The 144,179-nt window shown below is 34.1% G+C and overlaps 3 protein-coding genes, 1 long non-coding RNA gene and 2 pseudogenes across 13 annotated transcripts in view; 3 read left to right on the forward strand and 3 right to left on the reverse strand.

Moving 5' to 3' along the window:
* Positions 1-6,458: 6,458 nt before the first annotated feature.
* MON2 (MON2 regulator of endosome-to-Golgi trafficking) lies at positions 6,459-105,538 on the forward strand. Of its 5 annotated transcripts, XM_039865878.1 has the most exons (36): positions 6,459-6,999; positions 20,037-20,100; positions 28,162-28,289; positions 29,287-29,418; positions 32,149-32,278; positions 34,856-34,953; positions 35,770-35,895; positions 40,459-40,653; positions 45,741-45,865; positions 46,256-46,392; positions 47,164-47,317; positions 50,796-51,028; positions 52,781-52,862; positions 53,346-53,530; positions 54,376-54,488; positions 54,830-54,934; positions 55,307-55,387; positions 55,461-55,534; positions 55,622-55,712; positions 58,976-59,077; positions 60,288-60,398; positions 61,843-62,018; positions 63,959-64,121; positions 65,676-65,969; positions 67,731-67,929; positions 72,024-72,652; positions 76,651-76,794; positions 77,414-77,431; positions 77,717-77,845; positions 81,437-81,627; positions 91,851-91,911; positions 93,052-93,175; positions 96,130-96,337; positions 98,528-98,610; positions 101,069-101,098; positions 101,850-101,905. In XM_039865878.1, exons 1-36 carry the CDS (start codon positions 6,889-6,891, stop codon positions 101,888-101,890), a joined length of 5,067 nt encoding a protein of 1,688 aa, XP_039721812.1. In that variant the 5' UTR covers positions 6,459-6,888; the 3' UTR covers positions 101,891-101,905. The 5 variants fall into 5 exon arrangements, with proteins under 5 accessions (XP_039721812.1, XP_039721810.1, XP_039721813.1 ...); XM_039865876.1 differs by lacking the exons at positions 101,069-101,098; positions 101,850-101,905 and adding an exon at positions 104,270-105,538; XM_039865879.1 differs by lacking the exons at positions 20,037-20,100; positions 101,069-101,098; positions 101,850-101,905 and adding an exon at positions 104,270-105,538.
* On the reverse strand, positions 16,451-24,490 carry LOC120604998 (uncharacterized). Its single transcript, XR_005653479.1, has 2 exons — positions 23,269-24,490; positions 16,451-16,595 (listed from the first exon to the last, which is right to left on the reverse strand). It is a non-coding gene; the product is annotated as an uncharacterized LOC120604998 (long non-coding RNA).
* LOC120605103 (uncharacterized) lies at positions 102,907-103,025 on the forward strand (annotated as a pseudogene).
* Positions 105,539-108,119: 2,581 nt separating the features above from the next.
* On the reverse strand, positions 108,120-108,238 carry LOC120605121 (uncharacterized; annotated as a pseudogene).
* Positions 108,239-113,643: 5,405 nt separating this feature from the next.
* On the forward strand, positions 113,644-115,751 carry LOC120604859 (myosin IC heavy chain-like). Its single transcript, XM_039865585.1, has 2 exons — positions 113,644-113,656; positions 114,143-115,751. Exons 1-2 carry the CDS (start codon positions 113,644-113,646, stop codon positions 114,907-114,909), a joined length of 780 nt encoding a protein of 259 aa, XP_039721519.1. The 3' UTR covers positions 114,910-115,751.
* Positions 115,752-117,959: 2,208 nt separating this feature from the next.
* PPM1H (protein phosphatase, Mg2+/Mn2+ dependent 1H) overlaps positions 117,960-144,179 on the reverse strand; it is a 261,613-nt gene continuing 235,393 nt past the window's right edge. For 3 of the 6 annotated variants that reach the window (XM_039865881.1, XM_039865887.1, XM_039865888.1), the window contains exon 10: positions 138,048-138,246. In XM_039865881.1, the coding sequence (XP_039721815.1) occupies positions 138,078-138,246 (169 nt within the window). In that variant the 3' untranslated portion in view covers positions 138,048-138,077. Of the gene's footprint in view, positions 117,984-131,758; positions 131,792-135,178; positions 135,212-138,047; positions 138,247-144,179 lie in introns of those variants that run through there. The other 3 variants (XM_039865886.1, XM_039865885.1, XM_039865883.1) reach the window with 3 other exon arrangements.

Consider the following 144,179-nt stretch of genomic DNA (forward strand, 5'->3'; position numbering starts at 1 on the left):
AGTCTCTTTGAGCCTAAATTTCCTCCTCTGTAAAACAGAAACAGTAATTCTTAATTCACAGGATTTTTTGAAAAGGTTAAATTAAATGAGATAGTAAATATGTTTAAGATAGGGCTTCCACACAGTTGCTCCACAAATAGTAACCGTTATTTCTCTTCAGACTAAGAGAACTTCTAAGACAAACCTAGTCTGAATGCTGCTTTGTATGGACCACTTTTCTCCTGATTTTTCCAGTTAGGAAATATTGAGCTAAAACGACATGATTTCCTACCTCTATAACTGGCTTTATGGGACATGTTTTTTTAACTCTAAAGCACATTTCGATGTGTCTAGTCAAGCAGCTGGACATAGATTTGTTAACTGCATTGAGATAGGGCTAACTACATGTGCCCATTTGGTGAAAGAGCAGTAGGTTGAGAAGTGGGAAGAACCGGTCAGAAGAGAAAGATTAAACGGCGGCCATAGCAAGAAGTCTAGACAGGGAGGTGGCATTTGATATCCAAGAACAGATTAACAAACGACAGATGATATTAGTATTCAGGATGGATAACTGACTTTAAGATCCAGTCAGAGGAACGTACTCAGCCGTGTTGGCAGGCAAAGCTCCTAGATATAGGGACTCAGGAGCAGACAATATTCTGAGATCCAGGCGGATGGGCATGACATGAGACTGGGGTTCAGGAACTAATACAGTCTGAGGATAGGTCTTGGATTCATAAGGATAATCTTAGAGAATTGAGGTACCGTACAGGTTCCAAACCAGGGTTTCAGACATAGGAGAATGAAGCAGTGAACCTGAAGCCAGATGCAGGGTTTCTTGATCTCTGCACTATTGACATTTTGGATTGACTACGTCTTTTTTTTCAGGGCCCGGGGTGAGGGGTACCCTGTGTATTGTAAAATGTTTAGCACAAACCCTGTGGTCAGAACATGGACATCTATGCTGAAGAAAACATATCAGAGATCAATTAGAATGTAGATGCCCATGTTCTGTGCTATGTGAACCCCTTACCCTACCCATTAGATGCCATTAGTATCCCCTCCCCAAGTTGTGACAGTTTAAAATGTCTCTGGACATTGCCAAATGTCCCAGTGCAAGAGGGGTGGGGATTGCCCCAGTTGAGAACTGCTGAGCTAGAGTATGCCTGGTGAGAGGGCACTGCTCCAATAGTACAGGCTGGAATAAAAGGGTCTCAGGGATGAGTCAATCTAGCAGAGGTAATGAATGACATTGGCAGTATCTCAGTCTCTACTTCTGTAATGTAGAAAGAAACTGACAAATCTGTACTCTGCCCCCTCCTCCCTTTGCTGGTTAAAACATTCTGCAAGCTGTTAGGAGTGGAGGACATCTATCAGGGGTGAGTGTTGCTTCTGCTTCTTCACAGCAGAATTGTTTCTGTACCATTTGCACTCCAGTAGCTGACTAGTACCATAAGTTAGAGAGGGACCAGCTAAAAGAAGTTTTGTTGTAAAAATGGCTATCTTGCTATAAACCTGTTCCTTCACTGTTATTTCATTGTTAGTGCCATTCCATACAACATGAACCAGACTTTGATGTATCACATATAAGAATCATTTTTATGTTCTGAAAGCAGTTAAGACAGAAAAGAAAATGTTAAAAAAAATAATAATTTTGGGGAGTAACCACAAGAAACATACAAGATACAAGCAACTTATTCTTACATCTATAGTACATCTTACATCACATAGTATTTGAAACAGTAAATTATAAGTTCTTGACTCCTAATTTGTCTTTTGTAATCATTTCATTATTCTGTAAAGAAATCATCATATTGTTCCATCAGTATGTAATTTAGACTAGTCACTAAGTTATAATTTTTAATTCTGAATATTAAAGCTTAAAGGATTCTTTGAGAATATGTTTTAAGAAATACATAGAAAGCATGTACCAAGAGACGTTAAAGACTAATCATTTCTGGACTAAGTAAATTCTTTGAAAAAGAAAACTATAGAAATGAATTAATTTCAGGAAAAGTAATTCAGAGATAGAGAATTAATGATAAAAATGAAAAAATAATAGAGACTAAAACAAATATTTTAATCTCCAAACATAAAAATCTTTAACTTATAAATAATACTTAAAATATAGTTACTGATAAAAAGTGGGTAAGAAAGCATTTCCAAACACATTTGCAAATAAAATTTCTTATTAGTTCATTCAACTAACTGATCTCTGATATTTTTCCTTCAGCATAGATGCCCATGTTCTGTACTATGTGAACCCCTTACCCTGACCACATAAACCAACTGCCTTTGACCATGGCTGTTTGAATCAGGGGTGTCTCATGCTCTAAGGACAGTTGATCTGTATTCTTTCAAGTTACTTAGGAGGTAAAAAGCATAGCAAAATCAGAATATGCTATCTATATTCAATTTCCTGAACTACTTAGATTCTCTTTCTTTAGAAATTAGGATGTGATACATAAAGAGAAAGTATGTAGTTGGTAAAGAAGTGAGATGGAAGCCAAACAGACATAGAGAAAGAAGAAAAGCAGCAGAGGCCACGACACAGTCAAAGACATGAGGAAGCAGAAGCTCTGTACACAGAGAATTAGGATTGAGGCAATTTGTTGGTAGAGGCAGGAGAAATCTTAGCAGAGACAGAGTAGAGAGATGTGCCTTGGTAATACTTAAGCACTAGAGGAGGAAGGAAGCAAGCCGAATACATTCACGGCTCAGATTAATTGAGCAATTACGGATGCCAAAGGGGCTTTCTAGTCCCCAAATTACATTCTAGGCTCTGTGAAGCCGAGCTTTTCCTATATTCCCATAGGGACGGACTTTGTGAAATTCCTATCCCTCTTATTTTCTCATGCATTATTCCTTTGAACCTCTACTGCTTGAAGTATCTAAAAGAATCTAACTAGTACACCATGTAGTTTGGACTTCAATATGAAAATCATAAAAGGGGTTCATATTTTCATTTTAGAAAGAGGACTCTGGAAGCAGTGTGGAAAATAAATTAAAAATGGACTAGAGGTAAGGATTATACTTTGGAAACTTGTTTTAAACCAGTGATGGCCTGAACCAAGCTACTGAGGACTGAGAAAAAGAGATGAATGAATAGAATTTGATTTCCCTTAAATGTAGTGGATGAGGAAGCAAGAAGAGTCAAGTTCGATTCTTAGGTTCCTAGTCTGGGAAATTGGATAGTGGTGCCTTTCATTGAGAAAGGTAATGTATAAAAAGGACCAACTCCTTTTGGGGGAGGAGTGTTAGGTGCCAATGAGACTTCCAGGTAAATATGTCCAGAAGGTAGTGGAATATTCATGTCTGGATGTCACATAAGAGCTCTGGAGTTACAAGTTTGTGTATAAGGGCTTGATATCATGATTTTCAGAGATATCTGGCAACAGTTTCTTATTTTATTCCCAAAGGCCTAATTTCAGGAACTTACTTGGACCGGGCTTTGTTAGCCTAAGGAATTTGAGAATAAAGGATTTGTTCAGTCTGAATATCCTCTGTATTGCACCTTAGCTATCATGTTGTGCATTGTGTAACATGAGATTGATGAGCTGCCTTGCCTAAGTGAGGTGGTCTCCAGAGAAGGCTATGTACAGCACCAGACTAGCTTTGTGTACATAAGGCTAGGATTGGAAGGGGAAATGAAGTTTCCACAAGGTCTGATTTAAGTATTCCAGAAGGTCTGAGTATTTGGAAGGTTTAGAAGCTTGCACTTTCATCTCTTAGCTGATACTGCATCTACATTTTTTTCTGTATCCCTTAGATAAGTAAACTCAAGTGATGTCTATTATGATATTTCCATTAATCTGAACATTCTATTGGTATTTATCAATATGGAGGTTATACAGGGTGGTATGAATAGACTGGTAGTGTTCAAGTCACTGGTGTGCGTAAGATCACTCAAGGAGAATAATAAGAAAAAAAAGCAGAGAATAGAATTCTAGGAAAAACAAATGTCTAAGGAGTAGTAGGTGGAAGAGAGAAAAGTCCAAGAGGAGAATAAATGAATGATAGTGAAAAATGAAGGATTGAAAAACTAGAAAGGTATATTGAGTGATATTTATATTTCATCATTAAACTGAGACATATTTCAGAATATTAAACAAGTTTTGTTACACATGAATACATGCTCATTATTAAATAGATAAATTTTCTAAAAGATTCATAATAAAGGCTCAGAAAAAGACATGGGTTTGCTAGTTTTCAAATAGAAGGTTAAAATTTGCTGATAATTAAGTCTCCTTAGAAGTTAATAGCTTGAGTGATGATTGCAAAGAGTTACCTTTTTCTTCTACCTATTTAAAACATTTTTACTCAATACTTAGTGTGTGCCAGGCATTGTGCTTTATCTGCAATATCTCATGTAGATATTAGAACTACTTCATGAGGAAAGCACTTGTATTTTCTTCTTTTAAAGATGTGGAAACTGAAGATTAGAGAGATTATGCAATTTGCTAGAGTCACCTACATATGAACTAACAGGGTTAATATTCAAACTGAGGTCTTTTTGACATCAGAGCCAGAGGCATAACTACTACTGGATGATGCTGCAAAAGCATTATTTATGGTACTAAAAGATTAAATTTATCAGGTGTTTATTAATGTAATTTTCAATGAAGACAGATTTTTGTAGCCACAGAAGACCATTTTACACTCATACCAACACACATTGGTGTGCTATAATTTTGATAGTACTTCTTGAGGTACTTGAGAACAATAATACATATTTGAATATTTTTTTTTGCTACAAAAAGAGAAATGATTCTGTTTTACAGAATGCTAACTTTTGAGTTTGGCTCATTTCTTAACCTATAGAACGAAAAATTATTTTTACCTCTGCTAACTTGCTTGGTTTTGGCATAAAGGCACTCACTGCTTCTGGGGCAGTATAGTCTTTCTGTGCAATGCAGAAAACTATTTGTGTTTGCTTTTTAAAAGAAATTTACAGAATACTACATATAGGTAATACTTAAGCCTTAAGAAAATTTTCGTTTTTCAAATCATTATAAGTATTCTTTTTAATTAATGAATTCCAATTGCATTCCCTCAACTATGTGTAATAATGTAAAAGACTCCAAGAAAGATGATTTTGAGTCACTCATTCCAAATTTACTAATAATAAAAAAATTGAATTTCAAAGGAAAAATTAGCTTCATAGAGAAAGGCACTAGGCAGGATCTTGATCCTAGATTACTGCACCAATTATTAGAAGTCATTTTTAAAAGCTCCTTGGGAACTCAAGAATAATGTCTGCCACAAATTCCAACTAAGCTTTTTTTTTTTTTTTTTTAAATTTACAGCTTTTAATACATGAAGCTTATTCCACAGGGACTGTCAAGTTTCCCAGTTGTGTAGCAGGCACAAATGATCTAAATTATTGTTCTAGGAGTGCCCTATTCTGCCACCGCATCTGCCACCTTCATCCATTCTTGCTTTCGTTCTTCTCAGAAGGAAAAAAAGTTATTTAGTTTACAAAGTACTTGTGGTGCAAGTCGTTCTTATTTCACAGCCAAACAATGCCACCCACTGAAAATCTCATAGTTCAGTCTCCATCCTGTAAAGGTGTCATCAGCTCAGTTGTCTGCAGGTGTTCATTTTTCAATCTCCTACCTCTACCCTGGTTCAAGCTTCCTTTCTATGTTCTTTTGCTTCCTACTCAGCAGCTGCGAAATGTCTCGTGCAAAGGCATACCATAACCTAGATCTTCGGAGCACATATGAATTTTGTTTACTTTTGCCTCACATATATTTGGCACTTCAGACCTAATGAAGGCTTTTATATAGGAGACTAATTTGAGCGTGAAAACACTGCTTTTAGTAGGGTATTTATTTATTCATTCAACAAATATTTAATGATCTAGTACGTGCCAAGCACTGTTCTAGGCGCTTGAGATAAAGCAGAGAAGAAAACAAGCGGTAGGTAAATCAAAGAATTTTGGCTTTTCCTTTGGCTGAAATAGAAAGTCAGTGGAGGGTCTGAAACAGAGGGCAGCTTTATCTCTCGTTGTATAGGTTAGAAAAATAAATGATTACTCCGCAGTAAGTGCACCAATAGTACGCTTTGTACAACTTTCTGGAGAAATTCCAACGTAGGCGCCCAGTGGGGATAAATAATTAACAGGAGGTAGGCGTGGATTTGTGGCCACTCACCCAGAGATTCCAGGGGGCAAAAATGAAGAGGAAACAAACTGTTTACACCGAAATAAAATTTAATACAAACATACGCCAAGAGATATGCCAAGGAGTACCCGGGGCCCCGTTCAGACCCTTGTCACCAAAAAGGAAGCAAATTTTGAGGAGGCGAACGGTCAGCTAAGGCCGCTCGGGTTGGTAGTGGGGCTGGGGAAGGCGCCCCGCCCGGACCGAACCTGCTCGGAGCGGGATCACGCCCCCTGGCCACGCCCTGCCCGCGGCTCGTCGGCCCGGGTTGGCCTCGGCGGGGGCGGTGGCCACGGTGCCCGGAAGTGCGGCTGACGTGTCCCCGCCGCGCTCGGAATTGTGGGCGACTCAGCTAATGGCGTCCGCGAGTCTTGGGGTCTTGGGGAGCCGGCGCTGAAGCTCTGGCCAGGTTGGCTGGTGACGACCGGTGTGGCTGGGCCCCGCGGAGCGGGAGGGACCTGCCCGCATTGTGAGCTCCTCGGTTGGAGCCGGCGGGGCCCAGCGGGGCCGGGCGACTGCGGGGAGCGCCTCGGAGAGGAGCCGGGGGAGTTGCGAGGAGGCTGCGGGGGGCGCTCGGGCACGCTCGGAGTAGGCAGCCGAGGCCCGGCAGAGTCCCCGCAGAGCCCAAGAGCTGGGCAGCGGAAGGACAGGAGGCTCCAGGAAGGTGCTACCTGTCGCCGCAAGGATCTGACAGTGCCGGAGTTCGTTTGCGCCGCTTAGAAATTGGCTCGGAGCTTGGTGGATCATGTCCGGCACCAACAGCCCCGAGGCGGTGAAGAAGCTGCTGGAGAATATGCAGAGCGACTTACGGGCCTTGTCCCTGGAATGCAAGAAGAAATTTCCGCCTGTCAAGGAGGTAAGCTTCGGGCGACGTTGGGACAAGGCACGGTGAGCGTGCCGGGCTGGTCCTGTTAGACCCAGTCCTTCACAGCCGTCTTCCAACCCTGTCTGATTTTCATTTGGCTTTCACCTTTCCAAATTTGCGAGTCGCTGGGTTCCCAAAGCGTCTTTTATAGTTCCCTTTGGAGAGGTCTGAGGGCTTCGATTTTCTCTACTCCTCTGTTTTCTGGAGTTAGGAATAAAGTTTGTGGTGTGCGCTTATTTAGCCTTTTTTTCCTGGCCTCGCCTTTTCTGGCCTTTTTTCAAACTCGAAACTAGCCAAGCCAGAATTGGAAAGCTTGCTTCTTGTTTCTAAAAACTAATATGTATCGTTGTGATAAAATCTGTGCTCTTCACGTTTATAGTATATATCACTCAGTGGAAGTAGCTTTCCTTCTTGTCATGTTGTCATGCAACTTTCTGTATCATTCCCATAAAGTATTAATAAATTATTCAGAGACACCTAACTTACGACACATATTGAAGACCCACAGTAACCATGTTAATCCTTGTTATGGTATGAGTGGGAAGTTTGTGCTGGCAATACATCTTATCCTTTTTGAGCTTTAGTTTTCTTTCAGCATGTTAAATGAGGTTAAAGGGTAGATTTATTAGATTATGATGGGAAAGTCCTCAGAACAGAAAGGGTATTATTAAAGAGGCTCAAGTTAATAATATATACAAATTAAATTCTCCAAATATTTCCCGAATTGAAATTTTATCATTTAGTCACTATTGGCTCTTTCTCTTAAGGTGCCATTTTATTTCTCTTAAACTTTTAAAGAACGCTGCTGTTTAATTTCTTATTTCTGAAATAAGATATTTCAGTGATATTTTCGTGCAAGCTATTATTTTTATTTCTATTTAACATAGTTTGGTATACCTGCAATTTCATTTACTAATTGCCATAAAAGTTCACCAAGGAATTTTGAAATATTTTCATGCTTATTTAAATGTTTTACCTTTATTATTATAAAGGTTCTGTAATTAGAACTTACCCAATGAAGTTTGGATTTTAGGTTTCCAAGGAACCTTAGCTTTTCTGTAAGTACTTTGGTTTCATCGGTCTTCATCAGATACTGTCTAGTATTTAATTAAGTAAGCAAAAATTACCCAACGAATCAAACCAGATGTGCCACTTTTGGAAAGATGACTATTGTGATATGTTTTATTTCAGATATTCAGTAGTTTGTTTTGATATCGTTTTTCATTATTCTCTCTAATCATCTTCTGTTAAAAGTTATAACAAATAATTTTTTAAAAATAGACTGTTCTGATTGTCAGATAAATGCTCTTATTTAGAAAATTTCAAATCCTATTTTGTAATTTTAACAATAATTTATAGAGCTGACTTATTATAAGTAATTAAAAATTATGATTTCTGTTTATTATAGGCTTTTGTGGGCTATCTTGGGAATTTAGTTGTTATTTATTACATTATTTCTATTGGAAAATGCATTCAGAGTTCCAAATAGATAACTCACAAAGTTCTAGAACTCAATTTTTTTCTAGAAACTTTTAATAAAGCTCATCAGCTTTTTTACTTGAACATTGACTGAACAGATTTTTAGTGACTACACCTAGTCTTTGAGATAATGACAAATACCAAAGTAATTGGTGTGATTATCTGTGATACATAATTTCATGTCTAGTACACACGCTGTAAGAATTTGTTGAATGTAAGAACTTTGACTCTTTAACCAATGGCATTTCTAATATGTTTAAGACCTTACTTTAGGAATTTATAAATGACTTTGAGTATGTTACAAGTTTAAAACAAGAATGAAGTAATTAGCCTAATAGTGATGATGTTTTAGGATATTTCTTGACTTAAAAGAAATATTTTTGTTGAATTAAATTTTTCCTAGTAATGTAATTGCAATGCTGAATTTTGGCTTTTGTTCATTAAGAAACCGAAATGTTTTTAGTTTTATTTATTTGGGGGGAGGGATGCTTGGTAGACCCTAAGGCAAAGTCTTTCTAAAAGCTTTTCCATCTGTATACTGTTTTGCTAGTTAACACTCTCCCAGTATTTTCAAACATATTACCTGAAAATACTCATTCTGAACTACTTATAATTTAATAAAGTATAGTGCTAATTGCATATGTGTTTTAGATGTCTCCTTCCCCAATACTTTTTAAGCAAGGTACAATGAATTGAGACATTCTGTATTTAGTTTTTGTTTTAAGGTTTTAGTAATTTCTACTTTGTTGACCACAGTGCTTGGCTATATGTAATTTAAATTAATGATATGCTTAATTTTTTTTAAAGATCTCAAATCTGTTAGGAAAACAGAAGGAAAGAATATTGATAAAGGATAGTGGGTTACATACTGATATTTTCTTATCTTTGGATTTCTTCATTTTTCTCCATATTGTTTTTATTTATAAATCTATTTGAATATTAAATAGTTCTTAAAGTGGCTATAATTTATTGTCATTTTATAAGAGGAGTAATTAAATAATAACAGCAATAGTCCTTCCTCTTTTACCCTTGCTTATTTTTTTTAGTCCTTAAATGTAAATTTTCATGCTTCAGTACTGTAATTTTTCTTCCTTTTTTTTTTTAGCACAAGTGTACTAGCTAATTTCTGGAATATTTGTGTGAAAAAATATTTTTGTCTTAAAAATTAAAGCTGTGTAAAATCACTTCTATGTAATTGATATTCAGTGGCCTTCAGGGGCAGTAACCTTTGAAATTTATGTTTGTGTGCTTAATGAATAAAAACTTTTTGGTCATTTCCTATTTGCAGGCACTACTCTGGGGAAACAGGTACCGGGAATCTAACTGAACACCAAAGTGTGGTCAGAGTTTGTAATTCTTGAGCTGAATCTTTATAGGATGAGTAGAAGGTAGCCAACAGAAGAAGGTGGTAGTGGTGGTGGGGTCATTCTAGGCAGGTGAAAAAGCATATGTTTGTATTCCACGCAAGATAAATACCATGCTGAAGGTGACTGGAAGCCGTTAAAACTTTAAGAGAGGGAATATATGATTAAATTCATATTTAGTAACATTACCATAACAGTATTGGTGGGAACAATTAGGATTAAGACTGAGGCAAAGGTTTTAAAAAGTGATGATTGCCTGCACTGAGGTAGCAGTAGAGGTATACAGGAAGTTACTTGCATTGTGGTAGACATGGGTGAAAGAGAGTATGGATTAAAAAGAGACCAGGTCAAATTACCAGGGCACAGTGACCTTTTGCATATGTAGACAGAGAAATATATGATGCCTCTCTGGGGTCTGGCTTGGGAGACTGAGTGGATCACTAGGAGAAAGAATATGTGAGGAAAATGAGTAATTATGAATATATTAAGTTTAAGATTTATATGTGACATCCAGGTGTTACCAGTAGGTATTTGAAAATGATGGTTTAGTATTTAAGAGGGAGGTTTAGAATTTCAGATTTAGGAGTATCAGTTTATACATGATAGTAGGAACTATAGGAGAAGATAAGATAGGCCAGGAAGAGTGTGTAGAGTGAGTATCGGGGCTAAAGAAGGAACTTTAGTAAACAACAGCATTAAAGAGAAAGAAGCAGCTGGGCAGACTAAGGATATGAGAGAGAATGGGAATACTTGCTAGAGTAAGGTCCCTGAGAAAACTGGAGTTTCATGGGCATAGTGTATGAACTGGCTTTCAATCTGAGAAGGGTCACATTCTTTTCTGCTAGAAGAAGGGTGAAGGAGAAAAATAGATTTGAATGTGATGAATTCAAATGAGGACGTAGTGGAGAGAGGAAGTTTTGGACACTTTGACCTCTGACTTCTGTTTTTTTGGTAAAATAGGAAACAAGCTTGTGGCTTTGAGTAATTAGTGATGGAAGAAGTGATGGGTAGGATGTTTGAGAGGAGCAGTGGATCACTTTGGAAAACTGGAGGAGAAATTAACTTGAAACACTTGAGTCATGGCAGGAAAAGTGGTTGAGATGATGGATCACGATCTCTAGGTTGGATTCCCAAAGAAGGAAATCCAACAGAATTTTGATTGATTGGAAGAAGATGGAAGGGTTAAGGGACCAGCAGCACCAATTTATTTAATCAGAGAGCAATGGAGTTGGGGAAGTCAGACCTAGAAGGCTAGGGATTGAGATTATAGTGGAAATATTGGATTTCAGATTGCCAAATAGTGCTGCACTAGAGGATGATGGTAGAAGAGCAAAGGGAATGAAGGTCATTCGAGTTGAGATGGTCACAATTAGGGTTTTGGATGGATTTTTTTTTTAAATGAAGTACAATCCGTAATGGTGTAAATAATAAAAAAAAAATGCAAGTAGTCATCCCAGCCATGTACTTTAAGTTTCCTCTTGCCCATTCAGACCTCACTCATAGAAGTTGGTTGGCAGGGATTTTTGCCTAGTTAAGCAGAGGTCCTGTGGTACAGTTCCTCACTGTCCAGTGATAGCTGGCTGGGGATGCGGGAGAGGGGGATCCATGGTGAAAGAGAGGCCTTTTACTTAACCATGACAGGATTCTCCCTTCAACCAGCTGAGTAGGGACTGAGGCCCAAGTCATTTGGCTCTTCTTGTAGAGAAATCTCATTTTCAGGACCTTATGACAGTGAAGAATGAGAGCTGGGTAATGTTTACATGCTACTTAGGAGTTATTTTGGTTTAGTACTTTATAATGTTCTATAGTTTTTTGGTCAGAGAAGTTTGCTCATGCTACAGTCATGTTCTTTCCCTCAAGCATAGTAGAATAAATTTATGTTTTATATAAATAAATTAGCTGTCATACTTTATTTAAAACTTGTAAACGTGAGTCAGAACAACATGACAAGTATGGTAAGGAGTTATAAGTGTCTGGTTAAGATTTGCCTTCCTCTGTAATGCAGTTTTACATAATTGTGTAGATAGGCGAGTGGCCTTTGTTTATGACTCTTTCTTTTTATGCTGCTGTTGACTTTATTCCAGGAAAACTGCATTAGATTTCTAAGGTCTCATTAAATTCATTTTCTTCTGATAACTATTTTAGTTGTTAACTTCAAGAGTAATATAAGCAGTAACTTTTTCACTAGGACTTCTAGGAAAAATTTTCTAGCTTATTGCAGTATTCTAAGAGCATTTTACAATGAGACTTCTTTAAAAGCCTTTCTATTAGTCTACAGGGGTCCCAGCCCCTGGGCTGCACTTGGGTAGCTGTCTGTGGCCTGTTAGGAACCAGGCCGCACAGCAGGAGGTGAGCTGCAGACCAAGAACCGTAGCTTCCTCTGAATTTGCAGCCACTCCCCAGTACTAGCATCACCGCCTCAGCTCCACCTCAGATCACCAGGCATTAGATTCTCATAGAAGCACTGGTCCCTGGTGCCAAAAAGGTTGGAGACTGCTGGACATGGTTTATATATTTGTGGAAGTTAGTACCATAGCCACTGAAATTTATTGTTAAAGTATAAAACATAATAGTTCATTTTTTACTAAATTTTTGACCATTGTATTTTTACTTTCATGTAGAAAATGAATAGAGAGCAAAGATTAATGAAAACATATTTTAGTCAAAAAGAATGTATTGATCATCTAACTAACGCTGCTTTGGTGATAGAGAAGAAATAAAAGACATTGTTCCGGGCTTAAACCAAAAATGAAGACATTTCAAAAATGAAATATTCCTTTTTGTCTTTTATATAAATAGAGCTTATTTTCAACGATATACATAATATTTGATTTTGCTATTACTAATATAATTTAATAAAAATTTATTAGTTTCCTAATTGTAAAGCGTGGCAGGAAATACAGAAATGAATGAGAAACTGCCTTTAACGTTATGATGTTAACTCAAGGTTGAGTAAAACATTGTCTTTCCACTAGGCTAGGAACTTTGCATCTATTGACTATTGCAACAAGCCATTTCAGTTTTACATATGAGGAAACTATGGTTCAGAGAGGTTCAATAACTTGCATAAGGTAGTAAGTAAAGCTAGAAAGTGGAAGAACTGGGACGTGAATCCATGTGCATCCATCTCTAACTCCTCTCCTTTCCATTATATCATGCTGCCTATGCCTTTAAAACATACTTGGTTTTGTTTTTGTTTTGTTTTGTTTTTTTAAATCATTATTCCCATTCATATGCCTTACTTCATTATCTTTACTATTTGTTATTCTTTCCATCTTGGAATTCTCTCATTTTGACTTTTGTAGCACTGTTTTCTTATTTCTTCCATCTCAGTATTCCTTCTCCTTTTCTTTACATATAAGTGTATTCCAGGTTCTTTCTTCAGACTTCTTTTTCCTTCTTCATTCTCTAGCACGTCATCTACTCCCATTACTTCTGGCCTACCACAATGCTGATGACTCTTAAATCTACTTTGCTAACTCCGCTGTCTTTACTGAGCTTAGACCTGAGATTCCAGCTGTCTTTTGAACATATCTACCAGAATGTTTTTCACATACTTCAGGTAGAACTTTTTGTAATTATTTTCCTTAAAACTTGTCCTTTCCCCCTGCTCACGTGCTGTTAATGGTATTTATCACGTATTTGTCTCTCTACTCTCCCTCAGCTCTCCTTTATTGTTAGCTGTTCCTTCCAGCTCTGTAATTTCTAACATACCTCTCCTTTTTTCTGTTTTGTCAGCTATTATTATAGTTCCACGTTTCAATCTTATGCCTGGCCTTTGATATGCATTAATAGCCCAAAAAACAAACCATTCTATCTATTACCACTAGATTAATGTACTTTTAAACAGCTAGGAAACTCTCAGTGGTTACTCTGTACTTACATAACTCCTCAACATAGCATTTAAGACCCTCTTGATCTTCCCAGCCATCCTTTCTAGCTTCATCACCATCAGCTTTTCCTCATATGGTTTTATATTTCAGCCAAACCTTATTGCCTACTGTTTATTCTCCAGGTATGCCATACTGCTTCTCTCTTTCATGCACTGGCTTTGAAGGTTCTTTTGGCTGGCCTGGAATCACCTGTTCACATCTTTTTAAAATTAAAATCTTACCTTTTGTTTAATCCCACTTTAAATAGTTGCTCATCCATTTTGTTGCATGAATGAACCAGTTTTACAGATAATTTTCTAATTTCTTTCCTCATTGTATTTGTTCATGAAGTAATTTTTGAATCCCTACTGTGTGCCATGAACTACTAGCTAGTTGCTAGAGCAAAAACAGTTGTAGTTCCTGCCCAGGATTTTCAAGCTAGTATGCTTTCTTAACTTTCATTTAACCTTATTTTATAAGGCATTTCCTTATAACTTTTATATTTTACCTCCTTTATAACTATGTTAGCATTTTTTTCTTTTCTAAATAGCTTCTTAAGGGTCAGTTTTGCATCTTGTTTATCCTCCTATCCACCATAGTGCAAAGCATTTGATAAGTTTAGGAGGTGTTAAGTAGATACTTTTTGGAGATAAAATTTTTAAAAAAAGGAAAGAAGAAATATTGTGTGTATATATAGGCATGCCATATATATAGCTTTCCACATGTAATATGGATTTCAGTCTTTTATTTGATATAAGAAAAGTTTTTTGTTTCATATAAGCCATAGGTTTGTTTTTGTTTTTTAGTCCAGAATAGGTATATATTTTTCAAAATTTTGGGATTATAGTCTAATTACAACTTTATAGTAGAAATTCTTATTGGTTTAAATACAGTAATTGTTTTATGAGCATATTGTCTTCTAGGGAGTGTTCTAGATCTATTACGTATTCCCAAGTGTGGACTTGACTTTAGGTCTTTTGACTTTACCTGCCATTTAAAATCATAAGTCTTCAGGAAGCTTCATACCTCCCTGGTGTCACATTTTTCTAAGTTGCCATGAACTTGAATTTTACATTTCTTCTTTAGCTCTTGTTTCATGCTATGTCCTATGAATAATTAATTTGATCCTTTGGTAAATTTGTTCTAATTTCGAGGCTTTGCACTCAGAGATGTTGTGAAGAATATGTTTTTGAAAAAACAACATAGGCACTTTGGTGAAGAGAAGCAGCGTTCAGTTTTTTAAAATATAAATTTGTACGTAGTTCTAGTAGTGGACATTTGTTAATTCCCTTCCTGGTATCCATTCCCTCTTGGTCCCTTCAGTTGTAGGCTGTACTTTTCCTTTATTTTCAGCCCTTTAGATCTAGGTCCTTTAGTATCGTTACTTGCTCCAGGATATCTCAATTAGTTTAATCTAGTTTAAACCCTCACTACTTTTAGCTTCATTTCTGCTCTAGTCACATAATGCTAGTGAGTGCTCCTGGAAAAGGAAAGTTTCTTTCTTCCTCAAGAGCTACTGAAAGAGGCCCTTCCTCTCTTTCTAGATAGTGTCATATAAAATTGTGAGGTATAGAATGGCTGCAGCTATTTTTATTGCCAAGACTGAAAGCAGCCTGAGAATGAACCTACTTATGGAACAGGAGAGAACCAAGAGAATGGCAGCCCCTATGGCATTGTGAATCTCGATCAAATTTCCTCTAGGTTTTTCAGTTAGTAAAGTCTCTCCTTCTGTGTTTGCTTAGAAACATTTATTATGTGGCTACTGTATGCTGGGCACTGTGATAGGCATTAGTAATATGGAGAGATGAATGAAATATATTTCTTATGCTAACGGGGCTTACAGCTAGAATAGAGAAACAGATATGTAATAAGATGAATGAGATAAAGTACAAACCATAGAGTGCCCGCAATATGGAAAGGCTTTTCAGTAGTTGCCATGGAAAAAAATGGTGGAAGAAATGGTTTCTGCTTATGGTCTCTATAAGAGTGCCAAAATTAGAAGAACCTGCACAATAAGTCTACAGCAATCTTTTGTTGTTAGCAGTGGTTTAATTTAAGTAGAGCATTATTTTTCACATGAAATTAGTGCTAATTTGGGTTTGTATTTGATTTGTGAATTTTTTGGCTTTATAATTTAAGAGCTGTAAAATGACTATTTTTAATTTTATTCATAGTTAAATTTGTCAGTGATTGGATAGGTCCATGAGATTTTTTTTTTTTTAAAGATAGCCTTATACTACTCAATTTTGAGAAACACTATAGAGGTTGGTGCCGGGGAACCACTGACAAGTTGAGATAGTGGATGGATGGAGGATAAGATTGTAAATAGAGAAATCTCGTGGTTTAGGTTGATAATGAGAAGTTTGAAGGTGTAGAAGTGGGATTCGAGAAGAAAGAGTACAAGGTATGTTCACTACATAGCCTTTGTGGCTGATTTATATTTGTGGGATGTGGGAGAATCCTCAGATGTCTAGTCAGTGACTGGATGGATGAGGTTGCTGCTCAGAAAAATAGAGATTATTGGATGAAGAAACAATTTTTTTATGGGACTGAGGTAGGAGTCAGGGTGCTCGTATGTGGAGATGACGGCATCTGATTTGAATATCTTGAACTTAAGGTGTTTTTTAAACATCTGGGTTAAAAAGTCCTGTAGTTCATTAGACAGGTTAGGAAAAGAAATATAATTTAGGAGTCTTCAGCATTTAGAAAGTAATCGAAACCATAGAATTATAAGATTGCCCAGGAAGATTTTATTGAGTGAGAAGTGATGCCAGAGTTATTCTAGATGGTCTGAAAGAGGAATCAGCATTCTTCCCGTCTCTTGCTTTTCTGTGCCACTAGCGTCCATATTCAAAATCCCTGGTGGATGTGTCTATTTGGGTAAGAAAAAAATATGGAGAAAGAAAAAATAATTCTCAAGAGATTAATTTTAACGGTAAGTATTAAATGCTTCAGTGTGTTTAAGACTTTTGGCTTTCTTTCCCAACTCACAGATTGCCCTCAGGAATAGAGATTTTAGGCTAGCCCCCTTAACCTACATCATTTCTATCCAGGTCCACAGATCTGGCACTTTTTTTTTAATCTATGAGGGCCAATTCAGAAAAAATAACTGTTTACTATGCATAGTTCCCCTATGTATATACAAAGTATCTGATCAGAGTAGGGGATACTTATAAAGCAAGTTAAAGACTCTTTTTCATATAGACAATCCTTGACAAATAGAAGGAAATATGAGTCTGAACACTTCATTTATACAGGATACTCTTGAAGATGTAGACTAAGCCTAGGTATGAAGTAAGACTGCAGTCATTAGGGGATCCTGATAATCCAGGTGTTGTCAACGTTGATAGTGAAACTTCAGCAACCCAGAATGCCTATGAGAACAAGATGTTACAATTTCAGAGTTGACAGTCAAAACTTGAATGTAAAAAATGAGGAGCTATGAGATAGGTCTAATTATACCTAAGGCAAAAGATAGTCTTTTGGTGATTTCCTGAGTTTAGGAATGAAAATATCAGTTACATATCTTTTAAAACACCACTTTGGAACTACTTAAAAAAACAACACTCATTTATCCTTTTCCTTATTTGTGTGTATAAAAATATTTGTTAAACATATTTTAAACTTATGTACAACTTGATTTATTTATACTTACTTAGACATACATGAGTCCACTCTTATTTATCTTAGGAAATCAAAATAGTGTCTTGGCAAATTTGACATCCTTTACTGATATGTAGCATGCTACAGGACTGATTTTGGAAACTGTTAGGATTTGCAAATGTCAGACTGACTAGAATTCAGAAAGTCAGGACAGATTACATTGGTATTTATGGTGGTTCAGTTTGATCAACTTCTCTTGACTGAAGCAGAATTAAGTATTTGAGCAAATGCAGGATACACAGAGCAATAGTGAGGAGGGGGAGAATTTAAATGTTTGAAAATGATGGTGGCAGAAATCTCAGTGGCCACAGATTAATTTCAGCTGGCTCAGTAAGAAGTTTACCGAAGAGGTTTGAGATGGGATATGTGAGTATAACAAAGTATGCATAATAATTTCAGTGTTTTTTAATTTTTACAGTAATAAATATGTGGTGGTCTATACATCTTTAAGGTATATCCAGAATATGACCACTTCTTACTATCTCAGTTAGTGTCGCCTTGGGGCTATCTACCATCATCTTTTGCTTATATTATTGTAATAATATCCTAAATATTGCTGCGTTTTGGAATCACCTGAAGATTTTTAAAAAATATCGATGTCTGGCTTCTTCTGGCAGTCATTCTGATTTAATTGGAATGGGTTACCACCTGGGCACAAGGATTTTTTTTTTAAGCTTCTAGTCTTTCTAATATGCATTGCCCCCAGTAATCAGAAAATCAATACTCTTTCCGAAGTAGTCCCTTTGTTTTTATTTTTTTTTAATAGTCCTTTTATCTTGACAATGTTTAAATGCTAGTAGCCATGCTCATTTAATTTGGGACTTTTTCATTTCTTAAAGTTACTAAGTTCTAAATGTATCCATTAAGCTTCTTAGATGTGAGTAGTGAAAGCTGACTCTGGCTGTTTTAAGCAGAAATAAAGTTTTACTGGTAGAATATTAAGTGGCTCACACAATTTGTAGAAAGCTGAATGGAGCCAACCTTAGAAAAAGTACAGGAACAAAAGGAGACTAAAGAGGTAGAACCACAGCACAGCTCATGCCAGTGAGACCATTACTGCTGTCTGCTGAACAGTGACTGGATGCATCAGATCTCACTACTGGCTGTGCTGGCCACTTCATGCCACCACTGGTTCTGTTGCTGTTACTGCCCTTGAAAATTATATGTTGCCCCTTCTATGGCCGTCCATGGTCAAAAAGAATTCTCTCTTGTCTCTGCTTTTCTGTCACTAGCCTTCATATTCAAAATCCCTAGTAGGTATGTCTATTTGGATAAGTGTAGGCTGCCAGGATATGTGGAAAACCAAGTACATATCTGGCATTTTCAGTTTTTAGTAGTGGAAGCATAGGCTGTATCTTGCAACAGAACTCATGAAGTTGGGAATTCTCCAAACACAAGCAAGGGTTTCACATGGTTGGAAGCCAACCAGATGATAAAGGTGCACTACACCTAGTATAGCCAACAATGTGTTATTTATTTTATTCGTTAATTCCTAGTCCGCAAACTAAGAACCCATAAGACACTGAGTTCTTCCACAATGATTTTTAAACATTTAGAGCCTACTACCACTTGTCCCTTAGCAAACAGTAAGAGATAACAAAATAAATGAACAAATAGCAAGCAAATTAATAGGGAAACTTGGTTATATAACTTTTAAGTACTTATGTGTTATTTTTGGAGGTGTGGATGCCAGTATAAATATAAAATAGGCTTGTTTCTTGGTAGTTACGATGGAAGTTATCAATGTTATATAGTAACATTGTCCAATAGAAATATAATGTGAGCCACAAATGTCATTCATATATGTAATTTTAAATTGCATTAAAAAAGTAAATAGAAACATTTAATTTTAATAATGTATGTTATTTAACCCAGTGTGTTCAAAATATTATCGCTTCAACATTTCTTCAATATAAATATTTAAGGGTAGTTTACATTTTTTTCATACTGTCTTCAGAATCTAGTATATATTTTAAACTTAGAGCAATGCTCAGTTCAGATTAGTCACATACAAAGTGCTTAATAGCCACATGTAGTCAGTAGCTACTGTATTGGACAGCAGTTCTGTGCCATTGTATAAAATGCTCTATGACTTCTAAGTACTGCCAGCTAAACAAACATACTTATGATGAAGTGTTTTAGACACCTTATGAAACTGTATGTGTGTTTAAAAAAATGTAACCTAAAAATAAAAACAAATGCTTGATTACCCATTCTCTTCTAATCTAAGTTACACTTGATTTTGCAGTTTTGCAACTTTTTTTTTTTTTTTTTTTTTTTTTTGTGGCAGGGAGGGAAGTGTGAAATGGGAAAGAAACCTAAATTTTTTCATTAGGCTTTGTTTTTGTTTATTAATATTTCTTTTCTGAATATTTAAATTTGTGAGGGATTAGGATATTCCAGAAGCACCTTAAAGCAGAGAAAGGCAACATACTAAAGTTTAGAGTTTATATATGAATAATTAAATATGTCATATTTTATTACATTTATTGTCTATGTCCCTACTAGGCTTTAGTAGCTGAAGTTTTGAAAATAAAAAAGATAATAGTGACTATGTGCTTGAGATTTTATTTATCATATATGATTTCTTTTCCCTAGATAATTCATGTTGATAGTAAGTTTTGTGTTCTAATTATTTTTATTCTTGCAGGCTGCTGAATCAGGAATAATAAAAGTTAAAACAATAGCTGCACGAAACACCGAAATTTTGGCAGGTAATTTTTTGCATTAAAAATTCAACAATTAATGAAAATTTGACTAATAGTAGAAGTAGGATCTTAAAAAAACAAAACAAAAAAAGTCATTTTTTGGTAGCATAAAGTCCCTAACTGATAAACTGGGTTCCCCAGAGATGAATGCTATAACATTTTCTGAAATCAAAAAGTGTAAAACTACTAACTTCTAAAAGGCAAGAATTTTTCTTACTCATTTCTGCAGTCTTCACCTTTTGTCAATCATGTAAGACACACCTAACCCATAAAAGGCATTTAGTTAATATTTGTTGTATTGAATTGAATGGAAGAACAGTTCTCAGTCCACCTTCCAAGATTTATTTTATCTTTAATATGAGCAAGTTATAATGTAGTGTTATAAATTTAGTGTTACTACATGAGTTTTTGAGTCCTGGAACTAAGACAATATGGTCATGAACAAAGAATGAGAGTGGGGTGGAGAAAACAAATGTTTCCTTACATTCTCTTTATTGAACCTGATTTTCAAGGAGGAATTTTCAAGAGTTTCTCTTTGGCATCGTTTTGATGATCAGTCTACTTTTCTTTAGTGCCTTTGTGTTCTTGCCTCAATAATGAACATGGAAAAGAAGGAAACTGGCATTTTTTGAGAAATTGTTACACATGTCAGGCATTTGTGCAACTCTGTCTTTCACAAGACAACCTGTGGGAAAAGATTCTTATAGTAGAGCAATTTGAGATGCAAAGAGATGAAGTTGCTTGCCTGATGTCACATGATAAGTGGTAAAACTACATTCAAATCTAGAGCTGTTATAGAGCTCATGTTCTTCCTGCTCTGGTGTATTTTGAGGTTTCTACACCAGCCTCTCCCTCCCAAGCGTTTATACTTCACCATGCTTACTTTACTGATCCTTAAATACGCATTTTCATTTCTAACAGTGCTATTAGTCTCAGCTAGTTATAGGACCAAAGCATCTCTATTTTATATAAATTCACATAAAGTAATTTACATAAAGTCCAAATACTAGCAAAGAATTTAACTCTCATAAATCTCTTTGCATTTTTTCAAAAAAGATACCAATAAATCCCTAATTGGTGGAATTTCAAGAGTATTACAAAATGAAATTAAGACTTGGGGGAGAAGATTAATGGGGGAGGGGAGAATGGATTTCACTTAGGCTTGTCAGCTTTGCTGGAAATTTGCCCTTAGGGTTAGCTCTCCTAAGTTACATCTGTTTTTCGCAGCTTCTTCTGTGATTTTGAACATTCTGTCAAAACACCAAATAGTTTTATAATATTTTTCACATCATTGAATAATGCTCTGTGTGCATGTTGAGAAGGGGTATAGTGAAAGTGATGTTACTGGTAAAGGCAAAGGTATGTATGGTTGAATTGGGAGGGTGGGCAAGTGGGTTTTGGGAGATGCATGTGGGGTGGATTAGTTACTGTGAGGAAATTAATGTTTAAAGATAAATTATGACCTGGATATTTTTAAGTTGGAGACATCATTGGCCAATCATTTTAGAATATCATTACAAATATTTACTTTTGTTACTATAATTGCTGATATCATGGTAAGTTTTTAATTATTCTCCGGTAATAGGAGTTTACATTGAGTCTGTAGTTGGTGGAAGATATTTTAAAAAGACCGATTTCTTCAGAGGATCACTGTCTTTTATAGAGTTGTATACCAAGTAAAATGTCTCAGTATGAGTTTAATATAGATGAGCTATTAATTTCATTTTAATCAGATTTATTAAGATCAAGGTAGAACAAATCTTTATGCACATAGAATTAATTGTTCATGCTTTAATATCCATAATATCCAGAGCTATGTACTTGAGAGCTATATTAGCATTTAAAATATTTTCTGGTATTTTTTTTTTTTTACCAAGTATTTATAGCAATTGGTATCTCAAAACGTATAGATTTTAGACCACTGTTATTTTGAAAATCAAAGGCTCTTAAGAACAGGGAGACTTTAAATTCATCAATACATATAGTTTCTAAACTAATTCAAAGTACAATTCATAGTTCAGTTAATACTGAGAAAAAGTTTTAGTTGAATTTTTGGGTTTTTGAGAAATGTTTACTTCTCTATAGTGCTAGAAACTGTAGGTTACTATTTTTGTGCTATAATGGAAGTTAAATATATACAATTGAGTCTCAAGTAAGATATTGAATCCTCAGTACCCTGAATATTCAGAAAATATAAAGGGTTGCTATAAAAATCAGAACCCTTAATTAGTATCAATTTGAACAATGATACTCAGCATAAATTTCTAGCCAACTTTAGTTTTCTTAGATTTATTTCCAAGTGAAAGGTGACTACATTGCAGAATAAGTCTTTGCTTTACATCTCCCCTTCTTTTAAGCATCCTCCTTTAATGTTTATTTTTCTTTGTTTTCACTGCCGTCATGAATGCTGACATAAGTGGGAATGCTATGCCAGGTAATGTCAGCATTGATTCAAATATACAGATCATTATCTCAGATTTCTTTTTTCTTTAAAGATAAAACTCTGTGAATGAGAGAGAACATCATCAAGTTTTTCATTTATAAGGCCAGATGCCTTAATCTTACATTCGACTACCATATATTACAAATTGCTTTTATTATCTCAGCTTATAACATATTTGAAATTAAGAAGGTTCGTGTTACACAAAAATTACATAAACAGATAATCTGTTTTTAGAATAAATATTTTAAACAAGGAAGTCAATGAAGTTGTCATATCTTTAACCCCTGTTCAGAACTCTAAAGATTACATCTACCTATGGCTGCTTTTAGCTACTGTCAATATACATATAGAATTTTTGCAGAGATAATCATTATGTGTGATTTGCATTCTTTTCTCACACAGTTTCCCTCACCTTTTTCATTTCTACATGGTCTTATTATTAAAAGGTCTCTAAGTAATTTGAATATACTTTGGATTTTTTTGCCCGGCATTAAAAGGTAAATTATCTGCTGATTTTCATCAGTATATTCTATCTTATCAATACATGTACTTGTGATATTTTATAAACATCTTTAGAATATCTCATACAACATATTCTTAATAAAGAAATAATTATGTAAGAATCACTGGGGATATACAAAGATGGTTAATATAATTCACCTACAATCTACACGGAAATGTAAGAAATATACTTGACAGTATATTTGTGCCATTCATGCTGTTTAGCTTACCTGCATTTTGAAATCCTTTGCCAGAAATTTTCCTTTCCAGATGACATACTCTCTGAGGTCAGGATCAATATCTTTTTCTTCCTTATGGTGCTAAGAGTTAGTACATTACATGTGAAGTAGTAAGTCCTGGTTAAATGTAGGCTGCTATGAAGTGAGTCACTTCAAAAATGCAAATAAGTCTCTCAGTACTGCCTCTAGTATGTTTGTCTACCTCTCTTTAATTTTACATGTCGTGATTTTTTGAGTACATGAATTTTGTTTTACTTAGTTCACATCAGCCAGATAACAGAGGAGATAGACCCTAAACAGAGAATTTTAATATTATGTAGTAAATGCCAAAATGGAAGTATAGACAGGCTTGTTATTGGAACCTAACCCATCCTGGGAAATTGAAGGTGAGTCTTGAAGTTTTAAGAGGAGTTAGCCAGGCACATAAGGTGAAGAGGAAAGTAAAGGAGATTACTTAAATACATGAAGTATAAAACAGCTTGATCTATTTGGATATACTATTCAAGTATTGCCATTGTGTGACATCCTCAGCAGCTTGATGGAAAGAGTTTGAATCAGGGAAATGACACATATTAATATTTTTATGTGAATTACTCTGACAGCAATTCAGAAGATACATTTCATTGTGCCATCAGTAAGGCAGAGATCTGTTGATAGGCTTTTCCTATAATCCTGGCTAGAAGACACAGGGGGCTGTAACTAAGGCCATGAGCACAAGTTGACCCACCCAGCAAGCCAGAGAAATTATGTAGTTTCTCTACTGTATAATGTTTATTTATTTATTTATTTTCCTTGAGTTTCTTTTTTACTTTTTTAAGTTTTAATTTGTATCCTACCTTCTATTATATCATAAATACTTTTCTTTGATGCCATCTTTTTTTAATTCTTTAAATTGCTCCATAATATTTTAGCAAGTGATTGTAGTTTATTTAACCATTCTTTTATGTTAGGCATGTTTCAGTGTTTAGAGGTTTTTTTTTAAGATAAATTTCTAGCAACAAAATTATTAAAGGGTATAATCATGTTCTTAGAATTTGTCATCACGCTGCTTTCTGAAAAGATAAAACTTTATGCCTTTACCAACAATATGTGAGTATATTTTTATGACATCCTGACCAGATTATTATTTTAAAAAATCTTTTTGGTAATTGAATAGGCAAATGACTTCTCATTTAATTGACATATCTTTTTAATGTTGAACATTTTTCTCTGAATAAATTAACTTCTTTTTTTATTTTACATTTCTTTTTATGTATCTTATCAAATTGTTTGAGCTTTATATAGCAAAAATATTAATTTCCCAATATATGTTTATCATATTTTCTGCAAGTCATTTACTTTTTAATTTTTTATCTAGATGCTTTTATTTTTACTAATTTAAATTTTCTGATTTTTATGTACTCCACTTAGGAAACTCTTCTTCTTCTATGTAGTTCATAGTCATTTACTTTCTTCTAGTTTTTACCAGCTTAATTTGTTGAATAATCCTTTTCTAATAATCTGCTTTTTATATGATACTGCCTGTACTTTTGTTATTCAATTCTTGAATCATTTAAAACATTGTCAGACTTTTTGAGCCATTGAAATTTTTAAAAATTTTAGGAATATCAGTCTTTCCCATAAGATTTTAAGGGTTTTGAGGATAGCAGTTGTGTCTATATCACATTTTATTACTTTCACAAGAATTATAATTTGTTATTTAGTGACCATTAAAATTTATTATAATAAAACTTTTATTAACCCCTATTAATGTGATTCATAGTGGGGTATCCTAGTTTAATTCTTTTTTTCCAGGGTAAAAACTGCAATTATGCAGTGAAACTGCTCAGAGCAAGGAAACCCCTAGGATATGGGGACCTGCTGGACCTCTTTCAGGTGTGTGAAAGCGCTTCATCTGATCTCACAGTTATAAAATTTGGAAATAAAATATATTTAACAACACACAGTGTTTTCTATTAAAGGAGTTATGCTTATTAAGGGATTTAGGTAGAAAATAAAATTTTACTTTTTTTTTTCCCCCAAAACTATCTTTATATTTTAATGGAAATTGAAGTAACAGATTTCGATTAAGGAGAATTGACCTTTTCTTCTTCTTTTCCTGGAATGATAAAAAAAAAAGTGGTTAAATCAAGATATTTTTATACAGCCTTTTCTTCAGTGTGATTTCTAGAATCTAAACCCAGAGTTTTTTATATAAACTTATGCTTAAATAGCATGTCATTAAAATTACTGTACATAAAAGGAGAGAAGCTGTCCAAACTAGAAGAGCATGATAAAGTTCTCCCTAGGACAACTATCACTTTTAAAAGAAGAAAACAGATTTTTATCTTACTATATTGTGATCTGGATAAGGTGGATATGTTTTTGTTTTTCACATTATGCTTCAAAAGACAGAATAGATCAATAGGTTATATTTATTTTTTTGATGACCATCTATTCTGGATAACAGAAACTTCATTTTTGATCACTATATTGTCATATAAACTGGGAGGAAAAAAGTGAGAAGAAAAGAGATAGATGTTTGATTCCTTTGAGTTACATTAAAATGAGATTTTTAAAAGTTATTTTCATTACTACTTTATTTCAGTTTGATAGACCTGGATAACTGTGACTGACATGTATATAACACTTCACTATAACTCACCTTATTCTTTATAAGATGCACAGTTTTTTCACATTTTAATATTCTCCAAATTGGTATACATCTTATAATTGATGGCATCTTAGAATCACTGTGGGCTAGGTAGTGTTGTGGTGTCTTTTTCAGTGCATATGAACAAGTTCATATTTGTTCGGTTGAGTTATGAGTGTTGTTGATATCACATGTTTAATTGCTCTTTAAAATGTCACTTTAGTTGTGCAAAAACTTTCCATTAATGTCTAATGATAAGATTAGAAAAGCACCAGGATCAAAACATGCAGTGTGGGTATAATTGATTTAAAAGATCTCAGAACCAGTGGTGAAGTACTCTTTCAATAAAATGAAGTATCCCCAAAGCTCTTGATGGCCTTGATGAAATTGTGAAGAAAAATTCTGAATGATTAGTGAGTATTTTATCATAGTTTAATTGGCATTGATTTTCTTTCTGTGTGATATTACAGCTGTGTCTTAAAATCACTGTCATCAGAGACTATGAAAGTACATTGTTTTTCCTTCTATGAGGATAGGATCCTTTTTCTTCATATATCTGAAGACTTCAGGCAGACTTTAAAGTGCAGATCATTGGTTCATCTTAAATACTTTTAACTCTTTTTACTTCTATTTGAATTTAGTGCTGTTTATTTTAAAAAGTGGCAACATAACATGAGAAGAATAGTGAACCAGAAGTTAGAAGACATATTTTCAAATTCCGATTGTACCACCTATTTACTTGTCACTTGGGCTAAATCATGCCCTATAAACTCTGTATGATTATTGTGATACTCAAAATGAGAAATGCATATTAACATAAAAATTACAAATGCAACTTGTTACTATTGAAAACTTTTATTTGCCTAAACAACATTTAATAATTAGAAATGTTCAGCAGAGTTGAGAGTAGCCTCATTCTAGCATGATCAAATATGGCAGGATATTTACTGCTTCAGAATAGTATTTTTTGAGCTTTCTTATTATCTTTTAATGATTCATGTAATTGTTTCGAAACATTGTTATGGAAAATTTATATCTCTGGGTTTAAGTCAAAACCTTTATACATAAGAAAGAAGGAAATAAGGCAAGGGACCCCTTTTGGAAACTCTTCTTTCCAGTCATATTTATCTCTTGTCTCATATATGTCTCTTAGCTGTGCTAATTCACTCATTTATGCTGGCATACTGAGGGACTTTGCAAAGCATGCTGTAGGAAATTGTAGTCTTTATTTACCATACCATAAAGAGAGCTTTGGGAACAGAGAGCTGGAGGTTTAAATGATAAAATTAATGTTATTATTGGTTTTATACTTACTTTCAATGGTGACTCTGGATGACTTTCTTAGTTTCTTTTGAAAAATATGTTGAAACTCAGATTTGTATGTCTTTATTACAAGTCTTAACCTCAAAAAGCAGTTGATGGATGTAGTACCTTGGAAGTGTATACCAAACACATACATTTATATGTTCTTGACTCGGAATTCCATGATACTTATTCAGATTTCCCAAGGATGACAAACCTGTCTTATTTATCTTTGTTTAGGCGTTGAGTGTGTATTGATTTAATTTTGTTTGGTAATTATATATGATTCAGTTTGTGCATTTCTAACCTTTTCCATTTTTATTGCCACTCTAAAACTTCTGAAAGAATTGACTTGGTAGGAAGAGTTAGGATTTGGAATTTTAGTATGCGCATCCAATTAATTAAAGTAATGCTTCAGTAATAAGAGGAATGATGTTATTGTTTTTAATGAGTTTATTTCTTGAAGAAGAAATTAAGGCTATGTAAATTCAAGGCATATAATAAAATTATGGAGAGTTTCTGAATATTCAGAAATGTGGTGGCGATGATGGGTATACTATTTTAAATTACATTTTCTTCTCTAGAATACGAATTCTTATTTGTGTTTTCCCTTCTGCACTATTGAAGAAATAGTATGATTCTCTGAGGCAGAATAGAACTTCTGAGAAGTTAACTGTAAAGAGTTTATAATAAGAAGGGAAAAACCAAAGGGTGGAGTGTCAGGAGAAATATGTAACAAAGCTGTAGTTAGGGATGTAGTTTAGATACAGAGTCTGTTCTGTAGTATTTATTTGAAGTATTTTAACTCTAATACTTGATTTTTACTTTGGTGTTTATTTTACCAAAAGTAATTTTTATTAAGTTGTCATTACTAGTTGTAATTATATAAAAATGTATTGCTATTTATGAATTAGATTTAATCATTTATTTTATATATGTTCTAAATAAAGCACTGAAAGAGAACAGCTCAGAAGTTGTTCAGCCTTTTCTAATGGGTTGTGGAACCAAGGAACCGAAGATCACTCAGTTATGTTTGGCTGCCATTCAGAGACTCATGTCACATGAAGTAGTGTCTGAGGTAATGTGAAGATTTTATATGAACTGTGCACCTAAGAATCAGATCAGGAGGTTTCTTAAGGGAAGAATGAAACATACTTGATATTTAATGTCAAACAGTTTTAGGAATAGCAGTGTTCTTGAAGGACATGTCTTAATTTTAAAAGATTAACAAAATATTTTATTAAACACATTAATAATGAATAAAGATGAAGTGTATTGTCAAGTAATTTATAACTTTCATAGTCATAGTTCAGTAATATAGATGATTATTTTGAGAAGCAAATTTTCAATATCATTGAAGAGAATATAAGTCAAAAAATTTATAAAGGTAGGAGGGAAAATCATGACTTTCCTGGATTATCTGAAGTGATAATTTGTCGTTCATTAACTTAAGTGTATTTTTTACATCTAATTTTATGATGGTAAAACAAGAAGAAACATTTCATCACTATGAATCTGCATCCTGCTTTCAAACGTAGTGGTGTTAACCTTAACTTTATACTCTATAAGGTTATAGAGTGGTAAATTCATATAGAAGTGGTAAATTCAAATAGAAGTGGTAAATTCATTTGCCTTTAGTACAGCATTCTAAACAGTGTCAGATCTGAGTTTATAAATGTGTTGTTAGGTTTCATTTTATTTTTTCTATAACATTGTAGATGGAATAATATGTAAGAAACAGTAACAGACTCATAATTTGCATATATCCATATTCATCAGTGTCCAAGTGAAATATACCCATATTATTGTAGGCATGAGCTTTGATTTTGACTAGGTATTTTATCACTGTATGCAGATATTTGCTATTTGCAGATATTTAAATGGTATATTATATTTTAAATAAATTAATTTTTTGAGAAGAAAATTGGTTGTCTCAAATTGGTTGAGAGACATGTGCTTGGATTGTATATCTAGAAACACAGGCCTTGCTATTGTAATCAAGAAATTCTCTCCGGCGAAGTAACAGTTGTATGCTATTTTATTTTTTTTGACTAATTAAAATAATTATTTTACAGACTGCAGCTGGAAATATAATTAACATGCTTTGGCAGCTAATGGAAAATAGTCTTGAAGAACTTAAACTACTTCAAACAGTTCTTGTTCTTTTAACAACCAACACAGTAGTTCATGACGAGGCACTCTCTAAGGTAGGAAACCTGTTTGACGAAGTTCATAAGTGCTTTGAGACAGTATTTGAATACTGAAACAGAAAAGCCCTGGTACTGTTTGAATCAAAAGCTACTTTCCTGTACCTACTGTGATAATGGACACTGCACATTAAAAACCATCAGCACCTTATTTTCCTCAGTTTAGAGTTGAAATCAGGTTAGGGTGAAAGCAAAGCCCTTTGGGTATAATTAACAGGCTTAGTTATGAATGGGAAATAGAAAAAGAAAAGTAGCAGAGAAATAAGAGTAGAGGAAGAGGAAAGAGAAAAATATTTTTTGAGGTATCAGTGTTCTCTACAATTGCCTTGAGTATTCCCTCTGATAGCTCTCCCTTATCCCCCTTTAAAAATAATTTCACATGTATATGATATATAAGCTAGATTGTTTAAACCTGTCCCTTAAGTAGCTGGAAAAGTGTCTTTTTGACATTTGTACTAGATAAGGGCTGCATATGTGGTAGCTATTTCTCATTTCTTACTACTCCCACCCTCTTTGGAAAATATAACACCTGTTCTTTTATTTATTTCACTATTTAAAAAGTATTGTAAAATTATGAACTATTTCTAAAGAACAGAAGGTACAGACGGTGATATAAAGACCAGTCTTTAATTAATGGTTTATTGTTTAAGGAATTTGTTAGACTTTTACTAAGAGTTCTTATATAATTTGCATACTTTTAAAGATGGATGACTTATAAAGTAGAAAAGTACACTGTCAGATTAAGCTGTGTATACTATCTCTGGAGAGTATACTATATTTTTTAGTTATTCCTTCAATGTTCTTAGGTCATAATAAAATTTTACTTAATTGCAAGTGGCTTATTTTAAGCTCATACATGTTTTAGAAAATTTTTCATCTACTTTTATATATACTTTCGTTGTATATAATTCTTTTTGGTTTCTAGCTATCAAATTATGTTCTTATATATCTCTTTAAAATGTTATAAAAGATTACTGTTTGACCTACCAAAACAATAACTGATAATAGTTTTATAACTAAATACAGGATTTATTTTAGTATGTTGGTTAATTTGGAACTATAATATTTTGGGATTAAAATGAAGTATAAAGAAATAATACAAAATTGAATAGTGCAAAACCTTCTATGTAACATGTACCTTTCCTTTATGTTGAAATTAAAGAGTAATAGTGGTATCAAACACTTATTTCCTTAAAAACTTTTAATATAATTAATATGATAAGGCAAAGAATTTAAACTACCATTATGTTTTTCTTCAAGAATTTTTTTTTTTTTTAAACTGTGAAACTTCTAGAACACTTCTAAATCTACCTTGGGGTAGATTTTCTTAGGTGGGGCACAAAATCTATGAATCATAAAAGACCCTATAGAATGGGGGGAAATATTCACAAATATTTGACGAGATATTATCTATAATTTATAAAAAAATTCTTACAATTCATTCATAAGATAACCCAATAAAAAATGGGCAAATGATTTCAACAAACACTTTACAAAATAAGGTATTCAGATAGGTAATGAATACATGGAAATTGGCTCAACATGAATAGGTATCAGGGAAAAGCAAATTAAAACAGCAATTAGATATCATAATACATCCATTAGAATAGCTAAAATTTAAAAAGACTGATCATATCAAGTGTTCTTGAGGACATGGAATAGTTCTGAACTTTCCCATACTACTGGCAGGAATGTAAAATTGTAAAGCTACTTTGGAAAACTATCAGTTTCTTTAAAAGTTTAACTTATACTTACCGTATGATCCAGCCTTTTCACTTCTAGGTGTTTATTTACCCAAGGTAAATAAAAACATATGTCCTCACAGAGACTTGTATATGAATATTCATAGCAGCTTTATATAGCCAAAAACTGGAAACAACTCAAATGTCTATTAGCAGGTGAATGGATAAGCAAAATGTGGTATACCCATACCTTGGAATACTACTCAGGAATAAAGTACAAACTACTGATAAAAAGAACATGGATGAATATCACAAGTATTACAAGTGAAGGAAACCAGACACAAAAGAGTGCATACTGAATGATTCTGTTTGTAGAATGCCAGCTGATTCTATAGTGAAAAAAAGCAGATAGGTGGTTGCCTGGGGCCAAGGGTGGAAGAAAAAAATGGACTGGAAAAGATGGAAAATGGACTGGAAAAGCGCACAAGGATACTTTCAGAGTGATGGAAATTTCTTGTATCTCAACTCTGGCAGTAGTTTCATAGGTGTATGTAACTGTCAGAACTCATCAAATATAAAATTTAGAAAGGGTACAGTTTATTGTATATAAATTATACTTTATAAAATTGATTTTAAAAAGAATGACTCCTTTAAAAAATTATACTTTTATTTATGTGCTTAGCAAGTATATATAGTATTTCTCTCAATGATTTAGCGATATAACAAACTTTGGGTACTTGTTATTTGCTAAGCAAGTTATTCTAGGGCAATAAAAGCATAGCACATTGTTATATACTTGTTAGAAGTACCAGATTGTATCACACATCACCTTAGCTAATCTTATGTGACTATACATTTACTGAGAGTTTGAATTATTTTAAAATACAAGCATCTTTGTAATTTTATTGTATAAAAGGGTAGGACTTTTAGTAGATGTGATTTGGGCAGTTAAACATATATTACTTAATTTTGGTTTGCATCAGATAAAATAAAGATAATAGCCATGTTCTTCAATCTTATTTCATACTAAATTAAAATTGTTTTTTAGGCAATTGTTCTTTGTTTTCGACTGCACTTCACGAAAGATAATATTACAAATAATACAGCTGCTGCTACAGTGCGACAAGTTGTTACTGTTGTTTTTGAGAGGATGGTTGCTGAAGATGAACGACACAGAGGTAAAGTAATAAAAGTTGTTTGCTTTTGACATTGGGTGGTTCTTATATCCATGATTTTTATTTACTTTTAGCCTTTTTCTTCTGAACTTAGGCTATCTAAAAAAAAATACTTTGAAAAATATATTTAGCAACATTATTATGTTGATAATGGCAATTAAAAAAATAAACCCTCCACAATTCTATCACACTGAGAAGTCACTCTGTCTTCCATGTTTATTTCTAAGATATGCATAATTTAATAGTAAGTTGATAATTTCACATTTATACCACATACTACATTACATGTATTTTTAACCAAACATTACATTATATGATTTTTTCATATTATTCTTTCATTTATGTAATTTTAATTTTAGTGGTTGCTTTATGTTTGGTTTCTGTTCTATAATGATCTAGTCTCCTATTGTCCACTTACATTGCATTTGATATTTTATTGTTGTTTTGAGTGTCTTTCTACATGTATTTTTTCCATTCAAATTACTGCTTTCGTGTAAATTCCCAAGAGTGGGATTCCCTCATGTGAATTTTTGTCTCTGCCTATTAACATGTGTTAATAAAGAATATTTATGTAATGTAAGGATTAATCTTTTCCTTTATTGTAATTTTTAACAATTACATCTTTTTTTATGATTTAAAAAAATTTCCTAAAAACTTAGAAACATGTCCCTTCAGAGAACTGGCAGATACTCTTGTTTGTTTCAATTCTTATAATTTCATAACTTTTAACTATAGAAAAATTTTTTTCCATTTATTATCCTTACTGGATGAAAGGTAAATTTTTTTTCCTGATTAGTTGAACGGATCATAATAAGGTGCTACATCATGAGCAACCTTTCTGCTTTATATAGTCAAGAAACAAGATTAAGTTATCGTTCCCTTTACATAATTTTTTTTCCTTAACTCCTGATTTTATGTAGTCTTTCACTTTATTTGATGTTATTTTGGTAATACTGGTAAAAATAGCAATGCTAGTAATGGTAATGCCGCCTACTCTAATAATTACCTCACTTTTCCTGAAATTAACCATTGGTCAGATTTTTCACATTCAGTTTCAAGCATTCCGAATCTGTTGGTTTATTAGAATATTCCCACTGATTTTGGTATATTTATTTTTATGCACTTTTCCTATGGGAAATGCATTTGGAATTATAGTAGTTTGAGAATTAACTCTTCTTATAAGTGGCCTGAAGTGACCCCTGAAAATGGTTTGCTATTCACTTGATCTAGAAAACCACACAGAGTCATGCACATCTTCATGTTCACTTTAACACTTGTGAAACTGCTTGGGCCATCAAAGGTATGCATATCTGAAAAGCCACTAAATTATCAGAAGGATGTCACTTTATAGAAGCAACGTGTTCCATTCTGTCATTCGATGGTGGAGTTGGTAGTTGTGCCCAAGCTAAACAGTGAGGCTGGATGCAGGGTCAGTGGCCGAAAAAGAGTGCTGAATTTTTGCTGCACAAGCTTAAAAATGCAGAGCGTAATGCTGAACTTAAGAGTTTAGATGTAGATTCTCTGGTAGGTCACTGAGCACATCCAGGTGAACAAAGTTTCCAAGATATGACACAGAACTGACAGAGCTTGTGGTGGATTAACCCCTACATAAGCTCTCCCTGCCATATTGAGATGATCTTTACTGCAAAAAAGCAGGTTGTTCCTAAACCAGAAGAGGAGGTTGCACAGAAGAAAAAGATCCCAGAAGAAACTGAAGAAACAAAATATTACGGCCCAGGAATAAATTCAGCATCAATTAATGCTAACAAAATATTATGGCCCAGGAATAAATTCAGCATCAATAAATGCTAATAAAAGTTAAAAAAAGAAAAGAAATACTAAGAAGTTAAGCTAATAGGATAAAACAGAGCAGTTCTCTAGTTCGAATATCTTATATATTCATAACCTCAATGTAATTCCTGGATTGGTAGTTTTAGCTGTGTGTCTCAAGACTAATATCTCATTTGAAACTTTCTAGTGAGGTAGAATGTATTTAGAACCTCATTCTTTTCAAGTAGTCATTAAGTCAACATTTATTCAAAACAGCCTGTCATAATTTACAATGAATGATATTTTATTAGTATTCAAAGAAATGCTGAGTGGATAAGCACCATTCTCACTGACTCTTAGCTAGTCAGTATAACTGACATAGTAATTGTGGCAGATCAGGCAGTTAATTCTCTTCAAGGTGGTAAGATGATAAAAGAATTAACCATGTAGTAAACCTTTATATGTTTGATTGATATTTAAAGGCACGTTCAAAGATCATGTGAATTTCAAATCTATGAAATAAAGGGGCTGCAGAATGGGAGACTGGAAAGTCAAATGTGTGGATAAAGAGACTAAACTTATAAAAATGAATGTAAGATAGTGAACTGTGATTTTTATGGCATTTTTTAATGGTATTTTGATAAAAATAGATCTCCCCTTTTTTTATTTTGGGGATATAGTTCTAAGCTTATAAAGTTTATAATTCTATAGACTAGTATTTATTTTAAACATATCTTTTAAATAGTATGCAGTCTTTATTTTATTAAAGATCTTTATGAATTCCTAAACCCCATCTTATTTTGATTGCAGATATTATAGAACAACCAGTACTGGTCCAAGCAAATAGTAACCGAAGATCTGTCAGTACCCTTAAACCTTGTGCTAAAGATGCATATATGCTTTTCCAGGTATTTCAGTTGATATAAATAATTTTTATTATAGAATACAGTTTTGGGTGAATTTTTGATTTTGGAATTTTATATGTCTGATTTAATTTTTTAAAGTGTCAATATTTAAGATTGTCAAATTTTAAAGTGTCAAAAACGTTCAAAAAACGTTCTAAAGCGTTAAAGAGCATCCATAGCTAATTAACATGATAAAATGTTATGTTTCACTTTAAGGAAATAAAATAAATTAAACCCAGAACTAGAAAATAGGTAAATTAGGGATGACTAGTCATATAAAATATTTCTTCAACAGGAAAACTTAAGTAGTAAACCTCTGATCTACTTAATATAATTTGATATATGAATATTTGATTTTTATATTACTGGTCATGAATAAATAAGTAAAATAAAATTCATCTGTACTTAACATTTTATTAATTTTATTTTAAGTGGGTTTTCCTTTTTTTTTTAAATAATCCAAAAAGTTTATTGATCTAGAACCTGGTTTGAATGTGCCAGAAGAGAGTCAGTATTGTACAGAAAGTTGTACAGGATTATTTTAAGTGGGTTTTCATTAAAAGAATGTTAGATTAACTATTTATCTGTGCACTGTATTTATTATCGATAGTTATACAATTCTTTCAAGGTTTACTTATATAATTAAGTATACAATTTGTCAAAATTCGAATTACCAATGCATAGTTTCTAAGGAGTAAAAACAAGTATATAAGAAAAGAGATTTAAAAAAATTTTTATGAACTATGAATTTTGAAAAGCATCCTTTATTCCAGCATGTGAATGTTTATTATTTCCTTATTGTCTGACTTATTTTTACAGGACCTTTGTCAGTTGGTTAATGCTGATGCCCCTTACTGGCTAGTAGGCATGACAGAAATGACTCGAACATTTGGCCTCGAATTGCTTGAATCAGTCTTGAATGATTTTCCACAAGTCTTTTTACAAGTGAGCCATCAGTAATGTCTTGCAACAAAATCAATGTTTAATTTTTTCACAGATATTTTTCAAGAAAGCGACATGTATTTTTCCTCACATTAAGAGAATTATATCCTTAGGTTTAGACGTGATGATTTAGTGTTACCTAAACTTACATTTTTGTAGTGCCCTAGCATTTTGAAATTTTAACAGTAGAAGGAACCCCTAGAGACTGTCTAGTCAGGCATTTCTCAATCATTGAGTATATGAGGGAATGAGATACGTGAGCTATTTTATAATATTTAAAACCAAAAGAAATAGTTATTGACTTTTATTTGTGTATATGTAGTTATGTGCTTCTAGATAAGTTAAACGGAAAGAAAGTAGTCAATGCTTAATTTTAATGTGCAATAAAAATATTTCAAATCAGAAAGCTAATAGGAGAAACAGTAAGAATTCAAACTTTTTATTTTACTTGATAGAAGCTAAAGTCCAAAATTGATTCAGTGATTTACATAGGGTTCATTAGTTATTAGCAGATCTTAAACTAAAATTTAGATTTTTTAGTTAAAAAGCTACTCATCTACTAATCTACCTTCTTCCTAAAGTCATCTATTTTATTCTTTGCTCTTACCTACAAAATATGGGAATTAAGTACCACAATAGTAGAATATCCTTTAGCCCAGGTGGTGGAACTGAAGTTTTTATTATATGGTTCATAATTTTTGGTATATATTAGGCAAATGTTCAGTGCTTTTGGTGATAGTGAACAATATTAACTGATGATTCCCTTTCTTGTACTATAATAGAATAAGTAGTGTTTAGATATAACTTGTTTAAAATGATGGCCATAACAGCTACCACTTTTTGACTGCTACGCTGTGACAAAGTCCTTACATATTACATTCATATGACTTTCTCTTTAATCTTTACAAATGCCTAAGAAGTACCAGTTATTCCTACTTTACACAGGAGGAAGCTGAGACTTCTAGAGGGTTAATTGGTTTGTAAGTGACAGTTGAGATTTGAACCCATGTTGATCCAGATTCCAAATTAGTTTTTCTCCTATCCCCTTTTACATTCACACCCACATCTCAACCATTACCTTCAAAATATATACAGGATCTAGTCCCTCATATGACTTTTACTGTAATCATCCTAATCCAAGCCACCATCACCTCTTACCTGAATTAATGCATTAGCTTTTCAACTGCTTTTTTTTGCATTTATACCTACCCCATTCTCTTATAGTTGCTTCTTACACCACATCCAGAATGGTCTTTTAAAACAAGTCAGACCTTTTCAGACTTTTGTAAAAGTGTTTCAGTAGATGGCCTTTTTGTCCAGAGTAACAAATAAAGTCCTAATTATGATCTATGGAACTTTTCAAGACCTAGTCCTCAGTATTCCTTTATCTTATCTGTTTTCGCTCTTCTTGCTTTTACATTTTAGCCCCACTGTGAGTCATGCTGTTCCTTAAATGACCCAAGTAGACTCCTGCTTAAGGGCCTTTGTGCTTCCTGTTTCCTGGGTCTGGAATGCTTTTATCCCATATGGCTTCTTCTCTTATTCTTTGGAAGTATTTGCTCATTGGTCAACTTATCAGACAAACCTTCCCAAGCACTTTGTTTAAAATGGCAACTTTTTTTTTATGTCAGTACCCTTTCTGACCCCTCTTTATTTTTCTTAATAGCACTTACTACCTCCTGACATATATGTATTTGTGCATTAGTTTATTTTTTCTCCCCATCTATAGGAAAGCGACCTCCTGTGAGGCAGGGACTTAGTTCACTGTTGTACAGGTGCCTGTAATAGTGCCTGGCATATTGCAGATGTTTAATAAATATGTGGATGAACAAGTGAATAAATTGGTGAATGAATTTAATTAGAAATTTCTGGTTTGGATTATATGTTCTGATTTTGTAGGAAAAGATTTGAAAAAATGTCTCCAGATTTTTTGTGCCCACAAAATTCCTACTCTATTCTTCCTGCTGTACAGCAGGGGGGAATGTGGGAGACACACAAAAAAAGAATTATTCTATGTATAATCCTGGAATTTATTCTTATAAAGTTTTTTTGAGAGATAAATATTTGTTTTCTTTTACTCATCATTTACTTGTTCAACCAAAATTTACCAATTGCTTACAGTGTGCTGGTGATCTATGTATTCTGTACCAAGGATACAGAAATTAAATAGATAAAATTCCTGCCTTTATGGCACTTACAAGTCTAATTGAGAGAAAACATTAGCTGAATAATGAGACGTGATGAGTGCTGTGAAGGAAAAATATAAAAGATGCTGTGGAAATGAATAACATAGGTACTAAGTCCAGTGGAGAGTTGATGAGGAATCAAACATAGGAAGTGTTTACATGAGGGATGAAGCTAGTTGGCCAAAGTAGGTAGAATAGGAAAAGAATACTCCAGAGCAGTGACCCTAAGAATGGTCTGTCTCAAGAAAATGAGCTCTAAAAGGGCATGGATAAAATTCAGTGTAATCCTGAACCCCTTTCCCTACCCTAGCACAGTGCCTGGTACATATTAAGCAGTTAACAAGTCATTGCTGAATAAAGCAATGAAATATAGTAGGTGAGGAAAAAGGCCATCTTCTGCCTTCTTCAAAATGAAATCAGTGAATTATATAACTTATACTTTATGAATCAAAGATGACTTATAGGGTTCTGGCTTGAGCAATGAACTGCTTGTTAAGATGGGCAGAATCTTATTCCACTATGGATAGAACTTTATTACAAAAGATAGATTATTCATTTTTTTGAATACTTAGGTATTCAAAATGAGATACCACAAAATGTTAGCTAAATTTATGCATCGTGAGCTCAGAAGTAAGTTTTTGGGCTGACGTTATAAATTTAACCATCACTGGCTTATCGTTGTTAGTCGAAGATATAGGAGTAAATAAGATCACCTGCGGTGATAACACTGACTAGGAAGTGAAAAGGCTGGTACTTTGGTGCTCTGAGGACTCTCAACATTAAATGGTTGTGCATAAAATGATAATATAAACAAGACTAAGAACATGAGGTCAGAAAGGCAGGAATGCATCTGAGAGTGTGACATGATAAAAGACAAAAGCAAAGAAAGCTTCAAGGTAAACCAAGTAATCAGTCATCTCAAAGATTTCTGTAAGGTGAAGACTGAAAAGGCAATGTTTGCTTTGACCACAGAGATCACGATGAATATAATGAGAACAGTTTTAATTGAGTTGGAGTGGTTTGTGATGATTGTGGAGTAACCTAATTGTAATCAGTTTAGTAGGGGAAAAGTAAATAAATAAAACTTCTAAGAGCTGTATGTAATATAAATTAACCAATATATAAAATTATTTAGTAAAGTATGAAAATGAACTTAACTAAAATTAACCAATATATAAAATTATTTAGTCAAGTATGAAAATGAACTTAACTATGTCTTTAATTTTGGCAGTCAGAGAAACTAACTGTCGATATGATAGAGTTTCAAATCTCTAAAGTCTAAAGATCCTATTTTGAGGGGAAAGAATTAAAAAGTACAGAACAGTCTAGAAGGATATACATTTGGAATTAATAATGACTAATTTATCTCCAGGAGGTGAGATGATGCAAGGCTTTTATTTTTATCTTTTTTACTTATCTGCATTTTTTCTCTAATGCATCTGATTTTTCCCCCTCTATAATTTTCTTGAATGAATCTGATTCTTTAAAGATACATTTAAAGATTTTTGTGATTCTGAGCAAATAAGCTGCTCCATGCCTTATTTTTCATGCCTTATTTGTGGGATTAAAGGATTAAATTGGGTAATTTTTGTAATTGTGTCTTTGTTCTCAACCTCAGTGAAACCTGGATAATTAAAACAAAATAATATGTTTCAGTTAAACATTATATGTCGACTAGGACTTACATTGTCAGTAAAATGGGACTACTTTAACTCATCTAGGGAGTTAACAGGTTAAGGGAGGTTTTCTGCATAAAATGCCATGACTATAAGTAAAATTTAAGAATTTTTTGCAAGATTTATCAGACTTTAAAAAAATTATGCCTGTTTGTCATTGTATTTTTTATCAGCTTATTATGTTCTGTTTAAGCAATCTTAAGTAGAACAAATATTATGCTAATTAATCTCATATGCATGAATAGAATTGTTATCTTTGCAAAAAAGAATCAGTAAATTGTATCTTATATTTTATTAATCAAATTTTCTCTCCTCAGCTGCCTATTTTAAATGCTTTATCTGTTGAAAATGTGTAATCTATTTTCTTTCTTCTGTTCTTTGGTTTTAATTGTTAGTATCTTACTAAAATTAAAATTTTTGGCAATAAGCATCACTTAATTCCAAAATCATTAAATGTTTCTTTTTCATTAGATTCTTTAAAAAACTTATTGAAATATTATCATTTTGATCTTACACTCTCAAAGAGCAATACTAATTTCAGAATTGTGTGTAAATGGTAAAATAATAAACTATATAAACTTAAGGCTAAATTAGTCATACCAATTATGAAGAAGTTTCATTTCTTAGGGAGAATGTTTAAGAAGCATTAAGTACAAGCTAAGTTAATTCTTTTTTTCTTTTTCTTTTTTTCTTTCTGCAATTAGCACCAGGAATTTAGTTTCCTCCTTAAAGAAAGAGTATGTCCTCTTGTGATAAAGCTTTTTTCTCCAAATATAAAGTTCAGACAAGGTTCCAGCTCTTCATCTTCTCCAGCACCAGTTGAAAAACCATATTTTCCTATCTGCATGCGTTTGCTGAGAGTAGTATCTGTTCTGATAAAGCAATTTTACAGTCTTTTGGTAAGTGCTAATTTTCATATCTATTTGTGTGTATAATTGCAGGCAGTGCCCTTTTTAGAAGACAATCTATTACAGTGTATTTAGCTCTTTCACTTCAGTTAAGCAGACGTTTTTAAAAAATGAGTACCTGTAGGTATTCTCCAAGATACTCTAAAGGTTCATTCTGTTTATTTTCTCTTGAATGTTTCTTATATAATATTTTTAATGTATGTTTCCGAGAGTCATGTCCTGTTATGTGAAGCCAGCATAGGATTTGTGGATTTGGAATTTGGTTTTTAGCTAACTATAATTAGATGAAAATTAAAATTATAGTGTCTGCAATTTACTGTTTTCACTTAAACTATATCATGTATATTAACAGATTAAAGCAGAGAAGTTAAAGACTTGGTGAACTGTAGGATTAGAAATCAATTTTGACTTCTAGTATTGTATCTTTTGCATAAATATATGGATGCAGAATATGTTATGATATTCCTGATCATAGTTGTATCAGTGTAATGACTACTCTTAAACATTCAAATATTAGTCAGAAGAAATGGTGTATTTTATTTTATGTTGTCAAATTCAGCCTTGTATAATTTTAAACATTTATATCTTTAATTTCATTAACATAAATAATTGGTTATTGGTCACCTACTGTGAGCAGTCATTATACTAATGTTATAACTAAACAACAACATTACAAACTAATGGAGATTATAGATAGTTTTTATACTAAATTCTATGGAGAGCTTTTTAAAATAAAATTTTTTTCTATATTTATGATAACACTTGTTATAGATTTTGTTTTCATATTCCAAATCCATTTATGCAAAATGCATTCAGAAATAACCTTTATAAACACTTGTAGTTATTATTATTTCTGGCTACACAAGATCTATCTATAATACATATTGATGTATTTAGTGCATTGTTTAGAAATATTTGTAGACAATCAAATCATTTCAGAATGTGTTAGAGACACTGTAAGCTATTAGAGTTTGTTGCCAAGGATTTAAGAGTCTTTTGGAATCATAATTGTTGGCTTGGATGTGTTTTGTTCTTCCAAAATTAATAATATGTAAATAAACTTAAGGCGCCTAAGTTTATGAACTTATTGCCATCTTTTTCTGTAAGGATTAACTTTTTAAAAATTATAATAAGTATTCTCTGCAACATGTAAGGTATTTGATATAATTTTCAATAATGATATTGAATTGAAAAACCCAAATTTTGTTGTCTAATTATATACAATTAAAATGGAGGAAAATTCTGTGAGTTTCTACATTGATAAATTTTTAGAAATTTTGAAAGGGCTGTTGGCATATGCTGAAATGAATGAAAAGTAGCTTAGTTTCTCCAAAGATGGAAAGTTTTTACATGTCAGTTGTTATATTTCATGTATAGTATTTATAATCTGTTTCAATCCATAAAGAAACTTAAAAAAATGTAAACCAGAGTGATATCAGCAAGATGGTGGAATAGGAGGCTCTAGGCCCTCCATCCTCCATGGAGATACTGACTTAACAACAATATACAGACCAGATTGCATTTGTAAGAACTTCAGAGACTGGTTGAGATATTACAGCACTCTAGGCAAGTGCAAGGCCAAGAAGAGGTTCATTAGAGTGGATAGAAAAGCCTGTTGCTCTTACTTGCCATACTTCATCCCACTCTTGGCACTGCATAGCCTGGCATGATCAAGAGAACATTCTCAATTTATGACTTCTCCTTCAGGTGGAGAAGAAGGATGAAATGTACAATCACCATCCTGACTTTTTGGAGTACTGCGCAAGAGACTGGTTTTTGTCTTACCTATTCTTGAAGCACTGACAGGAAAAGTGACAGCACTCTTAAATGCCAGGGGACTTGCTGAAAACAAAGGCCAGCCCTGTGGCTTGCTATAGCTACGAGAGACTGCAGTACTCTAGATAGACAGCAGTGGGAACTCCTAAATAGAAACAGGCCAGTCTCTTCAGCTGGGAAATTACGCACATAAGCCCAGAGGAGACATATCGACAGAAAAGATTTGAGAGGACCCCAGAATCTCTAGCCAGGTTGATAGGTGATCTTTCCCTGTACAGAAATAATCTATAAAAAGTAACAGAGTTGGCTGTATTTTCAAATGCCCAAAATATAAATGGAAAATAACAGGGCATTACAAATAAACAGGAAAACATGAGCAGTTCAAAGGAACAAAGTAAATCTTGAGAAACTGACCCTAAAGAAAAGGAAATTGTTTAGTTACCTAACAGAGAGTTTAAAATAAGCATTGTAAAGATCCTCAATGAGCTCAAAGAGAGCACAAGCAACTAAATGAAATCAGGAATATTGTATGAACAAAATGAGACTATCAACAAGATGATAGAAACTGTATAAAAGAGCCAAATTCTGAAGCCGACGAATAAAATAATTGAAAAATTCACTAGAGGGGATCAACATCAGACTGTTACAAGCAGTAGAAAGAATTGGTAAACTTGAAGACAGGCCATTTGAAATGATCAAGTCAGAGGAACAAAAAGAAAAAAGAATTAAGAGATTCTAAGAGACTTATGGTACACTGTAAAGCTGACCAATATATATATGTGTAGGAAAAATGCACTATAATTTACTCTCACACTCACAATACCTCTGACACCAAATATGTGCATTCTTTCCCCCCACACTTACCAGATCTGTGACAGCTGGGCGTTTTATGTTTCAGTTCCACAAGTAGTGGGTCCCCAGGTAATCCACAACTTCTGTCTAATTTGGGTACAGATTGGAGGTTTTCACGACACCCTCCTTGGTTTCAGTAATTTGCTGGAGTGGCTCATAAAACCCAGGAAAACATTTTACTTATTACACGCATCTCCCACTTTCAGAGTTTACATTATACCGCTTTTCTGAGAAACCTGTTTCCGCTAATTGAAAGAAATCTATAGAAGATTTTCACTCTTATGAAAAAAGTCATTACTGTACTAATAATGTGGGTCTTTCATAAAAGCCAAGTGATGTATTGTGAACTATTGAAAAGGGGAATACTCTTTGCTTTACACTATTTTGGCTTACAAAAGGTTTCTTAGGAATTCTTTGCTTCAGACAGTGGGGGAAACCTGTATTGCTAATTTATTACAAAGGATGTTTTAAAGGATACCAATGACCAGGCAGATAAGATAGGGTGAAGTCTGGAAGAGTCATGAAAGCAGGAGTTTCTGTCCTTGTGAAGTTGGGGTGTGCCGCTATCCAGCATGTGGATATGTTCACCAACCTGGGAGCTCCCCAAACTTCATATTTTGGGGATTTTTATGGAGGTTTCCTCATGTAGGCATGATTGATTATTAACTCAATTTGACCCCTCTCTCTTCTCCAGAGAATGGAGACTGGGTCTGAGAGTACCAAGCTTCTAAATCATGGTGTGGTCTTTCTGGTAACCTGCCCTTATCCCGGCGTCCACCAAAATTTGTCTCATTTGAACAAAAGATGCTCCTAATCACCCAGGAAATTCCAAGAGATTTAAGAGCTCTGTGTCAGATGCTGCTATCATTCGGGGAATTACAAGGATTTTAGGAGATCTGTGTCAAATCACAATATTTTAGTGGCTATAGTGTAAATTGAGTGATTGATTTGTACTGTAGTCACCCTTTCATAGGAGAGAAAATGATATACTCTTCAAGGCAAGTTATATAACATTAGTAATTCCTTCCTTTGGCTGTGATATACTTAATGTTTCTGAGAGCCTTATTTTCTGGCCTCAAGATCTAATTGATGAGCCTTCAGTTTTACCACCATGTCTATATTCCACTTCCACTCTAAAGCAAAAAGTGCACTGAAGGACCTACAAATGTTAAAACTTTTCAGTAGATGCAGCTGTTGCCCAGTGAGTCACTAGCCTGATTTCTTTTTCATCATGTTTAGAAAAAAATAATCATTCTGTATTTGTATATCACTTTGTCTTAACTAGGGAATGTTTTTATTCTGAGCATTCTTTTTATTTGATTTTTCAGGAAGATGTAGCTTTATAAGAAGGTTTCCTTGCTTGTCATCCACAAAGTTAGTGGATAAAAAAGCTGAGTCATCTGGTGCTTTTCTACTTCATGTTTAAGGCGGTGACAAAGGCTGATGACTTCCCCAGTCGTAGCAGTCTAAGGATAAAGCTGATTTTAGTTATCTCCTACTTTATCCTCATGATTATGTCCTATTTTTAAGCATCCAGTTAAAAATACAGAAAGTCATTAGAAAATGCCAACTGCTAAGACTTTAGGCTAAAATCCTGAGGGCTACTATATTCCCAAATCTCTTGCCCCACATAATGCTCACTCTTTCCAGGGCACCGCTGGCTAAAATGTCCAGTAACCTAACCTACTACACCAGAAGTAGAAGGAAGATTCATTTTGGCCTGCTGATCACAATGTCAGGTTAATTCTTACCTCCTAGATCTCCTGCTGGGTCCTCAACTAATATGTAACAGAAACAATCCATTAACCTCTGAATTAAACTGGTTACTCTTTGTTCAGTCATCAAACATTTAATAAATAATGTTGAGAATGGGCTTTAAACATTATTTATTTACAAAGTCTTCCAAGGAGATGGTTTATAGTAATAACACAGGTAACTAATATTAAGCAAAACTGTGTACCAAGCTTTATTCTAGGTACTTTATATATATTACGTCTATCAACTGCTACAGGTTCCTTCTTGTTTTCCTACTAGAAAACATATGCATCCCTTGGCTTAGCCTGTTTGTTTGTTAAGAAGCAAAGAACACATGAAAAAACCATTGTGGTATTTTTGAAGGGTAGAGCATTAACAGTTTATGCTAACAGCCAGGAATGAGGATGGAGTGATGGTGCATAGTGCTTTCTAAAGAATAAGGATAAAAAATTAACCACGTCAGCAGATCACTAGTGTGAGTTTTCAAGGATGTATTTAGAGAAACACTATTTTCACTATTAGACTTTCCACATATAACTACTTTTCCCCTCTTTTTTTCTCTATTTCCCATTAAGAATTTTAATTTGTTTAAAATTAAAAGATGTTATTGGTTTATCCGTAGGACTAAGAATGAGAATGTATCTTATAATCCTTAGATTTAAAGAAATGTTATTTAAAAATCTTATATTTTTTAGGTAACTGAATGTGAGATATTTCTGTCACTTCTGGTGAAATTTCTGGATGCAGATAAACCACAGTGGCTACGAGCTGTTGCAGTAGAATCAATACACAGACTCTGTGTGCAGCCTCAGCTATTAAGGTAAACCTCAGCAACATTTTATTAAATGAGGAGGTTCATAGGAAGAGTTTGTTTTAGTCCCAAATATTAGTGACCTCTAAACAACAAAAATGTGTATTGTGTTTATATGGAGGGGTAGGGGTAGGGGTATGGAAAGAACTGGGAGGTGGGCAAAAAGTATAGTTAGTGATTGCCATCAATTGAATTTACTGAGTTGATATGGCCAAGGTAAATTATTTTAGAGCATTGACCTCAGTATGAACCTTTGTCCTAAATTAGTAAATTCACTCATGATGAAGTTTTAAGTATAACATTGACACTGATTGATTAACATTCCTTGGCTGTTAAAAAAGACTTAAATTTTAATATATTCAACTATGTTCCTCAGAAACATTTAAAATTATTTTACAGGTCATTTTGTCAGTCCTATGATATGAAACAACACTCTACCAAGGTATTTCGTGATATTGTAAATGCGCTGGGATCGTTTATCCAGTCATTGTTTCTTGTTCCTCCTACTGGAAATCCTGCTACAACAAACCAAGCTGGTAAAGGCTTCTTTATATTTTTATATTGTCATAATTTACAACATTCACTATTCTGAGAGGATATTTTATAGAAATCTTGCAACTAGTGAAATTTGGACTACTTAAATGTATATACTTATTTTGTAATATTTTGCTATGCTTATTTATAGTATTTTTATTTTATATGTAAGTATAAATAAAGGCTTACACTTAAATAATAATTTGATCTCATTGAAGCAAATATGTTTATTTATTTCCAGAATATGTTTTCTTCTTTGATATACTTTCAATTACTCTAATCACATAACATAAAAAATGAAAATTTTCATTTTAATTTTCATTTTAGAAGAAACTTTATTTGGTGCCTTTCTTTAAAGAGTCTGGTTACTACTTTCGGAGGGCTGTTAGTCTCTTCTTTTAACAAAACAAGTGAACTTGATTTAAATTTGGAAATCAATATGTGTCTTCTTGTTTCTCTTCACCTTCTTTCTCTTCCACTTTTTACTATCTGATTAGTGGCTTTTTATTCTTTCTTCCTACCTCTGATAAAAAGTGATTTACTTATAAAATTCATCTGCGTTTTTATTAGTACCTTTTATATAAAAAGGAAATGGTGTTTTGGGGAAACAGGGAGACTTCTTAATAGCCAAAATAGGATTGATAAATTTCATATTTTTGCAATATCCATTCCTATAGCACAAAAATCTTTTTAATTGACTAGTTGTTTTAATACTATTGATTTGCTATTAAGTAGTAAATTGATATCTTTGTTTTCTTCCCTGTATCTAATAGGAAACAATAATTCAGGTGGCACTGTCTCAGCCCCAGCTAACTCAGGAATGTTGGGGATTGGTGGAGGTGTTACTTTGCTACCAGCATTTGAATATAGAGGGACTTGGATACCTATTCTGACTATAACAGTACAAGGCAGTGCTAAAGCAACTTAGTAAGTAGTAGTATAGTAGTAGCATTATTTTGTAAGGAATGATATTGTTGGGAATGATATTTTATCCTACAATGTTTCTCTCTGCTTTATACTTTAAATTTTAGACCTAGTATTTTTAACACATTTTAGAACTCATTTTCTTTGTTGTATTTTAAGAATTTTATCTAGGTTTGGATTTTTTTTTTTATTTTGTATTACTTGTAGCCTGTATGACAGCATTATACAACAAAATGTGGTTTCTTCATCTATAGACAGACCTCTTCCTCTGTTTTATATGGCTTTTTAAGTGTATGGCTTGATTTCAGACTCTGTGAACGTAGATTTTCTAATACTGAGTTACCTTTGGCAGATTAGTTCACCTGTTTTCTCATCTATAAAATGGAAGTAGTGATATATCTATTTTTCAGCCTGAAAATTTTGAGTGTTCTTTTGCACATGAGTTAGTATGTTTATATTGGAGCTTCCCTATTGAATTGGCATCTTTGATTCATTCATTGTGAGATTCAGTATAAAATGATTTTCACTATTTTATTTGAAGACATATATATGAATCTTAATTGTGTATTCTGTTCTTTTCAATTTCTTAAGTATATAATAATTTGTAAACAACCGATGTATAGACAGAAGTAGTTTCGACATAAGTAGTGGTAACACTCTTTTAGATTTATTACGCCGTGGCTTCCTTCAAAGTTGGACTTGTAGCAGTTTTTGCAACTTGTCCTTCATTTTAACATATTTAAATAAATGGATTACATTTTATTTAACAGTTGAATTTACATATTATTTTTAATAAAATAGCAATGAAACACGTAAGATGATGTGGGCTTTGTTAAGGTTTGTGGTATAAATAAAAATAAATACAAATTACCTTTGTCTCTTAATTATTCTAGCACTTAAAGTCTGTACCATAGATTTTGGGAATTAGAGTTTCTAATATTTAGGATTATTTTATCCGTTTTATATGTATTTTTCTAATAGATCATATGTTCTTCAAAAACAGATTTGTCAAACAAAGATGCTTAACACTTACTGGTTTAGGATATGGCTCTATAAAGCTAATTAGCCTGACAAAGATTAGACCTATGAACTTTAGCTCCCCATTTGAGCTTAAATTTCTTCATCAGAAATGTAAATGTACTTTTATTGATTACCTAAATTTTAAAATGCTCAGAGTTGGCACATAGTAGGGGTTAAGTTGATAGGCTTTAGAGTCAGACTTGGGTTAAAAACTGCTGATTAATAACTGTCACCTTAGTCTTCAGGTTCATCATCTGTATCTCTTTGTATCTTAGAGTTTTCATGAGGAGTTAATATATATATAAAATGACATATACATATGTATATATATATATATATATATATATATATATATATATAAGAAACCTTATAGTCCCAGTTTGAGAGTAAATGCTCAATAAATGATAGCTATACATAGGCATTTTTATTTATTCTGAGTTAAAATTTATAAATTTCTTTATAAATGTCCTGCTTTATCTAATCTTGATTATGACTCAGGGACTTTAAGAATTTGGGATAGGAAATTACTTTTATTAGCTTAGTGATGTCAATTTTCTTTTTGAGGTATGATTTACATACCATAAAATTCAACCTTTTATAGTGTACAGTTCATGGTTTTATTATATTCAAAAGTCATGCAACCATAACCTCCATCTAATTCCAGAACTTTTTCGTCATCCCAGAAAGAAACCCCACATCCATTAGCAGTCATTCTCCAATCTCCCTTTCCTTACTTTCTAGCAACCTATTTACTGTCTTTATTGATATGCTTATTCTGTATATTCCATATAAATGGAATCATGCAATAAATATTCTTTTGTGTCATGCTTCTTTCATTCAGCATAATGTTTTCAAGGCTCATCCATATTGTAGGATGTATCAGTACTGCATTTCTTTTTATGGCTTAATATTCCAATGTATGGATATATCACAAATTGTTTATCTATTAATCGATGGACATTTGGATTGTTTTTGGGCTATGAATAATGCTGCTATGAGCATTTGTGTACAAGTGTTTATATAGATATATGCTTTCATTTCTCTTGAATATATATGTACTTAAGAGTGGAATTGTTGGCTCATATAGTTACTGTATGTGTAACTTTTTAAAGAACTGCTAAACTGTTTTCCCAAGTGACCACATCATTTTACATTCTCACCAACAATGTAGAGGGTCCACATTTTTCCACATCCTCAGCGGTACTCGATATTGTCTGTCTTTTGATTATAGCCATCCTCGTGGATGTTAAGTGACATCTTACTGTGTTTCAATTTTCATTTCTCTAATGACCAATGATATAGAACATCTCATTCATGTACATATGGCCATTTATATATCTTGGGAGAAATGCCTATTCAGATCATTTGCTTCTTTTTAATTGGTTTATTTGTCTTTTTATTATTTAGTTGTAACAATTCTTTTATAATCAGCATCTAGTCCCTTACCAGATACATGATTTACAAAAGTATTTTTTGCATTCTTGGACTGTCTTTTCATTTCTTGATAGTGTCCTTTGACACACAATAGTTTAATGACTTCAACTTTTCTATTTTTTCTTTTGTTGCTTGTGCTTTTGATATCACATCTAACAAACCATTGCCTAATTTGAGGCCATGAAGATTTTGCCAGTGTTTTCTTCTAAGAGTATTTAGTTTTAGCTCTTACGTTTAGCTCATTGATTCATTTTGAGTTAATTTTTGTTTATGGTATAAGGTTGGGCTCTTAATATCACTCTTTTACATGTGAATATCCCATTGTTCCAGGACCATTCATTCCTTCTCCATTGATTTTTTCTATATTGAAATATCTGGACAGATTTTAAAATTAAGGAATTTATAACTATAATTCTCTATTTGCCATAATTTAATACAAAAGATTTGTTGTCTTCTAAAAGCTTTGTCCAAATCACAGAGTAGAAACTGTTCTAAAATTTGAACTTGACACACTGATACCCTAAGTGTTATTCTTACTTTGTTGGCATATTGGATCTGAGATGATAAGTGAGTTGGATATCTCACAGTAATACTTTTCCCCAGTGTGAAAGCATGTTCCTTTTAATAGGATTGATTTAATTTTATAGCACCTTATTTTAAAAGCACCTAAATCAGAGTTTGAGACATTTTATAATTGTTTGAAGTCTTATTTTATTTTGTATATGTTTTTCTAATATCAACAATTAATGAAAATACTGGCACAGTCGTGGGAGGAGAGACAAAAAGTAAATTATCAAAATAGTTATGACAGTAGTCAGGACTTATTTTTTTTTATCAGTTTCTTAGAATACCATGAAGGAATCCCTCCTCCAAAGGAAATAAACTCTGTAATATCCACTTATTTTTGCTATTCTGTTAATTTTGATTTCTATAATTTACAAATTATAGAAATAGTTTGATATATTTTTTATCATTGTGGCTTCTCATTAGTGGTCTTTTTTTTTTTTTTTTTACTATGTAATTTTAGCCTGGAGATGCTGGACAAAGTCGAGCCACCAACTATACCAGAAGGTTATGCCATGTCTGTGGCTTTCCATTGTTTGTTAGACCTTGTACGTGGAATCACTAGTATGATTGAAGGAGAGTTAGGAGAAGTTGAAATAGAATGTCAGACTACCACTGAAGCAGCTACTTCACCAAAACAGCCATCAGAAGAGCAAGAATTACAGTCAGCATCAGACCAAATGGATAAGGAAATAGGTATATTATTATGATTCTATAATTTTTATTTTGAAATAATTTGAAATTTACAGAGAAGTTGCAAAAGTAATAGTTTCCATACATCCATCACCCTGATTTCCCAATTAACACCACCATATTTGCATTATCATTGTATTTATGTACATGTTACTATGCTTTTTTTCTGAACCATTTGAGAATTAAGTTGCAGACATGATGCCCCATTACCTCTTAATGATTTAATGTGTATTTTCTAAAAATAAGGACAGTTTCCTACATAACCACAGTACAGTTACCACTAGAAATTTAGCATCAATCCAGTGTTTATCATCTAAGCCCAGACCCCATTCAAATTTTGCTAGTTGTCTTAGTGATGTCCTTTATGGGTAAGGATCACATGCTGAATTTAGTCTCATGTCTCTATATTGTCCTTTAATCTGGAAGAGTTACTTCATTCTTCCTTGTTTTATATGACCTTAACATTTTTTAAGTGTACAGGCCAGTTAGTTTGGGTTTGTCTTTTGTTTCCTCATAATTAGATTTAATGTAATTATTTCTGGCAGGGCTACCACAGAAATGTTGCTGTGCTATATATACATAGTGTATTCAACACATCAGGAGGTATACAATGTCAGTATTTCTCATTATTGGTGATGTTAACTGTTGTTATTTGGTTGATATGATGTCTGCCCTGTTTCTTCATTTTAAAGTTTATTATCTTTTTGTTGAGAAATACTTTGAGCTCTCTGCTATAAAAGAGAGCTTTCCCTTCTCCCTCATTTATTTTTTTCATTTGTTTATTTATATTAATATGGATTCTTGGATTCCTGTTTTATTCAAAGGATTATAATATGTGATTATCATTTTTTGGTTTGACACTCAAATTGTCCCCAACATGGCCAGTGGGGACCCCTTTCAAACTAGCCCTGTGCCCTTTTTAACCTGTTCCCATGTCCTTTTGTTGTTTTCGGAGCATTATCTTACTATCTGATACAACAAAATATTCCAAGCTCATCTTGGATTTTTCTTGTCTAGCCTGGGAATTAGTTATTTTTCCTAGGAGCTCCTTTTAGTGGAGAATAGTATTTTTCCTAGGAGCTCCTTTTAGTGGAGAATAGTATTTCGAAACTAACATATGGGCACTAGGTATGCTTCTTGCTTCTTGGATAGGAAATACACACACACACACACACACAAGCACCGTCTTTTTACATTTAAAAAATATCTGTCTTTATTAAATACCAGGAGGTCACACCAGTTTTTCCAATTCCAGTAATTCCCTTCTCCCACAATGAGAAATTTGATCCCATTTTACTCAGTGTATTTACTTATTTGCTTGATTCCCAGTGTATGTAACCAGTCTTATGACTGAATCGGCTTATTACATTGACACAATGGCTGAAAGTTTTGTCCAATGAAGGGAAAGGGAATAGAAACTGATACAATATATAATAAATACATAAATATATATGTGTGTATACATGTACATATAATATCAGTTAACTTGTATACAGAAAGATCTTACTATTGATATTTTAAAATACCTTAGTTTTAAGACTTCTTAAATTCCGAAACTATAGCATGGTTTTTATGTTTTCATTTATTCAGATATATTTTAAATATAAGAGCTTTAGTATTGAATAATTGAATTGTTGATGGTATATATGATATATTATCAAATGACCAGAGATTGTTTAGAATTTGACATATTATTAAATATTATGACATCTACAATTACCATTAAGTATTGTATGATTTTTTTTCCTCTTTAAGTTAATAGAGCTGTTTGGGAAGAAATGGTGAATGCCTGCTGGTGTGGTCTACTTGCTGCTCTCTCACTCCTTCTTGATGCCAGGTATTAAGTCTTTATAAATTTTACATTGCATGTGACAATTAAAAACATTAAAATTGTTTACTTGAATTTGTCCTAAGAATTGTTTTTTATATTAGTTTTTTATGTATATAATATTCTCTTTGTGCAGTTGCGCTCCTCCATTCTATCCTTGCCCTACTCCCCACGATGATTGTTATCACAACGTTTTAATGGAAAATTCTGTCCTAAAATTACAGAATGCCTTTTACATTTTAAGCCTTACTACTACTTTTACAATTGTGATCATATTATTCAGTTTCTTTGATGTTTTTCTGCAGAGTTGCAGAATTCGCAGATTTTAAAATGCTCGATCTTTTTTATTTTCAGATATATATTAGTTAAAATTCCTTAAGTATGTAGAATTTCTTAAAACTTCACTGAATATCTAATTCCACATCACGTTTGTACCATAATTAAAAATAAATCATATTAATCATGTTAAATGGCATACTTAATTTTTTTCAGCACAGATGAAGCTGCCACTGAGAATATTTTAAAAGCTGAACTCACTATGGCTGCTCTTTGTGGAAGACTGGGCCTTGTAACTTCAAGAGATGCCTTTATAACTGCAATATGCAAAGGTTCCCTGCCTCCCCATTATGCTCTTACTATATTGAATACTACCACTGCAGCCACACTTTCCAACAAATGTAAGACTTTAATTTACTCGAAGTTCTGTTCACCTAGTAAGGTGACATGGCATAGAGAAAAGATTACAGAAACTCTTAGTTCAAGCCTCTGCTCTTCTACTCACTGACTCTGTGACATCTGTGAGAAGTTAATGTCCCTGAGCTTCAATTTCTTCCATCTTTTTAAAGCAATGGAAATATGGTGGGGGAGAATAATACCAATTTTAATCATTAATATGATTAATGGTTAGGATAAAAGAAGATAAATCTGGAAGTCCTTTGTAAACTACAACATACTCTTGAAATGGTGGTGGATTTTTATTTTTCTTTATTGGAACTAGTAGAACAGTAATGTTTGTAACCACTTAGATTAAGTTGATATTCAGAAAATTTTTTCTTCTTGCAAACTTTGAAAACATTCAGGTTTGTTTCATGTAATACAAATATATTTCAATAGGATGTTCAGTTTTTAAATTGAAAATGTGAGTATTGGTCTCTAACTTTGACTAGAAAAGTTTATTGAGAATACATGTTTAAAATACTTAGTGTCCAAATTCTATTTTGCTTATGAAGAAAGTTTTATAACTTGTTCAAATTATATAGAAAATTACCTAATATTTGCTTGTTATTTTGCACTTCCTTAGTTTTAAAAATGTTTGCATATAGGTTACTAAATAAATGTCATAGTTGAACTCAGTTTCATCAAATTAATGTCTTAAAATGTAACAACATTGAATGCAACATAGAAAGTATATTTTAGGGTTACTCATCATTGAGCACTCTTGTATATATGAGCACTACATACATAAATTCTGCTTTTAAAAATATATATGTGTGAATAATTTAGGTATTCTTTTGCGTTCTAGCATATTCCATTCAGGGCCAAAGTGTTATGATGATAAGTCCATCAAGTGAATCTCACCAGCAAGTTGTGGCAGTGGGTCAACCGTTAGCAGTCCAGCCTCAAGGGACTGTAATGGTAAAGTACCGTTTTCTCAGTTACCAAGTAATTGTCAAGAAAACTTTTGTACCCTTTTTTGTGTATTTGCCAAAATTTTTCATTATACTTATTTACTTTTCTCTGGGACATTAGAAGAAAATAGATAAATATGCAGTTGACATTATCATAACCAACTATAATAACACAACTTTTAAGCAAATGAATTTGTTCTATAAAAACAAATTTGTTTGGTATATTTTATATTTTAATATTTTTGTTTTTTGTTTAAATAATTATTTGAGTACAATAATGCTGCTTTACAAGCTTTTAATTTTCAAGACTGCATAACAGTTCTTGCAAATATATTATTTTTAATATAGCTTACTTCCAAAAATATCCAGTGTATGAGGACTTTACTTAACTTGGCACACTGTCATGGGGCTGTTCTTGGAACATCGTGGCAACTTGTCTTGGCAACTCTACAGGTATGTTGTCATTTCTGGATCAGAGGCAGTATTGTTTTTATATCCAAGTGCCAACAATTAAACTAAGCAATGCCTGCTGGTCCTTTGAGCAGGCCAGAGGAATAGACAGTATGAAAAAAGAGAGGTTGGAAAGGAAAAAAGTCATGGCTTATATAAAGTAATGGAGTACTTCTCATAATACCTAAGTCCTACTGCCTATGCTTGGTGTAATAAGTACTTTATATGAATATTAATTATTAATTTAAATTTAGTTATTAGAAACCTGCTGATTTTAATTTTAGTTATTAGAAGTCACTACTGAGTTTTAATTTGTTACTAGAATTTTTCTAACTATAAATTTCTTTGTTTTTATTAAAAAAAAATTTTTTTCAGCATCTTGTATGGATTCTGGGATTAAAGCCTAGTAGTGGTGGTGCCTTGAAACCTGGGAGAGCTGTAGAAGGACCCAGTACAGTAAGTTCTAGTCATTTTTACTCAGTGCTTCCCAAAATGTTTATATGTTACATTTAATTTATTCTTTCCTTAGGTTTTAACAACAGCTGTAATGACAGATTTACCAGTGATTTCCAATATACTTTCAAGATTGTTTGAAAGCTCACAGTAAGAATCAGTTTTCTTAATTGGTAGAAACATTATTAGCTGTATATTTTAGATCAGTATGTCTTACTTCTTCGTTTTTCATTTTAGATATCTTGATGACGTATCATTGCATCATTTAATAAATGCACTTTGCTCCTTATCCCTAGAAGCAATGGATATGGCCTATGGAAATAATAAGGTGTGATAGTCTACCTTTTTGTTTTAAATATGGTACATTATTTAGTTAAAGTGTATACTCATTATGTTGTTAGCGTTTTACTAGTGGGATCAAAACCTTGTTGGCTAACGCTATTCTTTTGGGATTTTATCATTTATGATGTTTATTTGTTGAGGGAGTAGTGAAGAGAACATGATTTGGCTTGTGATATGTCCCAGTATGTACTATGATTTTCAGTTGTGTCCATTTTTCTTGTGTACTGAATATTTTAAAAAATATTTTTATAAAGAATAATGCCACACCACTTTTATAAATGAGTTCCATAAAATGTCACAATAATAATTATAATTTACGATTGGGGCAATATAAGATTTAAATGAAGGAATATATGTCTCAGTGTCTCTTGCTTTTGTTGTGATAGGCAATAAAGAGATAATTAATTCTTTCTGAATGTAATGATTCTTCCTGCTTTAAAAATTAGATTTTTACTTTGTTCATTGACTACATGAATAGGAAGTACTTTTGAGAACATTTTTTTCTGTATACAAAATATTATTTTCTGTTATACTTGGAAAACACAAAATATATAGATTTATTTATGTCTTAGAAATTATTTAAAGTAACATGTTTTCTACATTTTTATATGAATAAATATAGTTGGACCATTTACAAATAAGTGAAGACTCCCAGAAAATGATTAAAAATCAGAGAATGGAGCTTTGTAACTTGTTTAACATCTAACTGTAGGATCTAAAATTACGTTGTCTGCCTAGTCAGTGATTATGATTCTGTGTACTGTGGCTTGTCATCTAGGCTCATGTGATTCATTTGAAGAATAGCTAGTAAGGTCTTATTGTGATAAAGCTTTGTATGCTATAGCACATAGCTACAGAATTATATACACATCCAGGTATTTGAAAATATATATTAAGTTTACTCCAAATCAAGGCAAGGATAATATAAAATATAGTGAAGTAATATCTTGATATCTTCAATAACCCTACATTTTTAAGATTAATTCTTAACATAAAAGTATAATATTTTTAATAGAGTAGCTTAATGAAATTTCAGCAAATTTATATGGTGATGTCTTGAGAATTTATGTATTCATTCAATAAGTACAGTAAGTTTACTATGTACATGACACTGTTAGGAACTTGGCTCATGATTAAGTGACAGTAAGGTGGGATAAAACGCTAAATAAATAGTATAGTATTAAGTGATGTGAGACTTATTCTTTGAATCCTTAGTAACTTGTTACATAAGACATTTTTAGTACACATTTCTACTAAAATGAGTTAAGATTAATCAAGATGAATTAGTATTATTGGAGCTGGATATTGATGGAATGGTAGGTTATGGGTAGGAAAGGACAGGATCATAGAAATCAAAGGAGGAAAATGTTATAAGAAGTCAAGATCAATGAGGACTGAAAAAATAAGAGATTTCATTATTAGTTTATTGTTAACTTTGAAAAATGCATTTTCAAGAGAGTGTTAGGAATACATGTGATATTTTAGGGATGCTTGGAGGGAACAAATGTTGAGAAAATGGATACACTTGAATAGAAATGACGTTCATGAGAATGTTACGTCTCTCCATTTTAGGATTTAATTTTATAACCTGAAGTGATAATTATGGAATGGATTAAAATTAAAAATATTCAAGTATAAACTTTATAAAAATGTTTTCTGATGGAGGCATAAGACAGTTTATTATTCAGTTGTGCTTTCTATAAAATTATAAATATACAGATGTTAAAATAAGTAGAACTTCTATATTTTTCTACATTTTTAAAAAAAGTTTATCAATGTCAGCCATTTGAGTAAGTTAAATATTCTAGGTCTTAAAGATGTATATATCACAGTGTGGTTATATAATATAACCATTATATCATATTGTCTCCAGAATGATAAATTTTTTTTCCACAAAAATTTTTAGGGTACCTACAAAATTAACACATTCAGAAAGGGTCAGCTTTATCATATTTGTTTTAAAACTCCAGTGTACTTAGTTCATTGGCTTCTACTAGGAAAGAAAAATATCAAACATTTCCATGTTAGATTATCAGCATTGTAAAAATGTTAAGAATATAGAATAATTTAAACATCTTTTCCTTTAAAAATTATAAAATTACTATGCTCATTATTTGCTTTTTAAAATTTGTTGCCATTTTTTTTTTCTTTTTCTAATGCATTGTCTCTATTTGAAATACCATAGCTACCCATAAGAAAAATCTCATGGTTTTGGTCAGCTGAGTTTGCATTTAAGCATATTTTAACATCTCTATTACTACCAGATTAGAGATGATTGCCCTTTTTTTTTTTTTTTCACTGAAACTGTTCTTATAACATATGGACTAAGTACTCTAATTTAGCCATATGTGAGATATACTGGCTCCCTTTCCGATTTTTGAAATGTCAGCAACTGAGGAGAGGGCTTTGTCTTCTGACTCTGCAAATTTTCTGTTAGCATCTAAACTGACAGCCCTCACCTGTGCCTTATCTTGACTTCATACTTCTTTTCCCTGGTCTCACTTGTCTCTTTTCGTTTTTTTTATTCCCCCCATACTTTCTGACATTCACACATAAAACCTAGACATTTGAAGACTTTGTTAATAAGATTTTATATTAGTCAGCTCAGGCTACCATGACAAAATACCATAGACTGGGTAATTTAAACTACAGAAATTAATTTTCTCATAGTTCTGAAAGCTGGAAGTCCAAGATCTGGTTCTCCATGGTTGACTTTGATGAGGACTCTCTTCTTGTGCCTTCATATGGCAGGGAGAAAAGGTGGTGGGGAGAGAGGAAGGGAGGGGAAGAGAGTAATGGAATGGAAGGAGCGGGGAAGGAGATCACAAGCCCTTTGGTGTCTCTTCTTATAAGGACACTAAACCTATTATATCAGGGCTTCATCCTTATGACCCTAACTCCACATACCATAATATTAGATGTTAGGGTTTTAACATAGAGATTTTAAGGGGACACAATTCAGTTCATAGCATAAATCACCTTTCCTTCCAGTCAGAAGCCATTCTGTATGTCTGGTATAATTTTTGAATTTCACTCTTCCTAAACAAATATTCTAGTTAGGAGCTATTATGGATACTTGAGGATGGACAGGAAGGCTTGTCTCCTTATAACTGAGATTTTGTTATATTTATTGCTAATTTATAGTAATCATTTATTAGTTGTACTCATGCTCTTCAGAGTATTCTCAGTTTTATTTATAGTCAAAGTACTAAAATCTTATAATATCAAGATGCAATATTTTCTCCCTAGGAACCATCTCTTTTTGCTGTTGCTAAATTGTTAGAAACTGGTCTAGTTAACATGCACCGAATAGAAATTCTATGGCGACCTCTAACTGGCCATCTACTTGAGGTAACCTCTTTTTAAAAATTATATTTCTTTTTTTCTTACGAATAAAGATAGACACAGTAAATTAATGATTCTGGATAACCATATGAAAAATCAGGGTTAACTTCTTCTTTTTCCTGTATTTATATCTATATGATTTATCAGGGACTAAAGTTTTATAGTAATTGCTTTGATGAAGGAATAGGTTGCTTTTTTTTTTCTTTTTGGCTGAAAATGGATAACATCTCAATGAAATCTCTGAAGTCTACTTCAACTACTAGCCTGGGACCCTTTGCTTTTATAATACTATCTTTTGATCACCTCAGTTTCATCTAGTTCTGAAACTTCAAGGTAATTGGGGCTAAGTTAGTAGTAAATACTGCTCCTTTAGCTTTTCCTATAATTATGAGGTAGGTCTTCAATAAAGGGAAAAATCTGTTTTGGTATTACTGATTATAGTTAGTACCAGGGAATTTTATCTGGATTTGTATTCTCTTGTATTTAAATTTAGGTGATTCTTACTAATTAGCTGCTTCTTAATAATAGTTGCTTCTATAGGATACACATTTATGTTTATGTGCAGTTTATATTTAAGTTGCCATGATCATTTTATATTATTTTAGTAACCTGAGAAAAATGTTCTCTTTTTTTGTATATTATATGACTTATTTATTTTATAACTTGAAATTTGAATGTCTTATTCACCTTTATCTTTTTCCTCCCCTAGAAAAGTATTATTCTTAATAAGAAAAACAAATGAGCTGTCCTTTTCTTTCTTTTTTCCATTTTATTGGGATTACTTTTATGAGCTATTAAAGGATATGTACAGATGTCTTTATTATGGACATTCTCATCAAATGGCAAAAAGTACATTTTTTTTAATTGTAGCACATTATTCAATTACGAGGGTAGTTCTAATTAGGAATCTTAATATTTGTTTCTTTTGTTTACTCTGATGACATCAGTTTTATGAAGTCTTTTGTTTTCTGTGACTTGTTTAGTTTCATCTTTTATCTTCTGTCTCTCTATTGCTTCCTCTTGCCCCTTATTCAGAAGGTAAGCTTACTTACATTTTGGATATAATATTCCTTCAGCTTTTATTGATGAACATTTGATATAAATTTTTAAACATGAAAGAATAGAAAATGTAATGTTTTCATTTTTCTCAAATTGATGTGTGAGCTTAAGTATATAAATTATATATTTAACTTTTGTTCAACATATGTACCTTCAGGTTTGCCAGCATCCAAATTCTCGAATGAGAGAATGGGGAGCAGAAGCTTTAACTTCACTTATTAAAGCTGGATTAACATTTAACCATGATCCTCCACTTTCGCAAAACCAGGTTAAAAAAAAAATCTTTTTTTAATATTTAATGTAAAATCATCTCCCATATGTAATTTTCTTAATTTATCAAATGGATGATATTCTAAAAGTGGGTTTTGTTGCTTAGTATTCTGTTATATGTAGGCCACAGATATCTTACAGAAGGTTGATATGCATAGATTTTTTAGGATTATCTTTACTTAAAATTGTAAAAACTTTGTTATGTATGACATTGATCTAAGTTAATAAACTGCTTAGAATTGGTCTCCTGCCTAGAAGTTTCAGTGCTCAGGCTTCATTTTGGGTCTCTACTTTATTAGCCCCATTTCCTTTGATCCTTACCTGTCTCTGATTTTTTTTCTCATTACCCTTACATGGGGAGAAAACAAATGGCAGAAGAGACAGGTATAGTAAAATAGATTTTTATTTTTAAGTAATTTTAAGTTATTTTATACTTTCAGAATTTCTTTTTGTCATGAGTTCTTTGTCCTCACTGACCTAATCATTCACATAGATCTAATACTGTTTTTTAAAAGTCTACCAAAATTTTGCTTGAAGATTGAGTAAGAATGAGGCATTTAATAACCATTCTCATTGCCCTCATTATCTTACTGTATTGTAGCTGAGCTCTACAAATTTACATATCAGACAATTATTGAATAAATACTATGTGCCAGGCAGTATTTTAGCTTTTGGAGTAGAGTGATGAACAAGACAGAAAAGATCTATGTTTTTATAGAGCTTTCATTTTAGTGATTTCATTTTTTTTTACTATAATTTAAGTTTTTTGAAAAGAAAACCCTTGTTTATGTGTATCCTCAATGTCCACTTAATACTTAGTGGACACATAGTGAGGGTTTGGTAAATGTTTGTTCAGTCAGTGAACTAAATGAATCTTTGGAGAGAAGAAAGTTAAAAATGAAGCGAGTGTTTTCAGATGCTGAAAGGAATAGAATGGAGTGCATTTTTTTTACCCTCCAGCAGATTTTGTGGTTATATGTCATCTTTGTTTACCATACTTTTTCATTTTTTAGGAGTATTGAGAATTTTAAATTTAAATACATGTGGTGCACATTAATAGAGTAAATGAAAGGTAATTTTAGAAATTGGAAATTGTTTTCCTCCAAGTAGAGCTAGATGTTATATAGATATATTTCCTTTAGTGAGATTCATTTCTATGTGGGTCTATAATTAATATCTTTTAACATAAGTTCACTCCCCATTTATCTTTAAATCTAACATCTTAAAGATTGATTTTTATATATATTTTTTAAAAAGACATACATGATAAAATAAACCTCTATTACTGTTAGAAAAATTATGGTTAATGTTTATTTTATTAGAAAAATTTCTGTTTACCATTATAGTCTGAGTGGAGGTGAATTTAAACTTAAAAAGCAACAGTAGAGCCTTCCTGTCTTTTTGGGCTTCTTTTCCTAATTAGTTTCTTGCCTCCTTTTCAGAGGCTGCAGTTGCTTTTACTGAACCCATTAAAGGAGATGTCCAGTATTAACCATCCTGATATCCGACTCAAGCAATTAGAATGTGTGTTGCAGATTCTGCAGAGTCAGGGTGACAGTCTTGGGCCTGGATGGCCATTAGTGCTTGGAGTCATGGGAGCAATCAGAAATGATCAAGGGTAAGTGTTTAACATCCAAAATGTGATAGAAAAAGGGAATCCATCCTAAAATCTTGTAATAGTGGTAATTTTTTGTGTATGTCCCTTCTGCTTAAGTTTAAGATCTAGAATAGTTTTTTTAACCCTACCCCCCAGTTGGCTACAGAAAATTTGGCTCACCTTTTTTGTTTTGGAAGCATGGGAAAAATTGCTATTTATTTGACATTTATATAAGAATACAAGGTTCTTCTTTATAATAAGATAAATGTACCAATCTAACAAACTTTGTAACACACCAAAGATTGGATTTTCTTTTGTTAAATATTTGGTAAAATGCGAGTTAACATTTAGGGCTTGACCTCTCTTCATATATTAGGAAGTCTAAGAAATTACTTTTAAGTAACTTTTTTCATTTATTTGTTCATTTATTAAATATTTATTCTGTGCCTAGTATATTCCAAATACTATGCTTGCTAGTTATATCAATTACATAGATAAATAGCTCCTGCTCTAAAAGTAGAATTTTATGGAAAAGGAACATGCCCTATAAGTAGGATCCTGGTTAAGAGAGGAGTTTGTTATGCCACAAAAGAATAGAACTCCAGTGAGTGGGGCCTATGTACTTGGTGAGAGACAGAACCAAAATAATGAAGGACCTTATATGCTTTTATAAAGTATTTGGACTTATCCTCAAAACATTTAGGAGGCATTTTAGTATTTTAATCAGAAGAGTGATGTGATCTGATACGTATTTGACATATATCACTGTGTCAAGCAGCATGGAGAGGGCCGTATGGGAAAGCCTGCATGCAGTGCTCTCTAGAAATAGGAGGAGATGGATATGAGCTACTTAACAGATTGGCTATAGGAAAAGAGGGAGAAATAGGAAATAGAATCAGGAATAATTCCCAGATCTCTGACTTAGACAGCTTTAGTGGGTGATGGTATCATTAACTAAATAGAGAATACAGAAAGAAGAGTACATTTGGAGAAAATGTATGGATTTGTTTAAGGTAGGATATCACAATGGAGTTAGCAGACGTTTGGTTATATATGACTGTTATTCTGCAGTAAGATTTATAATATCTTGTTTTGATTACTAATTAAGAGTTTTACATGATTGAGATGCTTGAGACTGTTATGGAAGTGTAATTTTTCTTATTTATTTGTAGTAATAAATTTCCTTAAATCCTACAAAATGTTGAGATGATTAAAGTGGAAAGAGATCAGCCAAAGCTTAAAAAGTTGAAGTTTCTTTTGCCAACCTACAATGCAGTTATGAAAATAGGATGTTGTTATAAGGTTGAAATTGATTAATACATGTAAAACTCTTAGAAAGTGCCTGACATAGTAAACACTCAATGTGTTCACTGTTACAATTCATTTTCATTATTATTTTTCACCACCAGAATTTCTCTCCAAAACCTAATACTTATTCTCTTTATTTTAAATTCAAAATTACTCTTTTCTTTTACAGACTAGATGTAGAATTTTAAAGTAGGGTATAGTATAGATATAAAAGAATAAGGAACTGATTTTCCTTCAGTGAGTAAATTGTGTGTATTCATCTGTGCTAGGCATCATGCTACATATTGGGGATATAGTGGTGAGAAAGTAGCTTTAGCCAATTTCCTTTCTCATTCAATGTCTGAAGTTTTGTTGGGCTAGTTGAAGCAAAATACAAATAAAAATAATATGGCATTAATACATATTTTCCTTTCTTTTTTCTAGTCTATTTTTATTTCTTATACCTTTGAGGTTTTTTATTTGTTGATTATTTTAAGTAAGCATATCTTAAAAATCTACATAAATGTGAAGTACTGTATGATCTATATTAGGAAAGATTTTCTCATTCAATTTTTAAATAAAATTTTGTGTGGTTCAAATTACTGTAAGGTATGTATTTTCTCTTGTATTTCTTATAAATGCATTAGTATAAGTTTCTTTTCTTTTTTTTTCAGCGAATCCTTGATACGAACTGCATTCCAGTGTCTTCAGTTGGTTGTGACAGATTTTCTACCAACAATGCCTTGCACTTGCCTACAGATAGTTGTAGATGTTGCAGGTAGCTTTGGACTTCATAACCAAGAACTTAATATTAGTTTAACTTCAATAGGTTTACTGGTAAGTATCATTGCCTTTCTTATAATCTAGAAATCACTGTTTGCAGTTGAGAGTAAATGCTAAGCAAATATGCTTTTGGCTTTGCAGGAGTGGTTTAAATGACTCTGAAATACCAAACATACCTTGCATAAAGTGTTAAATGACATCATTTAAGAAATAATTCATGAATAGCAAACTATTTGGAATAATTTTGACATTGAGCTGAAATTTGGCTTTTACAAGATTTGTCTTGGGTGGATTTAGTAAACAAATAATAGTACATACAAGAGAAATAGTTAATTGACTGTAGTGTGAAGGTTAATTGACTTTCAATATTATTTTGGTAGCAATATATTCATATACTACTTATTTAGTAAATAAAGCTTCAGTAAAAGTAGTTTGTCAACACTGCTTTGTTAGCTATAAGAAGACAGCATGCGATAGTGGAAGAGCCTAGACTGGAAACAGATAACATGTGTTTTAATTCTGTCTGCTTCTTGTTAATTGCTAAATTATTGACCTCTTGAGCCTCATTTATTTATTTTGAATATAGGAGTAATGAAATCTAAGTTAAAGTATTGATATATATTATAAGGAATAAACATATATAGTAAGCTGTTCCCAATATAAATTTATTTAAAGGCAATTATATAGACTCTTTTAAATGTGTATTATAACTCAGAAGTTTTATTTATTTTTTTGTCTTTTTTAATTGTATATTTTATTTATTTTTTAATTTTTTAATTGAAGAAATGATTTAAATTGTTTTCCCCCTGTATACCTCCTTCTTCCTCTTCCCCCCTACCCTCTGGTAACCACTAGTCCATTGTCCATGTTAACTCAGAAGTTTTAAAAGTCAAACTTAAATATTCCTCACAAGCTAGATAACTTAATATTTTACCATTAAAAATGTGATCATGGGAAAAAACTTAGATATGTTGTGTATATAATTGCTCTTGAAGAGTGTTTGATTAAATTTTCAGTGTTGATTAAATTTTTGCTAGCTGTCACCTCTTTTATATTTATGTTCACAGGTATTGGACTCTGTACTCTCTGCCATTGACATAATTCTCATTAATTTACATACTTTACTATGGTTAAGAATGAAGTCATAAGATGTCTTTGGAGATAGTAATCATTCTTGTATGAAATTACAAAATGTTATTTAATAATACTAAGCAATTGTTAATTTACTTATGGTGATAATGGTATCAGGGTTGTGTTTTTTAAAGTCTTAATTATAAAATATAGGCATAAAGTAAATAAAATATATTAACAATTGTTATATCTAGGTGGTAGGTGTATCAACATATTGATATATTCTCCCAGTTTTTCTGCGTGTTTTTGAAATTTTTCATAATAAAAATGTTTAAAAATATTAATGTTAGCACAAAATTGCTCCCCCATATTCTCCAGAAACCAGCTAGAGACATTTGACAGGAAGAGGTGTTTTCGTTAAATCCCTTCTACTATGAAAGGGATTTTTAAAAGTTTTATTCTGAGTTGCATATTTATATTTATGTGTTTAAAATAAAATCTATAAATAAAGTGACATTTTTCTACTTTGCTTTTTAGTGGAATATTTCAGATTATTTTTTCCAAAGAGGAGAAACTATTGAAAAAGAATTAAATAAAGAAGAGGCAGCACAGCAAAAGCAGGCAGAAGAGAAAGGAGTCATTTTACATCGGCCGTTCCACCCTGCACCACCGTTTGATTGCTTGTGGTTGTGTCTTTATGCAAAATTAGGAGAACTGTGTGTGGACCCCCGACCTGCTGTCAGGAAGAGTGCAGGGCAAACTCTGTTTTCAACAATTGGTGCACATGGAACTTTATTACAGCATTCAACATGGCACACTGTTATTTGGAAGGTATTGTAAAATAGCTTGACTTATTAGCTTTTAATTGGAACATACTTATATACTTTTTCAATTAAACTTATTCCTGTTTGTTTTTAAAGAATTTCTATGCATTTGTGCATTTGACAAAACAGAAAACATTAGCTTTGTCATATTTTAAATTGCACCATGCACAGAATATGTTAAATATTTAAAGCTCATCTCTTATCTCTGTCTCTGATTTCTGCCTTTGCTCTTCTCTTTTTACCATTTTCCCAAGTGGTAAAACTAGGAGTTAATAAACTGCTACACATAATTCAAATATATATATAACCAAATGAGAATTTATAAATAAAAGAATATCAACAATTGTGAATTTTACTTGCAGAATCACCAAACAAAAGTAATCTTCAGTTGGTAAATTCTGCATGTTCATTCATTAAATATGCAATTTTATTTTTCAATTTTTCTTTATCCTTTTTTAAAAACTTTCTTAACAAAGGCAACAGCTTATTACTGAACATCTCTTCTTTGCAAAGGCTTTTTTCTATCTGTTCCATTTTAATAAAATTCCATTTATAATCCTTTCACTGCTTTTGTGAATTTTGAGATCAGTAATTTTGACAATAGGCAACATAGTAAACCTAAATTGTATTTAACAATGCTTTCAGTTTAATAAAAAGGCCCCAAAGTATCTTCTTAAAAATTTAATAATTTATGTTCCCTAATAAAAATAATTAAAAGCTTTGCTCCCTCCTGTGTCTTGTGTTTCAGCTCTCCTGGCTCCTCAGATCACAAACATGCCTAAGTCTCCATTACTGTTTTAAGAAACGAACTGGTATTTTCTCTGATACCTGTTTTCCTTTCATACAGCTTCATTGTTAATCATGCTTCCTAATTCTCAGTGATTTTTTTTTTTTCTTTACCTCCCCATTCACTCCCATTATCCCTTGTAATTTGATTTTCAGATTATTCTACTTCAGAGCTTTTTAAAACTTAGTAACAGAATTACCTAGAGGACTTGTTAAAGCACAGATTGCTGAGCCACCACCCCTATCCTCCAGAGTTTCTGATTCTTTTTTCCCCTGTCACTGGGCCTGAGAATTTGGATGTCTATGAAACTCCTGGGTGAGGCTACTGCTGTAGATTCCGAGACCATATTTTGAGAACCACAGGAATTGTTCATAGGCTACAGGTGGTCTTCTAATTGCCAAGTATTTTGCCCAATGCTCAATCCTTATCCTACTCATTTTTTGTGTGTGTGTAGAATTTAATATTGTTGATTAATTTCTCCTTGAAATTTCTCTTTCCTTGGTTTGTTTACAGCATGCTTCTGCTTCTATATTCAATTTTTATTTTTTGTCCCTATTTCTTCCCCTGAATCTACCCTTTAAACATTCTCCAATTCCTAACCACTTTCTGCTTGATTTTTCCAAGCACTCATCTGATCTTGAAGCTTCAGTTATATCCTGTCTAGATGTCGCCCATAATTATATTTTTTGCCTAGACTCCTCTTTTTAGCTTTGTTTCTTTCTTGTACATTACCCTATAAATGCTCCACTGACACTTCAACTCAACAAGTCTTAGACAGTATTCTGTCTAATTTATTTAAATTATATATTTCATGACCTTAAGGGTGAACTTAAGAATATAATACCTCTATTGTTCAATTTCTTCTAATATCCAGGACTGATCAGATTGTCAGGTATAATTTTTATAACAATTCCTAGTTTTCTGTGTGGTTACATAAGCTATGTTATCAATACTTTTGTACGTATTTTAATAAATATTCAGGTTCTCTTTCATCTATTGGACCGAGTTCGACAGTCTTCTACCACTGCAGACAAAGAAAAGATTGAGTCTGGAGGTGGCAATATTCTCATTCATCATTCAAGAGACACAGCAGAGAAGCAGTGGGCTGAGACATGGGTTTTAACATTGGCTGGAGTAGCAAGAATCTTCAACACTAGAAGATATTTACTGCAACCTTTAGGTATATATACATTTTTGTGGTGACATAATGATTTATGTTAAAGGAAATTTGGAAAATACAGAAGATTCTTTTAAAATTCATATAAATACTACTTTACAAGAATAATCGATCTTAACTGCAAGTCTTTGTGTTTATGTGTGGTGTGTGCATGAGCATGCATGTTTTCATTCATTTCATTAAGAAAATACGTATTATGTACCATTTGTGGACTCGCCTGTAGGTGATACAATGATGAGCAAAATACACACTGTTCTTTCTGTCATGGGCATGAAGGAGGAAGTATAATTACATTAAAAAAGCAAAACTGCATAGACATTTCTTCAGAGACGACATACAGATGGCCAATAGATATACAGAAAGATGCTCAATGTCTTTAACTTCAGAGAAATGAAAATTAATACGACAATGAGATATCACCTTACACCTGTCAGAATGGCTATCATCAATAAATCAACAAGTGTTGGTGAGGATGTGGAGAAAAGGGAACCCTCTTGCACTACTTTTGGGACTGCAAATTGTTGCAATCGCTGTGGAAAACAATACGGAGGTTCCTCAAAGGAAAATAGAACTATCATATGACCAGCAATTCCACTTCTGGTTATTTATCAGAAGAAATCCAAAACACTAATTTGAAAAGCTTTATACATTCCTCTGTTTATTGTAGCATTATTTACAATAGCTGAGATATGGAAGTGACCTAAGTGTCCATCAGTAGACGGTTGGATAAAGAGATGGTACATATATACAATGGAATATTACTCAGCCATAAAAAAGAATGAAATTTTACCATTTGTGACAACATGGATGGACCTAGAGGGTATTATGCTAAGTGAAGTAAGTCAGATAAAGACAAATACCATATGATTTTACTTATATGTGGAATCTAAAATACAAAATAAATGAACAAAACAGAAACAGACTCACAGAGAATGAATTGATGGTTGATAGATTGGAGGGGTATTACAAGGCTGGGTGAAAAAGGTGAAGGGATTAAGAAGTACAGATTGGCAGTTACAGAATAGTCATGGGGATGTAAAGTACTACATAGGGAATATAGTCCATAATATTATAATAACTATGGTGCCAGTTGGGTACTAGATTTAATAGAGGGATCACTTTGTAAGTTATATAAATGTCTAACCATTATGCTGTATACCTGAAACTAATATAATATTTAATGTCAACTATAATTGGAAAAAAAAGACCTTACCTTTAACAAAAATGCAAAATTACTACAATTATAAATGCTACAAAAGAATGGTGTATTGTGAACCAGGCCAGTGAGGTCCAGACTTAGGCTTTCCTAAGAAAGTGATATTTTACCTGAGATCTGAAGGGTATATAGTAGTTCATCAGGCACGGATAAGATAAAAGGTGAAGAGCCTTATAGGCAGGAGAAAACTGAGGAAGGATGATGAGGATAGGATCCTAGCATGTTTGAAGGTCTGGAATGAAGAGAACAAGGAAAAGTGTGATTCCGGGTAAGGTTGTAGAGGTAGAGAGAGGTCAAACCATGAAAATTTTTGGAGGTCATGTTCATAAGTTAGGACTTCATCTTAAGAGCAATGAAAAAACACTAAAAGGTTTTTAATTCATGATGTGACATGATCAGATATGCAGTTCAGAAAGACCACTTTGGATGGTATGTGTGGAATGAAATGGCAGTTAGGAAAGGTGACAGGACACTATTAGACTGTTAGAAGCTGTTGGTATAGGTCAGTGATTCTCAGGGCCAATTTTGCCCTCCCTCTTTCCTCCAGGACATTTAGCAATGTCTAGACATCTTTGGTTGTCATAACTAGGGAGAGAGAAGAGCTACTGGTTTCTGGGGAGTAGAGGCAAGGGGTGCTGCTACACATCTTACAATGCTGAGGATAGCCCCCACAACAAAGAATTATCTAACCCAAAATGTCAATAGTACTGAGTGAGATTAAGAAACCCCAGTGTAGATCATAATACCTTTAATTCTGGTAGTAGTGATAATGGCAGTAGAAAAAAATGAATACTTTTATACATAATTATAAGCATATTGTACATATTATTTTTTATGTTTGGCTTTTTTTACTGTTTATGTTAAAGCATATGCATATTTAATTTACTCAGGCATTTCTGTGTGGTCTTCATGTGCATTTTTTTCCATTTTTTTCCTTTTTTTTTCAAGAATATATAGTGTTTGATCCATTTTACACTTTAGGTCTCAATTTTAATATATATATTTAATCTTAATTATTTTGTTTCCATGTAAAACTTATATACACAATGAAATGTTTTGATTTTAACTGTATATTTGCTGAGGTTTGACAAAATAAGCATCATTTTTAATATCTCCATGAGTTACTTTTTTTACATCGTTTTTTATTTCTTAAATTTAAAAAAGTTAGACATTTATACAATCCATTAATTAACCCCCCCAGTTTAATCTAGCACCCATCTGCACTACACAGTTACTTTTTTTAAAAGCTAAGAACTAATAGATACAGATTTAAATTTTTTAAAATGAAGACGTAAGGCAATTTGTGTCATGAATAATTCTTTATAACTTGAAAGCTAAAAACTGGTTTTTATTATTTTAGAATGAGGTTCATATTTTGTGTAATGTGAATTATACGTAGACTTTTAGAAAGATGACTTCTTCCTAGACATAGAATATATTAATAGAGGAATTGTAGGGTTTTCCCCCCCGCCCCAATGGTATGGATATTCTAAATCTGATATTAGGTCACCATTCTAATTGATAAATGTAATGTTTCATTTGACTTTTAAATTGGGTTGGCAGCAGGCAGAAGTGTTTTTGTTTAGCTGTTTTGATAGTTTTTAAATGTAATTTGTCAAAACTTGGAACAGTTTACTGAAACAAATCTGTGTTTTTATTGTATGTAAATTATACCGCAATTTTTAATAAAAGAAGAATATGGAAAGGAAGAGGCATGTAACTGGGAAGGTGTTATAGTTTGCCCTGTGTAGGCATAGTAGTGCTTATTGTTTCATACCAGACCTACTTCAAACTTTCCTATTAACTGAATACTCCTTCAGGCATATGGGTTTATACCTTAAAAAAATCAAGTCATTTATAGCGTTTTCAAAATGGAAGTCTTTAAACTTCAACTATTTATGCTTCATAGCCTACTTAGTTATCCTCCTTTGGAAAATGTCAGTTTCTCTGATTTTTTACATTATTTAAATGCAAGTATAGGTAATAAAGTGACTGTTAGAATAAAAATGGCTGTTAACAAAGCCGTTGGGCTAGATTGCTATAGGAACAAGGTCATTTTTGCTGGGCTTCATAGAAACAAACTGTACCTGACCATAGAAAGCTTCATTATAAATGTGTTTAGTTGGTCATGGGGTAGAGCAAGAGATTGAATTGATCCATGGAACCCAGCAACTACCATTCAGCCCATGCTCTACTGACGATGGATCACCAAACTCAGTTTCATGTGAGAGAAATAAATTTAGACTCATTATAAAAGGACAGTCTGTTCTTTATGGTGCATTTTCTACTGGTAACTCACTAACTGTTCTGGGGAAAAAATGTTTAAGGAAGTTCTGCAAGTATAAATTATTTAAATATGAAAACTAAAGTGTAAAGTTAAGATTTAATGGAGTATGACATATGGTTTATTTTAAACAGTTAGACCTGTAAAAACATGTATCATACTGTTATAACTTGTAACTTTTCCAGTATGCTTTAAGAATGATAACATCTTAATTGTTAATAAAGGTAGATGGACCAAAGATGTTGCTAAAAAGCTTTTGTTTTCACCTTCTTAAATTTTTATTCTATTCTCCTTAGGCAGAAGTACTAGAAGATAGTATAAATATGTATACTGACATTTATAGTTTTGTATTTAAGGCCGAAACTTTGTTTGATATACCCATTACCTTTTTCTTGGTGCCCTTTCTTCCTTTACCTGAAAAAAAAAATTGCCTGGATTTTCAGGTCGTGATGATTTTAATTCACATTGTTAGTACCTTAGAACTTAAGCAAATTTTTTCTAGTTCCATAGGAATTTAAGCAGAAAAATAAAGCAAATAAAATGTAAAGTGTTTAATAGATCACTTTTATGGTGATTTTGTTTTTCTTCCTAATATAGGAGACTTTTCAAGAGCATGGGATGTTCTTCTTGACCATATACAGTCAGCAGCACTGAGCAAAAACAATGAAGTATCTTTGGCTGCGCTGAAAAGCTTCCAGGAAATTTTACAGATTGTGTCCCCTGTCAGAGACTCAGATAAGCCTGAGACACCGCCTGCAGTTAATGTACCTGTGCCTGTCCTTTTAGGGTCCATATCAGGCCCTGGCCTGAGCAGGCCATTTGTCAGAACAGATTCCATTGGAGAAAGACTTGGAAGATATAGTAGTTGTGAACCACCCATAGTTACTGATGAGCTTGAAGATTTGAATCTCTGGTGGGCTGCATGGAATACCTGGTATAGAATTGGATCTGAAAGCACTAAGCCTCCTATTACTTTTGATAAACTGACTTTTATTCCCAGCCAGCCTTTTCTTACAGCTTTAATTCAGATATTTCCAGCTCTCTACCAACACATAAAAACTGGTTTCAACATGGATGACTTGGAAAAGTTGGGAGTCATATTGCACAGTGCTGTTTCAGTCCCAATAAGTTCAGATGCATCCCCTTTTATTCTTCCATCTTATACTGAAGCAGTTTTGACAAGTTTACAGGAAGCTGTACTTACAGCTTTAGATGTTCTCCAAAAGGTAATAGAATTTTAGTTGCTGTCTAAGCAATATTGCATATGGTTCTCTGGAAGTTTTTTACTTTGCTATATAGACTTTTTGGAATAAATTTAGGAGTGCAAAGATCTAGTTATTTTAAAAACTTGTGGATTTCTATTATATTTTAGAAGATAATTCATGTTTGTTTTGAGAGTCTCTAAGAAACTGCCTGCATCCTGTTTCTAGTCACAGGCGGTTTTAGTTTGTGGATCTCTTCACAAGAGGATATACTTTTTGGAATAACAATTTTAGTAAAGTACTTATCTATTTAGAAAATTAATAAGCAATGGATTATATGTTTTTTTCCATCTATTTAAATTTAGCTCTGAAATTCTTGGAAGCCTATATTTTTAAAAAAGTAATAAATTCATAAAATATTTCTCACGGAAATTATAGGAAGATATATTTTTACCTATGTGTGTTTTGTTACTGCAATAAATTATTAAAACAGACTTAAAAATTATTGAGCAAATTCCAGTTAGCAAACAAAATCAAAGAATTCTTTTAAACTGTCAGTGTAATTGTTAGTGCAATCCACAACGACCAAGATGCTAAACAAAAAAGTGCCAACTGAAGAGCCAGCAATTTCAACAAAGTAGCTATGATGTTCTAACAAAATTAGAATGTAATTAGATCTTGATTGCACATGTGTGATCAGTAGCCATTTGTATACTATAAATTATATTTTCTAATTAAATGATTGCATTATATACAACTGGAATGATGAAAACTTTCACAGTAAGAATGGAGGTTTCTTAATTGCCTCTGGAGGGAGTCTAGCTGATTAGTAATTCCTTAATCTCTTTAACCTTAGTCGCATTGCACAGGGAAACATTGTGTAGAAACCTAAAATTTAAGAAAATCTGGCATTTAAAAAAATAAATTGTAGAGATTATCAGTTTTCTACAGTCAAAATCAAAATAGCTGTTTTTAATTTCAGTGGAGGAAAAACAGTAGCCTCTCAATAATTACTTTTTCCCCTTGATTGACCATGCTCATAAATTGTTTACATACTGCCCTGGAGGGAATGGAAAAGTTATTCTATCAGAAAAAAAAAGCCACAGGCCTGTGGGATGCTTATAATCTAGAATTCTCATTCAGATGTTTAATTCAAGCTTTTATGTATGTGTAGAGGATAATAAAGAAGAAACAACAAATGCCAAAAATACTTTTCAAAGAAAAAAAAGTGTATAATAAAAAAAGCCCTTTGCTTTAGCAATGAGACAATAAGCGGAAACATTCATCCCAATTACTAACAATTTGTTCTGAGCTTTTAATGGTTTTGAAAACAATATATGAAGACTATACTTTCAGGAATCATTTCAGTCTATAGTTTGAAAACAATACCTTCAACCTGAAACTTAAAGTTTATTCATTTATATCAAATTGATATTTTGCATTATTAATAAACTGTATCCATTGTCTATTATATGATTATCTAAATGATGTTTCATAATACTTGAAAGTGATACAGACATGGGGTCTTTAATTTTTCTTCCTAACAGAGTGTGTGATATTTTCTCCCATAGGTGTTGGATACTTTTTTAGCTTTAGGGCAAAATTTACTCACTTTGGGACTTTATCCTTAAACTAATAAGCTATCTAGCAAAACATTTTATTGATTAAAAGCCATTTTCCTTCCTAAAGGAAAAACTTTTTGATTTCATGTTTACCCAAATATTCGGGGTCACAGTTTTCTCTTGGTTCTCAAATCACTAGTTCCCAACCAAACTGACTTAGTTATGTATGCTAATTGACTTTTTTTCTTTTGCTGAGATATTTTGTCATACATGGGGCATTTGAGAATTTGATTATCTGCTTTTCCTAAGTTCTGTGATCAAGAGACTGCATATGTCTTACTTATTGCTACACTTCCTAAAGTCAGATGGCTAGATACTCTATCTGCCTCCATCGTCAGAGCTGCTGGAGTGGTTCTTAAGGAGAATCATCACATTGTGAATGGTGCCCTCGGAATTGTGCAATTAGGGCCAATTTCTGAATCTGTACCTCTTCATCTATAAAATGAAAATAATAAGTGTACAGCTTTTTTTTTCTATTCGGTGGGATAATATTTGTAAGATATTTAGTGCTTGGCACAGTTAAACATTGAGTAAATGTTAACTGTTACTGTCATCATCATCAAGTTCTTTAGCAAAGGCCTTAGTACATGGTAGGCACTGAATGTGAATTATTGTTAAATGATTTAATGAGAGAAACCTTGAACCATACCAGACATCCATTTTGTTTTCTTGTTTTCACATACACAGTTTTCAAGGACTGTTAGGAAGTATTATTCAGATTGTTTATTGAGTTTCAGCTTTTGGACTAAAATTTGTTATCAAGTTCATACTATAGATTTTTTTGATATACAGACTTCAGAATATTGAAGAAAAGCCAATAATAACTTTTTCTTGGATGGAATTTGTTGTAAAAAAAAAAGTTGACTATATTTTGCATTTTGTGATCCCTATAATCTATAACGCTATGTTTTCTTTTTGTAAAGGACCACAAAAATCAAAATATGTAGTCAAAGTCATTATTTGGTCCTAAGATATTTCCAGAGAAATTGTGATGCTTAGTTTTCCAAGGTATCTACACAGTTGTTTTTTTTTTTCCCAGTTATCAAAAAAAAATTCATTTAGGATAATTGTCTCTTTTCTACAGTAATTACTACTTCTCTACTTCTAAGATTTAAGACTCAGCAAGATGTTAATAAAAAAGATGAAGCTATTAGAAGCTAGTCAGAGAGAATTTTTTAGGCTGTATACTATTCAAGTTCTCTATTCAATATTTCTGGCAAGAAAAAAACATAAATATTGAAAGATGGGGTTAGAGATCTTTATTTTTTTACATTATAATTATATGACGATCTTATTTAGGTATGGGCAGCACTTTGCTTATCCACTTTCTATCTCAGGATAGTTTTATATAAAATTTCAGTTACAGCTAAATGGCTACATCTTTGAGGGAAAATAAAACTAATCTAATTATTATATGACAGATTAAAAAAGCCATGAATTGCATAAAAATATAAATGTTGTAAACATCTTTTAAAAGAAATTCCTTAAAAATTTGATTTAGTATTTTGAGGGTACCTAAAGTGTAGATAGAGTAATCATGGTTTTTGTTGTATAGAGCATAGTATATTTTAGACATTCTATAAAAAATGTCATTAAATATTTTTCCCACAGAGAAAAATAAACACTAAAACAAGAAAATATGAAAGGATGAGAAGATATATTTGTGGCTAGGAAAAAAGAAATAAGATTTATTTTAAGTACTTTCGACATATTTGAATTGGTAATTAAAATTTGTGATGTCAAGATGTGCATTTTATTCTGTTTTGTCAAATTATTTGTAGCAATGAGTTTAATTTCTATGAAGACATTTTAACTTTTTTAAATCAAATGTATATATTTAGATACATTAGATATTATTAAATATAGATTACCTTGTAAAAAATTAACATACGCACTTCTTTTAGAAACAAATTTTCATACATGATTTATTTTCCCAATTGTAATGCACATGATTATTTATTAAAGTAAGTGGACCAAGTGTGGTGCAGAAATCAGCTGTGTCTTCAGTGAACCGATCTCATCCCTTAGATAGAAGTCAATAAAATCTTGATCAGTGAAGCATTCTCAATGGTTTGATGACTGTATTACTGAACAAATGATCAAACTGTAGAACCTCGAGACTGCCTGGGACTTCTCTTTAAGTGCTTACCCTTTTTCCAGTCTGTTAATTAATAAATCACTTTTTATTAACATGTTTTAGTTGATTAATACATTTAGCTTATACTTTATTCAATAATAGTTTAAAGTAGCTTAAATACCCTTGAAAGCTTATAAAAGATTGTATAATACTTAGGTAAAATAGATAGTCTTCAAGAGTCTTTATTTAAACAAATGTGCATAATAGTAAAGAACTTAATGAAGTTCAGATTACGCAATCTACTCTTTATTTTGCTTTTATAGGCTATCTGCGTAGGTCCAGAAAACATGCAGATAATGTATCCAGCTATATTTGACCAGTTATTGGCATTTGTAGAATTTTCCTGTAAACCTCCACAGTATGGACAGCTGGAAACAAAGCACATTGCAAATGCAAAATATAATCAGGTAATTTACTCTAAATTACATTTACTCTTTAAGATTTCATGGCTTATAAATACAAGTCAGTTTCATTTAAGACGGACTCTGATTAAGAAATTTTTCATTCAAGAATAGACTTTCATATGTCTATAAACAGTTTAAGCTGAAAAGAAATGCTACTTGGAATCTTTTCTGTGTTTCTTTTTTTCTTATTTATGATTTTTGTTTCCCAAGTGGTTCTCTAGGAAGTTTGGCCTTTCATGTTACTCTGTAGTACATCTTTCTTCAAAGTTCCTTTCTTGGCTGCCCCATCCCACTACAAAATGGCTTCTAAATCCCTAAACCTAATCTTACCTAAAATGGATATATGCAATGCAAAATGAAGATATCTACGTATACTAAATAAGATATTGTCTACTACTGGTGTGAAATTTAGTTGGATTTTTCATAAAAGAATTTTATAGCCATAATTGGCAAATTGTAACTTTGTTTTGGCTTAGAGGAAAGTAAATTTCTGAATGCATGCACATGCTGATTTTGTTCACACAACATAAAAATTATAATTTTACATAGTCCGAAAAGTAGTTTTAATGTGTATTAACTTTTCTCATTCTATTTGTCTTGCAACACAATGGAATCACAATAGATCCAACTATTTGCACCGGTGAGTTAAATTTCCTAAAATTGTCCTAACCTATTGGCAACAAATAAAGTACATCTTTCCCAGTTCTTGTTAGAATGCTCTTATGTGCTTTTCCCAGTAGTTTTAACTTTTGCCTGGCTGAAAATTATTTCATGAAATATATATCTCATTGAAAACTGCATGCAATATAATCTGACCCAAACCAAGGCCTGAACTTTAAGACAAAGAAGCTTTCTCTTCGAAAACAATATGATTTCCTTTAATCTCATATACTTTTAACTTCATGTGAAAAATATTACTTTCTAGGCGGAATGGGTAGCCTTGAATTATGTACCGTTTGCTGAAAGGTCTTTAGAAGTAGTTGTGGATTTATACCAAAAAACAGCCTGTCACAAAGCGGTGGTGAATGAGAAAGTGCTCCAGAATATTATTAAGGTATCTCTTTTTAAAAAAATTTCTATACTTTCATTTGATGATAACAGTGTTATTGAAATTACTGTTTAGGTAATAATATATCATCATATTGAGATAAGTGGAAAATATGGATATTATTTATAATAGTGACTTTCTTCCAACATTCATGGGTAGCCATTTTTTTAGAAGGCTGTTTTTCTAAAGTATGAGAATCTTTTTTTAATGAAAAATATTGTAAAGTAAGTATGCGTTATATTTTTTACAATTCTTAAGTCAATGAGGATCCTGGTCCTTAGGATAGTACCTCTCATACTTCGGGGTTGATGAGCATTCAGAGAGAAATCCACAAAGCAGTCCATTGATTTAACTGATCACGTATACTGTCTACCTATAGTTATTTTTAAATCTCATCTCTGTTGACCATATCCCCTTCCTCCAAAGCTTCTTTCTTTTTTTTTTTTCTCTATTTTGAAGGACAGACTTAAGCTTTGCTCTTCTCCTAACACATGCTCTGTATATACTGAACAAACACAGGCCAGTATGAACAGTCTTTGCTCAAGGAAGAAGGCCTTTCTCTTTTCCTTTCTTTGTGCCCATCCTTTCCTCTTCCCACCTTTCTTTGTTGGTGATTCTTTCCTTCATTTTTCTTTCAGCGTCTTATACTTCATTCCGAAAAGATGGTTAAACCTTTTAAAGAAGAACTTTCTCTCAATTTACTTTCTACTCAATTTGCCATCTTCTTTCAACTTTACTTCTGAACTCCATTAAATAGCTCGTGGCCTTCACAGCCGCCAGTCATTCTTGACCTATTGCATGCTGGCTTACTTGTGTATTATGTTACAGAAGCTACTTATTTAAAATTATAGAAGACCAAATCTTATTTAAAATTACAGAAGACCAAATCTTCAAGTCCTAAGCTGTTTTCTAATTCTTCATCTTCCCTATAACATGGTACTGCCCTTGTCTTAAAACTTTCTTCTCTTGACTTTTGTTGTACTTCTTTCTACCCCTCACCACTCACACCATCACAGCTGTCCTCTGTATCCTCATTTATTGGGAATATTTTTAATCATCTCTGTTACCAGGTATTAACTATATAGTAACGATTAAAAGTGAATAAGATTAATTCTTACATTTCATAATTCAGTATAGGGAATAAAGATAACAAATAATACTATGGTATGTTAAGTGCTAAGTGACAACCTCAACGTGGAGGCACCTTTGCATTCATATAGACCTAGCTTAGAATAGTGCACTGCAATTTACTTGCTGTACTATGATTTGGGGGAAATAAACTGGTCCCAGAGTGTTTCTTATCTGTAAAAGAAGTGTAATACCAATACCACTTACATGTCTTAACTAAAAAGAGAATCAACTGAGATAAATATAACAGTATTTTCTAAGTAGTCTGCTGAATAAAAAGTTCCTCTCATAGACAAGTAACTAAACCGCCTAGGAGATTTTGGCAAGGATTAACAGAAGTGACACTTAAAAGAGTAATAGAGTTTGGTAGATAAAAAGAGAAAGAGGTATTTGTAGGTAAACTAAGCAGCATAAAATATCATGGTATATTTTAAACAAATGTCGAGGAATCCAGTTTAGGGAGGTGACAGACTAGAATAAGTCTGAAAAGGTAGCTATAGGTTTTATTCATAAGGAATCAGACTTTATTCTTTAACCATTTGAAGGATTAAACATTGAATAGTTACATGAATCAGTTTGCATTTTTAAAGGAATTAAATATTCCTTTCTGTACTCCCAAATACTTTGTTTATGCCACTTACTACACTGTATTGTGGTTAATTGGACAAGGCTCTTCCTTTCTCAAAAAGTGAGCTTTGTGACAGCAGGAACTGAATTTCTCAGTTCCACATACATTTACTGAGTATTCACTATATTCCAATCCCTGTATTAATTGCTTAAATATTTAAAAAAACTAAAATGTATAAATTGAATAGATCTGCTGTGTTTAACATTTCCTTGATTTCAGTAAAATACTCACTGCAGGAATAAACCATACTTTTATCTAACCTTGAGTTAATGAAATGTTAACTTAGAACAGTGGTCTTTGTATAATTTAGTTTTCTTTGTTTGCAGATGACTTACATTTAGAATCTGACTAGCTTTAACAATAAAAAGGATTTATTGGTGTGCTTAGTTGGAAAGTTCAGAGATGGAAGGCTTTAGGATTGTTTGATTCAGTGATTCAGCAGTTATCACTGAAACCCAAATTTTTTTCTCTGTGCCTGCTTGCTAAGATTGACTGCATCTTCACTGTGTTGTTTTTTTTCTTATAGTTTTGGCTAAAAAAAGGATTATATGTCCAGTGTGTGTGCACTTCTATTACATTATTATTAATTTCCTTAAATTAACCTTAAGTGGACTAGCTTTAGTTCCATGTCTAATTTTAAACCAGTGATTGTAGCCAGGGAAATGGAGTAGACTGGTTTAATAAGCTAATCATCTCTTTACCCTAATTCCCAATTGGAAATGGGGTCAGCTTCCCCAAAGCAATGTGAAGGGGAAAGGGATAAATAGATTCTGGATAAGCTAATCATCTGTTCGTGGAGGTCCATTTCATGCTAATATGTAATGGTTTATATGTGCACTTTGTGAGTACTCAGTAATAATTTGTGTGGAGGATGATGAAATTGGGTTTTATATTCACTCCATAACATTAAAATATGAAAATTTATCTCTTTACTCTTTATCTTTCTCTGACTAGAATTGTTATATAAAAGCAGAATTTTCAGTCTAATTCAAATTAGCTGATAGTACGTGGGTACTATTAATTGATGATACTCTAGGATAACTCTATGTGATAGTTTGGTGAGTCCAGTCTTCTAGTTGCTGCATAGACTTATGACCAGGGAAATCCATTCTGAATCACCAAATTAGTTCTTCAGTGGTTAACAATAACCTGTCTCAAAAGTTGACCAATTAAAAGGAGGTCTCAACATCTTAGTCACTATAGCTCAGATGTTCTACTCCTGTATCCTCAAGGGTTAAAGATAAACCATCTTTTTGAATTTGCAGGTTTACTAAAACATTTGGAAAAGGTACATTAAAATGTTAAAACAAAATTTACTGAACTTTAGAGATAAAACATGAGACTTCAGATTAATGATGCTTAAGCTACATTTATTCTCCCCTAACCATTAGTGGAAAAATGTAAGCAGTATTGATCTTTCTTGGATGGAAGAACTCCATCAGTCAAATTATTTTATGCTAGAAGAACTATGGTAGAATGTTTTAATTCCATAACATTAAGCTGAGAGAAGCTACAAATTTGTAAGTTTCCTACTCTTACGCTTAACTTTTCAATAACATCCTTATCTTTTATGATGAGAAACTGAGGTTCAAAGGTTGTTATTTATTCGGGGTCATTGCTTATAAAATGGAGATAGTATTTTAAAGTATATCTTTCTAGGCAGTAGGATTTGAGGACCGTGACTGAGAATTGGTCTTTCTAGAAAATAACATCCTTTTTTCCATTAAAATGCCTATGCTATTATTTTTTTTCTCTCTGCTATTGTTTTTTTTTTTAAGTATTTAAAGTGGTGTTTATATGTTTTGATTAATACTTATTTTAAACTGTCTTTATTTTAACAGACCCTTAGGGTTCCTCTCAGTTTGAAGTATTCCTGCCCTTCTGAAAGCACATGGAAACTAGCAGTATCTTCTCTCCTCAAAGTTCTTTCTATTGGGCTACCTGTTGCCCGGCAGCATGCTTCTTCTGGAAAATTTGACAGTATGTGGCCAGAACTAGCCAACACTTTTGAAGACTTTCTCTTTACTAAAAGGTCAGCTCATTTATTTTTGCAATTAGGACAGTCTTTGAAGAATTGCAATTTATACCTTTAATTGCTTTAAAAACAGTATTTCTAATTATTCATTAACAAAGTAATTGATTATGAAGATTGCTGGATTGTATACAAATTACAACTGCATTAGGCATTTATCTGTTGGATACATCACCTGCGAACAATGGAGATTTTTACTCTGTATAGTGGTTTTGCTCGTCAGATAGGAATCGCTATATGAATGGTTTTGACTAGATGAAGCTAAGAAGATCCGTTTTTTAAACTGGGTAGTTATTTGTATTACAAGAGTAAAACAATTTCAGAAATCAGTGTTCTGTTAGAATAAATAGGACCAGGGTCAATAATGATTGGCTCTTTAAGGTGTTTAGGTTTGGAAATTCCTCAAAAAATTAAAAATGAAAGTATAGTAGTGCCCCCTTATCCACAGAGATATAGTCTAAGACCCCCAGCTGGATGCCCAAAACCACAGGTGGTGTACACTACATTTTTTTTCCTGTACATACATACCTATGACAAAGTTTATCAGTTAGGCACAGTAAGAGATTAACAGAAATAATTAATAATAAAATAGAACAATTATAACAATATACTGAAATAATAGTTATGTGAATGTGGTTTAAAAAAAGGATGTTGAGGTTTAGCAAAGAAAAATGGAATTTTCATTGTATGATATCCTACTGAAGGCATAGGTTAAGGATGTTATTTTGATCCCTCACTAAGTGAGAATAGAATAATTGGAATACAGACTAAATTTTTTGAATGAGAAATCTACTGTGGTCCATTTAGAGCAGTACTATCCAATACAGTAGTCACTAGCTGCAAGTAATTTTAAGTAAAATTAAAAATTCAGTTCTTTAGTCTCACTAGCCAGATTTCAAGTTCTCATTGACATGTGTGGCTAGTGGCTGTCATGTTGGACTGTGCAGATTATTGAACATTTCTGTCATCACAGAAAGTTACTTTGGTCAGGACTGATCTAAAATGTGATGTTTTACTAATGATGGACTTACCTATAATAGTTGTGATAGCCAGATAGTCTTCAGTTCTACAACTTAATTTTCTTTTGTGCTATGGTATTGAAATTCTGTGACAACAAAAATTTTCTGTTTTTATATACATTAATCACTTTTTAAAACTATAAATGATAAACATACAATGCACTGCTATGTAATCATTTAAATTAGTTTTAAACTATTTAAATTATGCATTTGATATACTTTGAGAAAAATACCTACATTGGCACATTGGTAATTGTTAGATGAATCTACAACAGAACGATTTAACTGTAGAGATTCTACCTTTCTAATATTGTTCAGTTATTCAGTAAAGTTGCAGCGTGCAGAAGGATTAACTTACATTTTTTGCTATAAAACCTTATCTGATATTTCAGAATTGAAACTAATGATGTGTATGATTCTAATTTCTGTTTCTGAAAATGGTCAGACTTTGTTTTGCTATCTTATATATTTCTTACCTTTAGAAATTTTATTGCTATCAATGCAAACATACTCTTTGTATTTGAATGAAAATTATAGGGACTCAAAGAATAGTCAAATATCTTATGTTTTTATCTTTAAAATAACCCTGAAAATATTAGTTCCTTTATGGACTTTATTGTCCAAATCACTGTGTTAATTTATATAAAGCAAATAGATTTAGTAATTTAAACTTTCCTCTTTGTTCCCCAGTTATCTGTCTGTGAATATTGTTCTATTAATAAATTGAATAAGCTTTTTTTTTAAAAAAAGAGGTAACATTGGTTTATAACATTATATATATTTCAGGTGTACAACATTATCATTTGATATGTGTATATCCTATAGCATGCTTATCACCAAAAATATAGTTTCCGTCTGTAACCATACATTTGACCCTTTTTACATTTTGTTGTCCCCCCACCTTCCTTCCCCTCTAATAACCATCAATCTGTTGTCCTTACCTATGTTTACTTTTCTTGTTCGTTTGTTGTTTCTCTTTTTTCTTTATACTCCACATGAGTGAAATCATATAATTTTTGTCTTTTTCTGACTTATCTTACTTAGCATAATACCCCCAAGTCCATCCATATTGTCACAAATGACAATATTTTATCTTTTTTATGGCTGAATAGTATTTCATTATGTATTTACATACACCAAATTTTCTTTATCCAATCATCCATCGATGGATGCAGGTTATTTCCAAATCTGGCCTATTATAAATATAGGTGCCTGTATCTTTTCAAATTTGTGTTTTCATATTCCTCAGACAAATACCCACAAGTAGAATAGCTGAATCATATAGTAGTGCTAGTCTTAATTTTTTGAGGCACCTCCATACTGTTTTTCATAGTGGCTGCACCAATTTACAATCCCACTAACAGTGTGTGAGGGTTCCCTTTTTTCCATATCCTCTCCAACACTTGTTATTTCTTGTCTTTTTGAGAAAAGCCATTTTAACAGGTATGAGGTGATGTCTCATTGTAGCTTTGATTTGCATTTCCCTAATTAGTGATGTTGAACATCTTTTCATATACCTGTTGGCCGTATGTATGTCTTCCTTGGAAAAATGTCTATTCAGAGCCTCTGCTTATTTTTTAATTGTTTGAGAGGTGGAGGGAATGGTCTAGCATTGCTAGAGTTCATGATATATTTTTGGATATTAACTCTTTATCAGAAATATCATTTAAAAATATCTTCTATTCAGTTGGTTGCTTTTTCATTTTGTTGATGGTTTCCTTTGCTGTGCAGCTTTTTATTAGTTTGATGTCCCATTTTGTTTTTGTTTTTGTTTCCCTTGCTCTTAAAGTCAAATCCACCAAAATGTTGCTAACCGATGTCCAGGAATAGGGACAATGTTGTCTTCTATATATCTTATGTTTTCAGGTCTTATATCAAGTCTTTAAACCATTTTGAGTTAATTTCTCTGTATGGTGTAAGGTAGTGGTCTAGTTTCATTCTTTTACATGTGGATGTTCAGTTTTTCCAGCACCATTTAATGAAGAGACTTTCTCTACTCTCTGTTCTTGGCCTCCTTGTTGTAAATTAGTTGTCTGTACATGTGTGGGTTTATTTCTGGGCTCTCAATTTTTTTCCATTGGCCTGTGTGTCTTTTTTTTCTGTCGATACTATGCTGTTTGGATTACTATAGCTTTGTAGTATAGTTTGAAATCAGGTAGTGTGAAACCTTTGGTTTTGTTCATTTTCTCAAGATTGCCTCGGTTATTTGGGGTCTTTAGTGGTTCCATACAAATTTGAGGATTTTTTTTGTTCCATTTCTGTGAAAAATCCCACTGGGATTTTGATAAGGATTTCACTGCACCTATAAATTGCTTTGGGGTGATATGGACATTTTAACATTGTCAGTTCTTCCAATTCCTGAGCATGGAATATCTTTTCATTTCTTTGTTTCTTCAGTTTCTTTCATCAGTGTCATTCATAGTTTTCAGGATACAGGTCTTTTACTTACTTTGTTAAATTTATTCTTTGATATTGTATTTTTTTGTTACAATTGTAAATGAGATTCTTTTCTTGATTTCTCTTTCTCTGATAGTTTGTTATGAGTGTATAGAAACAACAGATTTTTATATATTGATTTTATACCCCACAACTTTATACATTTACTATTCCTAATAGTTTTTGGTGGAGTCTTTAGAGTTTTCTATATATAAAACCATATCATTCACAAATAGTGACAGTTTTACTTCTTCCTTTCCAATTTTGATGCTTTTATTTCTTTTTCTTGCCTAATTGCTCTGGCTAGGACTTTTCAATACTATGCTGAACAAAAGTGGCAAAAATAGGCCTCTTTGTCTTGTTCTTGATCTTAAAGAAAAAGCTTCCAGTTTTTCACCATTGCTGTGCTATTAGCTATGGGTTTGTCATATTTACCCTTTATTATGTTGAAGTACTTTCCTTCTATACCCATTTTATTGAAAGTTTTTATAAATGAAAGTTGAATCTTGTGAGATGCTTTTTCTGGAGCTATCGAGATGATCATATGATTTTTATCCTTCATCTTGTTCATATGGTGTATCATGTTGATTGATTTGCGGTTGTTGAACTATCCTTGCTTCTCTGGAATAAATCCCACCTGATTATGGTGTGATTTTTGTTTCGTGGTTACCATGAATGAGGTTTATATAAAATGAAGATAAAATAGTCTTTTTTCTTCTGCTAGCATGTTATATTCATTTGCCTCTACAAGTTTTGTTCTTTCCTTCCTCCCCGTTTTTTTAAATTGTCACTAATAATCCTTATTTTTTTATGTTGTATGTTCAGCTACTTGTTATTTTTAATGCTCTTTTTCCTTTAACTTTTAGGCTATAATTCAGTATCTCACACTCTAGTCTGTAATAGAGTTGCAATTTTCTGATTCTGTCTGTCTCTCACCCTACTCAAAGTTTTGTATACTTTTGCTTTTCATTTCCAGTAGAACTGCTCCTTTAAACATTTCTTGTAAGGCAGATTTTGAAGTGGTGAACTCCTTCAGCTTTTCTCTGGGAAAGCCTTTATTTCTCCTTCCTATCTAAAAGATAAGTTTGCTGGATATATTATTCTTGTCTGACATTTTTTATCTTTCATTATTTTGAATGTCATTCCACTCTCTCCTAGCCTGTAGAGTATCTGCTGAGAAATCTGATGATAGTGTGATGGGGGTTCCATTATAGGTTACTATCTTCTTTTCTCTGGCTGTCTTAAGAATTCTTCTTCTTCTTTTTTTTTTATCATTGACTTTTAGATAATTTTAATATAATGTATCTTTGAGAAAATCTTTTTGCATTGAGATAATTAGGTGTTCTGTTAGCTTCTTGGGCTTGTATGTCCAGCTCCTTCACCAGGATTTGGAAGTTCTCATCTATTATTTCTTTAAATAGGCTCTCTGTCCCCTTTGCCTCTCTTTTCCTTCTGGGATACCCATTATCCTTTTGTTGCCCTTTCTAATGGACTTGAATAGCTCTTATAGAGTTTTTCACTTGTAAAAAGCTCAGTTTTCTCTCCTCTTCCACTTGAATTATTTGTAGATTTATAACTTCGAGCTCACTAATTCTCTTTTCTATATGGTCTGCTCTATTTCCAGTGATTTCTAATGTCATTCTTCATTTCATTTATTGAGTTCTTCAGCTACAGAATTTGGTTCTTTTATAGAGTTTCAGTCTCTTTGCTAAAGCACTCCTGTTATTTAATTGTATTCCTGAGCTTATTGAACTGCCTTTCTAAGTTTTTTGTATCTTGTTTAGTTTCTTTATGACGGCTATTCTGAATTGCCTGTCATTTAGATAACAATCTTTTGTGGCTTTGAGTTTGGTTTCTGGAGAATTGTCATTTTCTTTTTGTGATACTGTGTTACCATGATTATTCATGGTGCTTTATAGGTATTCCTCTGCTGGTGCATTTGAAGTAGCAAATGCCTTTCTTCTTTAGGTAGGTACAGCTTTAATTTTAATAATTCAGCAGGTTGATAATTAGAGGCTTTTCTTTAGTTTTCCAGTAGGTGGAGATAGAGCACAAGTTTTTGGTTTCTCTTACCTGAGCTGATTCTAGTTATATTTGAGAGCCAGAAGTTTCCACATTTTAAGTTCTCTGCCAGAGGTGTCAAATGAGCCCTCTTTGTCACTGCTTGTGCTTCTGGGGGTTGCTGGTGTGCCTTGCTGTTTTCATTGTTGTTGCATTTGTGGTTTTCCCTGCTGTTACAGGCATCACTGTTAGTGTTACAAGGATGGCCATGCCCCTGATGCATCCAGGTTGTCTGGGTCTCAGGCCATGTATGTTGGGGAGCCAGAGTCCCAAGCCCCGCCATTGCTGCTGCCTGATTTCTTGTGGCCGCTGGCACTACTTTAACCGGGTAACCAGAGATGTGTGCACCACTGCTTTAGTGACGTGGCCTTTCCACAGCCACAAGAGGGGGCTGTGTCTCTGGCGCCCACCCTGCCAAGGCTCTGGTAGGGTGTGCTAGAGTTGTGGTCCCATCTCTGCCGCTTCTGCTGAGCTCCCTAGAGCTGCGGGCTCAGCCACCATGGTTGGGGAACCGGGGTTACAGGTAACATCCCTGCCATTTCTTCAGTTCTGCCTACCTTGTGCATTCCAGTCCACCTATCTTCAGATGTACAGATGTGTGGATCTCATAGGCATCCTAATGTGTTGAGCACAGGAATCTTTGTTGAGTTATAGATGTCTCACTAGTTGTAGGTAAAGGAGAGAAAAAAGGAATCGTTTCATTTCACCATAATACTGATGTCACCTCCGAATTTTTTGTATTATTTTTGCAATGAGTACAACTTTTTTAAGAATTTCTTTTCCTGTGGCTGAGTCCACCATCATCCTTATTCTTGAGTTTCTTGTTGAACATTCTTTATTTTCCAAACTTTGTTCTCATTTTATTAAATTCAGTTTTACACAGTGCTTTTTGTACAGGAAAGTAGACAGTGGAATCAAAGGGCCAATAATAGAGAATTTACATTTTATGTACTTTCGTATTAATGCAGTTGTAGTATAATTTCATTACAATCTTTTGCTTGACTGAGGCCCTATTTACATGAAAGAAGTGTTTTGGATATGTTGAAAAATTACATTGTTTAAGAAGTAGCTAGCATAGTGGGTAAGAATACGGACTCAGGAGCCAGACTACCTAGATTCAGATTTCACCCCATACTTTGTGATGTTTTGGACAGTTTATTTTACTTTTCACTGACTTGTTTTCTTCATCTGTTCAATAGGAATAATAATGCTATCTATCTTATAGGGTTGTTGTGAGGATTAAATCACTTAAAGTAAATGAATACTCAGAATAGTGCCTGTAATGTAAGTGCTTTTAAAATGCTTTCTACCACTGTTATCCTCATTATGATGATTTCTTTCCTTTAAGAGAAACTTGACATTGTCCATGTCCTTTCCCATAAGACAGCTATGTTTTAAACTAAAAAGTTAAAGATCAAAACTCTAAATAACTGGGACCAGGAAATTTACATCTAAATTTGGAGTTTTTAATGGCTAGAAAAAGAGGTACTGAGTTCTGCTATCAAGTAACAGGGAATCAGTGTTCTAAGTTGTGGTTATTCTGGTTACAGATTTAAGCCTTCTACTACATGGAGTAGTTGAAACAAACCCGATATTGAGAGGAGACATGTGGCCTACTCTTGACTCTGCCACCTACTTTCTGTTGACTTTGATCTCGTCATTTCCCCTCACTAGGCATCATTTTCTTTAATTGTAAGAAGAAATTGATTAGACTAGTTGTAAAGGTTCATGACTATTTGTATATATTTTCACATAATGTTTTACACTGAACAGCTATATGGATAAAGCCAGTTTATTTTTCATTTCATAGTCCAAAAATACTTTAAGGCTCAAATTGAAAGCTTTCATTAGTTAGTTGATATTAAAAATTAAGTGCTCACTAAGAGAACTTAAAAACCATGCATATTTTCTTTTTTCTGTTTTTGTTTTCCAAGTAACTGATTACTCTGGAAATCACAAGCTGTTAAATTTTAAATTTTATTTTATGCTACAATAGACTGTATTCTATAACCGAAGTCTATCAGTGGTATTTTGGAATGTTGCAGAGAATAACAAAACTGTTTCCTAACTGTTTTTGGTTCGTAAGTTGCTTCCTTTGGCAAGCAGTAAAATTACAAATAAAATACAAATAAAACCAAAATCAATGAGAAGAAAGCCTTCGAACATCTTTGAGGGCTATCATAAGTAAATAGTTTAAATGAGAAGAAAAACACAATTAAAGATGAAAAAACCTAAGAGCTGTAACCTGGTAGACACTGTCTATTAGGAATTCATTCAGCCAACCTCTTGAGTACCAAAACATGGTACTTGTCCTCTAGAACAGTGGTCCCCAACCTTTTTGTCACCAGGGACCAGTGCTCCTATGAGAATCTAATGCCTAATGTCTGAGATGGAGCTGAGGTGATGATGTTAGCACTGGGGAGTGGCTGCAAATACAGATGATGCTTTGCTCACTCTCTGCTCACCTCCTGCTGTACAGCCCAGTTCTTAACAGGCCGTGGAACAGTACCAGTCCGTGGCCTTGTGGTTGGGGACCCCTGCTCTAGAAGACACATGTTCTGTGGACCTTAAGTTAAAAATCACTAAGTACTACCCAAAGTAATTAAAATGAAACATATTCACACAAAAACTTATACACTAATGTTCATAGCAGAATTATCATAATAACAAAAAAAAGAAAACAGTCTCAAAGTTCATCAGCTGATGAATAGACAAATTAAATGTGGTATATCCATACAGTGGAATATTCTACCATAAAAAGGAATGGAATATTGATGCATGCGACAACATACATGAATATCAAAAACATCCTAAGTGGAAGAAATCAGAGATAAAAGGCCATATATTATATGATCTTATTTATACAATATATCCAGAATAGGCAAATACTTAGATACAGAAAATAGATTAATGGTTGCCAGAAGTGAGAGGCGGGGAGAATGAGGTACAGGGTTTTTTTGGAGGGTGATGAAAATATTCTAGAATTAAAAGTGATGGTCATTGCACAACTTTGTGAATATACTAAAGAGCACTGAATTAAACACTTTAAAAGTGTAAATTTATGGTATGTGAATTATATTTCAATAAAATTTTTAAATGTACTGTACAGAGAGAACTAACAAAAAGTATAATACTTTATCAGTTCGAAGGCTCTTTTATTTCAAATAAGGATTAATGAAAAGAATTTTTTAAAAATCACTACTGTATTTCCCAAACTGAGAGAATTGTAAGGATCTTATATGGCTCATTTGTACCTGCAATATTGACTGTCTCCCCTTATAATATTTAGGTAACTTCTGTTAATCATCAGCATGTTTTAAAGCTCAATCAACCAATGTTTTTGTTATGCTCAAAATATCTAGTAAGGATACTAACTATAAATTAAAATACATAACCATTAGTTTGGGTTCTGAGGGCAAAATACCTAACTATGCACAATCGAATAATTTCCTGATTTTAATAGGATTAAGAGGAGTGAATATTGCAGTTTTTAGCTTTGTATGTGACTCTCTTCCCTCATTATAAGATATTTTAAAAATACAGTTCAGTCTTTTTGATATATGATCCCAATAATATTATTAGTGTATGTTTCTAATAAGCTTTTTTTAAATTAGTAGTCAGCCAGTTGGTATTTGTACTCAAGTGTGTGTGTATTTTAATACCTGTGAATAGATGAACCAAATAATACCAAGTAGAGCAAAGACAGCCTTAAATACAAAACCGTGTACTATACTTTTAAACCTAAATGTGATAATACTGTTTTTATATTTAGAATATAAAAAAGAATTTAGGCTGATATATCAGATAAGTCTAGGTTCAAATTGTGGCCATGTCATTTATTTTCTGTGTGTTCTTTGTCATGTTATTAGCCATTCTAAGCTTTGATTTCCTCTTCTGTCAATTACATACAGTAATACTACATGTGGTTACTGTGGGAACATAGTAGATAATACAAATAAAGCTCTTACTACAATGAGGGGGGCTCCCTAATTTTTGCTGTCATTATTATTGTAATAATGATTACCATCTTATTCTCAGCTGCTTTTAAGTAGTTAATATTACACTGTTTCATAAGTTTAATACCATTTTACTCTCTTTCTTATTAAGAGCCACAGGGTCTAGAATTCACCTTGATTTCTTCAGAACTCTTGATTTCTTCTGATCTTGCTGGAACAATTTTCTGTTTTGGAAAATCTGAATCAGTTCTCTTTTTTCAGATGTTCTTTATTTTATCGTAATTAAATACATTAAAGAATGTATTTATTACAAATTAATGGTTAATGGACAGTCTCTTGAATGTGTAGTTCAGCAACTTGACTAAGACTCTCTTGAATCACTGGCAATATATGTTAATTCAGGTATCATTACAGTAGTAATTTTAGTAATTTTGCTATGGCTGCAGATGATTTATTTTTCTTCGGTTTTGCATTCATAGTATTGAAAGAAGTTTAGTTTTATAGATTTTATTTAGTTTAGGATTGGGCCAAGTATTTTTGTAACTGGAATTTCATGTTTGTTATTAGTTTAATCATTTATACTAATAACTTTAATTAAAAATACTGTTTTTTTTTAAAAATAAATGGTAATGTCCATCCTAGGTGAGAAAATATAATTTTTTGTTCATTTGAATATTGTTTCTTTTCTATTTGTATTTCCAAGAAATATTTTACCTTTAAAAATCAAGTGTTTTATTTATTTATTTTTTAGCGTACCTCCAGATAACCTCTCTATTCAAGAATTTCAAAGAAATGAAAGTATTGATGTTGAGGTGAGGAAACTAAAAACATTTTCCTTTGACCATTTGTGCAAACCACCTAATAGAAATGTTGAAACTAAAATGCTAAAAGAATAAAGTGGATAGGTTAAGCTCGAACTTAAATGCATTAAATCTCATAAAGGTTAAAGCATTGACATTTTAAAAATGACTTCGTTATATTTGTTAGCTGTGTGCCATGTGTATCTTTTCTAGATACTTAGTTGTGTCCATTTAATAATTTTAAACAGCAGTCGATTCAGTAAAATAAATCCATTAATCAGCAAGCTTGTATTTGAGAGCTTACTCTACAGTTTGATGATTTAAATCAGATGTTTATAATTCAAATTTGTCAATGAATTGTTTAGATGTTTTCATTTTTAACCAGCCATAGTTACAGCCTCTAGAATTCTTGAAACAAATAATGAGTGTTTTTTAAAGAATATATTTTGTTGACTATGAATGGAGTTTAAAGAAGTTGTTCTTGAGTATGAATTTTTTTTGTTGTCGTTGAGGGAATCATTGTTTTCATTTTTTTTTAAGTGTGATTGGGCAACTTTTAAGTAAATAAAATGAAATAAATTTATAGTGTGCATAAAAAAACATGGGCATGATCATATAAACACAAAATGTTGCCTTTTGTCCCATTACTATATTAAAATTCTTGTAAACTTTTCTTTTTCTTCAAAAGGCAAAATAACACATTATATGTTAGAAATAAGCTATTAAAAAGTGAATATAACTTTTGCCATATTTTATACCTCATTTTTATGGTTCTAAAAGATTATTTAGATCTTATCTTGTTTTGGATATTTTTCATATGCTGATAAATTCATGGATAAATTTCATATGCTGACTTTTTCTCTAGAGCACTATTTGCATATACCATGTTGAAGATCAACATTTACTAAAATTGTTGCATAGTAAACAGTTTATACTATTGACTACTTTGTGATAAAGCTATTTACTAAGACAGAGGGGGAAAACAGACTAGTCATCCTCTATATTGACATTAAATGTTTGTGTACTTCTCTTAAGGAAGATTCTTTAACTGATTTTTTTAAGAAGAAAATTTAAATTTTACTTTAGAAATTATCACTTGAGTCAGTCTTTTTCAGGAAAAAGATGTATTTGAATTTGCCTCTTTTGTTTTAGGTAGTTCAGCTTATTAGTACTGAGATACTACCCTATGCCAATTTTATTCCTAAGGAATTTGTTGGTCAGATAATGACCATGCTTAACAAGGGCTCAATACATTCTCAGTCATCTTCATTTACAGGTATGTTATTTCAGTGATTAAAAAAAAACTTTTAGTAAGTGTTGAAGTACTTTTTAAGAAGCTGACAGTAGAAATGTTTACTCCTATGATTGTGGTAAATGTAAATGAGAGAATGGCGAGGTAATTTTTAAGACTGATTTAGAACATTAAGTTGTATGAGAGGAAAATATGGTAAATATTTTGTGGACCATGGGTGATGAATTAAATTGCAAAACACTCAAGGAGTCTGCTTAATTCTTGGCAAGCTGACACAAATTACCAGTTTCGTGAAGTCATGGATTATTGGGGGAGATAATGAGTGTGTATTCTGCCACTTAGTAGTTGGTTAATTTGTCTAAGTCTGAGTTTCGTCACCTGTAAATTGAAGATATGAATACCATCCTCTCAGGACTGTAAATTGTAGAATAAATCCATTAAAAACAAAAAGATACCTTAGCATCAATTAAAGGAACTAACATTAGTGAATACCTACTATGTGTAGGGTATTATGCCAGAATGTTAGTCTCATTCCTCACAACATTTCTGTGAGGATAGGTTCTACCATATTACAGAAGGGGAAATGGGTTTAGAAATCTTGAAAAAATTGCTCACAATCTTAAGCCTGGAGGCCAAAATTCATCCTTAAAAAGAACTACATGCTTCTTTTGATTATATTATGCTACCTTATTGGGAGATGATATATGTTGCTTTTTGCTATTATTTCTCTTTTTCTGAATCTGTACTCAAGTGTTAAGTGTAATGGTGGCTTCATAATAGGATTTTTCTGGAGGTGATTAAAAAGTTGTAACTTTGTGTCATGCATATCCTTAATCTCTAGAGTTTACCAGGTTTAATTTGCATTAAACAGAGCTGAAGTTTAAAGAGTATAAATGTGCACAGTTTGACCACTAGATGTCTCTCATATATTGCTTACTTCACAAACTAGTTCTAGCCCAGACAATTTTTAAAACTGATCTGGTAAGGTGCAAATTTCACAAACACGAGGACCTTGGAGAAATACATTTAAAGTTCATTTATCTTAATGTACTCAACTTTTTATTCTTGAGTATATAGGAAAAGTTTAGATACATTTTAATAAAATATACATTAAGAACGATATTTATAATCACTAGTTGTAAATATTCTAGGCTGAATATGGACTATTGGGTTATCACATATACTTTTTAGTAGTTTTCTGATGATCTCTCTTGCCATTTATACTATTAAATGTACCAAGATAAGGAAGGAACATGGATATTCTTCCAATGACTGCCATTGGACACAAACTTCTCAACTTTGAGTTTTCTTTAAACATACATACAAAGCCTTCCTTGCTAAAGAAGACCAATCTATAAACACAGAGATTCCAGTGATCATTTTTTGTCCTCTGCTTTTAAGTATGATTTGATAGCTAAAGCTCACAGATTTTAAGAAAATCCTCCGACATGAAAGAGAAAGACCAAAACAAATAAGAAGGTTGAAAGAAACTTGTAGGAAAGAGATAAGGCACAGTCATAGGAAACATATAAAAGGAAGCACAATTAGTATAATTAGGATGCTCAAAGAGATAAAGGATTTTACATCCATGAAACAGGAAAAATGCTATTGAAAAGGAACAATTAGAACATGAAAGAGCTCATAGAAACTAAAAGAGTGATAGCTGAAATAACAAGATCAATGAACATTTAGAAAAAAACATTAAGGAAATAACCCAGAAAGTAGAGCAAAGACGAAAAAGTGAACAGTATGAGAAGAAAGAAATAAAGTGAATTAAAGAGTCTAACATTTAACAAGAGCTCTTCCAGAAAGAAAGAATAGAGAGAAGCTAGGAGAGGAAATTTTCAAAGAAACAACACAAAGAAATAAATCTCCAGGTTAAAAATGGTCACTCAGGACCCAGAACAGTGAAAGAAAAATGACCCATGATAAGGCATATCAACATGAAATATCAAAACATCTAGGTATAAAGAGAAGATCCTAAAGAGTTTCAGAAAGAAAAGAAAAAAGTTCTACACACAAGAATTATATCAAAATGACTTTGGAATTCTTAGTAGCATCATTGGAAGCTAAAAGACATTGAGGCAGTGATTTCAGAGTTATAAATGGAAAAGATTTTTAAGGAGTTTCACACTAATCTGAGTGTACAACAATAATTCTCAAATGTCAGCATGCATCATAATCAACCCCGAGGGTAAGCTGTTGCAGGGCTGTGCCCCCAGAGTTTCTGATTCAGTAGGTCTGGAGTGAGACATGAGAGCTGCATTTCTAATAAGTTCTCTTGTGATGCTGCTAGGAACCACATTTTGAATACTGCTCTAAAATAATGACATTTACAGAAGTGCAAGGTCTCAAAAATTTTACTTCCTATTCACTCTTTCTCAGTTACAAAGGAATAAACCAAAAAATGGAGAGGGTATGAGATCTAGGAAGTAGGATATAACACAGAGAGATTAAAGACAATTCATACAGTGATGGCAAAGACTAGTTCCAGGGTATATAGTTGGTGGACAGCATTTCTAGAGAGCAACTAGCCCAGCCTGGAGCAGAGGTCAGGTCAGGCTCCAGGAAAGATGTTGCCAAGAGAGAAAAAAAAGAAAGAAAACAACAAGTGGGAGAGAAAGAGAAGGAGGGAGGGAGAGGGAAAAGAAAGAGGTAATTACAAGTTTGACAATGTAGAAAACTATTGAGAGGTATTTTGTAGTGCTGTTGAAGGTTATAAAAAGATCAAGACAAAAATGATGAGTAGAAGTGTTGAGAGTGGACAGTCTAGCCTTGTTTTTGACCTTGCAACAGGGAAAATTGTTTATATATATATATATATATATATATATATATATATATATGCATGCCATTAGCTCTAAGTTTTTCATAATGCCCTTTATCAGTTGAACAATTTCCTGTTTCTAGTGTGCTAAGAGTTATCACCAAAGTGTATTAATTTAACCTTTCATTAATCATAAAAAATTATTTTACAGAAGCAGAGATTGATATTCGTTTGAGAGAAGAATTTTCTAAAATGTGTTTTGAAACATTGCTTCAGTTTTCCTTCAGTAATAAAGTCACAACACCTCAAGAAGGCTACATCTCACGAATGGCACTCTCAGTGCTTTTAAAGCGGTCTCAAGATGTACTGCATCGCTATATAGAGGATGAAAGATTAAGTGGTAAATGCCCTCTTCCAAGGTACGTATTTTAACTTACTAAAGAAGGAAATATGCTATCATAATTATTAATTTAAAAACTCCAAAAAACCAAGTGTTTTCATAAGTGATCTGAATTTAACCTGAGGCTGTTTATAATTTTGTTTATCCTATACAATGTAAATACTCATAAATTTTACTGCTGACATGGTACTGTATTATAGGGTGCTTTTTCAGACTCCTTATGAAGGTTAAATAGTATATGATATATTACCAAATTATCTTTTGAATTTGAAAAACAAAAGTGAATTCTAAAATATATCTTCTCAAGGATTCCTGGGTAAGGACTTAATGGATCTGTATGAGCACATGATTGTGGATCTCTCTAGAGAGAAAATAATAGATAAGTTATACTGTAGGAACTTCCCGGTTTATTTTACAGTCATTTCTAGGTTTCTCTATAAGTCAGCTAGCCATATCTTAGATCTTCTTCCATCCAGTTTGCTTATTTAAGCCCTTATACCTAAACTGATTTGCTTCTCATTTAGCCAGACTATAACAGTGGAAGGGACTCTAGGCCTTTATGCTAAGCAAGGCTAGTCAAAGTTTGAGTATAGATCAGAACTTACCAAAAAATGCAATCATAAGTTGTGGTTATGTGGTTTTTAATGTGCAGTTGAGTGTAAGGCAAAGCAAATGAGACAAAGATAAAATAATATTGACAGACAAAGTTATCAAAGTCAGGAAAGAGGAAAATCACTGTGGGTCCCATCTCATTGGAGAGATAAATCACAGGCCCTAAATCTTTTTGCACATTCTTATTTACTTATAATAAATGTCTGGAGTTGGAATTGCCCTGACAAAAGATATAGTTTTTTAAAAGCTATTGATATGTATTACAAATTGTCAACCAGAGATTTCTATCAGTTTACACTCTCCTAGGAGTATATGAATGTCCTTTTCATCCATTGTTAGCATTTTAAAATTATTTGCCAATTTATCATTTATCTTTTTCAAATTCAATGAATGAAAAATTGCATAGTAGTTTGCTGGGTTTTTTTTTTCTTCTAATTATCAGTTATTAGCCATTGTATTTCTACTTTTAAGATTCACTTTATTTTGAATTTTTAGGACATAAAAATTATACCTTCCCATATTTAGATTTAGATACAAAAACATTCCAAAGACAGTTGTTAATAATATGCTTATCGTCATGATTGAAAATTGATTTAACAAAATTTACCTCTGAAGTATACTTGGAAAAGCAATAATAAAGTTGCTTTGCTTGGAATATTTTTGTTTATTAGATTATAAAATTTAATTTCAGAAAGTAACCTTTCCTTCATTTTTTATGTTTTGTGTTTATTCTGTTGCTTTTAAATTGAGTCTTAATTATAGTTGTGCTATGAAATGTTATATTGTATCATCCTATGTTTGGTGCAGTCGTCATTATATTATTTTCCAAAAAGCTACATTGCAACACAATAAAATACTTCTGTGCTTACAATGAGTGGTTTGAAATAGTATCCTGTCATAGCATTAGGAAAATCTTATCTGTAGAATAACACAGATTCGTGCCAGGAATAGGATTGGGAGTAGAGGATACTATAGAACAGAAAAGCTTCACTTCTGTAGGTAGGAAGAGGGGACTGAAGCTACTCTTGTTGATCCTTTACTCCACATTCATTTATCATTGCTAGCGTCTCCAAATCGTACTACCTTAGGACAGATTTTGAACATGTTATTTGTTGTATTAGAATGTTGAATAAGTACTGTTGTAATTTTAAATGTACTTTTAACAGCATGATAAAATATGTGACAAGAGGTAATAGTATTCTTTACTTCCATTTAAGCTTTGGCAAATCCCTTTTAGTATTAATTAGTTAAAGATTTAAAAAAAATAAGAAACATTTCACGGAGAAGTTTTAAAAGCATTATAAAATGTCTTAATTTTAAGTAGTTATATGAAATATCTTACAAATAAATTGAGATTTGCATGAATAGGTTGCCTCTTCTCCCTTTTTTAAGTTGATAATTTACAGTAAGACTATCTTATTTGCACATTGAAGTACATGTTAATAAAATGATTTTTTTAAATAAGAATTTAAAACTAACATTAACTTTGCATTGTATTTTTTTTTTCCAAAGTATATTTATCTGTATAAACCCAGTAAAAAAAGACACATGCCATATCTTAAAATCTTCATGGAGATAATTTCCCATCTCATTTTAGGCAACAAGTAACAGAAATCATATTTGTTTTAAAAGCGGTCAGTACTCTCATCGATTCACTTAAGAAAACTCAGCCTGAGAATGGTAAGCGCTTAGAAACTCAGTTATTCTATAAACTCAACATTTATTTTCTATTTGTGATGTAATTTTGTATTATTATTCTTAACTGAATTTTTAGAAATATAAGTTATGTTCCTAAATAACTTTCTTTTTTCCAGTCTTTATGACAGCACAGCATCAAATCCATTAAGATGTCAATTAAGTAAAATTAATTTGTAATATTTTATCTTTATGTTAAACAACAGTTTGGCTGACTTTATTTTTTTTAATACTAAATTGGTTTGAATTCAGAGTGTTGTATGGATAATTAATATTTCATATATTTTTTAATACAGAGCATCACTGACTTTTTTGGGTGGGGGGAGGGCTTCCATCTTGCATTTGTATTGATTTACTGTATAGATATAACATTTATAAATAACTTTGAATCATGTTTGTAGCCCTTTCTCATTTGTTTCCCTTTTCTGTTACTCATTCCTATCCAATCCACTCTTTACATTACTTGCCAGAAATGATTTTTCCAAAAGTACATTTGATCATGAATTTTGCCATCCTTTTAAGACAAAACAAAAATATCTTTTTCATTTACCATTGCCTACCAAGTGTGCAGAATACTGTCTGACTCCATTCTATTCATGCTTTATTTCCCACTAGACTTCATTTGTCCTACTCTCCCACCAAACTAAAATTCTCAGTCTACCCAAGTATTCCCAACCCTTTGCTTATTTCATTCTCCTGCCTTCTTCCACCTAGTTTCAAATACTACTCCACTTTTAAGCCTGTTTTTTAATGCTTAAAGGTTAGTGATTTGTCTTTTCATTGAACTTATAACTCTTTTATGTGTACCTTTGTCTTAAAGCACTCTTTTTGTATTAAGTTATACATGTACATGACTCACTCCCTTTAAATTATAAAGTTCTCGAGAAGTTTTTTGGACCATGGTTTGTTCTATTTTGAATCCTGTACAACATTGCTACTCAAAGTGGTTTGTTGGACCAGCCACTGGTCTTAAAAGTTTGTTACTGTTCCAGGACAAGATAAAAAGCTGGCACCAGAATATAAATCAGTTGTGTCATCAAATACACTGGTTCAGCTGACATTTTTATACAACAAGACCTTGTTTAAGAAGGAAGTGTGTTGATATACATTCTGGCACAAGCACCTTAGCAGCCTGGTACTTTAAGCAGCATTACTTTTAATGCCCAAGAAAAAAAGTTTCTAATAAATGAGTCATGGGATATTTATTTGTTCCTGTCAATTATTATATAATTAAATACATATTTTTCTGTTTTCAAAATTTACCCATTGGTACTTTGACCTAGAAAAGGTGAGTATTATATGAAATCTTAAGAGGCAATAGACTTATATTTAGTCAACCCAAAGGGAGGGGTGGAATTTCTAAGAAAAATCCTGGAGCAATATCCTGAATTCATCCCTGAAGTTGAGATTTGAGTTCTCTTAAAATATTCTGGTTGATTTTTCTGAAAGGGAAACCATGCATTGACTTTATAGAGACTGGTGAAATTTTTATTGTATCACAAGATAGAATGTGATTCTTTAAAATATATTTAAGAAAATTCTCTATTTCCCATGTTATTCCTATATTAATATTACCAGTATATTTCAGTGCATGGTACTTGCATTATTTTGTATGATCTTTAGATAACTGTCAAGAATTTAACCAGAATTTGTATAAAGGAAGAATAGGGAAGGAAAATTCAATACCACCACCCCCCCCCCAACTATTTTTAATAAAGCCAATGGGCCATGGATAGGGCATTGTAGTAATTAATGTTAAAAATTGTTTAAGAGAATTTGAATTATGCTTCTAAGTATATGAAGTGAAAATTTAAATTAAATGTAACCATAAATGATGAAAGGTATGATAAGCTTCATTAAGAAATAGAAAAAAAGAAGATATTAGAGAAAGCCAGGCCTTCCCAGCAGAATTACATTGGACTGCACATTGTCAATCCAAAATTAATTCAGGAGGATGGTTACAAGGTTTGGAACCAATGTGTACCCGGCATCTGTTGAGCACATTTGTTATTTGTTTTAGAGTTTTCTAATGGGGAGGAAGCATTTGTTGGACTTATTTTTAGTTTGGGGGAATTTGATTTTTATAATTTTACTTGACCTTTATTTAAAAATTTGAATAGGTAGTAAACATACACATGGTTCAAAAATTTAAAAATATGAAAAGATATACAGGGAAAAGTTTTAAGATGATCTTTCTCATGTTCTCTTATCTGTCCAGTTCTTACCTCACCATAGGTAACCATTTTTATTAGTTTGTGGATATTTCCATTATTTTATTATGTAAATACAAAATGTAAACTCTAACACGCCTCCAGTTTTAACACAAATGAATATGCTCCATATTATGCCTACTGTTCTCAATACTGTTTTTTTCCACTTGATAAAGTATCATGGAGAATCTTCCATATCAATACATACATTTTTTTGTTTTTGTTTTTGATAGTTAAGTCCAAAGTGCCCACTAAGATCTGTGGTGAGTTTTTTAAAAGTATTTTAATTTAAGAAATGTTAGTAGCTTCCCAAGTTTAAGATGTTATCTTAACTAATATATTTTGTATATTTCTGTAATAAACCAAGAATTAGTTTGGTCAATGAACTCTGTATCTGGGTAATCTAGGTAGATTTCAATCTATGCAATTTTTTTGCCCCAATTTTTATTGTGGTAAAATACACATAACAAAATTTACTGTCTTAACTATTTTTAAGTGTACTGTCCAGTGGTATTAAATATATTCATAATATTGTGCAGCTATCACCACCATCTCCATAACTTTCATCTTGTAACTGAAACTCTGTACTCGTTAATAACATTCTATTTCCCACTCCTCCCAGCCCCTGACAGCCACCATTCTTTCTGTCTCTATGATTTTGACTACTTAAACCTCATTAGTTGAATCATACAGTGTCTTTTCATGATTTGCTATTTCACTTAGCATGACATCATCAAGGTTCATTCATATTGTAGCATATTGCAGAATTTCCTTCCTTTTTGAGGCTGAATAATATTCCATTGTGTGTGTGTGTGTGTGTGTGTGTGTGTGTGTGTCGCATTTGCCTTATCTGTTCATCTGTTGGTAGACAGTTGAGTTGCTTCTGTGTTTTAGCTATTGTTAATAATGTTGCTATGAACATGTGTATAGATATCTCTTCGAGACCCTGCTTTCAATTCTTTTGGGTATATGCTAGATTATATGATAATTCTTTTTTTTTTTTTTTTTTTTGAGGAACTACTGTACTATTTTCTATAGCAGCTGTACAGTTTTAAATTTCCACCAGGAGTGAAAAAGAGTTCCAGTTTCTCCACATTCTCACCAACACTTTTTTTTTTTTGATAGTAGCCATTCTAATAAGTATGAGGTACTACTTCATTGTAGTTTTGATTTGCCTTTCCCTAATGATTAGTGATGTTGAGCATCTTTTCATGTGCTTTATTGGTCATTTATATATCTCCTATGGAAGAACATCTATTCAAATCCTTTTTCTAATTTTTGAATTGAATTGTTTTATTCTTGTTGAGGTTTCTGTCTGTACCTCTGTAATCAGAAGAAATGATTAGAGCACAGATCCTTGTATTTGGAGGATAGGGTCCTTTTAGTCTGCCCTAGCCTCCTGTAAGCTGTGTGCAAGCTGCTCCAGGAAGACATGTGCAGCTGCCTACCACATGGCTTAGAGGTGAAGGATGGGTAGCTGCTACTGTACTAAGAGCTGGAATTGGCCAAAATTAACCACAATACACTGTCCAAGTCTTCCTCTAGAAGTTGCAAGCCTTCAATAGGCTCCAGAGTTCCATCCATTATGGTGGCATCAAACAGATTATGCCAGTGCAGTTGTTGTTTAGGTGGGTAAACAGATTTCTGGTGCTTCCTACACTGCCATTTTCCTAGAATCCTTTCTTTGAAATCTTTCATTAGATGATTATTAGAAAGTTTCAGAGAAGACAGCTGTAGCAGACTCTTTAAAATGTCTTAGATCAGTGGCTTTTTGTTTATTCTTAAGTTTCAAAATTCTTTCTACAAGTGAAATCTGTTATGGATTCCCAACATATAAAACAGATAAAAGCAGAACAGCTCTGGCCTGATATTCCTTCCCACATCAATATCCATCAGCCTTATTCCCCTTTTTCTCAACTTTACTCCAAGGAAGTCCCTGTTAGGATGGAGAGGAGATTATATGAACAGTTCAGTATTTCTCAGGATACGTGTACTAAGGAATGAATGTTAATGATGAGTGATGTTAGTCGATATTGAGTGGAAAAAATTCCATAATCAAATTAGCTTTGGAGTCTACGGCCGTGCTACCCTGAATAAGCCCAATCTTGTCTGATCTCAGAAGCTAAACAGGGTTGGGCCTAGTTAGTACTTGGATGGGAGACCACCTAGGAAGACCAGGTGCTGTAGGCGTAAAAAAATAAGGGATTGTAAGCTGACAAGGTCTTTGTAATCTGTGAGGTCAACCAAGGGTTTCCTTGCCGCCCCCCAAAAAAAAGATTAACTTTGGAAACCCTGGATTAGATAAAGTTGACCCTCTTACTACAAGCCTTTAATACGTGTGAATTATGAATCCCCAGAAGGGAAGATAATACATACAACATTTGCCAAACTTACTTGACCATGAATTTTTTTAAAGAGGTGACTTTAAAAACACTAGTTTTAGAAACTCATTCCTTCATTCTATTGCAGAAGTTGAGATAAAAAAGAAAATATATGACTTGATCAGGGACACCCAGCACTACCTTATTTCAGATAAGTTTTTAAGCACTCAGTAAATGGGAGTAAAAAGTAGAATCAGAGCTCCTTAAGCATAATATAGTATTCTTTCTTTTATACTATACTGCATCCCAGACTTGAGAGTTATTCCACAAAGGGTCATATACATATGGTGTCTAAGAGAAATCTATCAGAAGGTTATATTGCATATTATACTCTCAACAAAATGCTCAGTACTTATAGGAAAGTAGAAGTACAATATGTGAAGTCAGAGTATAAGGGAATTATAAACTAATTGGGATATAACACTTTTTACCATTCACCAAATAGCATTCAACTATACTAGTTGATCATGGTAGTGGTGACAAAGGTAGTCATGTTCCCTCTAACTGTAGTTTAAATCTAGTGATATACATTAAAGATTATCAACAGCACAAGAGAAGAGTGGATCTATGTGTGATCATTTGAAATTAAAATCCATATCAAGGACATTACTAGGAAAATCATTTAAGATATTTATATTTTGGCATATAAAAATTTAATTGCTTTCTAATTGTTCTTGAAATGTACACTGCATTCCCTGAGAATTATTCCAAAAATGACAAAGGTTTGAATTATTCTAAGTTTCTTGAGCTAGCTTCCAAGGCCTTCACAAATTGAAATATCATTTAAAATGTATTTTATCAAAATGTATTTTATCAAATGTATTGGTATTGATGACTCTCTGCACAGTGACCATATATTTTTATCTCATATCTTATGAAATATTGCAGGAAATCTCCCAAAGATTAAAAGAACAAAAAGTACAAGTTATGGAATCTCCATATTTTGGAATTTTTTCTTTGCATTGTATTTAAAGGATTGTGTTTATGTTAATTGGATAATCTCTGCTATTTAAATCCACCCTGTTTTGAGGTTTTATACTTTTTGCATTACAGTTGATGGAAATACCTGGGCACAAGTTATTGCCTTATACCCAACTTTAGTAGAATGCATCACCTGCTCATCTTCAGAAGTCTGCTCTGCACTTAAAGAGGCATTAGTTCCTTTTAAGGATTTCATGCAGCCACCAGCATCCAAAGTTCAGAATGGAGAATCTTGACCAACTACAATAAATTATAAAGAAGAAAGATATCTAAAGAATGTTTGCTCCTCAGCGAGTCTTCTGTGAAAAGGACATTTCTTATTATAAATAATTCTTGGCAGCTGTTGTTGGCCTTTAAATTGTACTTACCCGAGTTAAGTAATTCATATTACAATCTTACATGTCCACAAAGCCTCCTGAATGAGTAGCAGTATAAGCCTTGAATAAGTTAAACTGGTGGGAGAGGTTGTTAATACTACAACATACCTGCTACCATATCTTCAATCGGTGATTTAAAAGTGAGCTTATGTACAGTTTGTGGTGCGTGTGTTAATGATGTACTTTTTAAAAAGAAAGAAAAGATATTTCCTTCAGTCAGATTTATTAGGCTGGTGTTTCTGCGCCCTTTTTCAACTACAAAAGTATACTAAAATTTTATGCAAGATGGTACTGTAACATTCCATGTTATCTATAACCAGCCTTTGTAAACAAAGGGAACTGATACACTTGTATGTATAATAAATGGTACAGTTCTGTATAAAATAGTTGCATTTATTATTTAAATTTTTAAAATACTGATAATGTTAAATGCTTGATGATATATTTATTATTAATACAAAATTATTTGCTTACATTTTTACTTATAATTTGCCTTCTTAAGTGGCAGATATGCTCACCTTATGATTGTGCACTTAGTTTAACGCTTGTTTTAAATGTGGTTACTAGTGACTATTAAACATCTGACCAGAAAGGTCATATAAACACAGCAGCAAATAGTTTATGATTTGCTGATTTTGCAACTTTGAAGTATGGGTTATTAACTTAATACATTGAGATATATTGTAGCTCTATGACTCCATCATACCTCATTTCTTTAATACCTTTCCCAGCTTTCACATAAGTCTGTCTGTTTTTATATTTGCTGTCTAGATTTTAAAGACTTTCATATTTTATATTTCTACTGATTTTTTTTCCCCATTGACTAACATTTATCACTGTCTTTGAATTATGACCCAGGCAAGATGATTTCAGATTTCCTAAACTTTTGCCTGCAAAATTTCGTTCTTTTCAGTGCTTCATTTTGTAATTCCTTCTCAAGAAGAAAAATAACTATGCTAACTCACAGAACATGTGTGTGTATTTTATTGAAGTATATTTTTGAAGATAGTGAAGCAGTTAGAGTATAGTAAACTTTCTATCACGGAGTAAAATGTTAATTTTGTTTCCTATCCTAGTGAAGAAGAAAAGTGCTCCTAAGTACATTAACTTAACTGTTCTTTTTTAAAAAAACTAATTGACCTAACTCACTGTAATTTTTATTTTATGAATTATGCTATTATATTTTTCTTCTAAGTTTTCATAATCATTATATGAAGACTCATGGATGTTTAAAAACTAATTATTCATAAGAAATCATAGTGGTCTCAGTATTATTTTAGTGTGCTGAAGGCCTTTGACTTTAATAGAATTTATAAATTTCAGCCACTTCAGAATAATTATAAAATTATGAGAAGACATTAGAATTGAGTCATGAATGAGATAAAATTTTGAGACTATTGTAATTGTGCAATTATTTAATTTGCACAATTATCTGTAATCATGTGGTAAGATCTTTTTTTGAGGGGATATTTTTTTACATGAATTAATGAATATTTTATAATTTCACCTAAAATTAAGGTAAAATAAGGCATTTCCTAGATTCTATCTTTAGTATTTTCTTTAAAAAGTTGTAAAAAAATGGTTCAAGCTGTATATTAATTTTATTTTCTATATTTGGATATGTTAAGTTGGGGATTAGAAAAATCCATATATCACCGATAAGTATAGAAATAGGATAACAAGGGTAGTATACCAGTTCAGTAACATGTTAAAAATATTGCCATGAATTTACATGAAGTAAACTTATGTCTATTCTTGAGAAATAACAGATCAATTACAATTAGAATAATTATTCTCTAGTGAAAGTTAAATATGTGTCAGAGGTATGTTATATATATTTATATAAACCAAGTGGTTTTGACTAATACTGTATTAACTTTCAATACCAAGACCATATCCTACATATCAAAATATAAATGTGGCAAATCTGTAAATACCATATCATGTGGTAATTAGTACCAATCTTAGTGACAAGCAAAGTGGCCCACCCCCTTGGTGTACGTATAATTTGACTGGTTTTTCCTCCAGAATATCTCCCCACAACCGCAGGAGTCAATTTATTCCCTTGAGTCAAACATTCTTCTAGGCTACATTTTCTAAAATATCCTGATCCCTGGGAGGTTAACACATTTCCCTTGTCTTGTTCTTATGAATTAGGTTCTTCAGTGACTGGAAAAACTGGGCTGTGTGAGATTACTACATGCTGGGAGATTCAAAAGAGAAACTTTCAAAACTAAGATAATTTTACAGGACAATTAAGACTGTGACTAGTCCTTGAAACAGTAGTAAAATGTCCTTTGGGATACATATTATAATTATAATGAGGTTTAAGCCTCACATAATCACTTTTCATCATTGACATTGCCTGTCTTATATAGATTGCTGGACAACAGACGTATGCCAACAATTGGATTAAACTCCTTTTCTGACTTTTTTTTCCATTATAAAGGAAACAAACTAATTTTCAACTTGAATAGCTTACTTTTTAGTTTCCTATAATGCTACCACTGCCAAAAGGAAGAGAATAAGTCATTTTGTAGTGTATTTAGTATTTCTTTATAACTAGTGTTAAAGTTTTATTAGTTTTACCGTATTCATTCATGAGTAATATTTATTTATTAGGAACCTGTTAGATGCCAAAAGAAAAAGAAAATGCATAATGGTCTGCCTTAGAACCACTTTTATTTGCTTTCATTTTTAATTTTATTATTTTAACAGCTATGTTGTTTTTTACCTGTTTTTCTCCTATATGATTGTTGATTCCACTCTTTCTTGCTATATTCCTTAAATTACATGTAGCACCAGAAAGAAGAGATGAACAATTCAGCATATATATTTTATTCTGAAGAATAGCAATTAAATTAATTCTATAGCAGGTTAACAACAACTGGATTATTTGCCCTTTCTCAGTATAACCTTAGAGTATTTTGTTCATTGTCATAATTTGGTACCACTAATCCCAGGTAACCATATGGCCAAAGGGTCAGATAAGAAACTGAGGATGAAATAGCATAAATTATTGAACAGTGTTAGAAAACAACTCAAAAGTGTTAATGAGGTTGTCATTACACTTGTGTTAATGAAAGACAGTGTAGTTATTACATAATGACTAACATATTCTCAAATGTAGAATAATTCAGTTGGGCAGCTAACTCATCAAGAGACCAACTGCTGTATGTAGGTAAAATCTGTCTAGCGAAGGCAGAATACTTTCAGGAACTCAACTACCTGTGATTGCTATAGATATTAATACTGGAGCTTTAGAAGCCCTTGTAATGAATCAGTGTCCAGGCCAATAATATTGTGAATTACTGTTTTTTGGTTTTTGTTTTTTTTTTTTAATAGAAAACTACCACAGATGTGGACAAAAATGGTCTCATGAAATCATTGTCAGCAGCTCAGTATGTTCTTTAGATTGCTATTTAACAGGTTGGCATTTTAGCAGATATGCTTATCTTGTGTAAGGTACCACCTTTTACTGTGATTGGTGGTGTTGGGTTGTATTTATCTACATTATTAGAACGAACTTTGCTGTTTTATTTAAACGCCTACAGCACCTGGTATTCCTAGGTGGTCTCCCATCCAAATACTAACCAGGCCCAAACCTACTTAGCTTCCAAGATCAGACAAGATAGGGCACGTTCAGGGTGGCATGGTCGTAGTGCTGTTTCTTTTAAATTATCCTTCATAGAGTGAATGAATGGGAGTTCATACCACAAGAATTGCTTTCAATTTGAATGAAAAATTTCTATACATTGGGAAAGAAAATTCTAATATCTTTGTATCTTGATTTATATAAAACTATTTCAGAGGAGTTAAATATCAATTTCTTGTAAATCTAGTAATTTTGAATGCACTGGCAGTGTTGGCTCTCTTTAAAGGAGCATGCAATGAGTCCTACTGAGAATATAAATACCCTTAGTAATCTTGATTAATTGTGAGGCAATGAGGAGTAGAGTCTCTTTCTGCCTCTTATTTCAGTTATATTAACTTTTCAAAGCCTTTGTTTTCTAATCTTTAAAAAGAAGATGATAACCAATGAGTTCTCACTAATTCCTTAGAGAAAAAAATTACATAGTTTGAATTTAGAGTTGATTTCATGACATTCTTAAGGGAACTGTTCAAGCGTTTGATAAATTTAATAAGATATCCTAATTGAGACCTTCGACTATACATTTTTCTCAGTTTCTTCTTTTTTTTGAAATTCGATGTTTACCTTATTTTTTTATACTTTCCCTAAATTTTCTCTTTTTCTCCTTTCATTCCTCTTTTATTTTCTGCTGCTTCTCTTCCAGCTCTTTCTCTAATTTCACCTATACCTTATTCAAAAGAAGCAGAGATGTTAGTGATAGAACCACTTGCTAACTGTCTTTCTATTAAATGAGACTTTGGAAATACCTTCTACTTTGGCCAACATTGCTTTTTTTCAAAGGTCAAGTCCCCCTTTCGTTTCAAAATAGCTGAACAAGTCGAATTTGTGCATAGAGTTCCTACTATACGAATCCACAGAATTCAGCAACCAGTATGCTCACAAAATGAGATTGCTATAAATATGAATTTAGCACCTAACTTGGAATAATCATGTCTTTTCTGTTATGTGATAGATTATACCGCTTTTCTCAAAAGGAAGTCTTTAAAATGTGTTTGTATTATTTTTTTTACTTTGTCTTTTTTTGGGGGGGGTGGCTTTTTGTTTTTGAAGGCAGATGTTTTGAGCTATTTTAGGTTTATGTTATCTAAATATTATTTATTGATTTATAATAATATTTGTACTGCCTACTTATAAGGAGCATATTGCTCATGTTTTTTAGCTGTTTCTGCTTTTCCATTGTAAAGAAGTATTCTTTTGACAGAAGACCTATAATGTTATAATGCTCATATCCAGGTCTTCCTAAGATGATGTATTTGGTATCCATGTGCTTGGTCCTTACAGTGATACAGAGGTCAGTTGAAACATTCCTAATTACATTGTGGGATTGATTCTAGCCCCTCAGGTAAAAAAAAAGAAAATTATTTATCTTTTAATTTTGATATTATTTTCAGTTGATACAAATTTAGTTACATTAAGTTTTATTTTAAACTGGCATTCAATAAATTGTGCAAATAGGAAAGATCTCTGAAACCATGCATTATTTGGAAAACTATTGCAGTATAATAACGACTGCTTCTTTTTGTGAAGTATACTATATAGGAGAAAAACTCCAAAGCTATATAGTATTGCAGTTTTATTCTTTATATCCAAAAAAATATAATAAAATATTAGACTTGAGACCCAACTGTGCAAATTGCATTTGCTTTCCAGCTTTTACTACCTCTGTGTCATAATTTTAACACATAACATACAACTCCTGTCTCTTAAGGCAGTTACCATATGGTGTTTATGTCAGACTGGATATATTTATCTAATTTTGTGAGTTTCTTTTTTAGGTCCCAACACAGTTCTTGAAAGTAATACTGCTGTTGTTAAACTTTCTCCTTACAATTTTTATGTTGTTGAGATGTATCAGTTACATATTATAATCATGAAAGTCTCTTGGACTCAGACTCAAATTTTCTTTGTGGCCAGGAAAGATTTTTCACAAAAACTACGTAGTTATAGCTGTGACTGTTTAGATCTTTAATTTGCTTTACAGTTACCACTCACCTTGACTCTAGGTTTTTAATTGTTCCAGCAGTGCTAGTTTTCTCGGTATAACTTAAAAGCATAACCACTTTGAGAATATACTTTCAGATATGATAGGTGATTCACTTTTTCTCTAATAGACTTTGTTTGCTTTCTCATCCCCACTAGGTTCAACACATTAGTGACACCCTACATCATTGCCTCTGTTTAAAAGACTTCATAAGTAATAATTTAAATATGTTTAGGATGGCTTACACGTGTGGTCAATTTGGGAAAACTTTATAAGAGTATAACAAAGTGTGTTTTTGAGAGCTGTGTTGAAACTTAATATATAAAATTAAAAAATAAAAGAATATAGTCAAAAGGAAATTACGAAATATCTTAGCAGTTTTGAAGGAAAGCAGATTTAGGACTTTGTTTAAAAATTCTAGGTCAAGGAAAAAAAAACAATCCTCATATGGATTAGACTCTTAATCATTTGTTTTACAAGCATTCCTATTTTTAATTTAGCGTGGCTAATTTTGAGACTACCTATAGCAATGCTAGACCATCCCTCCACCTCTCAAAGAAAAATAGTTTGTTTTAAAGTTTCTTTTTTGAGAGACCGAATTGTGTAAAAATGTATAATACCGAAAAATTCCTGCTTAATATGTATAGGTGTAGTTATAATAATTTTCCTAATTTCTAATTTTAATCATAATTTCTGGAGTACCTAGTGTCAGCCAGGGCTTTACCTATGTTATTCCTATAAAGAATAATAATTCTCACAGCAATCCTGAAAGGAAGGTATTATTATACCCAGTTTACAGAGGAGGAAGTCAGGGTTTAGAGGTTGAAGTGACTTGCCTAGAGTCACATAGCTAAAGTCTGTGAATTAGCATGTCTTACTTCAAAAGCAGTTTTCGCCACTGCAACATGTTAGTGTCATATTTTACAAAAAAGATTCCCACTCCATTAAAATCCAAGCCTTACTAAAATAAAGTGAAAATACTTTTTACACAAGTACTCTTTCCATGAATAGGCATTGGGACAAATACACATACCAAAGAACTTCAAATACTGTGGAAAAAAAAGTTTTGTCTATGACTATGACCTCCAGAGCTGCATTGTGTTTTTATTAATCCAAGACAGTTTGAAATAGTTTACTGATTTGTAGTTTGTTATAAGAGGTTATATTATAAGCAATAGCATAATAGTTAAGAGCCCAGTCTTGAGCCAGACTTCCTAAATTCAAATTCCAGCTCTGTTATTTACTAGATGTGTGACCTGGGGCAAAATTAGTTCACCTGTTTTGGTTTCCTCACGTAAAATGGAGTTAGTAGTGTTTAACTCAGAGTTCTTTATTAGGACTTAAAAAGGAGTGTTACAAAGCATTGGCCCTGGCACATGGTTATTGCTGGGTGGGCGTTACATAAATAAAATGTTTTGCCTTTTACTGGACAAGCACTGCATATTAAGAATCTACTATGTACTCAACTGTGTCTTTGCTGTATGTGGAAGAAGTCATTAGAGGCTCTTAGGTTTTTATAGCTAGTTGAATAAACCACATACATGAAATAATACTAAATTCAAGACTATATAATTAAGTACTCATGTCGACATTTTAGCTCCTTTTATGTGTTAGGCATTGGGTTAGTCTCTACCCTCATGGAGTTTACAGTTTTTCAAGGAATATAGACCTTAAATGTGCAAAGTACTGTGGAAGACAAGTACAGAATAATAAGGGATCATAAAATAAAAATCCTTAACCTAATCCTCTGCAGTTCAGGTTATTACTATTAGTATTAAGAAGGAAAATCAGTAAAAAAAATGGAAAGGCTCAATGGTGGATACGGAACTTACAATGGGCCTTGATGGCTAGGTAGATTTGGATGGTTCCAAAGGATATCGGAGGGTATTTCAGGTAAAGACAACGTGAGCAAGGCATATCTGAAATATGAGGAAACTGATAGTATATTTTGGTATGTTGTGTGAAACAAAGTTGAGGGTGAGAGATTGAAGCTCATTGATGAAATTCCTTGAAAACCAAGTAGAGTAGTTTAGATTTGAGATGGCAGAAGTTTGGATTTTTTTAGAAGCAAATTATGAAACTAAGGAAGATAAACTTGCCGTTATAAGCAGGATAGAGTGGAGGGATTATAAGTAGGGAAAGCTAACAGAGGAAGCTGTTGCAATTTTCCTGCTGTGAAGTCATGAAGAATTGATTAGATGAGGATGGTCTCATTTGGAAAAGGTGCTTAATTTCTGGATATTATGGGTGGAGGAAAATTTTAAAGAGTTGATAACAGCATATCGTATCTGGATGATGAATACATTGTTGTCAGCACTGTCAAAAAAGATTAATTGTGGAAATGAATCTTTGTACAATTAGTATAATGAGTAAATTTAGTTGGAAACTTTATTGATGTATCTGTATGCTGTAGACTGAACAACTGTTTAAAGACCATTTGAAAATCTGTACTATTGTGACAAGTGTCATTTGCTATAGTGCAGGATAATGTGGTCCACTGTGCAGTGAAGGAGCAGTGAGGGGTGGTGCCCTAGTAACCCAATCATTGTTTATCAGGACAGGGTTGTGTGAATCATAATGAAACTACTAGCGAAGTTCCTGTGGACTTTCTGGTAAGCATCATTCTGATGCATGGTCGAATTTATGCTTTGTCAAATAAAGCATTTAATTACCAGTATCTTCCACTTACACACAAAAATAAATACATATTGTTAATTGGAAATAGTTCAGATTGGACATCCCAGGCAAACTACCTTTAACAGTTGCTTTAAAATGAGAATAAGCATAACATTGAGATCTGCCAGTGGGCATGTTTTTTTTCTCCCTTGAATTTGCATATTATGTATTTTGAAACGTCAGAGAGGATGCTTTTTAATTTGAAAACTTGTTCTTCAAGAAATGGTGTTTCATCACCAATACCATATAGGATAGAAACAAAAAAAAATAGTTATGTAATCTTTAATTTGCAACAAGTTTCTTAGCCGAGAGTATGTTATTAAAAATTTTATTGTGTTGGTTTAAGGGGGAAAACCTTACTTTTCCAAAAAGGGAAATAAATACCCATGGATGCCCCTTATGCGTTGTTGCCGCATTTCGAAGTCTGGACCTTAGCCCTATGGCTTCCATAAAAAAAAGTCTCTGCACACAGTCAGTCCCAAGTTTGAACTCTCTCCAATTCCTCCATTCCTTCCTTTTGTTGTATGTAGTGTGGGTGTACAGGAGAATGATGACTAATAGGATTTGCCAGATTTAGCAGATAAAAACAGGACGTCCAGTTAAATTTGAAGTTCAGATAACTGGGGTTTTTTAGTGAGGTACTAAAAATTATTCGTTGATCTGAAATTCGAACTTAACTCGACGTTCTGTATTTTATCTGACAAGCCCTGTTTACTTTTTCTTTAAAACGATTTGTAAACTTACTCCAAAAAATTCCTAAATGGGAGAAAAAAGTAACTCGTCTGGGCCGGCAGCAGACAAGACTCAGGGAAGGCGGCCCTTCTCCCAAACTTGGCCTTACAAAAAAACCAGAAAACCCACAAGTCCCGGGAGCCTGCGCATTAAAGCGAGCTGTGCAGCAGCTTTCCCGCCGGTTTTCTGCGGAATGTAGCTCGGTGGCCACGCTGGGGGGTGGAGTGCAAATGGCTGTGTCCTAGCCGAATAGGAAAGGAGGTGCCGGAAACTTTAAACCCCAGACAGACTACAACGTGTCTACTTAGACGGCGGTGAGTGCCGCCATTTTCTTTGCGGGCAAAGACCGGGAGAAGTAAAGGGCTCCACTTTGCTCCGTTAAGCGGATTGGGAGTCACAGCCCGCGGCCTCACCACCTTGGTGACGTGTTATCGATTCTCCCCCTCCGTTTGGGGGCCGATTTCTAGTGACTCGTTGAAGCTTGCCAAGGCGGGGAAAGCGGACGCCGCCTCTGTCCCGGATGTAAGATGGCGGCGCTGGGGGGGCGGCCTGGCGGGGCAGTCACGTGTTGGGGAGTAGCGCGCGAGCCTCCTTAAGTGATCTCTATGGTTCGTCCGGGCGCACAGGAGCAGCGGAGCGCGAAACGGGTTGTGTGTCCTCGCGCGCGCGGAGCTGCCGCCGCAGCTACTCATCCCGCCGCCCGGTCCGATTTCAGTTTTCCGGGGTTTTTGTTTTATTCTCGCCTCCTGCAGAGGTGTACCGGATTGCCCTGCAGGGTCCTGGGGAACATGTGGCTGGGGACACCTGGACTGTGCCTGCGTTTCTTATCGCAGCGCCGGAGCCGGTGTCCGCCTTCGGGAAGCGCCCCGGTCGTTCATCCGCGCGAAGAGCCGACCCGGCGGCGTTGTGGGGCGCGGGGCGCCCGTGGGGGCCCGGCCGCGCCCAGCCCCCACCGCCGGCCCGGGGCGGGGAGGGGCGCGGACGGCGCAGCCCGGAGACGTGGCGGGAGCACGGCGGAAACGGCCCGCAGCTCCTGGCGGGCGGCCGGGGAGCGCGGGAGCGCCGCTCGCTGCCTCTCGGGGCCGGTCTGGATCCAGCTGGCGCCTGGCTGCGCTTTTTCCGCCCATTTCCTGCTTTCGAGCGGCCGAGGGAACGAGCTTCTCTTAGGGCAGAGGAGGGAGCGGCTGCCTCCGCCAGGACCCCGCCTCACGTCTTCTCCTTCCAGAGCGGGCGGTTACGTGGAGAACCCCCGATCCGGCCTGTGACCTCAGGGGCTGCCGGGGCGCGGCGCTAGGCGGGGTCTCCGGGCGGGCGCGGGGCGGCGGGCAAGGGCAGGGGCGCCGGGCGGACGTCGGCGGCGGAGGAAGGATGGAGGAGCGCCGGAGCCGTGTCACTCAACCTCAGCGTGGTCCGGCGCCTCCCCGACACCATGGCCCTGGCTGAGGTAGTAGTTTGTGCTGTTGGTCGGGTTGTGACATTGCCCGCTGTGGAGATAACTGCGCAAGCTACTGCCTTGCTAGTGCTGGTGATGCTCAGCGCCGCGGAGGACAATGGCTGGGAATCCCCTTTGTTTTCCGGGGCGCGGGGACAGCCCGCTGAGCCCCTGCGCCCGGCCGCCGCGGCCACCAGGGAAACCGTTTAACATTTTCCCGGAGGGAGGAAGGAATTGCGGGGAGAGGGGTGGACGGGGACGTTTTAAAAACGGGAGAAAGAGCTAAGCCGTTGAGTTCGCTTTTTACTCTTGAAGAAAAGAGTGAAATTGTGTAAGATAATGACACAGACAACTTTTCCACTCTAATTTTAACTCTTCTTTCAGTAGGGGATGCAGGATTTCGTTTGTACCTGTTTTAGTTGATGCTTTAGCTGTAGATAGGAGTAGAGCGAACTATCTTGTTCTGAACTGGCGTTGGGGGCAGAATAGTAGACCCGTTAATTATCAAGTTTATGTCTTAAAACATTTTAAGTCTGGCTTTTGATGTTTCCTCGGTAAATTTAAGAGTGTTTAAAAAATGTAAATCTAAAGCAATTTAACTTTTCTATTTAAACTTTGTTTTGCAACTCCTTGAATGAGATTGAATTTATAGTTAAATGCACTAAGATTTTTTTAATGAGGCAAATAAATCGTTTCTACAGTGTGCTGAGTGTTTTTTCTTTTTAGTTTAATTTTGGGGGCTTAAATTCTTTGGTGTGGTGGGGTTTTTTTTGCCTTTGATTCCCATAATAATTTTTAATTTATGTCATTTTATCTATTGATATAAATTAATAGATTGCATTTTAGTATGGACGGAAAGGATCTAGGTAGGAGTTAAAAGTATGAGTTCTGGATACTTTGGTTTTACAATCCAGTAACGTTGAGGTACCATTACTCCAAATAGGAAAATAAAATTTCGATAAAATTTAATTTGGATAGCTAACGAAATTACCTGGTATTTTAAATACACCGAAGTCTGTCTTGGTGGAAAAGAAGGTAATTGTATCTTTTATATTTTAATTTCACTGAGATACATCAGTTGTAAATTTTTAGAACTTAAACTGACCTGGTTTTGATTTGTGCAGAATAATTAGCTGTGAATGTAATCACAAAGAGTTTTTGTGGTTTAAATTTTGATACTTAATTGGAAAAAATTCTTAGCAATTCTTTACTAAGAAGAAGGCACATATAAAGGAGAAAATTTTAAAGAACCAACTGAATTCCTTCTGTCCCCTTCAATAAGAGTCGGATGCATTCGTAATTCAAAAGTGATCTGTCTAATAAGTGTGCATTGATTTGGTTTGGTTTAGCTTAGAGCGATAACCTTACTCAATCTGATCTCATCTGGATGGAGCTCCCTCATTGTGGAAAGGACAGTTAACCTTATGTTGAATCTTAAAATGCAGAAAATACTTAAATGTTGGCTCTTTGAGTTTGCTTGTCTGGATATCAAAGAACAAAGTAAATTCAGGACTTTATTAAGTGCCGCTTCTTTGAAAGTGAAAATCTCAGGGTGTTATTTTAAATTTTGGTTCACAGAGAAACTAATTATAAAATTCTAATTGTACTGTAAAAACTCATTTTCCAAAACACTTTATTCAGCCAACCAAGCTAATCCTCATCCCACCGAGGTCATTTTCTTTCCTACTACACTAACATTTTATAGAGAATCAACAGTTGTTAATCTGTATCCCAAAGTATTGCACATTCTGCCAGTACTTTATAGAACTTTAATGGATCAGCAGATAGGAAGCTGTACTATATCGATGACGTATTCATAGTTTATTCTTGGCTTTTAAAGTAAATTTTATCCAAAACTATATATTGCCCACATAAGAACATTTTTGAGTTGTCGGATGTAAAGATACTTCCATTTTATTCTTGTTTGATGAGTTATAAGCGAAAATACCGGCCCAGGCAGCTTGTTTTTAGTACCATAGCTGTATTCATGCTTTAATCTCCAGTTTTAAAAATGTACCAGCCTTTCCCTTTTACATTTCTCTATATACGGGTGAATTCTATTACCTAGTGAACATTTTTACTGTTGACAAGATGAATTTGTCTTATTAAAAAGGCAACTTTCCAAACTTGGTATTTTTGACATTTATCTGGCACAATTAACTTTTTCTGTTAAAGATCTATTATGGTGTGAGTTAGCAAAAAGCCACTAATGGAAAAGAATAAGGCAGTATTTTGAGTCCCCTTCTCAGTACGAGACCAAATAAAAGCTGGGTTGTGGTAATGTTTTAATGTCATCTTTAATTATGGGAAATACAGATGGTGTATGTGGCAGGGGTCCCCAGCCCCCAGCCTGTGGACCTGTACTGGTCCATGGCCTTTTCGAACTGAGTCGTACAGCAAGAGGTGAGCAGCAGGCAAGCTAGCGAAGCTTCATCTGTATTTGCAGCCGCTCCCCAGTGCTAGCATCACTGCCTCAGCTCCATCTCAGATCATCAGGCATTAGATTCTCATAGCACCAGTCCCTGGTGTCAAAAAGGTGGGAACTGCTGGTATATGGGATACTTGGAGAGGATTCTTGGGAACCACAGTTTTGCTTCATGCCCCAAACTGAGAGTTCCTGGTTGTTAACCTTATATATAAAAACTTTATAAACTACTTAAATATAAAATTACCTTTTGGCAGGTAGGCAAGACTGACCAGTCAGGGTGGACTCAGGACATGTGTCTTGTAGAGTAGCCCCAAAAGAATTATCGCCAAAGGAACCTGGCAGCCCTGATTAGCTCTTTAGTGTAAAGGAACATGGTGCCAAGAAAGTTGTGAGATTTCTACATAACTACACATTCTCTCCCCCTATTGTTTATTATACCATACCTCCATAGTAAAGAAACCTGGGTGGTATTGTTATTTTACTTTTCCCATTGAACATTCTATAATTCCTGCAACAAAAAGGAAATAGGACAATTGTCTTCAAAGTGAATTAGGCCAGATCAGTAATACCCAGGAGAATTATGTCCATTGTTATAAAACTTTAAAAACCATAGGTGCCTCTGCTGTGTAGATAATTAAGGCAAAAATATAACAATCACCTGAATGATTGTCTAATGCCATTCATAAAGTGTTTTTGTTAGATTATCACTTAGGCACCATGGGAAAAACAATAATTATATGGCTAGGTTACCGCCCCAAAGGAAAACACAATTAGAAAAGATCTAGCATGACATGCTTAAGAATCAAAATGTGGGTGGATCAGAAAAACATTTAGTGATCTACTTGACCTTTGAGACCTGGCAGAAAAAGGGTGGAAGCTGAGGGGAGAGAGGTATGGACCTCTTAGAACAGATCATGTAGCTTTGAGAGGTCTCTTGATTATGTTTGTAGCCTCTAGTAGTCTAAAAGTGGGTAGGCAGGCTAGAAGTGGAATTGAGATCTTGGAGATGAGCAATACAATTGTAGTTGATAGTGAGAACTCTGGGTGGCTTACATTTTAATCTTGTTATATCTGCTACTAATATGCTGGAGTGTTATTCTAACAAATACTGCTAGTTCCACATGGAATATAGTGTGCTTTCTTATCTCAAGTTGAATTAAATAAATATATAGATATACACATATATATATTTTTTTTTGGTTAAATTTTCAATTAACAGTGACCTTTCTTTGAAAGAGCTGTTTTGTTCAGATGTAATGGAATTGCGCCACACAGACTTCTGGCTACTAAATTTGTAAATAGGATCCTTTTACACTGCACCATTGACATCCAACAGTACAAATTTGGTCTTTTAATTATATATGGACAAAACCAAGATTAAGAGCTTTGTATTGATTTTAAAGGATAGGTTTCTAGATCTCCTTATTCAACCTCAAATAACACTTTCTGAAAATGTTTACTTTTAGTCAGGTTTCAAATTCTGTTCCATTCAAATATAATCGAGAGTGTTTTGTCATGGGAGTCAGTGTTTCTTAGAAGACCACATAGTGTCAAATGTCACTGAAAGTAAATTAGGGAATAAAAAGTGCCCATGGACTTTGGTGATTTAGATCATGTAATGCCGCATTTTCTGTTAGAGATTTTCTAACTGCTCTTTGGTTGAATAACAAACCACAATTATGTGCATTTCATACTACTTTGAACATAACTAACAAAAGTCAAGATTCAGAGGTTGCTATGTCAATATTCTGCACACTTAAAAGCCCTCATTAAATAAAAGACATAGTAGTAACACTATATATATAGATGTATACATAATAGTAATATTAACTTAATGTTATCCAAATAGCAGAAAGAACTAAGCTCTTAAGAAACATACATACGCAGAAATATATCTTCCTGTTTTTTAAAAACAAATTTACGTACTGTTTAATAAGACTAGGTGAATAGAATAAGAATCCTGTCTACTTTTAGTTTCTTTTTTTAGTGAGTAAAATGCATACAGGATATGTTCCAGGTAAATCCATTCATTTTATTGAGTATATTGATTACCTATTTATGCCAGGCACTGAGGATACACAGTAGACTAAAATGAACAAATCTCTCCCCATAATTCAATGTGTATTCTTTTGGGAATACATTTGTTTATGATAAAAGTGTAGTGAACACTATCCATGGGTTACTTGGGTTGTTTTCATACCTGAGTTCCACTCAGGTACCTACTTTAGAGCCCTTGCTCCAGAACACTCAGTATTGTGGGTAAACCATTTTCCTAACCATTCTTACTGCAATTGTACCAGCATTTAGAAAATTATAATAGTTTAGTCTCACTAGAGCATCACAAAATGTGACGTCTGGTTATGCACAATCTTTAGATTTCTTCACAAGGTAGTCAGACATCATGTTTTGTGACGTATATTCTAAATGTAAGAGTTCAAAGAAGCAAGAGTTCCCCCGACTATGGTGTTGAGCTGGCTCATAGAATGCACCTCCTTAGAGCAGAAGTGTCAGGTTATTGTGGTACAAGCAATGGAGAACCGGTTTTGAGCCTTTCCAGGACTGAGTACAGGAGAGAGAATCAAGTATTTATCCTGCCTTACACAAATTACACCTTAGGGTAACTAAATAGTTGTGAGGAAGATTTTCTTACAGAATAATTCCCACTTAAAAATACAGACAGTATGATAGAAATAGGACATTAGCATTTTGCAACAGCTAATGAAATAATCAAGCTAGGCCTCCTCAATGGCTGTTAGAACTATTAAGTGAAATGCTGATGAGGAGTAATGTAATGCATGGATCCATCAGACTACACCTGAACCTGCTGATCAGTTCTTAACATTACAAAAATAGAGACAACTAGACATTCTGTGCCTCCTGAGGTGATAGAAAAGAAGTACAGAATGCCATCCGTGAAGTTCAGATTATTGAACTTGACTCTCCTCAAGCTTCTAGATCTGACTACTAGTTTATAAGAAATTTAAGATACAGAGGAAAACGTTAAATCACAAGGTGCAATTAGCAAAATCCACACTGGAAAATTCCACAGGACAAATGACATGACTTGAAAAAAGAAGGGGAGCCAATAAATTAAAATGGACTTTTTTTTTTTTTAATTACGGCTCTTGTAGTAATTTACTGTAGCTCTCTAATATACCGTTGCCCCTTGAACAATATGGGTTTGAACTGTGGGAGTCTACTTAAATGTGGATTTTTTTCAATAAACATACACTGAGCCTTTTGTATTCCCAGATTTCCATCCCGGAGTTCAACCAACTGTTAATGGAAATAATATTTTCTGTCCACCATTGGGAATCTTCAGATGCGGTGGGCCAACTGTATGTGTTGATCTATACCATTTTTATATAAGGGACTTGAGCATCTGCAGTTTGGTATTCACTCAGGTTCCTCGTGGATACTGAGGGATGACTGCAGTTAAGTTTTTGGAGAGTCAAAAGTTATGCATATATTTCAGGCTGTGTGAGAGTCAGCGCCCTTAATCCCCATGTTCAAGGTTCAACTACACACACAACATGGGAAATACATGATTATTAACATCATGTCACATTAAGACCAAGAAGCACTAATTAGGAAAAATGTAGAGGATAAACAAGTTTCTGTGTATGTTTCTTTTTTTTTTGCCTCTGATGGTTCTTTTTTGGTTCCTCAGTATCCAAACAGACTTTTTTTTTAAAAAAGTTTTGTGAACTATGGGGCATCTTCAAATATTCCATATGAAGAGATGACTGATATCAACATCTGTTTCGTACTCATAACTGACACCTCTCTGGAGAGCACCTAAGATGTGGGCTGAAATCATTATCTAATGAACTTGAGATTTTCAACCTTACTCCCATATTTCTTTTCTTAATTAACAGATTAACAACTCACCTATTATGACTCTTTCATTTCTCTCTGCCCTTCATCTCATTAGCTCAGGTATCACCTTGTATATTCAACCCATTCTGTTTGTCTTTTTATTTTTAAATTGAGCTATAATTGACATAGCATATTAGTTTTACTTGTACAACATAATGATTCGATATTTGTATATATTGCAAAATCACCATAATGGTTCTACTTAACGTCTGTCATCATACATAGTTAAAAGATTTTTTTTTGTGATAAGAACTTTTAAGATTGATTCTTAGCAACTTTTAAAATACAGCACAGTGTTAACTATATTCACTATGCTGTACCTTACATTCCCATAACTTATTTTTTTTATAACTGGAAGTTTGTAATTTTTGACCCTTTCACTCATTTCACACCCCTGCCATCCACCCCTGCCCCACTTCTGTCTGGCAACCACAGTCTGTTCTCTGTATCTGAGTTCAGGTGTTTGTTCATTTTTAAAATGGCACATTTAAGTTAGATCATAGGGTATTTGTTTTTCTCTGACTTATTTCACTTGGCATAATGCCCTTAAAGCCATCTATGTTGTCGCAAATGGCAATATTTCATTGTGTGTGTTTATCACATTTTCTTTTTCCATTCATCCATCAGTAGACACTTAGGTTGTTTCTGTATCTTGGCTATTGTAAATAATGCTGCAAGAATATGGGGTTGCATGTATCTTTTAGAGTTAGTGTGCTTGTTTTCTTGAAATAGGCTTAAAGAGATTCAAGCATCCAATTGCAATGTGTAGAACTTGTTTGAACCCTGATTTAATCAAATCCAAGTGCAAAAAGTATATATATGAGACAACTGGGATAATTTAAATATAATATTTGAAGTTAAAGAATTATTAATTTTCAGTAATAGTTGTTATGGTTGGTTTTTTTTTTAAACCTTTTAGGACATGCATTCTAAAGAATTTATCAATGAAAAGATATGATATCTAGAATTTGCTTCATGATTCAAAATAATTCATGGGATAGAGGGGGCATGTATATGGATAGGAGTATACTGAAAGAAAATTGCTCTTGTGTTGGTGTTTGTTGAGCCTGGGAGATGGGTACACGGAGGCTCTTTATACTATTCCACTTTTGTGTATGTTAGGAATGTTCCATAATAAAAACTAAAAACAACAAACAACAATCAAACAGAACAAGAGAAAGAAAGAATCCCGTGGTTAAGAAAGAACCAAAGGGAAGAGTGAGAACCCATACAAAACCACACAAAGATTAATAGGATGCATCCATGGGTATTTACTATTTTAAATCTGGGATTTAAGTTGTTTTAGAGGAATTACTATTGGAATACTATTGAAATACTTAGAGGAATTACTAAGGATAATTACTATTGTATAGATGCTATAACTACCGGTACCTTTAGTATCTTCTAGTGACTATGCATGAACCCCGTGGAGTTCATTAGGCTTGACTTGACTAAATAGTCCTTAAACTCTTCTTGATTCTGCGTTATAACCCCTTCCTTGGTAATTTTCTTCCTTCATTACCATTTTGTTTTAGGGATTAAAGGGAATTAAAGCTACCATTTCCAAGGTTAGGAATTCTCTAGTAGTCAAGTCAGACCATAAATAGGAATGCAAAAAGCTAAAAGTTCTTCCACCACTCTCAGGAAATCACACACCCAAGAAAAACATTATCCCAAAAGTTAGCATGCAAGTTCCAAAATGACCCCTTGGCGTTTTCATCTGTTGTCCTTGTTTTCCTTTATCATGTCCCTCTTTTAAAAAAAAAAAAAAATTAATAGAAGAATTTTCATCTTTATGTGACTTTGGTAAAAATATTCCCCTTCTCCAAAAATCATGGTCAATTGGATGTATCAAGGTAGTTGTCATCAGATGTGAGGTCTTACGTATTTTTCTAATGTAAAGAGAAGTAAGCCAGAAAAGTAAGGTGGTGGTCTTATAGGTACATATGTGGTTTGTGCACTGTGAAACCTGTTGGAAGGAGTTAAGATGATGAAATGCATGCAGTTGAGCTAGGCTAAGTAGAAAGTCATGTTGGAGAGTAGATGGAGTTTTGAAGTGCTAAGAAAATGATTTAATGAAACTGGGACTGTAAAATTCCTAGAAAGAATATGGACTGATTTCTTCTAGAATTTAGGAGCTCTAGGAATAGAAAAGAGCAAGAACAAGAAGAGATTAACTTGAACACCAGAGCTGCCCCACAGGACAAACATGGAGAAAAGGTTGGTTTTCAGGAACAATGAAAAAGGATCTGAGATCATTCACTCAATTTTTTTAAAAACAATTGTTAATTTGTGTGTTTATAAAGTATCAAAATGAAAAAGTGCTTTTCTATGTGAGGAAATAAACATGTATATAAATAATTGAAAACTAAAACAAGTGCCATGTAGATCTATATACAGGAACATGCTATGGGGATGCGGAACACTGAGCGATTAATTTCCATCATGAACGGGATCGTTACAAAAGACAAGAATAAACATGTTTTCACTATAACAAGAGTGAATAAATAGATATTTCTGGATATAAGAACAGCATGAGAAAAGTTATGGATACATGAAAAGGCATGGACTATCAAGAAGCGTATATGGGTGTTATATAGGAATCTGGGGTCAGGAGCATGGACAGTGGGATAGACAGGGTGGAAATATGGTTATGGGCTAGATCATGAGTGACCCGCAAGAGTAAGGAGTTTTGACTTTTTTTATTGAGTTATAATTGACATGACATTAGTCTCAGGTGTACAATATAATGATTTGGTATATGTACATATTGCAAAATGATCACCATGTTAAGTCTAGTTACCATCCATAACCACACATTGTTATAAATTTTTTTCTCGTGATAACTTTTAGGATCTCCTCTCTTAGCAACTCAAATATATGATACAGTAATATCAACTTTAGTCACCATACTGTATATTACATCCCATGACTTATTTTATAACTGGAAATCTGTACCTTCTGACCACCTTCACTCCTTTTGGCCAACCCCCACCCCTTGCCACTGGCAGCCACCAATCTGTTCTCTGTATCTATAAATTCATTTTTGTTTTTGTTTTTTAGATTCCACATATAAGTGAGATCATAGGTATTTGTCTTTATCAGACTTATTTCACTTAGCATAATTTCCTTAGGTTCCACCCGTGTTGTAGCAAATGGTCAAGAGTTTGTTCTTTTTTATGGCTGAATAATATTGTATGTGCATGGGTGTGCACCCATGTGTGTGTGTGTGTGTCACATTTTCTTCATCCACTGATGGCCACTTAGGTTGCTTCCACGTCTTGGCTGTTGTAAATAATGCTACATTAAACATGGGAGTACACATATCTTTATGAGTTAGTGTTTTCATTTCCTTCAGGTAAATGCCGATAAGTGGGTTTGCTGGATCATATGGTAGTTCTATTTTTACTTTCTTGAGGAACCTCCATACTGCACCAATTTACATTTCCACCAAAGGTGCATGAGGGTTCCCTTTTCTTCACACCCTCACCAACACTTACTTTTTGTTTTTTTGTAATTAGTCTTTCTAACAGATGTGAGGTGGTATCTCATTATGGTTTTGATTTGCACTTCCCCTATGATTAGTGATGTTGAGCACCTTTTCATGTAGCTGGCCATCTGTATGTTTTCTTTGAAAAGATATCTATGGATCCTCTGCTCATTTTTAAATTGAATTGCTTTTTTTTTTTTGCTATTGAGTTGTATGAGTTCTTTATATATGTTGGATATTACCCCTTACTGGATATGTGATTGGCAGTTATTTTCTCTAATTCATTAGGTTGCCTTTATGACTTTTCTTTAGGAATAAGAAACAATTACGGCTTTTGAGGAGAGAAGTTATACGAGGGTCAAAGAAAATTGAACATTTAAAACTTGAGGGAGGTGGTAGAGGAAGAAGGATTGTTCATTGTGAGATGAGAATGTTGGTAGGCAGATAGAGGAAAAACGAGAAGAAATATGGAGATTAGAGATTGACTGTATAATAGAAAAGGGATACTTGATAGGATAAAATCCTCTTTTATTTTGGTATCTATTTTGTAAGGAAAATCTATATAGTAAAAGCATCCTAGAGGTATGTTTGCTGTTCTGTCTGTGGTAACCATCTGCAAACACATTCGAATGTGCTTTAAAATAGGGCCAACGTTTTCTATAAAGGGCCAGATAGTAAATATTTTAAGGCTTTGCGGGCCACATATGGCCTCTATTGCATATGCTGCTGCTTCTCCTTCTTCCTCTTTACAAACATAAAATTATTTTCCGCTCATAGGCCATACTAAAATAGGCCATAGGCTACATTTTGTCTGCAGGCCATAGTTTGCTGACCCCTGCTTTAGAACAAGGCTTTCTTGTCCTGATGAAACATTTGGTGTTATCCTTCCCTTTTCTCTCTTGCTGCTTTTTCTTCTCTCTCCTCTCTTTCTCTCTCATCTTCTCCCCTAACCTCCCTTCCTTTCCTCTTTCCTCTCTTTGAAGAAAGAAATAGATCTTTCTTGGAGAATAAAAAGTTGGAATACTTTAATACATTTGACTGTATGTGACCCTAGACCTGCTTTTGACTATCATCACTCAGATTTGTGACTATAACTGCCATTGACTATAACTGCCAACCATTTGGGGACATAGGATATAGCATGGTTTCAGTAACAGTTCTTAAGCCTTTCTTTCTGTCCTTTCTTTTTTCCTTTTTACCAGCTGTGGTAGTTTAAAACATATATGCAAGTTATTTGACACATTTTTCATGAAAAAAAAAAAGAGTTTATGTTCCTTTCTCTTGAACCTAAGCAGCGTTTGTGACTGACTCAACAAATATAGAATGTGACAGAAGTCACTTTGCAACTTCTTAGACAGGATCATAAAAGGTGACAGAACTTCTGTCTTCCCCTCTCCCTCTATGACATATACTTTTGGAGCTCTGAGCTGCCATGTAAGTACAACTACCCTGAAGCTTCCATGCTGAAAATGCCATGGGGAGATCACATAGAGATAGGGATAGATGTTGGAGGAATCCTAGCTGTTCCTGCCCCCAGCTATTTAAGTGTTCCCAGATCAGGTGCCATACAGATGAATGAGCAAGACTTCAGATGATTTCAGCACCAGCTACCATCTGGCTGCAGCCTCATGAGACACCCCATGCAAGAATCATCTAGTTAAGCTTAGTCAAGCCCCAGAACCATGAGAGAGGATAATAAAGTTGTGGATTTTTTAAATTAAAGTTTTGAGGTGATTAGTTAGCAATAGATAACCACAACTGATTTGGGGACCTGGAATTTGAGGATTACAATAACAAAACCTAAAACATATGACAGTGACTTTGGAACTGAGCTATAAGTATAACTTGGAAGGGTCTTGAAAAGATTAGTAGCAGAAGTCCAATGGCTCTTGAGGTTAACAGTAGGGATTAAAGGAAAGTGAGGGAAAAATTATTAACATGGGAGGAAAAACCCTTGTTAATAAAAAACTGTTGCCTGTGATAATGTAGAAATAGAAAATATATCTAATGAACTGATGGATTGGCCTGATGAGTTTTCAGGTTAAAGGTTAAAAGCTTCCTGGTTTCTCTTAGCTGTATATCATAAAATACAGATAATGGTGAGCTTTAAAAGAAATCACTCAGTGTTCAGGCAAAATTTAGAGGAAATATACAGGAGTCAGGAATTTCTGGGTTAGAAAATAAAACCTTTTTCTGGTGATTAGTCTTTCCTAGCCAAATATTCCCAAACTCAAAAAAGGTCTTAGGACAAAAGTCAGATTCACAGCCCTGTTATAAAAACTTCTCAGAGTAAAGATGAAGCTAAAGATATGATTGTAAAAGTCTTTATTAAGACCCCAGAAGAATTTAAGGTGATTCCTTCTGAACCCTTGCAAAAAGACAAAAGCTTTAGACAGTAGGCATTCTAAGAATATTAGGACATTGATCCACAGCAGCTTTACAGGGAGCCCCTGGTAGAGAAGATTTGTTGACGTGGATTTTGCCTAATGAAGTAAACCCCAAGAAGATCAGTAAGGTTCATAGGAAACTTACAAAGCTTTTAAAAGAATTATACTTCTAAAAATATTGCCGCTTGGACTGTAAGGAACAGAGATGGCTTCAAAATGAAAAGGTTTTAGATCCTGGAACTTCCTAGGCAGGAAGTAGGCTCATCAAACTACTGAACTTAAAATATGGACTATATTTTATAGAATAGGAAGGATAACTCAGAGGATGGAGCCAAGAGCTGAGGAGAATCACTGCCGGTAGTAGAAGTAATCAAGGAAAAGGCAATATATGCCCAGCTGGATTTGCAATGGACCAGAGAATGCCTTTTACTTTCTCTTTTTGAGCGATAATGTTTATAATGGTTATATTATGCCTACCTCACCATATGTATTTGGTGTGAGACAGATGATTTGTCTATAATTCACAGATTTTTAGACCAAGAGGATGGTACTTTTCTTCTAGGAAGAGGTACTTTTCTCATTGCTTTTCTTCCTTATTTATTTTTTTTTAAACTTTAAATCACATAGTAAAACAAAAAATATATATATGAATGTAGCTTGGATGACTGTAAAGAAGCACAACAATTCTCCATCCTCTTGAATTTCATATGTTGGTATATGCTAAGTACCTAGCACAGGGCCTGCCTGGTGTGTAATTGTTTTTTGAAATGTTGGTTTCCTTTGTCATCATCTTTACTTATGGAATCCAGTGCCTTCATGTTGACTTCTAGTTCACCAGGACTCTCTACCCCTACAACCCCCTTCCTTCATGCCACCCCCACCCCCACCCCAGGCCTCTTTATATGCTGAAGACATTTTCTGGCTTTTTATTATCATCTAAACTCTGAACTTGCCTACTTTACTTAAAAAAACAAAAAAACAGCAACTAGATAGTTAATATAAATAATGCGAAAGAATTAACACAAAAATTTTACTTGGATGACAGCAATAGCAGCTTTCAGTATTTACCCTACGAAGTAAGCAGAAATTTCAAGCCCTTTAGTAGGCCACTTGAATCTATTTTAGGTAAAGACCCTTAACTTGATGCTCAAGTCGTGATATTCATATCCCTTACTAATGGAGAGTTACCATTGTTAAAGGACACAATATAGTGTAGAAAATGGTGCTAAAATCTATCCTGGCTCCTTACCACATTATGGGCCATCATAACGTGGCCCATAAGCCCTGGGGGCTGGGTCAAATGTATCTCATTGCCTCTTCCCCAGCATTTTGTATAGGATTCTAATTTAATTAAACTATAATGTTAATAGCAATGTCAAAGAGGAAAACCTAAAAGAAAGTGGGTTTTGAAGGAAGGGGGACTGGAAAAGAGAAGGGAAGTTTTACCTGAATTGTTTTGCCTTGGAAAATAAATGTGCTCATGCGCTAATGTGAGTCAGTGAACATGTGTACAGTTGACCCTTGAACAACATTGGTTTGAACTACATGGATCCTCTTATGCATAAAATCATCAGTAAATACTGTAAGTATTTTCTCATGATTTTTTTAATGACAAATTTTCTGTAGCATACTTTATTGTAAGAATACAATAACAAATTTATTTACAAAATAAATTTTGTAAATAACAAAATATGTGTTAATTGACTGCTTATGTTATGAGGTTTCCAGTCAACAGTAGGCTATTTGTAGTTAAGTTTTGGGGGAGTCTAAAGTTATATGTGGATTGTTGACTTCACAGAGACATAGTGCCCCTAACCCGCACATTGTTCAAAGGTCAGCTGTACATAATACACCTTTCTTTACTTAGCCAGTATTATTGAGTATCACTATGTGACTCCTCCAATTTAATAGCTTTTATGAGGATAAGCTAAATTAGAGAGACCACTTATTCTGAAGGACAGGGCCCAGTAACAGTTTAGTGTCATGCACTGCGTAGGAGGACCTGGGGAACACGCCGATTTGCCACACCTTAGGGAAGGTTTTGCATAATGTTAGATCATGTCTCTTACTGCAATGCATATACATTCTTAGATTTAAAAATAATACTGAGTTCTCAGGAAAATTTAATTTCATCAATAGTAGCATCTTTCCATAAACTAAAAACTTACAAAGCCTTAGTTAAAAAGAAACTGTCTAATTTTAAGAATGAATGTATTACTAAGTGAATTTAATTCACGAAAGGAATTTTTCCTAATATTTAGGCTGCTATTGGTTTTGGCTTTGTTTTTAATTAACATTTTTAATCATTCGCTTTGGTCAAATATTGAATTTGAGTTCCAAGATACATCTTCTCTGAGGATGCAGTCTAAAGACACCAAATAGTAGAAAACCAGAATTTTCAAGTTTTGTACAGCAGTGCACTCTAGTCCTTCAGTGGCAAACAGTATGTGTGACTTTTTCATGTTCTACAAAATTGAGCTACTCCTTCCTGATTTTTGTCTTTTTCAAATTTCTTTGCTCAGTTTCTTTATTTTGTCCCTCTTGTTTGCTTAATTTTTTCATTTCTTCCTGTATAATGTATAGCTGTCTTTGTGGTGAAGTGATGAGGCATTAGAAACAAGGGGTGGACACACAGTTATATTCCGTTTCATCATAGGACTCTAGGCAGGTCACAAATCAGGAAATTGGGGAAGTCAGAGCTGGTTAGGGATTAGCTGACTGAGGAGGCATAAGCCAGACTGGGTGACTTTGGGGCCTGGGCAGTGGAGCTCCTACATGTTTCCATTGCTGCCACCTACCTTGTAGGCATTAGGTGATCCAGCAGCGAGAGTAATTCTGGGCAGGAGTCAGGTAACCAGAGTGTGATTTCCTCTTTCTGCTATTGAATAGCTGCGTGACCTCAGGTGAATTTCTTAATCTCATTTGTCCTCAATTTCCTTGTTTGTAATACCTACCATGAAAGATTATTAGAAGGATCACAGATAATATACCTAAAGTGCCCAATAAATGGGCACTGGGAAATGGCCACATTGACATTTTAAAGAAATGTTCAGGAAATGACTCAGAAAATGATAAAAAGCAGAAATGTATTATTTTCTTTAAAAATTATTCCTTGGTAATTTTAACTCTTTCTCTCCTTCCTAATTGTGATATCTACCAACATTGTCAGAAACAATACCCAATCCGATGTTTTTCTTGTTGATTGAAGTCTAACCTATCTGAGACTAGAAAACCCCTCCTTGCTTGCTACAAATTTCTATAGCAATTGTATTACTTTACTTGGATTAACAAATAAATAGCCAGGAGTCATTTTGCATGACAAGTTTCTAGTTCTAAAGAAATTATAAAACTGACCCAAATAATTGGGTCCCCTGGGACTGTGGATTTGTATATTGCCCCTTCATTAGAGTGCCAGACCCTCTCCACTGCCTTTCAGGGCAAAGAGGCAAGACCACTGAGAGCTGTACAGCATTGGTAGGAGGAGGGTGGGGCCAGGTGACTTGCTGATAGTATGAGGAGCTCCTGCAAGAGGGGCTCTGTCTTTGCCTAAGTCCTATTACTATTGTGACAAGTACTGTTTTAGCCAAAGCAATACGTCTTCCCTTCTTTAAATGAGAGATGGTTATTAGGATTGTTACTTTCGTTTCCAACAAACCTGTAGAAGAAAAAACAAATAACTGACATGCAGAGTTCTTGTTTTTTAAGAATACTAGGGAAAATTTGAAAGTGTAGTTTCAGGAAGGTTATACAGTATTTGTGGTCCTCCCCCTCAATGATTTCCACATCCTAATCCCCAGAACCTATGAATATGTTAGGCTACATGGAATTAAATGCAGATGGAGTAAGGTTGCTAATCAACTGACTTTAAATTAGGTAGATTATCCTAGATTATCCAGTGAGCCCAATTTAGTCACAGTGGAATAAGGAGGCAGAAAAGCCAGAGTCAGAGAAACATACTTCAGAAGGAAGGGGGCCATGAGCCCAAACATGCAAGTCATCTCTGAGAGCTGGAAAAGGCAAACACATCTTCACCTAGAACCTTCAGAAAACCCTCTTGACACCTTGATTTTAGCCCAGTATGACCTTTTTTGGACTTTTGACCTCCAGAACTATAAGGTAATTAATTTATATTGTTTTAAACAATTAAGTTTGTGGTAATTTGTTACAGCAGCAATAGAAAACTAATACAGAATTTAACTATGAACTATCTAAAATTGATGAAACAAATTTCATCTCTTTCCAGGAGAGGTGCTATTATCAGTGAAATGACAAAGCAAGAGGAAGTGGAGGAAAGCAACAGTAAAGGGCCTGCCTGGTGGGCTTGCTGACTGCTAATTACATTGGTCATTATTTACTTCCTATCTTAATATTTATCCAGTGCCTGGCCTGAGACTATGAGCATTCTTCCCCCATTGCTTCAGTCCTCATGTCACCTCCACTTCTCTTTTCCTTTTTTGCTTGCTGCGATCCCCTTTCTTCTCATCTTTCTCTTTTTCCATCTTCCCAGTTGTCTTCTCCCCACTTTTCCTCTTCAGACAGGAGCTAGCAGTGATGGCCCAGCTAGTGAGAAGAAAATGAACATTCCTACTAATTCCCTCTACACTGAGGAAGAATCTTGACTGAAAGCTAGCAAAGAACAAAAGGAATAGATAGGAAAAGAGGTGCCTGAAAACTGCATTGAAAACAGACAAGAGATGCCACCTCATCTTGTTAACTCACCATTTTCCTTAGAAAAGTTATTGTAATGTGCTGTACACCAGGGCTGAGTGTAATTATTCCTGTGCTCTTAGTAGTAGGGTGGAAGCTTTTCCATTTTTTTAAATAGTTAACTAACTGCACATTTAAAGGTCTTGGCAGTTTGGGATACAGCGTTAAGTACTCTGGGTATATCTAGCCCCATCGCCATCTGTGATCCATACAAATTTGTTGACTGGCACTTTAAGCTATTCAAATATTCATTGAGCCTCCACTGTGTATTTGGCAATGCCCCAGGTATAGGTAGTGGTGGTGGGCAGCAAGCAAGTGGCAGGACCAGTGGAGCCTGCTTTCTGGTGGAGAGTGCTCTCTCAGGTATGATAAACAATTGCCTTTTCCTTGGTGCAGCATAGAAGCAGCTTACGGCAGGTCTTGCCCCGGAGACATGAGCTTATCTAATTTAGAAAAGAACAAAATCAAAATTCCTCCCCAAAGGTTAGTCAGTGACTCCGTGGGCTTCCAAAGAGTACAATATGTTCTTCCTTTGGAGTCAGGGAGGTGCTTCTGGGGCATGGGGAAAGAACACTCCATTCCACAGCCTCCAATGTGATCTCCCACATATGCCATATAATGCCTTGGCATCATTTCAATCATTTGTTATAATTTTACAAGTTTTATCAGATGACTTTATATATTGAGCAGAACCAAATCTTTAAAATGGATGACATGTCAACTTTAACGCCCCATCATGATCTAGGTATATTCCCTGGCATGGCTACATAATTCATTAGAGATGGAGGAGGAGATATAAAATGTCTAATCACCTTTATTACTACAACCCTCTAACTGGTCTTCTTGGCTTCTGTCTTTCCTTCTTCCAATCTTGCCCATGAACTTTTGCTAGAGGGATCTTTTTCAAACAACACTGGCAGCCACCTCTCCCTCTTGCTCTTGCTTCCTTATCTGAGTGAGATGCTCCTATAACACCCTACACTTCCTGCTCTGTTAGCAGTCATCATACTGAACTGTGATTACCTATTTATTCACTTGTCTGCGTCTCTTACTAAATTCTGATCTGTGGTGGCTGGCCCAGCCTGTCTTCTGTATGTTTGTATGTACACCACTTAGCCCAGATGCCCAGAAGCAAACAACTCATGTGGGGGTGTTGTAAGTGCAAGCACTGTGAACTAAGAACTCACAGTGATTCCTCATTGTTTATCAGATCACACCCTGACTCTTTGTTTCAGTTTTAAGTATAGTTGATCCTTGAACAAAGCTGGTTTGAACTATGCAGGTCAATTGCAAACATCCATGTGTAAGTGGACCTGTGCAGTTCAAACCTGTGTTGTTGCAGGTCACCTGTGCTCTGATTTTCTTTGTATACAAGCCTTTAGATCTCTTCTTGGGCCTCTTCTGGTTCTTGCATCTTCATTCTGTGGGTTGTTTTCTCTACCTGCCCACCTGTGGTAGCTTGTCTCCAAAGATAGCTGCCATCAATTTCTCTCTTGTATACATATGCCACTCCCTCACTGAGAGATGGAGTCTGTTCCTCTGCCCCCTTGAATCTAGGCTGGCCTGTTACTAATTTCACCAGTAGAATCTGATAGAAATGACACTGCCACTTCTGGGCCTACTGATTAAAAGGACTGGCATTTTCTGCTTCCTACATCTTGAAGCCTTGACCTTACATTGATGAATCCAGGCAACTCTTCTGGAGAGAGAAGCCACATGGAGGAGCATGAGGCACCAAACCTGTGAGTGAAGAAGCCGTCTTAAGACAGCCAGCCCAGTCAAGCCTTTTTACTCCAGTGACCCCAGTACCAGCTGCTCTCTGACTGTAGCTGCATGGCAGGTCCCAAGCAGAACCAACCAGCTGAGTCAGCCTGTAGAACCACGAGATAACAATAGTAGTTTTACGCCACTAAGTTTTGGGATGGTTTGTTATACAGCCATAATTATCCTAAATACCATCCTTCAATGTCCTAAACACAGATTTTTCTATAACGCTATTTCCTTGCTAGTCTAGGTGACATTCATCTCTCCCTTTCTAATTCCCATAGAACTTAACAACACCACACATTTTGTTATCCAACTATACAGTATGCATCGCTAAATGACAGGGATGCATTGAGAAATGAGTTGTTAGGTGATTTCATCCTTATGTGAACATCATAGGGTATACTTATACAAACCTAGATAGTATAGCCTACTACACACCCAGGCTATATGGTATAACCTATTGCTCCTAGGCTACAGGCTTTTATAGAATGTTACTGTATTGAATACTGTAGGCAGTTATTACATAGTGGTATTAGTGTTTGTAAACATTTAAACATAAGAAAGGTACAGTAAAAATACAGTATAAAAGGTAAAAAATGGCACACCTATATAGGGCACTTACCATGAATGAAGCTTTCAGGACTGGAAGTTGCTCTGGGTGAGTCAGTGAGTGGTGAGTGAACATGAAAGCCTGGGACATTACTGTGCACTACTGTAGACTTCGTAAACTCTGTACACTTAGGCTACATTACATTTATAAAACAACATGAGATTAAATCAAGCACATGAAAAATGAGGTGGTAAAACAGGAGCTGTATGAGGCCGCTGCCAGCATAACGGCACACTGATTTACAGCACTTTTTTTTCTAAGTAGAAAGAGTGCACTCTAAAATAATGATAAAAAGTATAGTATAGTAAATACATAAGCCAGTAACATAGTCGTTTTATTATGTCCTGTACATAATTGTATGTGCTATACTTTTTGTATATGACTGGCAGTGCAGTAGGTTTGTTTTATACCGTCAGCACAAACACATGAGTAATGCATTGTGCTATGGCATTACAATGTTACTAGGCCGAAGGAATTTTTCAGCTTCATTATACTCTTATGGGATTGCCATTGTATGTGTGGTCCGTCATTTTATGCGGTGCATTCCTGTATATGATACTATTTTTCATTTCCGGTATGCTAATATGAACTCTTATAACCAAACTTCATGATCTCTGAAGATACCCAACAGTAGCAATATGTCTTAATTACGAAAATGTAATTAATAAGCTGATGAACTGAATTTAAAACATTCCTGACCATTTTAGCTCTCTGCCAAATATTTTAGCTTTGATTCTTGTTCATAGTATCTCGGAGCATTCTTTCAGGTCATGGTCATGACAGGTATGTGTGGCGGCAGGCAGCCCTTGCGATCCTTGCACCTGAAAATAGTATGTTACGGTGCGGTGGTTCTCACGTGTGGTTCCAGATCAGCAGCATTAGTACCACCTGGAAACCTGTTAGAAATGTAGATTTTCAGGCCTACCCCAGACCTATTGAATTAGAAGTTCTTGGGGTGAGGCCTAGCATTCTGTATTTTTAACAAGCCTTCCAGATAATTCTGATGCATGCTAAAGTATGAACCTTACTCTTGCAGTGCAATCCTGGTTTTGAGGTCAGAAATCCTAGGTTTCTTTCATTAAACATTTATTAAACATGCATACATGCTTGTGCCAGGTATTACACTAGGGGCAGGGAATACTGAGATGGCTATAGTTTCATCTCTGCTCTTGTGGGTTGAGGAAGGATGGTGGTAGCAGCAATATTTACATACATATAAGTGAGACTGCCTCAAATTATTTCTACAAAACTCGCCCACTGAATGACATAGTCTTAATTTTTTTACCCTCACTTTTCCACATATGGATCAGATTCTATTATTATGAACTTAAACTTTAAGGACCCTTTTATTACAATGTGTTTATATTAAAGATCAATCAGTAGCCCATTCATTTATATATGAGTGTTCATGCTCACTGTAGTATAGAAAATCCAGGTAAGTAAGAAAATTAAAATCATTCATAATCCTACCACCCATAGGTAATAGATTATAGCTAATATCATTTCAGTGTACTTTCTTCCAAATTTTTTCAATGCCTGAGTCTTTTTTTCCTTCTTTTATATTTGCCTTATGTTTTTAGTGGCATGTTGTGAACGTTTTACATCACTTTGTTTCCTGAGGCATCAACATTTTTTGGTGAAGTGGATATAGTCATAATGATATTTGCCTTGGGAGTGAGCCTTCGAAGCATGGGTGCAGTTCCACAGTAGTAGAGACAATTGCTAATTCCTCTTTCCACTCTTGTCCTGTCCATCTTCACTTTTGTTTTTCTCTTTTCTATCAACCCCTTGGACTCCTCCCTACTGTCTCCACCTGTCCTGCTTTTCCTCCCGTCTTGAAAGCTTTGTTTTCCACCCATGCTAGCACGACCATCACCCCTTGACCAATTTTTCTTCATCCTTCACTACCTGGCGCAGTAATCAGCATGTGTGGGGAACAGCCCTTGATCCTTTCAGACTCTTAAATACATTCTCTTCTGACTTTCCACAGTGCTCTCTTCATACCTCTGTTACTGTGCTATCTCATAGGAGCATTACATATTAAGGTGTTTCCTGCCCCAGACCAGAGGCTTCTTATTCGTCTCCACATCCCCTACGATACAGGAAAGGGCTTCCGTAATGTTTGCAAAATGAATACATAAAACCTAAGTTCTGTCCAAGCCATCCAGAACTGCTATTCACAAGCATATCCGCAAGCCCTTGGGCTATACAGGCTTCTGACCTTGATCTGCAGGCACTGTGATTCCTTCAAGGAAGCCTCTCAGAAAGCTCAAAACTCAGTCATAGAGAGAGGTATTGAACAACACAGCCAAAAAAAGAAGGAGGTACTTTCAAGTAAGATCGGAAATGGACAGTGTATGAGAATAGAGGTCTTAGAAATGCTGTCTGTGATGGCCTAGAATCCAGACTAAGGGAATGTGTGTTCTCTAAGGCAAGATTAGTACTACTACATCTTTATAGAGAAAACTAGAGCTACTACAAGACAGCCTGTGAGGTTAACTGTAAGACAAAAGAGGTTTTCTTTTTTCTTTAACTGAGGGCAGCAGTCAGTTCTGCAGCAATAATTTTGATACGTGACAATGAGAGGTTCAGAGGAAGGAGGAGGAGACTGGGAGGCTGAAGAGGAAGGAAGAAAGAAAAGCATTCGCTGGCTGAGTGGCCTGGGAGGGAGCTTCCCAGTGAGGGAATGAATGGGGCTGATTTTTGTTGTGATGACAGATGAGTTTCCTGCAGTGCCCTCAGAGTAGCCCAGTGGGGAAAGGCTGAGGGGCAGAATCAGACCTTTGTGCAGATGTAGGGAAAGCTGCTTCTTAGCTGCCAGCTCCTCATTCCTTAGAGAAAATCACACTGTGGTTCAGCTGGAAAGCTAGAGAGATAGCACTTTGAATTTGTTTCTGTGTCATATTAGTGAAGTAAGATTATTTTAAGCTAAAAAGTTATACTAGGATTTCTGAGTTTAGTTTTCTTCTGTGATTTTGGCTTGCCTATGTAGTCATTACTAGATGTGCTTAAAGAAACATACAGTTTTCCGTTACGGTCTTTAGAAAATTAGGAGACACTTTACTGCTAATAGGGAGTGAAATTTCTGGCACCTAGTAAACATTTAGTTTCACTAAGAGGTGAGATGCAGCTTGAACTCTTACACCTAGGATCCTCATCAGGCACTAAACCTGATGTCTTTGCTTCATAAACTTGATGTCTCTTTTATGCTGTGTGAGTCACCATGGCTAGCATGACCTTCACCCTCTCTTGACTCCTCTTCATCCTTCATGACCCAGTGCAGTGGTCAGCACATTTGGAAACCCTTCCCTGACCCTTACAGACTCATTTAAGTGATTCTCCACTGCACTCCCTTTATACCTTTATTACTTATTTCATGCACATTTAGGGACCTGGACAGAGGACCTGTGTGTCATATGCATGTGCTGTGGCTTGAGACCCAAGCAAGTCTCCTCTGTTGTTGACTTCCAATTCTATTTTTGTTGTTCTGGGAAGTAAACCATACCTTCTGTTCCATTTTGCTTTTGTAATAGGACTAAATGAACCACCTTTGTTTCTACTCAGGCAGCATTTGCTAGGATTAGTCAGTTAGGCAGCCCTAACTGGGCTGAATTCCACTGAATTCTACCTAGCAGGATTGCACTTGCCCACCTTGAGTGCCAGGACAATTACTGGTCTCCTAGACTTACTTCAAAGCTTCTTGTAACTTAGCAGTGAATGAAATGCACAACCTTTCAACTCAATGACATTTAAGGCAACTACTCATCGGTTCAGGCCGCAAAATAAATTGGTACTCAGCTGCTCCCAGTCTATTTTTCTGGTTAGACCTATAAATAAAAGAAGTGATTGTACCATCGCATGTGACACCAATCTGCCTCCACACCAAGCAGTCACATTCTCTTGTGGTGGCTCTGTCTTTGTTCTGGTCCTCCTGAGGAACAAACAGAGTGTTAAAGATTGTATTTGGAGGTTGCCTAGTGCTGTGTGTCTACATTTGAGTTCTACACATACTAATAAATATAATAAATGAATGGGTGTACCATTTGAATTGCACATCCACCCCTACTGAATTTGTAATTCATTCATATGAAAATATTTTTCAGTAAATATTATAACTTTTCCAATATTCTTATATAGTCCCTTTTATTCATGAGACTAAGCCGCATCACTCAATGGTGACATTTAAATGACAGTTACTACAGTAATGCAGAGTAATGTCCTTGTGAAGTGTGCTGTATTGGTGTGCTTATCCAGTAATTTATATATCCCATAAATACTAGCTGTGATGTCTGAAGAAAACTTAAAAGAGAAGAAATATTTTTCCCCACACAAAAGATTGTGAACTGTGTGATATTTTCAGAAGCATGTTTTGATACGTATTTGTCCCATGATTCCCCCAAATCCCTTCCCTTCTAAGCTATAAGTGTTTTTTTCAAAACACTTATGTACTCAAATATTAAAAACAAAAGAATATACCCTTCCTGCCCTCCCTCCCACCCCAAGGCACTGATGTCTTTGGTCTGTACAAACACGAAATAAAAAAAGAATCAGTCAAATCAAATGATCTTCCACTCTCTTTCAAACTAAATCTGCTTTAATCAGTATGCTAGCACATTCTGTCAAACTCCATGACTTTTTAAGCAATACATTATTCCTGCAGTTTTGACAAAAGCTAAACCTTTGCCGGCCCCAAACCAACTCTACATGGAGGCTTTGCCAAATTAACTTCCCTGTCTCAGTCAAGAGGCTGCTCCCCGACTCTGCTCAAAATTAATAAGGCCAACCAGAAATGCACAAAGCCGGCATGGCCAATCATTCTCCAAGCATTTGCCATCTCCTCTACAGTCAGATAAATCATGTTAAAGTTATTATACCAATGACCATAAATTAGGGGGCTTGGTGGTCCGTCCCTCCGGAGGACACTGCAGACTAAGATTATTTCAGCAGCCCACTCCTCCCCTGGGCGGGTCGCTGCAGTAGGGGAGGGGACAGGTTCCTTGTTGGAGAGGGGAGGCGGGATCGCCAGGTCCCGGTTTATCAATTGTCACAGAATCCCTAAACTGACGCGCACAGCCTCCCCCTCGAATTAGCATCTGGGCGGCACCCAGGTGTTTGTTAGGGCTCTGTTCAGAGATGGCTTTGATCCCCAGATGCAGGGACTCCATCTGCGCCGCTCCATGAGACAATTTACAGCTGAGGTTAGGCCGGTGATTGCTGGCATGGAAAACTCATTTCTCAGCCTGGATTTTATTTACACTCTTATTAAGGTGCCTTTCACTCATGTCAGAATGGCATCGAGTGGCTGCGGGGAACGCTTGGTGGCGTGTGAGCGACGGGCGAGCGACAGGCGCTGGCCACCTCGCTGCACCGAGGGCGCGCGGTGGGCGCAGGACAAAGGCAGCACGGAAGCCAGGGCACCGCACAGCAGAGGCCAGGAGCGGCCTTTGGACCGCCCTGGAAAAGTATAGTGGCTTTATGGCTGGTTTCCCCTTGCAGTGTTAGCTGGTTTCCAGCTCTCATAGATCATGCTCTTTATAAACGTCCAACAGGTGCTTTAATATTCATCTAAAACCCTGAGTAAAGATTTCACCCTTCTCTAGACCCCTTTCTGCCCACCAGAGCCTCCTTTGCCCTGTGGAGATAAGACTGTAGTAAGGAACCTGGAAGGGAAACTTCCGGGCTCTTCTTTCCATTGGCATCGCCTAAAACTAGAACAGGCCTGTGCAGCCTGGGCACATCTTGGCTCCTAATCATGCATATTCATGCCCAAGTGCACTAAAACTCAGGTCAGCTGCTTGGAGACAGTGAAATGTGCTTCTGAAGGCTGACCAAGACTGAGATTTCAATAAAATGAAGACTGGCAGTCTCCTCTCTGAGTCCTGTGCATAGTCTTAAAAATGCTTGAGGCAGATTTTTTTTGTTTCCTTTCCTAAAAGGAACAAATAAAATGGTAGAAGCCTGGTTTTTTGTTTGTTTGTTTGTTTGTTTGTTTGTTTTTTGGTGCGGAGGGGAGGGAGGTAGTTTCTGTGGTTCTCCTTTTTGCTATAGAAATTATGATTTGTTTCTGTTATCCTACCTACTCCTTTTCCTAGGGTCCTTAACCTTTGGAGTAGTGGATAATATCTTCATATTCCTTTGTTCTGCATGTGGTCTCTCCTCTTGGCTTAACACGTTCTCCTTCCCTTCTTCTATCATGCCCCCATCTGATGACATCTCTTCCCCCTTTCCTCCCTTTCTTCCTGGAAAAGAGTGGACTCTTCTGCCCTCATGACCCTCATTTCTATCACTTCCCTCAGAAATGTCCCTTTTCTCTTTCCTGGACTCAGGTAGTTTCTCTCCTGCACTAGGGTGGCACTGGGAAGAGGATATAAAGCAATAATGCTTGATCCACAAGCTACCCCACAGCCTCCCAAGACTGCAGTCCAGTGAGCGGTACTGTTATGGGCTAAATTGTGTCCCCCCAAATTCATTTGTTGAAGTACCTCAGAATGTGACTGTATTTGGTGATAGGACCTGTCTAGTGGTAATTAAGGTAAAATGAAGTTATATGGATGAGGCCTAATTCAGTGACTGGCGTCATAAGAGGAAATTTGGACAGAGACCCTAGGGATACATGAACACAGGCAAAAAAAAAAAAATTTAAAAAAATGTGAGGACACAGGAGAATGTCGAAAGCCAGAGAGGCCTCAGGAGAAATCAAACCTGCCACCACCTTCATCTTGGACTTTTGGCCTCCAGAACTGAGAAGATAAATTTCTGTTAAGACACCCAGTCTGTGGTGCTTTGTTATGGTGGCCCTAGCCAGCTAACACTGGCACTAAGGAAGCCTGCCTGAGACACCCTTGTGGCCCTCCGTCCACTTCCTCCTCCATGACTTGAGAACTGTTTCCTTTGTGATAGCTTTGGCCTGGCACAACTTTTCTATTTAATGTTCCAGGTGATTGTGTGTGTGTGTTTGTGTATGTTCAGGTAAGAACCTACCAACCAGTGATATTCTCTGCTGATAGAGCTTTATTTCCACCACTCTTGTTAAATTTTCAGTTTTGTACTGTATACTGAATATAGGACACCCACCCATTTAAATTTGAATTTCAGATAAACAGCAAATAATTTTTTAAGTATGTCTCATATATTGCAAGGGACGTACTTATATTTAAAAATTCTTTATGTGAAATTCAGTTTTAACTGGTGTCCTATAGTTCTTATTTGCCAAAATCTGCCAACACTCGTTCATAAATATGTGTCATTAGTATCTTCACACAGTAGTTCTTACATTAGAATCACCTGGAGAACATTTTGAAAATACTCATGGCTGAGTCCCTTCCTGGCGGAATTCTGATTTAATTGGTCTGAGGCAGGGGCTTGTGGACAGGAGTTTGTTAAATCATCCAGGTGATTCTAATGTGTAGCCAGGACATAGAACCCCTGCAGGAAGAGACAGACTTTGATTAATTAAATGTTCATAGCTACTGCATTGTTGGATTTAAGCTCCCTTAAACTTAAATTCTTTGGGTTTTGTTCTGCTAAAATATGTCATCTTAACACTTTATTGCTGCACCACAGGCAAAGGTCAAGTAGATCACTGAAAAAAGCCGTTCGTATATGAAATGGTCTTATTTCAGGTCAACTGAGCCTATAGAGAGGTGTCATGAGCTATAATATTGATTCCACTGCAGCAAATGACTCCTCCATCCCAACACCTCAGGTTTTGTAATAATGCAGCTGGGCACCCTTTTACTTTTTACCATTACTTTTATTACAGGTCAGTGCTCAAGACTATAAGATCTATTTTAAGAATACTTATACTTCAAGAGGATTTGAACATAATTTTGTTCAGTTCTTCCAGATCCTGGGTATCTGTTTTTCAAATATTAATTGGCACGTATCAATAACTAAAGCTTACTTGCTGCTTACTTGTTACTAAAAATTTTATAGAAAGTTCAGATATTGTGGCTGATGCTCCTGGGGTGGCACACCATTCTTTCTGCTTGGTACTAAATTTCATCTTGAAGATAAGCCTTGCCAACATAAACCTTCATAGTATTTGCTATGGAGATGCTGACATAGAGCTCCAGCTGAGTAAGAGTTAAAAGAATGGTTGGGAAATAAAACGCCTGTCACAGAAAGTAGTTTTATAGGTAATGGTGTTGGGGGTCAGTAGATGACATTGATTAGTGCAAAGTTCAGAGATGGAGATGTGATATGAAAAGCCTTGTTAAAAATTCCATCCAAATAAGTGTGTATATGATGGAGGTTTCATAACTACAGTAGTCTCCTTTTATACGCAGTTTTGCTTTCCACGTTTTCAGTTATCTGTGGTCAGTTGTAGTCCAAAAATATTACATGGAAAAATTCCAGAAATACACATTTAAATTGTGTATTAAATGGGGTGTCATTTTTAGTGTGATGAAATCTCATGCTGTCCAGGTCTGCCCCTGTCTGAGACATAAGTCATCCCTTTGTCCTGTGTATCCACACACTATACATTACCCTCTGTTAGTCACTTGGTAGCTGTATCAGTTTTCACATCATCTGTCATAGTATCGCAGTGCTTGCATTCAAGTAACCCTTATTTTACTTAAGAATGGCCCCACATCACAAGAGTAGTGATACTGGCAATTCAGATATACCCAAGTGAAGCTTTACACAGTACTTCCTTTAAAGTGAAAAGGTGAAGGTTCTTGACTTAAGGAAAGAAAAAATGTTGCTGTTCCTAAGATCTACGGTAAAAATGAATCATCTGTCCATGAAATTGGGAAGAAGAGAAAGCTGTGCTAGTTTTGTTGTTGTACCTCAAACTGCAAAAGTTATGGCTACAGTGCATAATAAGTGTCTAGTTAAGATGGAAAAGGCATTACATTTGGGGGTGAAGACATGAACAGAAAATGTGTTCTGATTGACAGCAATGTGTTGCACCAGAAAGCATTGAGTCTGTAAGGGGTGCCCTAAAACAAGTGATTCCAAGCCATTTACTACAAGTAAGGGGTGGTTATACAGATTCAGGAATAGGTTTGGACTGAAAAATATAAAAATTACTTGAGAAAGACCACATTCACACATCTTTTATTCAAGCATATAGTCTTATAATTATTCTTTTATTGTTAATCTTTTACGGTACCTAATTTATATACTTTATCATTAAAGTATGTATGTATAAGAAAAACAGTATGTTCAGTACTGGGTTCAGTACTATCCATGGTTTCAGGCATCTGCTGGATATGAGATTACTGTATTGCTTATTATCTAATGAGAAGTTTCAGAAAACTATTGTAGTAGGAGGCAGAAACAAGGGCAAGGATGTCTGCTTTTACCACTTTTATTCAACATAGTATTGGAAGTCCTAGACACAGCAGTCAGTCAAGAAAAAGAAATAAAAGGCATCCAGATTGGAAAGGAAGAAGTAAAACTGTCATTATATGCAGATGACATGATACTATATATATAGAACCCTATAGATTACACCAAAAAACTATTAGAATAAAAGAACTCAGTAAAGTAGCAGGATACAAAATTCATATTCAGAAATGTTTCATTTTTATACACCAATACAAACTAGCAGAAAGAGAAATTAAGAAAACAGTCTCATTTCCAATTACATCAAAAAATAGCTAGGAATAAATTTAACCAAGGAGGTAAAAGGCCTGTCCTTCGAAAACTGTAAGACATTGAAGAAAGAAATTGAAGAAGATACAAATAAATGGAAAGCTATGATGCTCATGGATAGGAAGAATTAACATCCTTAAAATGTCCATACTACCCAAAGCAATCTACAGATTCAAGGCAAGCCTCATTAAATACCAATGGCATTTTTCACAGAACTGGAACAAATAATCCTAAAATTTATATGCAACCACAAAAGAACCC

Source organism: Pteropus medius, unplaced genomic scaffold (assembly GCF_902729225.1).
Source record: "Pteropus medius unplaced genomic scaffold, Ma_sr-lr_union100, whole genome shotgun sequence".
NCBI lineage: Eukaryota > Metazoa > Chordata > Mammalia > Chiroptera > Pteropodidae > Pteropus > Pteropus medius.

Bases quoted from the DNA above. Each gene is read 5' to 3' on its own strand.
- MON2 (XM_039865876.1), top strand. From the start codon at position 6,889: ATGTCCGGCACCAACAGCCCCGAGGCGGTGAAGAAGCTGCTGGAGAAT. The intron at 60,399-61,842 runs GTTAAAAAAAAA...CCTCCTTTTCAG, and splicing joins CTCCACTTTCGCAAAACCAG to AGGCTGCAGTTGCTTTTACT. The intron at 93,176-96,129 runs GTATGTTATTTC...ATTATTTTACAG, and splicing joins TCAGTCATCTTCATTTACAG to AAGCAGAGATTGATATTCGT.